General features: G+C 29.6%; 8 protein-coding genes and 1 long non-coding RNA gene across 9 annotated transcripts; 6 read left to right on the forward strand and 3 right to left on the reverse strand.

The window, feature by feature from the left end:
• Positions 1 to 1250: 1250 nt before the first annotated feature.
• On the reverse strand, positions 1251 to 3019 carry LOC142236163 (uncharacterized). Its single transcript, XM_075307422.1, has one exon. The coding sequence runs from the start codon at positions 2965 to 2967 to the stop codon at positions 1393 to 1395; it is 1575 nt and encodes a 524-aa protein (XP_075163537.1). The 5' UTR covers positions 2968 to 3019; the 3' UTR covers positions 1251 to 1392.
• A 23784-nt stretch (positions 3020 to 26803) lies between these two features.
• LOC142232730 (uncharacterized) lies at positions 26804 to 31884 on the forward strand. Its single transcript, XM_075303379.1, has one exon. It carries the CDS (start codon positions 26858 to 26860, stop codon positions 31766 to 31768), a length of 4911 nt encoding a protein of 1636 aa, XP_075159494.1. The 5' UTR covers positions 26804 to 26857; the 3' UTR covers positions 31769 to 31884.
• An 11587-nt stretch (positions 31885 to 43471) lies between these two features.
• LOC142232679 (uncharacterized) lies at positions 43472 to 47285 on the forward strand. The gene has a single exon (XM_075303324.1). The coding sequence runs from the start codon at positions 43567 to 43569 to the stop codon at positions 47077 to 47079; it is 3513 nt and encodes a 1170-aa protein (XP_075159439.1). The 5' UTR covers positions 43472 to 43566; the 3' UTR covers positions 47080 to 47285.
• A 36295-nt stretch (positions 47286 to 83580) lies between these two features.
• Positions 83581 to 91503, forward strand: LOC142235223 (uncharacterized). Its single transcript, XM_075306488.1, has 4 exons — positions 83581 to 84017; positions 89043 to 89533; positions 90817 to 91183; positions 91257 to 91503. The coding sequence occupies exons 1-4, from the start codon at positions 83822 to 83824 to the stop codon at positions 91448 to 91450; spliced, it is 1248 nt and encodes a 415-aa protein (XP_075162603.1). The 5' UTR covers positions 83581 to 83821; the 3' UTR covers positions 91451 to 91503.
• A 4418-nt stretch (positions 91504 to 95921) lies between these two features.
• Positions 95922 to 97178, reverse strand: LOC142235265 (uncharacterized). Its single transcript, XM_075306518.1, has 2 exons — positions 96897 to 97178; positions 95922 to 96580 (listed from the first exon to the last, which is right to left on the reverse strand). The coding sequence occupies exons 1-2, from the start codon at positions 97070 to 97072 to the stop codon at positions 96013 to 96015; spliced, it is 744 nt and encodes a 247-aa protein (XP_075162633.1). The 5' UTR covers positions 97073 to 97178; the 3' UTR covers positions 95922 to 96012.
• A 5219-nt stretch (positions 97179 to 102397) lies between these two features.
• LOC142233924 (uncharacterized) lies at positions 102398 to 103332 on the forward strand. Its single transcript, XM_075304985.1, has 2 exons — positions 102398 to 102655; positions 102725 to 103332. Exons 1-2 carry the CDS (start codon positions 102480 to 102482, stop codon positions 103257 to 103259), a joined length of 711 nt encoding a protein of 236 aa, XP_075161100.1. The 5' UTR covers positions 102398 to 102479; the 3' UTR covers positions 103260 to 103332.
• A 3930-nt stretch (positions 103333 to 107262) lies between these two features.
• LOC142233925 (uncharacterized) lies at positions 107263 to 113732 on the forward strand. Its single transcript, XM_075304986.1, has 2 exons — positions 107263 to 107522; positions 113112 to 113732. The coding sequence occupies exons 1-2, from the start codon at positions 107347 to 107349 to the stop codon at positions 113647 to 113649; spliced, it is 714 nt and encodes a 237-aa protein (XP_075161101.1). The 5' UTR covers positions 107263 to 107346; the 3' UTR covers positions 113650 to 113732.
• A 4250-nt stretch (positions 113733 to 117982) lies between these two features.
• LOC142236220 (uncharacterized) lies at positions 117983 to 118965 on the reverse strand. The gene is made up of 2 exons (XM_075307483.1): positions 118716 to 118965; positions 117983 to 118640 (listed from the first exon to the last, which is right to left on the reverse strand). The coding sequence occupies exons 1-2, from the start codon at positions 118886 to 118888 to the stop codon at positions 118061 to 118063; spliced, it is 753 nt and encodes a 250-aa protein (XP_075163598.1). The 5' UTR covers positions 118889 to 118965; the 3' UTR covers positions 117983 to 118060.
• Positions 118966 to 128313: 9348 nt separating this feature from the next.
• Positions 128314 to 129096, forward strand: LOC142232873 (uncharacterized). The gene is made up of 3 exons (XR_012721233.1): positions 128314 to 128574; positions 128671 to 128902; positions 128970 to 129096. It is a non-coding gene; the product is annotated as an uncharacterized LOC142232873 (long non-coding RNA).
• Positions 129097 to 144179: the final 15083 nt, after the last annotated feature.

The raw sequence follows: 144179 nt of genomic DNA on the forward strand, positions 1-144179 counted from the left end.
AGAAAATTTCCTTTAGAAATAAAATTTTTACAAAATTTTCTATAGAAATAAAATTTTAAGAAAATTTCCTTTAGAAATAAAATTTTTACAAAATTTTCTATAGAAATAAAATTTTGACAAAATTTTCTATAAAAATACAATTTTGACAAAATTTTCTATAGAAATAAAATCTTGAGAAAATTTTCTATAGAAATAAAATTTGATAAAATTTCCTTTAGAAATAAAATTTTGACAAAATTTTCTATAGAAATAAAATTTTGACAAAATTTTCTATAGAAATAAAATTTTGACTAAATTATCTATAGAAATAAAATTTTGAGAAAAATTCCTTTAGAAATAAAATTTTAAGAACATTTTCGGTAGAAATAAAAATTTGATAAAACTTTCCGTAGTAATAAAAATTTGAGAACATTATCTTTAGAAATAAAATTCTGAAAAAATTTTCCATAGAAATAAAATTTTGAGAAAATTTTCTATAGAAATAAAATTTTAAGAAAATTTCCTTTAAAAATAAAATTTTGACAAAATTTTCTATAGAAATAAAATGTTCACAAAAATTTCCATAGAAATAAAATTTTGAGAAAATTTCTTTAAGAAATAAAATTTTGATAAAATTTTCTATAGAAATACAATTTTGACAAAATTTTCTACAGAAATAAAATTTTGACAAAATTTTCTATAGAAATAAAATTTTGAGAAAATTTTCTATAGAAATAAAATTTTGAGAAAATTTTCTATAGAAATAAAATTTTGGCAAAATTTTCTATAGAACTAAAATTTTGAGAAAATTTTCTATAGAAATAAAATTTTGACAAAATTTTCTATAGAAATAAAATTTTCACAAAAATTTCCATAGAAATAAAATTTTGACAAAATTATCTATAGAAATAAAATTTTAAGAAAATTTCCTTTAGAAATAAAATTTTTACAAAATTTTCTATAGAAATAAAATTTTGACAAAATTTCCATAGAAATACAATTTTGACAAAATTTTCTATAGAAATAAAATCTTGAGAAAATTTTCTATAGAAATAAAATTTTGATAAAATTTCGTTAAGAATAAAATTTTGACAAAATTTTCTATAGAAATAAAATTTTCACAAAAATTTCCATAGAAATACAATTTTGAGAAAAATTCCTTTAGAAATAAAATTTTAAGAAAATTTTCAGTAGAAATAAAAATTTGAGAAAATTTTCCATAGAAATAAAATTTTGAGAAAATTTTCCATAGAAATAACATTTTGAGAAAATTTTCCATAGAAATAGGTTTTTTTATTTGGTAGTTTTTTGCTAAAATTTTGTTAGAAATGTGGTAGATTATTTTTGGCTCGAGTGGCAACCATGTGATGGACCCATGTAGTATTTCTCGAAGATGGACCCATAGTTTTATTATTAGTGGGTGGAATTGTTTATAGGAGGACTCCATGTTGAATTTAAGGAAGGAATACTCCAAGTCGTATTGTTTATTGGAGGACTCCAGGTGGTATTTTTGAATGTGGTTCCCCAAGTCGAGTTATTTGACGGATACCAGGTAGAATTATTTATAGGCGGAGTCCAAGTGGTATTAGAGGATGGAGGACTCCATGTGGAATTATTTATGGGAGGACTCCATGTTGTATTGGATGTGGAAGGATTCCATGTCGTATTATTGAATATAGGTTGCAAAGTAGAATTATTTGATGGAGGACTCCATGTCGAGTTATTTAATGGAGGACTCCAGGTGGAATTGTTTGTAGGAGGAACCCATGTTGAATTTGAGGAAGGAGGACTCCAAGTGGTATTGTTGAACGTGGGTCCCCAAGTCGAGTTATTTGATGGATACCAGGTTGAATTATTTATAGGCGGACTCCAAGTGGTATTTGCGGATGGAGGACTCCATGTCGTATTGGATGTGGGAGGACTCCAAGTGGTATTGTTGAACGTGGGTCCCCAAGTCGAGTTATTTGATGGATTCCATGTCGAATTATTTATTGGAGGAATCCAAGTGGAATTGTTTATGGGAGGACTCCAAGTCGTATTAGTTATTGGAGGACTCCAAGTGGTATTGTTGATCGTAGGTTCCCAAGTCGCGTTATTTGATGGATACCAGGTAGAATTATTTATAGGCGGACTCCAAGTGGTATTTGCCGATGGAGGACTCCATGTCGTATTGGATGTGGGAGGACTCCAAGTGGTATTGTTGAACGTGGGTCCCCAAGTCGAGTTATTTGATGGATTCCATGTCGAATTATTTAATGGAGGACTCCATGTGGAATTGTTTATAGGAGGACTCCAAGTTGTATTGTTTATTGGGGGACCCCAAGTCGAGTTATTTGATGGATGCCAGGTGGAATTATTTATAGACGAACTCCAAGTGGTATTAGAGGATGGAGGACTCAATGTTGTATTGGATGTCGGAGGATACCAAGTAGTATTGTTGAATGGTGGTTCCAAAGTTGAATTATATGATGGATGCCATGTCGAATTATTTAATGCAGGACTCCATGTGGAATTGTTTATAGGAGGACTCCAGGTAGAATTTGAGGAAGGAGGACTCCAAGTTGTATTGTTTATTGGGGGACTCCAAGTCGAATTATTTGATGGATGCCAAGTGGAATTATTTACAGGCGGACTCCAAGTGGTATTAGAGGATGGAGGACTCCATGTGGAATTATTTATGGGGGGACTCCATGTCGAGTTATTTAATGCAGGATTCCAAGTAGAATTATTGGATGGACTCCATGTGGTATTGCTGTTTGTATCTGCAGGTGGTCTCCAAGTTGAGTTACTCGAAAAAGGGGTCCATATGGACTCATGTTTGCGATGTCTCCATGATTCTAACTTATCTGCCCCATAATGACCATATTTCTGATGATGTCTACTTTCCAAAAAAGCTTTGTGTCCATGAAACCGTATAGGAAACCTACGTGCCTCTAGTAAGCCCACGTATAGTAGTAAACCACATATTAATAAAGTTACCCCCTTCATTAAGAATACTGCAAGGATCGATTATTTGGAAACACCTGCAATGTTTGCAACCCAACCGTTAACTATTCTTGTCATTTTGGCCATTTGCCATTTTATATTCAATATCAGTGTCATGCATCAATTCCAGGAGGACTTATCACCTACACTTTCACTGTACATGATTTTTTTTGAAGAAATATAATTATTATGAATTTACTTAATAAGTGATATATCGATACGATTTTTTTTGTCTATTATGGAGAAAGGCCCTTATCTTTTTTATACCCACCACCATAGGATGGGGGGTATATTAACTTTGTCATTCCGTTTGTAACACATCGAAATATTGCTCTAAGACCCCATAAAGTATATATATTCTGGGTCGTGGTGAAATTCTGAGTCGATCTGAGCATGTCCGTCCGTCCGTCCGTCCGTCCGTCCGTCCGTCCGTCTGTTGAAATCACGCTAACTTCCGAACGAAACAAGCTATCGACTTGAAACTTGGCACAAGTAGTTGTTATTGATGTAGGTCGGATGGTATTGCAAATGGGCCATATCGGTCCACTTTTACGTATAGCCCCCATATAAACGGACCCCAAAATTTGGCTTGCGAGGCCTCTAAGAGAAGCAAATTTCATCCGATCCGGCTGAAATTTGGTACATGGTATTAGTATATGGTCTCTAACAACCATGCAAAAATTGGTCCACATCGGTCCATAATTATATATAGCCCCCATATAAACCGATCCCCCGATTTGGCTTGCGAGGCCTCTAAGAGAAGCAAATTTCATCCGATCCGACTGAAATTTGCTACATGGTGTTAGTATATGGTCTCTAACAACCATGCAAAAATTGGTCGACATCGGTCCATAATTATATATAGCCCCCATATAAACCGATCCCCCGATTTGGCTTGCGAGGCCTCTAAGAGAAGCAAATTTCATCCGATCCGGCTGAAATTTGCTACATGGTGTTAGTATATGGTCTCTAACAACCATGCAAAAATTAGTCGACATCGGTCCATAATTATATATAGCCCCCATATAAACCGATCCCCCGATTTGGCTTGCGAGGCCTCTAAGAGAAGCAAATTTCATCCGATCCGGCTGAAATTTGCTACATGGTGTTAGTATATGGTCTCTAACAACCATGCAAAAATTTGTCGACATCGGTCCATAATTATATATAGCCCCCATATAAACCGATCCCCCGATTTGGCTTGCGAGGCCGCTAAGAGAAGCAAATTTCATACGATCCGGCTGAAATTTTGTACGTGATGTTAGAATATGGTCTTTAGCAACCATGCAAAAATTGGTCCACATCGGTTCATAATTATATATAGCCCCCATATAAACCGATCACCAGATTTGACCTCCGGAACCTCTTGGAAGACCAAAATTCATCTGATTCAGTTGAAATTTGGTATGTGGTGTTAATATATGGCCTCAAACTCCCATGCAAAAATTGGTCGATATCGGTCCATAATTATATATAGGCCCCATATAAACCGATCCCCAGATTTGACCTCCAGAGCCCCTTGGAAGAGCAAAATTCTTGCCATTCGGTTGAAATTTGGTACGTGATGTTAGTATATGGTATCCAACAACCATGCAGGAATTGGTTCCTATCAGTCCATAATTATATATAGCTCCCATATAAACCGATCCCCAGATTTGACCTCCGGTGCCTTTTGTGAGAAGCAAAATTCATCCGTTCTGCTTGAAATTTGGTACGTGGTGGTAGTATATGATATTTAACAACCATGCCAAAAGTGGTCCATATCAGTCCATAATCATACATAGCCCCATATAAACCGATCCCGTGATTTGGTTTTGGAACCTCTTGGAGAAGCAAATTTCATCCGAGTGAGTTGAAATTTGGTACATTGTGCTAGTATATGGTCGTTAACAACCATGCCTAACTAGGACCATATCGGTCTATAGTTATATATGGCCCTCAGATAAATCGATCCCCAATCACACACAAATTGGTCCATATCAAGTTCATAATTGTATATAGCCCCCATATAAGCGACCCCCATATTTCAATTCTGGCTCTCTACGTACAAAAATTCCATATCGATTCGTAATTATTTGTAGACTTAACTATACATAACTTTTTTGTCTAATATATACCATGTATGGACTAAATCACAGTCTTTCGTAGAAGTTTCTACGCAATCCATGGTGGTGGGTACATAAGATTCGGCCTGGCCGAACTTGCGGCCGTATGTACTTGTTTATGAATCATTTGTATATATATATATATGTTTAACATATTGCTAGAGAAGTCAGCTTAGATAATATATTAAAAATTTTTTGATTGAATTTGATTATTATGATTAATTTTATTTTATAGTCAATTCTAAAGTAGGTACAATATAATTTAATTTTATTTTGTTTAGTTTAATATACACCATTTTAATTTAATTTATTTCCATTTCATATCATTATACCCTGCCCCACACTGCACTGAAAAAAAAGCATACTCGGTTCCAAAGATTTTGTCTTTACTTTAAAAAATTTGGTATTGATTCCGAGCCAAAGAAGCGGAGAATACAAGTAAGGATACTTTTAAGACACAATTCTCTTTTAAATTTAGGATTTGTGTACTTGCTTCTAGGAAGAAAATTTTAATTTTTCGCTTTCTCAGCTTTTTTTTTCATATGCTATCAAAGTCCTTTAAAAACGAGTTAACGGCAACTTTATTTTCCAAATTAGGACTCGACTTCCAGTAGAAATTATGCTATGTTTGAAGTAAAAAATTTCTTTAAAATAAAGTGTTAAAAAACATGTCCTATATTTGAACGATTTTTTGCTTTGTAGTAAAGATGCAAAAAGACAACAAATTTAAAGACAATTTCATTAAATTTAAAGAATTTTTCTGAATTATTAAAGTCAAGTTGACCTTAGCCTATAAATTTTTTCTTTCATGTTAAGATACCCATTTTTAAGTTAAATCACTTAATTATAAGGACTATACGACTTCATTGAAAAGTTTATCGACTTTTGGACAAGGAAAATAACTTTATTTTAGAGAAATGCGTCTTCTATGCTAAGCAAAATTTGTATTCGTATTTTAAAGACATGAAATCTTTGACCTCACGACAATATTTTTTTCAGTGTGTGGAACAGGGTATTATACGTTAGTGGACATGTTTGCAACACCTAGAAGGAGACGAGGTAGACACATGGTGTCTTTGGCAATAATGCTTAGGGTGGGTCCCTGAGTCAATATAGCCATGTCCGTCTGTCCGTCCGTCTGTCTGTGAACACATTTTTGTGATCAAAGTATAGGTCGCAGTTTAAGTCCAATCGCCTCCAAATTTGGCACAAGTTCCTGTTTTGGGTCAGAATAGAACCCTATTGATTTTGGAAGAAATCGGTTCAGATTTAGATATAGCTCCCATATATATATCTTTTTTTGGGAGCCACCGTGGTGCAATGGTTAGCATGCCCGCCTTGCATACACCAGGTCGTGGGATCGATTCCTACTTCGACCGAACACCAAAAAGTTTTTCAGCGGTGGATTATCCCACCTCAGTAATGCTGGTCACATTTCTGAGGGTTTCAAAGCTTCTCCAAGTGATTTCACTGCAATATTGAACGCCGTTCGGACTCGGCTATAACAAGGAGGTCCCTTGTCATTGAGCTTAACATGGAATCGGGCAGCACTCCGTGATAAGAGAGAAGTTCATCAATGTGGTATCACAATAGACTGCATAGCCTAAGTGAGCCTGATACATCGGGCTGCCATCTAACCTTACCTAACATATATAACTTTCGTCCGATTTAGACTCATATGACCACAGAGGCCAAAGTTTACTACCGATTTACGTGAAATTTTGCATAAAGAGTAGAATTCACATTCTACCAATGCTTGATAAATTTGATTAAAATCGGTTCAGATTTAGATATAGCTCCCATATATATCTTTCGTCCGATTTGCACTTACAGGGTGATACGGTCAAAATATGGTCAATATAAACTTGACGTATTTCTTTCAATTTTGCATTTAAAACACCTGAACACCCCTCATTTTGAAGGTGTGTGTGTGTAGAATGTTGCTCCTATTTTGATTTTGGAATTCACTCTTCAGTTGTCAAAATGCCGTTCAAGCAAGAAGAGCAGCGTATCAAAATTTTGCTCGCGCATCGCGAAAATCCGAGCTACTCGCACGCAAAGCTGGCAAAATCACTAAAAGTTGCCAAATCAAACATTACAAATGTAATTAAAGTGTTTGGGGAACGTTTGTCGACAGCCAGGAAGTCTGGATCGGGGGGGAAATCGAAAACCGGAAGCCGCTGAGACGACAAAGAGAGTTGCCGGTAGTTTCAAGCGAAACCCTAACCTCTCTCTCCGAGATGCCGCAAATAAGCTGGGTGTATCGTCTACAACCGTGCATCGAGTTACTATCGACTTACAAGAAGGTAGTGACTCCAAATCGCGATGATAAACAAAATACGACGGCCAAAGCGCGATCCCGGAGGCTGTACACGACGATACTGACGAAGTTTGACTGCGTGGTAATGGACGACGAAACCTACGTCAAAGCCGACTACAAGCAGCTTCCGGGACAGGAGTTTTATACGGCAAAAGGAAGGGGAAAGTTAGCAGATATTTTCAAGCACATAAAACTGTCAAAGTTCGCAAAGAAATATGTGGTTTGGCAAGCCATCTGTACCTGTGGCTTGAAAAGCAGCATTTTCATAGCTTCCGGGACTGTCAACCAAGAAATTTACGTGAAAGAGTGTTTGAATAAACGTCTGCTGCCGTTCCTGAAGAAACACGGTTGTTCCGTACTGTTTTGGCCGGATTTGGCATCTTGCCATTACGGTAAAAAGGCCATGGAGTGGTACGCCGCCAACAACGTGCAGGTGGTTCCCAAGGACAAGAACCCTCCCAACACGCCAGAGCTCCGCCCAATTTAGAAATACTGGGCTATTGTCAAGCGGAACCTAAAGAAGACCAAAAATACTGCTAAGGACGAGCAGCAGTTCAAGGCAAAGTGGCTTTCTGCGGCGAAGAAGGTGGATAAGGTGGCTGTACAAAATCTGATGGCAGGTGTCAAGCGTGAGGCCCGGCAATTCGGATTTGGAAAAGCGAAAGCCTAACTGAATATTTTTCCTGAATTTTATACTAATTGAACTTGAAAAAGAAATTTAATTTGATTTTTTAAATAAACGATTTCACCGATTTACACGCGTTTTCCCTTGACCAAATTTTGACCGTATCACCCTTTATATGAGTTTTGCCGTGATTTAGTTCAAATTTGGCACAAGGAGTACACAGAAAAAAAATTACGAAAATTTTTCCAATTAAAATCTTAATTGAGTTTTAAAAAATATTCAATTAAAAATTTAATTGATTCAACAAATTTTTTAATTGAAATAAAAATCAATCACACAAATTAATAGTATCAATTAAGTTTTTAATTGTATCAATTCATTTTTTAATTGACTGTCAATTAATTTTTTAATTGATACTATCATTTCTGTGATTGAAGACATTTCAATTAAAAAATTAATTGGATCAATTAATTTCGTGATTGAATCAGAAAAATATTTTTTTGTGTGTACGTTTAATAGTATCGGTAAGTGTACCAAATTTGGTTGAAATCGGTTCAGATTTAGATATAGCTCCCATATATATCTTTCGCTCGATTTACACTCAAATGACCACGGGCGCCAGATTTATACTCTCATTTACGTGCAATTTTGCAGAGATAGTAGAGTTATTATTCTAACTATGCATGTTAAATTTAATCAAAATCGGTTCAGATTATATAGCTCCCATATATGTTATATGTACGCCAGAGTTGGGAAAATATAGTAGACTATTTCATATTTTAGACCCATTTTCAATGGGATTTTCCTCGGATTATACAAATATGGCCAAATTCCCACACTTTACACAAAAATTCTGTGATGATTTCCCCATATCTTAGTCATATCCTAAACACTGTAATGCCAGGCTTTCCACAGAACTGTTGAGTTTTAAATAAGTCGCCCAATTTGACCAAATAATGTATCACAACCCACACTTGACCACATATCTTGGCAAGATCTAACCAATATCCTTGTAAAATCGTCACTGCTGAGTAGCAAAAATTGTAAATATTACTCTAATTGTCCTATATCTCGAATACATACGTATCGTCTGGCAAATTATAAATGCTCTTTTATACAATTGCATTAAAATTTCTCTCGCTTCATATTTCCCATCTATCTATATATATAAAATTCAAATTATGTTTGTTTATTTGTTTGTTTGTTTATTTGTATGTTCCGGGTTGGCGCGAAAACGGCTGAACCGATTTACTTGAAACTTTCAGAGATCGTGGGGGGCACTCATGTGCTGAAAATAGGGTACCTCATTTTTTGACATATGGTCGCGGAGAGGAACCTCCCCTTTGTCCGACTTTTTGAAAATTAGACCAAAGTTGACCCATTTGCACGAAATTTTCTGGGATAGTAGGGGGTGATCCCTAGATAAAGATTCGCAAATTTTTTTTTCGAAATTTGGTCGGGAGGGGGTACCTCCCCCTTAAGCGACTTTTTGAAAATAGAGCTAAAATTTTCCGATTTTCTTGAAATCGGAAACGGCTGAACCGACTTATTTGAAATTTTAAGAGAAGGTAAAGGATGATCATGTAGTAGAAATAGGGTAAATCATTTTTATATTTCTGGCCCGGGGGTGGGGGTACCACCCCCTTGCTCGATTTTTTTAGAATTGGACTTACGTTTTCAGATTTGCTTGAACTCGCAAACGGTTGAACCGAAGGTAAAATATGATCATTTGGTAGAAAAAGGTACTCCCTTGCCCGATTTTTTTGAAAATTGGACATAACTTCTCCGATTAACTTAAAATTTTTCAGGATGGTAGGGGTGGCCCCTAGAAAAGGAGCCGCTAATTTATTTTTCGAAATTTAGTCGTGGAGGGGTTTCTCCCCTTTACTCTACTTTTTTTAAATACAGTACAGTAAAATACAGTGTACAGTACTACTCTTCTCGGGTTTTATTGAAATTTACACAGTAGTCGTGCAAAATGAATTTAGGAAACTGTTCTACCTGCTTTTTAAAAACGAAATAGTGTCCGCACTATTTCGTTTTCTTATCTTTTGATATTAAAAAAACTACTAAATTGTGGCTTTGTTATTTTACCTTTCATAACTATTTCCGATAAAGTAGTCAGTGTGAAATCAGTGTGTAGCAATAATTACCTTCGATTACTACCATTTGCATTCACAACTCTATAACAACTCTGTAACTCCTGTAATAAATTTTTAAATCATGCCAATGAAGAAGAAGGCAACTCTTACGAAACTTTCTATAAAATCGCAGAAACTAAAACAAAGAAGGAATAAAGAGTCGCAAGAAGAGCGTGAGTTGCGTTTAGAAGAAAATAGAAATAGAGCAACAACTTCTAGACAAGCAAAGACAAACCAACAGCATGAAATTCGAATCCTGTCACAAAGATTTCGATCAAGCACATTGCGTACATTAGAGAAATCTGAAGAAAGACGCCGCAGAATCCAAGCACAACGAATACGGACGTTAGCTTCTCGAGAAATCGAAACTCAGAATCAGCGCGATATTCGGCTCCAATCGCAAATGGTAAGAACTATTGCATTGAGACAATCTGAAACGCAAGAACAACGCGATATACGACTCCAATCGCAATTGGTCAGAACTCTTTCATTAAGAGAATCGGAGACGCAACAACAATGGGATGAACGATTACGCTCCCAACTGATAAGAACTGCTGCATCGCGACAATCAGAGACACAACAACAACATGGTGCCCGAGTGCAATCAGAACAAGTACGATTTTCAAATCGTATAAATTCAGAATCTGTAGATCAAGCTACGCGTCTTTTATCACAGCGGTTAAGATCATCGAACACTAGATCCGCCGAAAGTTCCAAAGGGAAGAGAAAGGCGACTAAGGAGAGAAAGTTTTCTTGAAAATTACATAGGCAGTGGGGGAAGGTTATGAACGAAGAGGCAACCTTCCTTGCCCCACACTTGAAGGAAAGTTTCAAGAACTTTCAGGGAAGGTTAGGGGTGCTATTCACTACGGTGTTTGTCGATATTGTATCGGGGAAAGTGACGTCCCTTTAAAACAATAGAGCAAAATTTAAACATCGCCGATCTACTTGAAATTTACAGGGAACGTGGGAGGAGGTGATTAAATTTATACATGATTATTAAATTAGATATGATTTTTCGATATCTGGTTGGGGAAGGGGAAAATTGAAATAAACTTTGTCGATTTACTTCGATAGAATTTATAGGGACCATTGAGTAGTTGCGAAATTAATATAGGGTACGTGATAGACCGATATCAGGTCGGAGTGGAGCGAAGGTGGGGGAGGGTTCTCTTTTGTCCTTTTTTTTCTTAAATTGAAAGTAGAGGGTTGTCCGTAAATGGGAACTCGGTACATAATTTTATGATTTTTGCACACACACAAAAAATTATCACCAAAATTTTTTCAATTAAGCACTTAATTGAATTTGGAAACGGATTCAATTAATATGTTAATTGATTCAATTAATTATTTAATCAAATCCGAATAAAAACCAATTAAAAAAATGATTGATATTTGTTACGTTTCCAATTAAAATGTTAATTGATTCAATCAATTTGTTAATCAATTCGGAAATAATTTTCAATTACAAACGTGATTGAAATTTTTTCCGTTTCCAATTACACATGTGATTGATCCAATCATCTTTGTGATTGAAACTGAAGAATTTTGAGCAATGGGAAGAGCGAAAAGAGAACAAGAGAATGGGTATTTATTCAACAATGTATGATGGAGAGATCAGTCTGTGGAAGTAGCTCGTAACGAACGGTTGGGTTTTTGTTTTTCGCGTAAATGGAAAAAACATGATTGGCGACATTCTGTCTGCTGCATTCAAAATGTGTGCATAAATATTTTGAACGCAACAACAAATCATAGCAAAGGGTTGAAATAAATAAAGTTTGCAACAACAAACGGCCACGTGGTAAAGGTTTGAAAAAAAATATGTGACAGAACGCATTTGAAATTACCTGTGTTTGTGTTTTGTGGTATTGTAAAAATGGAAAACAATCTACGTTTATTGAAGGTAAGAAATTGTGAAATGTGAATACCGTTGTCCATTGAAGCCTGTTTACATTAAACGGACTAAAGTAATATATTTTCTATTCATTTCTTTTAGTGACCAATTTTATTTCGTGAAATTGACCAATCAATCCCATCAACTTCATCATTTTATCAAATATATAATAATATGTTTGCAATGAAAAAGTGGGTACCGTATTGATCTTTTAAAATTATAAATTTTTTTCACTCCTAGTTTTCTTAAAACCAAGTGCGGTATGGGTTTGTTGGAAGACTCACCTTGAAGTTGCGAAGTAGCGTTGGCATTAAATTGCATTTTTGTTTTACCTGCCTTTTTCAGTTTGAACCCAAGTAGAGAGCAGTATATCTGGTATATAAACTAATGAGCTGAATTATGTAATGGTAAAAAGTTCTTTCTTTTGGATTTAAAAATATGAAAAATATCCGAAAATAATAAAAATATGTATTTTCCATTTATATTTTTTTCTATTTCCAAATATTACATTGCTTTCCCATTATTTTTGTCTTTGATTGGTTCAAATTTTAATAGACGATTTTAATGTGTGGAAATTTTGGAAAGGAATTGTTACTAAATTAAATTACCGAGCTCCTTAATACACCTTTTTATGCTAAAAGACTACAACTGCAAGAGAAGATTATAAATCTGCAACCTGGAACTAAGAATTGAACTTGATATTCTATGCAGGTAATGTTTAACAAAATTAACTTTTAATTTAACAAAATTAAATTCGAATTATTCTGTTTACTTTCAGAAAAACTAATTTAGGTTACAGGCTGCTGATTTATTGGAAATCTAGGCGCATCTACATATTAGAAGGGACATGCTAACATGGTTATTATTATAAGGAAGATTTATATAATTTATTTTTTCACCCTATAGTTGTTATTGATAGTTGTTCTAAGATAACTTACAAATACAACTGTAAGTTATGTTAGAACAAAACATAAATGACAAGAACCAAATTTATTTGTCTATTGCATAATTCAAAAAATAATAAAATATTAAATATGTTTTATAAGAAACACATATTTTCTTTTATTTCAAAAGAAAAAAAACTAAATACGATTTTGGGTTCGCAATATATAAATTTTTTGATCGAAATTTATAGCCAATTTCAATTAATTATTTAATTGAATGAATCAAATAAATGATTGATTTTTGTCGCGAAATTAATTAAAATTTTAATTGATTCAATTAAAACTGTGATTGAATTTTATGTTAAAAATCAATCACGTTTTTAATTGATTCAATCACACATTTAATTGATTCCGTGACAAAAGTCAATTAAATTTTTAATTAAAAATCGTGTTGGTTTTCAATCAAAATGGGTGATTGATACTATCATTTTCGTGATTGAAGACATTTCAATTAAAAAAATGATTGAATCCGCGATTTTCGTGATTGAAATCAAAAAAATTTTTTTTGTGTGCAGGCTTCTGCCAGACTTCTTTTTAGTAAAGAACTTAAATTTACATGAAATTGGCAGCCAACGTAGAGGGTGCATCATTTTCCAACATTTTAGCAAATGTTAATGTGGTAAAATTTTTTACTAATTTTGCTTTTTCCGATTTATTGGATGGGAAAGAGTAATTCTTTGTATGTTATTATAATATAGTGCCTAATTTTCAGATATGTTGAGGAGAAGGATACCTTTCCTTGACAAACCACACTTAAAATTCACAAGAAATATAGAAGAAGGTACACCCTCTCCCGCCGTATTTGTACCTATAAACGAAAAATCAAGTAGTCCGATTTGTTTAAAAGAATTCAAATCTTTTCGAATTTGTTTTCAGCACGAAGGATATAGTTGAATAAGTTAACGCCAAATATTCCTCCAAATATGCTTAGGAAGGCGCAGCGAAGCGGGCCGGGTTACGCTAGTATTTTATATTAACATTTCAATTTTAATTCTAGAGATTTTGTAGAAGTATAAAAAAAATTGTCTCCATTATAAGTATTTGTATCTGGAAATGCAAACCTTTTTATAGCTCCCAGCAAATTTGAAGTAGTTGAGATGGTAACACAAATGTTGGTCTACATGGTGGTGAAGGGTATAATATAGTCGGCCCCGCCCGACTTTAGACTTTACTTACTTGTTTAAACAGAGAATAGATAGAAATAAAATGTTGACAAAATTTTCTATAGAAATAAAATTTTGACAAAATTTTCTATAGAAATAAAATTTTGACAAAATTTTCTATAGAAATAAAATTTTGACAAAATTTTCTATAGAAATAAAATTTTGACAAAATTTTCTATAGAAATAAAATTTTTGACAAAATTTTCTATAGAAATAAAATTTTGACAAAATTTTCTATAGAAATAAAATTTTTGACAAAATTTGCCAAAGAAATAAAATTTAGACCAAATTTTCTATAGAAATAAAATTTTAACAAATTGTTTATACCCTCCACCATAGGATGGGGGGTTTATTAACTTTGTCACTCCGTTTGTAACACATCGAAATATTGCTCTAAGACCCCATAAAGTATATATATTCTGGGTCGTGGTGAAATTCTGAGTCGATCTGAGCATGTCCGTCCGTCCGTCCGTCTGTTGAAATCACGCTAACTTCCGAACGAAACAAGCTATCGACTTGAAACTTGTCACAAGTAGTTGTTATTGATGTAGGTCGGATGGTATTGCAAATGGGCCATATCGGTCCACTTTTACGTATATCCCCCATATAAACGGACCCCCAAATTTGGCTTGCGATTGCTCTAAGAGAAGCAAATTTCATCCGATCCGGCTGAAATTTGGTACATGGTGTTAGTATATGGTCTCTAACAACCATGCAAAAATTGGTCCACATCGGTCCATAATTATATATAGCCCCAATATAAACCGATCCCCAAATTTGGCTTGCCGAGCCTCTAAGAGAAGCAAATTTCATCCGATCCGGCTGAAATTTTGGTACATTATGTTACTATATGGTCTCTAACAACCATGCAAAAATTGGTCCACATCGGTCCATAATTATATATAGCCCCAATATAAACCGATCCCCCGATTTGGCTTGCGAGGCCTCTAAGAGAAGCAAATTTCATCCGATCCGGCTGAAATTTGGTACATGGTGTTAGTATATGGTCTCTCACAACCATGCAAAAAATGGTCCACATCGGTCCATAATTATATATAGCCCCAATATAAACCGATCCCCCGATTTGGCTTGCGAGGCCTCTAAGAGAAGCAAATTTCATCCGATCCGGTTGAAATTTTGTACATGGTGTTAGCATGCATGCAAGCATGCAAAAATTGGTCCACATCGGTGCATACCTATATATATCCCCCATATAAACCGATCACCAGATTTGACCTCCGGAGCCTCTTGGAAGACCAAAATTCATCTGATTCAGTTGAAATTTGGTACGTAGTGTTAATATATGGCCTCAAACACCCATGCGAAAATTGGTCGATATCGGTCCATAATTATATATAGGCCCCCTATAAACCGATCCCCAGATTTGACCTCCGGAGCCCCTTGGAAGAGCAAAATTCTTCCCATTCGGTTGAAATTTGGTATGTGATGTTAGTATATGGTATCCAACAACCATGCAGGAATTGGTTCCTATCAGTCCATAATTATATATAGCTCTCATATAAACCGCTCCCCAGATTTGACCTCCGGTGCCTTTTGGAGAAGCAAAATTCATCCGACCTGGTTGAAATTTGGTACGTGGGTGTGGTGTATGATATTTAACAACCATGCCAAAAGTGGTCCATATCAGTCCATAATCATATATAGCCCCCATATAAACCGATCCCGAGATTTGGCTGTGGAACTTCTTGGAGGAGCAAATTTCATCCGAGTGAGTTGAAATTTGGTACATTGTGCTAGTATATGGCCGTTAACAACCATGCCCAACTAGGCCCATATCGGCCTATAGTTATATATAGCCCTCAGATATATCGAGCCCCAATCACACAAAAATTGGTCCATATCAAGCTCATAATTTTATATAGCCCCCATATAAGTGATTCTGGCTCTCTACGTACCGTGCAAAAAGTCCATATCGATTCGTTATTATTTGTAGACTTAACTATACATAACTTTTTTGTCTAATATATACCACGTATGGACTAACTCACAATTTAGAAAACGATGTTACACAGAAAAAAATATCACCAAAATATTTCCAATTAAAAAGTTAATTGAAGTTGAAAATTTTTTCAATTAATAAATTAATTGATACAATTAACTTTTTAATCATGATAGAAACATTAAGTTAATTAAGTCAATGATTGAAAATTTTTAAATTTTTAATTAAAAAAATTAATTGATACAATTAACTTTTTAATCAAATTCGGAAGACTAATTCCCTTTCACTACCGAAATAAACCTAATGTTAAAAACTTTAATTTTTCTTCTGTTTTTACTTGAACTAACAGCATGTAGTTAGTTCAAATACTTCAAGAGCTATATGAGCTTCTTTTGAAAATTTGATTCTTGAATTGTGACCAAGTGGCCTTACGAAAATAAGCGCTATTTGGCCTATAATGTCCTTCAAAGTGTGAGCAAAAATCCAAAAAAGAACCCGAAAAAGTGTCAGCTATAGTTTTGGTATGAATGTCCATTTACTAGAAACATACAGTAGAAAAATTGTCTCAAATTTACGTATTTTTCGTTTATTTCTAAAGAAGTTTACAAAAATGTATTTTGGACCTCACCAATATGGAAAATATTTATAGGTTATTTAGATTACTTTAAAATAACATCGAGAAATAAATCAAAACTAAGGGGAAAAATAGAATTTGGTGTCTTTTTCGAATGTCCTTCAAAGCGGACATCGGTAGTGAAAGGGTTAAAAAAAAGTGCTGATTTTTTTTTTAATTTTTAATTAAAAATGTATTTCAAACAATCATTTGTTAATCCAAATAAAAACTCTAAGCCAATTCAGAAAGTAATTTAAAATAGTTACCTTTTTTAATTGATAAATTAATTGAGTTTTGCAATCAACATCAATTAAATTTTTAATTGAATCAATTAAAAAATTAATTGAAATTTGCTGAAAAAATCAATTAATTTTTTAATCAAGAATTTTTTCTATGCCCAATTAAAACTGTGATTAATACTATCATTTTCGTGATTGAAGACATTTCAATTAAAAAATTAATTGGATCAATTAATTTGGTGATTGAATCAGAAAAATTTTTTTTTTGTGTGTAAGAAGTTTTAAGATACCACAACCCAAGTAATCCGATTGTGGATGATAGTCTTTTGTAGAAGTTTCTACGCAATCCATGGTGGTGGGTACATAAGATTCGGCATGACCGAACTTACGGCCGTATATACTTGTTATAGAATTAAAATGTTGACAAAATTTTCCCGTTAATGCTGCCAGTAAGGTTTTGTTTACCCAGTTTTTGCTGGATTGTTTGATTTAGTTTTATTTAATTTATTGTCAATTAACTAAATTTTATCTTAATTTAATTTTATTCTATTATTGTTTGGTTTGATTTAGTTTGATTTGAATTAATTTTATTTATTTAGACAAAATAATATAATACACGTGAAATTTGATAATGTTGGCTGATTCTTGTTTCTACTGTGTCTTATCAAATTTCGTTTAAAATCATAATTGATTGGTATGGAATTTCCAAGAAACATTTCGTTTGATTTAAATTTAATCCAAGCACTTGTTGAGATTTCTCATTCTATTTGATTAGAATTTAATTTTCTATTGTTAATTTCGGGTACCCTACACCAAAGAAGAATATTTATTGTATCAATCTGTTGACAATGTATTGGTATGTTGGCATAACGACCTAATGTGTGAATATGCGCGATTGAATCTTACCATACGACTATCATCAAAATTGACAACTTTGTCAAAAAATTTATTTGTCCAATCCCGAAATATAAAAGGCAACTCTCGTGCATAATGAGGTCTCAGAGCAATATTGATGTGTTACAAACGGAGTGACCACATCCTATGGGGGAGGGTATAATAAAATTATTCGCGACTATCATGAAAGACTTAGTTCCTCCTCTTTTGGTTTTATGAACATAATGGAAGCGTTTTTCTTCGATTTCGTATTTAAGGTATGTTACAGGCGGTCCCGCCCAACTTTAAATATTTTTTGGCAAAAGGGGGATTTTTCTTTGATTTCTTTTGTGATAATCGATCATGCACAAATGGGCTATGGGCTTTAGTATCTATTATTTATTATTACTACTGATTGTGATATCTTTTGAAAGATAAGGAGTGAAGGGGCAAATGCTTTAGCTACAAACTTTTCTTTCAAACATTGTTTTGTGTATTCTTGTTATCATCTGATAACAAGAACGATACGGATTTTTGCCCCATTGATTGTTTGATTGTTTTGGAGAAACATATGGGCATTACTTTCAAAATTAAATTGGCTTCTCTCAACTCTTCAATGAAAGTGGCAATTCGAAATATTTACAAGGACTAATTAGATAATAACTATTATAGATTGCTATTGCTATGCTAAGCGACTATTTCAATTCTACACTGAAGAAAATTTAATTCAGATAATAACGCAAAAAGTAAATAGCTTAAAAAGAAGTAAAATAAGTCTAAAGTGGGGAGGGGTCACTATATTCTATATTCAAATTTGCTGAGACCTATATATAACAAGTATATACAGCCGTAAACAAGTATCGGCCATGCCGAATCTTATGTACCCTCCACCATGGATTGCGTAGAAACTTCTACGAAAGACTGTCATCCGCAATCGAATTACTGTGGTATCTTAAAACTTCTGAACATCGTTTTCTAAATTGTGATATATACCATACGTGGTATATATTAGACAAAAAAGGTATGTATAGTTAAGTCTACAAATAATAACGAATCGATATGGACTTTTGCACGGTACGTAGGGAGCCAGAATTGAAATATGGGGGTCGCTTATATGGGGGCTATATACAATTATGAACTTGATGTGGACCAATTTTTGTGTGATTGGGGATCGATTTATCTGAGGGCTATATAGCTATAGACCGATATGAACCTAGTTAGGCATGGTTGTTAACGGTCATATACTAGCACAATGTACCAAATTTCAACTGACTCGGATGAAATTTGCTCCTCCAAGAGGCTCCAAACTCAAATCTCTGGATCGGTTTATATGGGGGCTATATATGATTATGGACTGATATGGACCATTTTTGGCATGGTTGTTAAATATCGTATACTACCACCACGTACCAAATTTCAACCAGATCGAATGAATTTTGCTTCTCCATAAGGCACCGGAGGTCAAATCTGGGGATCGGTTCATATGGGGGCTATATATAATTATGGACTGATATGAACCAATTCATGCATGGTTGTTGGATACCATATACTAATATCACGTACCAAATTTCAACCGAATCGGATGAATTTTGTTCTTCCAAGGGGCTCCGGAAGTCAAATCTGGGGAACGGTTTATATGGGGCCTATATATAATTATTGACCGATTTCGACCAATTTTTGCATGGGTATTTGAGGCCATATATTAACATCACGTACCAAATTTCAACCGAATCGGATGAATTTTGCTCTTCCAATGGGCTCCGAAGGACAAATCTGGGGATCGGTTTATATGGGGGCTATATATAATTATGGACCGATGTGAATAAATTTTTGCATGGTCATTAGAGGCCATATATAATTATGGACCGATGTGGACCAATTTTTGCATGATCATTAGAGACAATATACTAACACCATATACCAAATTTCAGGTGAATCGGATGAAATTTGCTCTCTTAGAGGCTCCGCAAGCCAAATCGGGAAATCGGTTTATATGGGGGCTATATATAATCATGGACCGATATGGACCAATTTTTGCATGATCATTAGAGACCATATACTAACACCATGTACCAAATTTCAGACGGATCGGATGAAATTTGCTTCTCTTACAGGCTCCGCAAGCCAAATCGGGAAATCGGTTTATATGGGGGCTATATATAATTATGGACCGATGTAGACCATTTTTTGCATGGTTGTGAGAGACCATGTACAAATATCATGTACTAAATTTCAGCCAGATCGGATGAAATTTGCTTCTCTTAGAGGCTCCGCAAGCGAAATCGGGGGATCGGTTTATATCGATCCATAATTATATATAGCCCCTATATATATATAATTATGGACCGATGTGGACCATGTTGTGCATGGTTGTTAGAGACCATATACTAACACCATGTACCAAATTTCAGCCTGATCGGATGAAATTTGCTTCTCTTAGAGGCTCCGCAAGCCAAATCGGGGGATCGGTGGACCGATATGGCCCATTTGCAATACCATCCGACCTACATCAATAACAACTACTTCTGCTAAGTTTCAAGTCGATAGCTTGTTTCGTTCGGAAGTTAGCGTGATTTCAACAGACGGACGGACGGACATGCTCAGATCGACTCAGAATTTCACCACGACCCAGAATATATAAACTTTATGGGGTCTTAGAGCAATATTTCGATGTGTTACAAATGGAATGACAAAGTTAATATACCCCCATCCTATGGTGGAGGGTATAAAAAAAAATTAAAAAATCCAAAAAATTCAGTGTTTCTAAAAATAACAAGTATATACGGCCGTAAGTTCGGCCAGGCCGAATCTTATGTACCCTCCACCATGGATTGCGTAGGAACTTCTACTAAAGGCTGTCATCCACAATCGAATTACTTGGGTTGCGATAACACTTGCCGATGGCAAGGTATCGTAAAACTTTTTAACACTGTCTTCTAAATTGTAAGTTAGCCCATATGGGGTATATATTAAACAAAAAAAGACCGATTAAATACGTATATAATATAGTTTGACAAAATTTTCTATAGAAATGAAAACTTGACAAAATTTTCTATAGAAATAAAATTTTGACAAAATTTTCTACAGAAATAAATTTTTTACAAAATTTTCTATAAAAATAAAATTTTGACAAAACTTTCTATGGAAATAAAATTTTGACAAACATTTCCATAGAAATAAACGTTTGACAAAACTTTCTATAGAAATGAAATTTTGACACAACTTTCTATAGTAATAAAATTTGACAAAATTTTCTATGGAAATAAAGTTTTCGTAGATTATTTTTGGCGATATGGACCAATTTTTGTGTAATAAGTCATCGGCTATATATAACTAAAGACCGATATTGACCAATTTTTACATGGCTGTTAGAGGCCATATATTGACAAAATGTACCAAATTTCAACCGCATCGGATGACTTTTGCTATATATAATTATGGACCGATATGGACCAATTTTTGCATGGTTGTTAGATACCATATACTAACACCATGTACCAAATTTCAACTGGATCGGATGAATTTCGCTCCTCCAAGAGGCTCCTGAGGTCAAATCTGGGGATCGGTTTATATGGGAGCTATATATAATTATGAACCGATATGGACCAATTTTTACATGGTTGTTAGAGACTATATACTAACAACACGTATTAATTTCAATTGGATCGGATGAATTTTGCTCCTCCAAGAGGCTCCGGAGTTCAAATCTGGGGATCGGTTTATATGGGAGCTATATATAATTATGAACCGATATGGACCAATTTTTGCATGGTTGTTAGAGGTCGTATACTAACATCAGGTACCAAATTTCAACAGGATCGGATGAATTTTGCCCCTCCAAGAGGCTCCGGAGGTCAAATCTGGGGATCGGTTTATATGGGGGCTATATATAATTATGGACCGACATGGACCAATTTTTGCGTGGGTGTTAGAGACCGTATACTAAGACCACGTACTAAATTTCAACCGGATCGGATGAATTTTGCTCCTCCAAGAGGCTCCGGAGGTCAAATCTGGGGATCGGTTTATATGGGAGCTATATATAATTATGGACCGATATGGACCAATTTTTGCATGGTTGTTAGAGGCCGTATACTAACAACAGATACCAAATTTCAACCGGATCGGATGAATTTTGCTGCTCCGGGAGGCTCCCCAATCCAAATTTGGGGATCGGTTTATATGGGGGCTATACGTAAACGTGGTCCGATATGGCCGATTTTCAATACCATCCGACCTACATCAATAACAACTACTTGTGCCAAGTTTCAAGTCGATAGCTTGTTTCGTTCGGAAGTTAGCGTGATTTCCACAGACGGACGGACAGCCGGACAGACGGACGGACGGACATGCTTAGATCGACTCAGAATTCCACCACGACCCAGAATATATATACTTTATGGGGTCTTAGAGCAATATTTCGATGTGTTACAAACGGAATGACAAAGTTAATATACCCCCATCCTATGGTGGAGGGTATAAAAAAAAATTGAACTCGTAACACTTGACTGCAAAAACGTCGGAATTCCTTTGGTGTCGTATTCCAAATTTTCAAGGAATGCAAAGTAAGCTTGCATGGTATCAATAATTAAGAAAATATATAATATTTTCGCTAGAAATACATGCCAAATTTGGTGAACCGATTTCCACCAAATTTGGCATGTATTTCTAGAATGTTAATTCTGCTCGCTGTGCAAAATTTCACGTAAATCGGAGTAAAACGTTGGTCTCTGTGCTCACATTTGTGTAAATCAAACGAAGCATATATATGGGGGCTATATCTAAGTCCGAACCGATTTCAACCAAATTTAGCATACTTGCAAATACTGTCAATTTTACCCTTTGTGCAAAATTTGAAATTGGGATGAAACTATGGCTTCTTGGGCCTTATATGTGCGTACCGGGCGTAAGATATGTATGGGAGCTATATCTAAATCTCAACCGATTTTCTCCAAAATCAATAGGGCTCTATCCTGACCCAATACACATACGTGTGCAAAATTTAACGTCAATTCGTCTAAAATTGCGGCCTAGACATTGAATACAAAACCACAGTCTATTGCAGGGTATAAATATTAAAGATTTCAGTGGGCGGATCGATCTGAAAATTTTTATGAGCTCTTCTGACGTTATGCACAACATATGTTCCAAATTTTAAACCGATAAGTGCATTTTTGTAGTTTTTGCCTCAAAATTCGGTCGTTGGCCCCATAGTGCATTGTAGCCTTCTCTTAGGCAAAGAGTTAGCTTACCGACTCTTTGCCTAGTAAAAGCAGGACAGTGACAAAGGTAGTGTTCCAAAGTCTCAAAGCATGCCCTACATGCACCATCCTCTGCAGCTCCTATTTGGCACAGATGTGTTCGGCCCGCGTTGCCTCTACGTGTCCTAGTTCTTATCGCCAGCACATTTGCCTTTACATATGATGCACATCCTGCCGTATTCCGAGAATCCGTCGATGATGCTTTTAAATTCCAATACGGTTTGCGATTGAACTCTAATGACTTCTATTGCCTTCATCGTCCTCCGACAATATTTAAAAATGTTCACGTTTTATGGCAAGCACTTCTGCCTGCAGGATTGTGCTGTGGTCCGGTAATCCGACTACTGTCCCGTCCTCTCATCCATCGTAGATTAATCGATGTATATTTTCTGGGCGGGCAGTAACAATGGTAGTGGTCCAAGATTTCATCATCCTCAAACGCCACGCGCCCTAAATGCATCATCCTCTGCTTCTCCTATTCGACACAGATGTGTTCTCAATTCTAGGTACCCGGCTTTGCGTTCTCTAAGTTCACTTCCCCATGAGTCCTAGGTCTTATCGTCAGCTCATTTGCCTTTACGTTTTCACTTATTCCGGCATGTTTTAGCACCCATGTGATGCTTATCTTGCCATATTCCGAGAATTCGTTGGTCATGCTTTTGCACTCCAATGCGGTTCGCGATCGAACCGTAATATCTGCTATTGTCTTCATTACCCTTCGACAATCGTTACAAATGTTCACGTTTTGTGGCCTCCGGTAATCGGACTACAGTTCCGTCCTCCAACCCATCTGTGTAGCAATTATTTCCCTCCGATATTTGGTCAGGGCAATAAGAAAGGTAGTGTTCCAAGGTCTCATAATCCTCAGAATATGACCTATATGCACCGTCGGGTGCTCCTCCTATTCGGCACAGATGTGCCAGGTCATAACTCCCTGACTGTCGTCCTACTATCGTTGAGTAGTTGTTCAGTTTTTTCTTCTCTTCCAATGGTATTTTCATCGCCCTTGCGACCATTGCATTGGTTCATATTGCTTTACATATCTCCCGAGGCCATTCATCGAACTCGGCCCCCTATTGGCTTTGCGTTCTCTAAGTTCACTTCCCTATGAGTTGTAGCTCTTATAGCAAGTTCATTTGCCATTACGTTTCCTCTTATTCCGGCACCCATATTATGCGGATCCTACCGTATTCCGAGTATTCGTTGATCATGCTCTTGCATTCCAATACGGTTCGCAATCGAACCGTAATATCTACTATTATTTTCATTGCACTCCGGTCTTATGGCACGCACTTGTGCCTGCATGATTGTGCTGTGGCCACGTAATCGGAATAGGATTTCGGTGTCTGGGTCCTCTATATACATCCGTCCTCTTACTTATCTTCGATCTATCGGTGTAGCAGCTATTTCTCTATGGTAACTGCTCTAAGGTCCCATTCTCGCAGAATCTTATTAGCGTCAGAATATCACACTCTTCCAATTCAATTTTATCAGACACTGGTATCGTTTTGCCTTCTAGTAAATAGGTATAATACTTCTCTGGTTTTACATTCAGGTCCCTGTGTTTTGCCCAGTCATAGCCATCCTAGGACCCTTTCTGACCTCCTGCACATTCGTTCTCCGTAGCAGTATTATAACATCGTCTTCAAATGTATACTTAGCTGGAATCTTTAGGGGTCCGTGTATAGCTTTTACCCACAGTAGCGGCAATAGGTTGGTATACCCTGTCTACTTCCCCGCTCTATATTGGCCGTTATGGTCACATCATGAAATCCACAAATCAATGTAAGGATAACCATTCCTGGGCATGTGGGTTATCCAATCTTTTAAAGATCTGGTCGTCCGAAACGGGTGTAAGGATTTGAAAGATGTGTCGGTGCTAACGTTGTTGAAAGCTTCACCATTGTTAATATGTCAGCTAGCGTGTACAGTCTTAGCAGAAAAGCCTCTGTATAGTATGGTTAGTTTAGGTGGCAGCCTGATGTATCAGGCTCACTTAAACTATTCAGTCCATTGTGTCCATTTTCCCTGATCTGCATATCAGGAAAACAGCTGAATTGATACCCATGAGACTGAAGAACTTGGACTCGCTTGGAAACGCGGTTTTCCGACACATTTGTACCGATGGATCGAAAATAGTTGAAGGTACTGGTAGTGATATTTACCGCTCCCAAGTAGAAGGAAAGTACTCACGGAGACAACAAACAGCGTATTCCTATATGGATCTGAAATCTGGGCGCAGATACTACAACGACAGGGCCAAGCCAATAAACTTCTCTCTGTGCAGTGAACAGCAGACCTGAGGGTTACATCAGCATGCCGCACAGTATCCGCAGAAGTGGTACTAGTGATAACAGGAATGGTCCCAATAGACTTTCCGCCAAATGAGCGGATGGAGATTTTTCTTGCCGGGCGCTGGCAAGAACGCTGGAAAAACGAAAGAAGAGGCAGGTGAACACATCGGCTTATAACAGATATCCGAGTGTGGCGAGACAGGCGAACACGGCGAAGTGAACTACTACATAATCCAGATGCTATCTGGCTAAGGCTATTTTCGTAAATATTTAAACCATATGGGGAAATGCACTACTAATATGTGCATATACGAGGACGAAGAAATTGTTGATGAAGCAGGAAACACCTTTTTCAAATGTAGCCGATTGAGAGAACGACGCAGGGAAATGGGGAATGGGATCGATCCTATCTCTCCCCGAAATGTAGTCAACAAAATGTTACTGAATGAGAGACATGGGGAGGTTAAGTAAGTAGATCTGCAGAAGACGTTCTTCGCAAGAAGAAGGCCGACATGGATCTGGCGATGCGAAAAACGAAAGCGGTAGTCTGGACGCAGACTAAGAAGAGATGGACATGATCCACTACGGGGTCCACCTCGAAGTAATACGAAACCTGTTCCGAGCTGGAAATCCGGGATATACGGGTTGATGCAGGATGCAGGGTTTTTAGCTGGAATCGTCAATTGTGACGGAGTCCGGCGCACGGCATATGGACGCTGATTCGGGTACATAAAGCATTTTCTCATCCTCACCCTTTCTCTGGATTTGTTGTCATTCTCTAAAACCTAACCTTGACGGATTTGACTCGGTTAGCATAAAATTTGGAGAAAATAGTAGAGAAAATTGCTCACCTAGAGAAATCCATAGACAGACGGAAATTTACATTTTATTATACCCTGCACCACTGTGTGTCGGAAGTAGTCGAGATAAATACATGGTATCATTGGCAATTATGCTCACGGCTGTCCCGATAATAACCGTTTGTGAACACATTTTGTAATCAAATCGCCAATACAATTTTTTTTAAGATAGAGCTTCATACCTTGGTTGTTATCACCAACAAAATGCAATCCCAATAATTAATACACCTCCATCCTATAAAAGAGGTGATAGAAAAGAGCACTGTCCAACCTTTATCTCATAATACTTCATGGCGGCGACATTGTAAGTAAGGCCTCGCCTTATCGTGACAAAAGTTGACTCAAATTGACGAAATTGACGAACTCATTTGATGACGGGCCTGCAATCATATAATCACGACAATATACAATGGAAGCAAGATAATTAGGATACTCTAAATCATTCACGCGTGATATGGAAGCATTTTTCAAGAATATTTATATACCATATAAAGTTGCAAAATTTAATCTATTAAAAAGTTTTACTACTATGGCCGGAAGAATCAGTTCTTAGCCAACCTTTAAATAGGCAAGGTGGCAAAAGTGTAGATTAACAAACAAAATGGGAAAGTATCTAGTCCTAATTGTGGGACTGATAAGTGCAGGATGCCTTATAGAGGCAGGATTAATACAATCGAGGATCATGGAATTCGATGGTGATACTACTACGACTGAGGGCCTCCACAATAGTACAACAAAGAGTCCTCCTCTAACGAGTACCACCAGCAGTCCTCCTATGGCGAATACAACATCCAGTCCTCCCATAGCGAATACCACATCCAGGCCGCCTGTCACCGAAGGTCCTGGAATTGGTGGAGGTGTTATTGTATCGGGAGATTGTTCATTTCGTGTGACAGGTGATTTAAATGACCCAGCACCGTTGTTTACTCCAGCCGGAATATTGGAATGGATTGTACCGACACCAGCAGGTGTAGTGGAAATTCCCAACGGCCATTATATTGATATGTATTGTAGTGATTCATTTGTGGCTCCATTTGAGAATATGACCAAAATAACGGCTCAATGTTTACAGGGTCTTTACTTTTTGGTGGATGGCATTATAAGGCCTTTCAATAATTTCAGTTGTACCGAATGGCCTGTGTATACGGCTCGCAGGACAGGACGTAAGTGTAATGGAGGGACTGATCTATTGGAAGTTGGATTTGAGGTGAATGAAGGATTCCTACAAACTATGGATATTTGCCATGACGAAGTGAATGAAGTTACGCGTTATGTCCATCACGTCCTCAATCCTTCCAGTGCTGCCTATCAGAGGTCAGTGGCTCGTCCGCGATTCATCGAAGGTGATTTCTATGATGGCAAAAATGTTGATAATCTCTATACGAAAATTCAACAGAATATCACCATTAGCAATATCCTGGGTATGGATGCTTCACCGTACTTCAATGATTCCATAGATATTTATATGGCTCGAGGTCATATGGCCGCCAAAGTGGATTTCATTTTTGGAGCTCCTCAAATGTCTACATTCTTCTTTGTAAATGTGGCTCCGCAATGGCAAGCTTTTAATGGTGGAAATTGGGAACGTGTGGAAGATGGAGTACGCAAATATGTGGCAAATAATAATCTGACAACCGATTGTTATACCGGCATTTGGGGAGTTTCCACCTTGCCCGATGTCAATGGCATCCCTAGGGAGTTATATTTGGCTTTTGATGAGAACAATAATGGCTTGATACCAGTTCCCAAGATCTATTTCCGTGTTGTTATAGATCGAGACACAAGAAAGGGTATTGTTTTGATTGGAGTCAATAATCCCCATGCTTCGTTGGAACAAATCCTCGAAGAATATGTAATCTGTGAAGATATTGGCCATCAAATTGATTGGATCCAATGGGCCAAGGAAGATTTGTATAAGGGATACTCTTATGCCTGTTCCGTTCCTGATTTTGTCAAAGTCGTTAAGGATTTACCTTTGGAGGATTTGGAGACTTCGGGTATTCTGGGTATAGATGAAAGCGAGGAGGGCTGCTCTTTCCGAGTTACTGGCGACTTAACTGATCCTGCTCCCATATTTACCCCAGAAGGTAAACTTGAATGGCTAACTCCATTGCCAAATGGTGTGGTGGAATTGAAGTCAGGAGAATCCCTTGATATGTATTGCTCGGAATCTTTTGTGGCTGCCTTTGAAAATCAGACCAAGATCACTGCCCAATGTGTGAAGGGATTCACTTATGAGGTTAGCGGCCAGCAGTTCAATTTCAGTGAATTCAGTTGCTCCGCCTGGCCTATATACACAGCACGCAGGACAGGACGTAAGTGTAATGGAGGGACAGATCTATTGGAAGTTGGTTTTGAGTTGAATGGAGGATTTTTGCAAACTATGGATATTTGCCATGATGAAGTTAATGAGGTTACGCGTTATGTCCATCACGTCCTCAATCCTTCCAGTGCTGCTTATCAAAGGTCAGTGGCTCGTCCGCGATTCATTGAGGGAGATTTCTACGATGGCAAAAATGTTGATAATCTCTATACGAAAATTCAACAGAATATCACCATTAGCAATATCCTGGGTATGGATGCTTCACCGTACTTCAATGATTCCATAGATATTTATATGGCTCGAGGTCATATGGCAGCCAAAACTGATTTTATATTTGGAGCTCCTCAAATGTCTACATTCTTCTTTGTAAATGTGGCTCCGCAATGGCAAGCCTTTAATGGTGGAAATTGGGAACGTGTGGAAGATGGAGTACGTAAATATGTGGCCAATAATAATCTGACCACCGATTGTTATACCGGCATTTGGGGAGTTTCCACATTGCCCGATGTCAATGGCATCCCTAGGGAGTTATATTTGGCTTTTGATGAGAACAATAATGGCTTAATACCAGTTCCCAAGATCTACTTCCGTGTTGTTATAGATCGAAACACAAGAAAGGGTATTGTTTTGATTGGAGTCAATAATCCCCATGCTTCATTGGAACAAATCCTTGAGGAATATGTAATCTGTGAAGATATTGGCCATCAAATTGATTGGATCCAATGGGCCAAGGAAGATTTGTATAAGGGATACTCTTATGCCTGTTCCGTTCCTGATTTTGTCAAAGTCGTTAAGGATTTACCTTTGGAGGATTTGGAGACTTCGGGTATTCTGGGTATAGATGAAAGCGAGGAGGGCTGCTTTTTCCGAGTTACTGGCGACTTAACTGATCCTGCTCCCATATTTACCCCAGAAGGTAAATTTGAATGGCTAACTCCATTGCCAAGTGGTGTGGTGGAATTGAAGTCAGGAGAATCCCTTGATATGTATTGCTCGGAATCTTTTGTGGCTGCCTTTGAAAATCAGACCAAGATCACTGCCCAATGTGTGAAGGGATTCACTTATGAGGTTAGCGGCCAGCAGTTCAATTTCAGTGAATTCAGTTGCTCCGCCTGGCCCATATACACAGCACGCAGGACAGGACGTAAGTGTAATGGAGGGACAGATCTATTGGAAGTTGGTTTTGAGTTGAATGGAGGATTTTTGCAAACTATGGATATTTGCCATGATGAAGTTAATGAGGTTACGCGTTATGTCCATCACGTCCTCAATCCTTCCAGTGCTGCTTATCAAAGGTCAGTGGCTCGTCCGCGATTCATTGAGGGAGATTTCTACGATGGCAAAAATGTTGATAATCTCTATACGAAAATTCAACAGAATATCACCATTAGCAATATCCTGGGTATGGATGCTTCACCGTACTTCAATGATTCCATAGATATTTATATGGCTCGAGGTCATATGGCAGCCAAAACTGATTTTATATTTGGAGCTCCTCAAATGTCTACATTCTTCTTTGTAAATGTGGCTCCGCAATGGCAAGCCTTTAATGGTGGAAATTGGGAACGTGTGGAAGATGGAGTACGCAAATATGTGGCCAATAATAATCTGACCACCGATTGTTATACCGGCATTTGGGGAGTTTCCACCTTGCCCGATGTCAATGGCATCCCTAGGGAGTTATATTTGGCTTTTGATGAGAACAATAATGGCTTGATACCAGTTCCCAAGATCTATTTCCGTGTTGTTATAGATCGAGACACAAGAAAGGGCGTTGTTTTGATTGGAGTCAATAATCCCCATGCTTCATTGGAACAAATCCTCGAAGAATATGTAATCTGTGAAGATATTGGCCATCAAATTGATTGGATCCAATGGGCCAAGGAAGATTTGTATAAGGGATACTCTTATGCCTGTTCCGTCCCTGATTTCATTAAAGTTGTTAAGGATTTGCCTTTGGATGATTTGGAGACTACCGGTATTCTGGGTATAGATGAGGATATACCTACTGCCAGCAATTGTTCTTTTCGTGTCAATGGAGATCTAAACGATCCAGCTCCTTTATATACTCCTATGGGAGTTTATCAATTGCTGATGCCCAATGCCGAGGGGACTGTAGAGCTTCAAAAGGGAGAATCCATGGATATGTATTGCACCAAGGCTTTTGTGGCTCCTTTCGAAAACTACACCCGAATAAGAGCACAATGTGAAGGTGGCTTCCAATTTTCCGTAGAGGGTCAACGTTACAATTTCAGCCAATTCATATGTTCCAGTTGGCCCACATATACGGCACGCCGAACAGGTCGTAGCTGTAATGGTGGCACTGATCTTTTGGAAATAGGATTCGATGTGGATGGAGGTTTCTTGCAGACCATGGATGTATGCCATGATGAAGATCAAGAGGTTACCCGTTATGTCCATCATGTGCTTACTCCTTCCAGTGGATCATATCAACGGTCAGTAACGCGTCCTAGTTTCAAGCCTGGTGATTTCTATGCTGGCAAAAATGTCGACAATCTCTATACACAGGTCCAACAAAATAACACCATCAGCCAGATTTTGGGTATGGATGCGTCGCCCTATTTTGAGGGGTCCAACATTTATTTAGCCCGAGGTCATATGGCTGCCAAGGTGGACTTTATTTTTGCCTCACCCCAAAGAGCCACCTTCTTCTTTGTCAATGCTGCTCCCCAATGGCAAGCTTTTAATGCCGGCAATTGGGAACGTGTAGAGGATGGTGTACGGAAATTCGTGGTTGATCGCAATATGACTGTCGACTGCTATACAGGCATATGGGGTGTTACCACCTTGCCCGATGTCAATGGCATTCCTCGAGAATTGTATTTGGCTTTCGATGAAAACAATAATGGCTTAATACCAGTTCCCAAAATCTATTTCCGAGTGGTTATAGATCGTGCCACGAAAAAAGGCATCGTTTTAGTAGGAGTCAACAATCCTCATATTTCACTGGAAGAAATTTTAGAGGACTATGTTCTATGTGAAGATATTGGTCAACGAATTGATTGGATTAATTGGGTCAAAGAAGATTTGGTTAAGGGTTATTCCTATGCCTGCTCTGTGCCTGATTTTGTTAAGGTAGTAAAACATTTACCTTTGGAAGAGCTTGAAACAATTGGACTTTTGGGTATACCAGATGTTGTCACCGAGAGTCCCATTATTTCTGCATAAATTAACGATTTTGAAATTGAATTGGATTATGTCTTAGCCGAAGGACCAATGTATTAAAAATAATATAATAAACAAATTTTGTAATAAATGATGTAACATAAACAAAGAGCAAAAAATCACTGGTTTGGAAGTCATTTATTAGCTACAAAAAAAAAATGACACAATTTGCTATAGAAATAAAATTTTGCAAAAAATTCTAAAGAAATAAAATTTTGCAAAAATTCTCTATAAAAATAAAATTTTTAGAACATTTTCTACAGAAATAAAATTTGCAAAATATTTCGAAAGAAATAAAATTTTGCAAAAATTCTCTATAAAAATAAAATTTTGAGAAAATTTTCTATAGACATAAAATGTTGACAAAATTTTCTATACAAGTAAAATTTTGACAAAATGCTCTAAACAAATAAAATTTTGACAAAATTTTCTATAGAAATAAAATTTTGAGAAAATTTTTAACAGAAATAAAATTTTGAGAAAATTTTCTATAGACATAAAATGTTGACAAAATTTTCTATACAAGTAAAATTTTGACAAAATGCTCTAAACAAATAAAATTTTGACAAAATTTTCTATAGAAATAAAATTTTGAGAAAATTTTTAACAGAAATAACATTTTGAGAAAATTTTCCATAGAAATTAAATTTTTAGAAAATTTTCCATAGAAATTATATTTTGAGAAAATTTTCCGTAGAAATAAAATTTTGAGAAAATTTTCGATAGAAATAAAATTTTTACAGAATTTTCTATAGAAATTAAATTTTCACAAAATTTTCTATAGAAATAAAGTTTTGACAAAATGTTTGTATAGAAATAAAATTTTGGCAGAATTTTCTATAGAAATAAAATTTTGAGAAAATATTTTTATAGAAATAAAATTTTGACAAGATGTTTGTATAGAAATAAAATTTTGACAAAATTTTATACAGAAATAAAAATTTGACAAAATTTTCTGTGGAAATAAAATTTTGATAAAATATTCTATAGAAATAAAATTTTGATAAAATTTTCTATAGAAATAAAATTTTCTGTAGAAATAAAATTTTGAGAAAATTTTCTATAGAAATAAAATTTTGAGAAAATTTTCTATAGAAATAAAATTTTGAGAAAATTTTCTATAGAAATAAAATTTTGAAAAAATATTTTTATAGAAATAAAATTTTGACAAAATGTTTGTATAGAAATAAAATATTGACAAAATTTCTACAGAAATAAAAAATTGACAAACTTTTCTATAAAAATAAAATTTTGACAAAATTTTCTAAAAAAATAAAATTTTGACAAAATTTTCTAAAGACATGAAATTTTGATAAAATTTTCTATAGAAATAAATTTTCTATAGAAATGAAATTTTGACAAAATGTTTGAACAGAAATAAAATTTTGACAGAATTTTCTATAGAAATATAATTTGTCGTATTTTTTTATTTCTATAGAAAATTTTGACAAAATATTCTGTGGAAATAAAAATTTGACAAAATTTTCTGTGGAAATAAAATTTTGATAAAATTTTCTATAGAAATAAAATTTTGATAAAATTTTCTATAGAAATAAAATTTTGATAAAATTTTCTATAGAAATAAAATTTTGAGAAAATTTTCTATAGAAATAAAATTTTGGCAAAAATTTTTTATAGAACTAAAATTTTGAGAAAATATTTTTATAGAAATAAAATTTTGACAAAATTTTCTACAGAAATAAAAATTTGACAACATTTTCTGTGGAAATAAAATTTTGATAAAATTTTCTATAGAAATAAAATCTTGTTGTTGTTTTTTATTGCAGCATAAAACCACACATTGACTAAACTACATGTGTAGCTTAACCAACAGAGGAAAATAATGTTTGTCAAATTTATTTGGGCAAAGCCCTATAGACTGCAAGATGGTTGGATGGACGCACGTTTCGGAATTACCACATTCCTCATCAGCATCCTCTAATTGCAGCAAAACTATCAACCAATTATCAGAATAAATTCAGGCAGTTTATTAAACCCAACAAACACCACACTTGAACCCTCCGACCGTCTTGCAGTCTATAGGGCTTTGCCCAAATGAATTTGACAAACATTCTTTTCCTCTGTTGGTTAAGCTACACTTGTAGTTTAGCCAATGTATGGTTTTAAGTTGCAATAAAAAACAACAACAATGCTTAAAGAACAAAACCAACAATAACAAAACAAAACGAATGGAAATAAAATTTTCTATAGAAATAAAATGTTGACAGAATTTTCTATAGGAATAAAATTTTGACAAAATTTTCTACAGAAATAAAAATTTGACAAACTTTTCTATAAAAATAAAATTTTGACAAAATTTTCTATAGAAATGAAATTTTGACAAAATGTTTGTACAGAAATAAAATTTTGACAGAATTTTCTATAGAAATATAATTTTGTCATATTTTTCTATTTCTATAGAAAATTTTGACAACATTTTCTACAGAAATAAAAATTTGACAAAATTTTCTGTGGAAATAAAATTTTGATAAATAAAATAGAAATATAATTTTGAGAAAATTTTCTATAGAAATAAAATTTTGATAAAATTTTCTGTAGAAATACAATTTTGAGAAAATTTTCTATAGAAATAAAATTTTGAGAAAATATTTTTATAGAAATAAAATTTTGACAAAATGTTTGTATAGAAATTAAATTTTGACAAAATTTACTACAGAAATAAAAATTTGACAAAATTATCTGTGGAAATAAAATTTTGATAAAATTTTCTATAGAAATAAAATTTTGTTAAACTATCAACCAATTATCAGAATAAATTCAGGCAGTTTATTAAACCCAACAAAAACCACACTTGAACCCTCCGACCATCTTGCAGTCTATAGGGCTTTGCCCAAATGAATTTGACAAACATTCCTTTCCTCTGTTGGTTAAGCTACACTTGTAGTTTAGCCAATTTATGGTTTTAAGTTGCAATAAAAAACAACAACAATGCTTAAAGAACAAAACCAACAATAACAAAACAAAACGAATGGAAATAAAATTTTCTATAGAAATAAAATGTTGACAGAATTTTCTATAGGAATAAAATTTTGACAAAATTTTCTATTTCGTGACAAAATGTTTGTGTAAAAATAAAATTTTGACAGAATTTTCTAAAAATAAAATTTTGACAAAATTTCCATAGAAATAAAATTTTGACGAAAATATGATCAAAAATTTCAAAATAAAATTTTGTAAAATAAAAAAAAAATTTTTTTGGGGCATTGGGCCTATAAAAACCGTAGTTTTTATCAGATTTGCCTGAAATTGAAAATCTAGAGCTATTTTAGGACCATAAGGAGGTGTGTCGAAAATGGTCCGTATCGGTCCATGTTTTGATATAGCCCCCATATAGACCGATCTCCCGATTTTGCTTCTTGGGTGTCTAGAAACTATATTTACCATCCGATTTGCCTGAAATTGGAAATCTATAGGTTTGTGGGACAATAAAGAGGGGTGTCGAAAATGCTCCGTATCGGTCCATGTTTTGGTATAGCCGCCCCCATATAGACCGATCTCCCGATTTTGCTTCTTACGCGTCTAGAAACAGTATTTTCTATCCCATTTGTATGAAATTAAAAATCTAGAGGTATTTTGGGACAATAAAGAGGTATGTCGAAAATGGTGTCCATCGGTCCATGTTTTGATATAGCCCCCATATAAACCAACCTCCCGATTTGGAGTCTTGGGCCTATAAAAACCGTAGTTTTTATCCAATTTGCCTGAAATAGGAAATATAGAGGTATTTGAGGACCATAAAAAGGTGTGCCGAAAATGGTGCCCATCGGTCCATGTTTTGGTATAGCCCCCATACAGACCGATATCCCGATTTTGCTTCTGGGGCTTCTAGAAACTATATTTACCATCCGATTTGCCTGAAATTGCAAATCTAGAGGTATTTGAGGACCATAAAAAGGTGTGTCGAAAATGGTGCTCATCGGTCCATGTTTTGGTATAGCCCCCATACAGACCGATATCCCGATTTTGCTTCTTGGGCTTCTAGAAACTATATTTTCTATCCGATTTTCCTGAAATTGAAAATCTAGAGTTCTTTTGGGACCATAAAAAGGTGTACCGAAAATGTGTGCGGAAAATGGTGCCCATATTTGGTATAGCCCCCATATAGACTGATCTCTCGATTTTTACTTCTTGCGCGTCTAGAGACTATATTTTCTAGCCGATTTGTTTGAAATTGAAAATCTGGAGGTATTTTAAGATCACAAATATGTGACTAGCAAATGGTGCCTATCGGTCCATGTTTTGGTGTAGCCCCCATATACACCGAACTCCCGGCTTTATTTCTTGGGCTTCTAGAATCCGTAGTTTTTATCCGATTTGCTGGAAATTAGTAATCTATAATGAAAGTTTAGACAAACGAAATTTCCTTTTCTTATAAAGTATTTTCGTTTATTCAACGATTGTCTCTATAATTTGTGTCAAAAGAAAACTTTGCTTGTCTAAAATTACGTTTCTCAAAAAAGAAAACACTTCTTTCAGGGTATAGCAGGCGCACTGATCATGAAAATTGCTTCAAACTGAAAGTAAAATTTCCAGATTTTACTCATCGTATTTAAATAATGCCGGAAAAAATCTACATATTTAAGATTTTACATCAAGGCGTAATTTAATCATATACACGATATGTTTATAATTTCTCTAAAACTCAAACAAAATTGGTTCTCATAAATCCAGAATCTGATCTGGTCTTCATAGGTAGAATCTTTAAAGTTTGTCTTCGGGAACTGACTTGCTTGGGAGAAGATTTGTCATCAAACCCCCTACAATTCCACCCATTACGACCAATGATGGCCAATATTCGATGGGAAAATTGCAAGGGTTGTAACGACACCAAGCAAATATGGCGCCATTTAAACTTAAACCGCACACTAGATATGCTAGTGTTCTCAAGGCGTCAGATAGCACTCCTGATATCTGCTATAACGGGTCGCTGTCTGATAGGCGAATTTGCAAAAACTATAGGTGCGAAGTATAATGACTATTGTATAAGCTGTCATGATGTGGAGGAAAAGGAATCAATTAAACACTTCTTGTGTGAGTGTCCTGCTTTTTGTGTAAGGCGATTACTGGCTGACCTGGAAAACGTTAACTTAAGCAGTTTGTTAATGTTTTTGGAGCAATCTGGTTGGTTCCACAAAAGTAAATATTAGAGAAGGTTCAGTGGTTAAGACTAAAAGTGCCCATATGTAATAGGTACTTTTAGTTAAATGTGGTATCACAATGGACTGAATAGTCTAAGTGAGCCTGAAATTTAATCGGGCTGCCACTTTAACCTAACCTAACCCACTACGACGAAGAGTTTTCAAAGTAAACTATCATATTGATTCATGGTGGTGGGTATTTAAAATTCGGCCCGGCCGAATTTACTGCTTTATATACTTGTTATACCCTTCACCACTACTGTGGTACAGGGTATAATAAGTTTGTGCATTTGTATGTAACGCCAAGAAATAGTGGTCATAGACCCATCTTTTAGTATACCGATCGGCTTAGAATTAAATTCTGAGTCGATTTAGCGATGTCCGTCTGTCCGTCTGTCTGTCTGTCTGTCTGTTGATGTATTTTTGTGTGCAAATTACAGCTCGCAGTTTAAGTCCGATTGTCCTAAAATTTGGTATAGGGTCCTGTTTCGGCTCAAAGACGATCCCTATTGATTTTGGAAAAAATCGTTTCAGATTTAGATATAGCTGTCATATATATTTTTCACCGATCTGGTCATAATTGGCGTGTATATCAACCGATCTTCCTCAAATTCCGTACATCCGAATATTTTATGAGTCTCGAAAAACTTGCAAAATATCATCCAAATCGGTTCAGATTTAGATATAGCTCCCATATATAGCTTTCGCCCGATTTACACTCATTTGCCCACAGAGGCCAATTTTTTGCTTCGATTTAGTTGAAATTTTGCACAGGGAGTAGAATTAGCATTGTTGCTATGCGTGCCAAATTTGGTTGAAATCGGTTCAGATTTAGATATATCTCCCATATATAGCTTTCGCCCGATTTACACTCATATGACCACAGAGGCCAATTTTTAACTCCGATTTAGTTGAAATTTTGCACAGAGAGTAGAATTAGCATTGTTGCTATGCGTGCCAAATTTGGTTGAAATCGGTTCAGATTTAGATATAGCTCCCATATATAACTTTCGCCCGATTTACACTCATATGACCACAGAGGCCAATTTTTAACTCCGATTTAGTTGAAATTTTGCACAGAGAGTAGAATTAGCATTGTTGCTATGCGTGCCAAATTTGGTTGAAATCGGTTCAGATTTAGATATAGCTCCCATATATACGTTTTTCTGATTTCGACAAAAATGGTCAAAATACCAACAATTTCCTTGTAAAATCGCCACTGCTTAATCGCAAAGTTGTAAAAATGACTCTAATTTTCCTAAACTTGTAATACATATATATCGAGCGATAAATCATGAATAAACTTTTGCAAAGTTTCCTTAAAATTGCTTCAGATTTAAATGTTTCCCATATTTTTATACCCACCACCATAGAATGGTGACGGGGGTATAATAAGTTTGTCATTCCGTTTGTAACACATCGAAATATCGATTTCCGACTATATAAAGTATATATATTCTTGATCAGGGAGAAATTCTAAGACGATATAACGATGTCCGTCTGTCCGTCTGTCTGTCTGTCTGTTGTACTCACGCTACAGTCTTCAATAATGAAGCAATCGTGCTGAAATTTTGCACAAACTCGTCTTTTGTCTGCAGGCAGGTCAAGTTCGATGATGGGCTATATCGGTCCAGGTTTTGATATAGTCCCCATATAAACCGACCTCCCGATTTGGGTCTTGGGCTTATAGAAATCGTAGTTTTTATCCAATTTGCCTGAAATTTGAAATCTGGAGGTATTTTATGACCATAAAGAGGTGTGCCAAAAATGGTGAGTATCGGTTCACGTTTTGGTATAGCCCCCATATAGACCGATCTCCCGATTTTACTTCTTGGGCTTATAGAAACCGCAGTTTTTATTCAATTTACCTGAAATTGGAAATCTAGAGGTATTGTAGGACCACAAATACATGTGCCAAAAATTGTGAGTATCGGTCCATATTTTGGTATAGCCCCCATATAGACCGATCTCCCGATTTTACTTCTTGGGCTTATAGAAAACGCAGTTTTTATTCAATTTACCTGAAATTGGAAATCTAGAGGTATTGTACGACCACAAATGCGTGTGCCAAAAATTGTGAGTATCGGTCCATATTTTGGTATAGCCCCCATACAGACCGATCTCCCGATTTTACTTCTTGGGCTTATAGAAACCGCAGTTTTTATTCAATTTATCTGAAATTGGAAATCTAGAGGTATTGTAGGACCACAAATGCGTGTGCCAAAAATTGTGAGTATCGGTCCATATTTTGGTATAGCCTCCATATAGACCGATCTCCCGATTTTACTTCTTGGGCTTATAGAAAACGCAGTTTTTATTCAATTTACCTGAAATTGGAAATCTAGAGGTATTGTAGGACCACAAATGCGTGTGCCAAAAATTGTGAGTATCGGTCCATATTTTGGTATAGCCCCCATATAGACCGATCTCCCGATTTTATTTCTTGCGCTTATAGAAATCGCAGTTTTTATTAAATTTACCTGAAATTAGAAATATAGAGGTATTGTAGGACCACAAATACGTGTGCCAAAAATTGTGAGTATCGGTCCATATTTTGGTATAGCCCCCATATAGACCGATCTCCCGATTTGGGGTCTTGGGCTTATAGAAACCGTAGTTTTTATCCAATTTGTCTGAAATTGGAAATCTAGAGGTATTTTAGGACCATAAAGAGGTGTGCCGAAAATGGTGAGTATCGGTCCATATTTTAGTATAGCCCCCATAAGAACGATCTCCCGATTTAACTCCTTGGGTTTCTAGAAACCGTAGTTTTTATCCAATTTGTCTGAAATTGGAAATCTAGAGGTATTTTCGGGTAATAAAGAGGTGTGCCGAAAATGGTGAGTATCGGTCCATATTTTAGTATAGCCCCCATAAGAACGATCTCCCGATTTAACTCGTTGGGTTTCTAGAAACCGTAGTTTTTATCTGATATGCCTGAAATTTTAAATATTCTGGTATTTTAGGCTCACAAAAACGTGTATCGGATTAAGTTTTTATCGGTCCATTTGGTAATGCCTCCATATAGACCGACTTCACTTCTTGAGGGTGTAGAAGGCGCACTGATCATGAAAATTGCTTGAAACTCAATGTAAAATTTCCAGATTTTACTTCTACAGATTTAAGATTTCAAATCAAGACGTAATTTTATAAATTTCTTGCACACTTACAAGAGATGTTAATGATTCCTCTAAAACTCAAACAAAAATGGTTCTTATAAATCCAGAATCTGATATAGTCTTCATAGGTGAAATCTTTAAATTTATCTTCGGGAAGTGTCCTCAAGTCCTCAAGCCCTCCTGAAATTTCAAAGGAAACCCTAATATTTGGTTCATGGTGGTGGGTATTTAAGATTCGGCCCGGCCGAACTTACTGCTGTATATACTTGTTATACCCTTCACCACTACTGTGGTACAGGGTATAATAAGTTTGTGCATTTGTATGTAACGCCAAGAAGGAGTAATCATAGACCAACCTTTTAGTATACGGATCGGCTTAGAATTAAATTCTGAGTCGATTTAGCGATGTCCGTCTGTCTGTCTGTCCGTCTGTCTGTCCGTCTGTCTGTCTGTCCGTCTGTCCGTCTGTCTGTCTGTCTGTTGATGTATTTTTGTGTGCAAAGTACAGCTCGCAGTTTTAGTCCGATTGTCCTAAAGTTTGGTATAGGGTCCTGTTTCGGCTCAAAGACGATCCCTATTGATTTTGGAAAAAATCGGTTCAGATTTAGATATAGCTGCCATATATATTTTTGGCCGATCTGGTCATAATTGGCGTGTATATCAACCGATCTTCCTCAAAATCCGTACATCCGAATATTTTATGGGTCTCGAAAAACTTGCAAAATACCAGCCAAATCGGTTCAGATTTAGATATAGCTCTCATATATAGCTTTCGCCCGATTTACACTCATTTGCCCAAAGAGGCCAATTTTTAACTCCGATTTGGTTGACATTTTGCACAGGGAGTATAATTAGCATTGTTGCTATGCGTGCCAAATTTGGTTGAAATCGGTTCAGATTTAGATATATCTCCCATATATAGCTTTCGCCCGATTTACACTCATATGACCACAGAGGCCAATTTTTAACTCCGATTTAGTTGAAATTTTGCACAGAGAGTATAATTAGCATTGTTGCTATGCGTGCCAAATTTGGTTGAAATCGGTTCAGATTTTGATATAGCTCCCATATATATGTTTTTCTGATTTCGACAAAAATGGTCAAAATACCAACAATTTCCTTGTAAAATCGCCACTGCTTAGTCTCAAAGTTGTAAAAATGACTCTAATTTTCCTAAACTTCTAATACACATATATCTAGCGATAAATCATAAATAAACTTTTGCAAAGTTTCCTTAAAATTGCTTCAGATTTAAATGTTTCCCATATTTTTTTACTAACATTGTGTTCCACCCTAGTGCATTAGCCGACTTAAATTTTGAGTCTATAGATTTTGTAGAAGTCTATCAAATTCTTCCAGATCGAGTGATATTTAAATGTATGTATTTGGGACAAACCTTTATATATAGCCCCAAACACATTTGACGGATGTGATATGGTATCGAAAATTTAGATCTACAAAGTGGTGCAGGGTATAATATAGTCGGCCCCGCCCGACTTTAGACTCTCCTTACTGGTTTTTTTACTAACATTGTGTTCCACCCTAGTGCATTAGCCGACTTAAATGTTGAGTCTAAAGATTTTGTAGAAGTCTATCAAATTCTGTCCAGATCGAGTGATATTTAAATGTATGTATTTGGGACAAACCTTTATATATAGCACCCAAACATTTGACGGATGTGATGTGGTATCAAAAATTTAGATCTACAAAGTGGTGCAGGGTATAATATAGTCGGCCCCGCCCGACTTTAGATTTTCCTTACTTGTTTAATACATGATTTAATAAAATTAAAAGTTTGAAAACATGTAATATTGTTATTGTGAAATATTCAAAAATTCATTTTATGAAGACAATTCAATGCAAAAATTCATCTATATGTTCCAATAAAAATGATTTTAAACGATGTTTAAAGATGGAAATTCTGTTCATAGATTTCAGTTCATTCGGTAATTTATTAAATTTTATGCTTCCAACATGTTAAATTTTTTGGTTTGTGAGCTCAAGTCTACACCAACCAATTCTTAGATTGCTATTATTTCTCGTATTAAAATAAATTTGATTAATGGAAAAATTTATTGTGTGGTACCCTATTTATAAACATATAATAACAGCTGCATTTTATAAATTCCATAAATAGGCAATACAATTGGGAATACACTTTTATACAAAGTTGCAGTAGCATAATTTATTGGCAAGTATTATTTTTAAAGCCTTGAACCCTCCGAAAAAAGGTTTATGATAGCCGGCTTATGCCGAAATAAATTCATACAAACATCTCTCTTTTCCTTTGTTTGTATGAATTTATTTATTGAGGATTCAAGTGTGGTTCACTTTGGGTCTAGCGAACTGCCTGAATTTATTCTGATAATTGCTTGATAGTTTTGCTGCACGTAGAGGATTCTGATGAGGAATGTGGTAATTGCGGAACGTGCGTCCATCCAAACATCTTGCAGTCTATAGGGATTTGACCAAATAAATTTGACAATTTGACATTTCTTCGGTTGGTTAAGCTACTGTTGTAGTTTAGTCAACACAATGGTTTTAAAGCTGATGTCAAAACAACAAATATGATTACAGTACAAACCAACAATAAAAAACAAAACACGAAAATTTTATTTCTATAGAAAGTTTTATTAAAATTTTATTTCTTTAGAAATTTTTGACAAAATTTTATTTCTATAGAAAATTTCCTGAAAAATGTATTTCTATAGAAAATTTTCAAAAAAAAATATTTCTATGGAAAATTCTCTAAAAAAATTATCTCTATAGAAAATGTTGTAAAAATTTTATTTCTATAGAGTTATCTCCCCCGGCCACATAACACTACATTTGCTATAGCCTTAAGATATGCTTTGTTTTTCCCCAGTGAATATGAAAATATCATCAAATCAAATCAAATTTTAGACACTTAAGACAAGCCCTACACTCATTTCAATACCTGCAAGTTTTACACTTTAAAATCTAAATAAAAAACAAAAACCTTGAGAGAATTGCTGATAATGAATTGTTAGTCAATGAAAGCTATTCACCAACCCAGCACCAACCATGTCCCCTTCGCCTCCGCCCTTCTGCACAAGTGTCATACCACCAAAATACAAAACATTAACAAATCATTAAAGCAGATGGTAGACAACTTAAACAACATCGCCTGATATCGATTTCGTATTAATTAAAAAATTTATTCAGTCTTCCTTAGATAGTGAATATCTAATAACAAAAAAAAAAAAAAAAAAACTTGGCCAAATCAAGACTATCATCAGTGGTAAGAGAGGGGTGGCGGTGGTGGTAATAAGCGCACATAGGTAAATAGCGAATCGATATTTTCAAAGGAATTATTATTGTTAAAGAAATTTCGGAGGCAAATCTCTTCAGATAAGATTCGTAGAAATCGACTTGGCCTGGAAAAGTTAATAAAAGACTCATGTGTGGTCAGTGGGAAAATTAGTCGAGAATTTAAATTTGTCGTTGAATGTAGCGTTTGAAAAAGAAACAAAAAACAAAAATTCCGGTCACGAATGAAATAATGAATTACGGTCTACTTTGTGTAGTTTGCCTATTAGGCATTGGCCTAGTGGGGGCTGCTTCGTTACCATACCAGAACAATCAAAATAAAGTAAATTTCGATCTTTTCGCTTCGGAAGAGAACAACAACAATGCAACAACAACTACACCTGATTTCAATACGACAGCAGCTTGGATACCACCTGCTGAAAATACGACATTATATCCTCCAGAAGGAAATACCAATACGACTTCAAATCCATTAGAACCCAATATAACGACAACATCAATTCCTCCAGTAAGTAATACAACGGCATATCCTCCAGAAACTAACACCACAACGACATGGATTCCTCCAGTCACCAATACAACAGAATATCCCCCAGAATACAATACCACTACAACATGGATTCCTCCAGCAACAAATACAACAGAATATCCACCACAATCCAATACCACTACAACTTGGATTCCTCCAGTAACCAATACTACCGCATATCCCCCAGAATCCAATACCACTACAACATGGATTCCTCCAATTACCAACACTACCGCATATCCAACAGAGACGAACACCACAACCACATGGATTCCACCAGTAACCAATACTACCGCATATCCAGCAGAATCCAATACCACTACAACATGGACTCCTCCTGTAACTAACACTACCGCATATCCACCAGAAACAAACACCACAACCACATGGATTCCTCCAGTAACCAACACTACCGCATATCCCCCAGAATCCAATACCACTACAACATGGATTCCTCCAGTTACCAACACTACCGCATATCCACCAGAGACGAACACCACAACCACATGGATTCCTCCAGTAACCAACACTACCGCATATCCCCCAGAATCCAATACCACTACAACATGGATCCCTCCCGTGACTAACACTACCGCATATCCACCTGAATCCAACACCACTACAACATGGATCCCTCCCGTGACTAACACTACCGCATATCCACCAGAATCCAATACCACTACAACATGGATTCCTCCAGTAACCAACACTACCGCATATCCACCTGAGTCAAATACCACAACATGGATTCCTCCCGTGACTAACACTACCGCATATCCACCAGAGACAAACACCACAACCACATGGATTCCTCCAGTAACCAACACTACCGCATATCCCCCAGAATCCAATACCACTACAACATGGATCCCTCCAGTTACCAATACTACCGCATATCCACCTGAGTCAAATACCACTACAACATGGATTCCTCCAGTAACCAATACAACAGCGTATCCACCTGAAACTATCACCACTACCACATGGATTCCTCCAGTAACCAACACAACAGAATATCCACCAGAATCCAATACCACTACAACATGGATTCCTCCCGTGACTAACACTACCGCATATCCACCTGAATCCAACACCACTACAACATGGATCCCTCCAGTAACCAATACTACTGCATATCCACCTGAATCCAATACCACTACAACATGGATCCCTCCAGTAACCAATACTACCGCATATCCCCCAGAATCCAATACAACTACAACATGGATTCCTCCAGTAACCAATACAACAGCGTATCCACCTGAAACTATCACCACTACAACTTGGATTCCTCCAGTAACCAACACAACAGAATATCCACCAGAATCCAATACCACTACAACATGGATTCCTCCCGTGACTAACACTACCGCATATCCCCCTGAATCCAACACCACTACAACATGGATCCCACCCGTGACTAACACTACCGCATATCCACCAGAGACAAACACCACAACCACAGGGATTCCTCCAGTAACCAACACTACCGCATATCCACCTGAATCCAATACCACTACAACATGGATTCCTCCAGTAACCAATACTACTGCATATCCACCTGAATCAAATACCACTACAACATGGATTCCTCCAGTAACCAATACTACCGCATATCCACCAGAATCCAATACCACTACAACATGGATTCCTCCCGTGACTAACACTACCGCATATCCATCAGAGACAAACACCACAACCACATGGATTCCTCCAGTAACCAACACTACCGCATATCCCCCAGAATCCAATACAACTACAACAGGGATCCCTCCAGTAACCAATACTACCGCATATCCACCTGAGTCAAATACCACTACAACATGGATTCCTCCAGTAACCAACACAACAGAATATCCACCAGAATCCAATACCACTACAACATGGATTCCTCCCGTGACTAACACTACCGCATATCCACCTGAATCCAACACCACTACAACATGGATCCCTCCCGTGACTAACACTACCGCATATCCACCAGAGACAAACACCACAACCACATGGATTCCTCCAGTAACCAATACAACATCGTATCCACCTGAAACTATCACCACAACCACATGGATTCCTCCAGTAACCAACACTACTACATATCCACCAGAGACAAACACCACTACCACATGGATTCCTCCAGTAACCAATACAACATCGTATCCACCTGAAACTATCACCACAACCACATGGATTCCTCCAGTAACCAACACAACAGAATATCCACCAGAATCCAATACCACTACAACATGGATTCCTCCCGTGACTAACACTACCGCATATCCACCTGAATCCAATACCACTACAACATGGATTCCTCCCGTGACTAACACTACCGCATATCCACCTGAATCCAATACTACTACAACATGGATTCCTCCAGTAACCAACACTACAGCATATCCACCTGAATCCAATACCACTACAACATGGATCCCTCCAGTAACCAACACTACAGCATATCCACCTGAGACCAATACCACTACAACATGGATTCCTCCAGTAACCAACACTACAGCATATCCACCTGAGTCAAATACCACTACCACATGGATCCCTCCAGTTACCAATACAACAGAATATCCACCAGAATCCAATACCACTACAACATGGATTCCTCCAGTAACCAACACTACCTCATATCCCCCAGAATCCAATACCACTACAACATTGATCCCTCCGGTTACTAATACAACAGCATATCCAACTGAATCCAGTACCACTACAACGTGGATCCCTCCAATTACCAACACTACCGTATATCCCCCAGAATCCAATACCACTACCACATGGATTCCTCCAGTAACCAACACTACCGCATATCCACCTGAGTCAAATACCACAACAACTTGGATTCCTCCAGTAACCAACACTACCATATATCCCCCAGAATCCAATACCACTACCACATGGATTCCTTCAGTAACCAACACTACCGCATATCCACCTGAGTCAAATACCACAACAACTTGGATTCCTCCAGTTACCAACACTACCGCATATCCCTCAGAATCCAATACCACTACAACATGGATTCCTCAAGTAGCCAACACTACCACGCATTATCCAGAGACCAACACCACCAAGACATATGAACCAGAAACTAATACTACGGAAATAAGGCTAGCACCTGTAACAAATGCCATCAACAATCTTGAAACGAAGCCCAGTAGCTCCGCATGGGATCGTTTTGTGCAATTTTTTAGAGACATACATTTCTAAATAATCTTAGAGTGTAATGAAATCAATAACATGGTCCGTTAGTTCTGAAATTATTTTGGAGGATTTACGATTTAAGTGAAGGGGTTTTTGTTGTTAACATTTATCAATAATTTTGTTGCATTTTGTGATTTGATGATGATCACTTATTTATTGGCATTTATTATCGATATATTATAATTTAACAAAAGCAAAGTCATACATTAAAATATTATATGTTTTTTTATTTGAAATTAATAATAAAGGGTGATTTGTTAAGAGCTTGATAACTTTAAAAAAAAAAAAACGCATAAAATTTGCAAAATCTCATCGGTTCTTTATTTGAAACGTTAGATTGGTCCATGACATTTACTTTTTGGAGATAATTTCATTTAAATGTTGACCGCGGCTGCGTCTTAGGTGGTCCATTCGGAAAGTCCAATTTTGGGCAACTTTTTCGAGCATTTCGGCCGGAATAGCCCGAATTTCTTCGGAAATGTTGTCTTCCAAAGCTGGAATAGTTGCTGGCTTATTTCTGTAGACTTTAGACTTGACGTAGCCCCACAAAAAATAGTCTAAAGGCGTCAAATCGCATGATCTTGGTGGCCAACTTACCGGTCCATTTCTTGAGATGAATTGTTCTCCGAAGTTTTCCCTCAAAATGGCCATAGAATCGCGAGCTGTGTGGCATGTAGCGCCATCTTGTTGAAACCACATGTCAACCAAGTTCAGTTCTTCCATTTTTGGCAACAAAAAGTTTGTTAGCATCGAACGATAGCGATCGCCATTCACCGTAACGTTGCGTCCAACAGCATCTTTGAAAAAATACGGTCCAATGATTCCACCAGCGTACAAACCACACCAAACAGTGCATTTTTCGGGATGCATGGGCAGTTCTTGAACGGCTTCTGGTTGCTCTTCACTCCAAATGCGGCAATTTTGCTTATTTACGTAGCCATTCAACCAGAAATGAGCCTCATCGCTGAACAAAATTTGTCGATAAAAAAGCGGATTTTCTGCCAACTTTTCTAGGGCCCATTCACTGAAAATTCGACGTTGTGGCTCGTTAGTACACAGTCTCACACAAGTTTACATACCCCTGAGTTTTTTACCTCTTAACTAAACCCGTTTCTTGTTGTTGTTTATAATCCACACCAAAAAAATCTTCTTGAAAATTAACAAATACTTTGTCTTTTAAATTAATTTACTAAAACTAAAGGATATATATATGTATATTTTTTAAAATTTTATTATTTAAAGAAAATATAAATTTTTTAACCGTATGTAAACTTGTGTGAGACTGTGTAAGTCTATTCATGATGAAATGTCAAAGCATACTGAGCATCTTTCTCTTTGACACCATGTCTGAAATCCCACGTGATCTGTCAAATACTAATGCATGAAAATCCTAACCTCAAAAGAATCACCCTTTATGTATTTGGGACAAACCTTTATATATAGCATCCAACACATTTGACGGATGTGATATGGTATCGAAAATTTAGATCTACAAAGTGGTGGGGGGTGTCCCTTTTATATTATTATAATGGATATCTGATTTTGTGATATTCGGAAGGGAGGAGAAACCTCCCCTTGCTCTGCTGTGTAAAAATTGGGCTTATAATTTGCTTGCGATTTTCTGGAATGTCTACACAATATACGCTATATCATTTTTCGATATTGGGACGGGGAGTGGGCCCTCCTCTAGAATTCTCAAGTTTACTTGAAATTTACAAAGGCCGTACGGGAAGGTTATGAAATCAATATGGTGTACTTAATTTTTGGGTATTTGGACGGGAACCTTCCCCTTGCCTCATACCATAAAACTTGAAGAAAGTTTACAGATTTTCTTGGAATTTGCAGAGAAAGTGACGTCCCTTTACAGAAAATAGAGCAAAATCTAGCCTTCTCCGAAATTGGGAGAAGATGATTAAATTTATGCAGGGTACATGATTTTTCGATGTCTGGTTGGGGAAGGGGAATAGTGAAGTTAGGTAGTTTGTGAAATGAATAAAGTGTACGTGAATTTACGATATCTGGTCGGTCAGGAGCGAAGGAGGTGGGCATCCCTTTTGCCCGATTTTCTGAAAATAGAATGTAGGGCCTACCTCTACTATAGCATCTAGTTGCTAGTGTCCGTATAAATAAGTTTATTGTAATTTGTAATTATAATAAATTAAATAATAAATAAATAAATAAGAATGTAGAGGATTGCCGATAAAAGGGAACTCGGTACATAATTTTATGATTTTTCCACAGGCTTCTGCCAGACTTTTTTAAGCAAAAAACTTAAATTTACATGAAGTTGACAGGCAACGTAGAGGGTGCTTCATTTTCCGGTATATGTTTGGGAAAGGCATGTTCTCAGTGTCCAACACTGTTAATATGGTCAAATTTTAAGTACTATTACTTCTTCTGGTCTATTGGACGGTATGTTGAGGAGAAACATACCTGTCCTTGACAAACAACGCTTGAAAATCACAGGAAATGTAAAAGATTGTCCAACGATTTGAATACAGAATAATTAAAAAACAAAAAATTGGGAACATTCCCTATCCGATGTTTGTTAAGCCGGTCCGTTTTACATCTGCATAACCGTTCTATTTCTGTATATAAACGAAAAAGCAAGTAGTCCATTTTTTTTGAAATGTACGGGACACGTATGTGGAAACCATGGAGTGATTAACCATTTCTTCAGTTTTTTGTGCCAGACTTCCCCTGACCCTACTCTTTAAAAGAGTTCAAATCTTTTCGAATTTGTTTTCAGATCGAAGGATATGGTTGACTAAGTTAACGAAAATATGCTTCGGGAGGCGCAGCGAAGCGGGCCTGGTTACGCTAGTTTTCTATAGAAATAAATTTTTCAGAGAAATTTCTATAGAAATAAAGTTTGGAGAAAATTTTCTGTAGAAATAAAATTTTGAGAAAATTAAAAATTTTGATAAAATTTTCTATAGAATTACAAATGTCTATTGGACGGTATGTTGAGGAGAAGCATACCTCCCTTAACCTAACCACCTAACCTATACCTCCCCTTGACAAACCACGCTTGAAAATCACAGGAAATGTAAAAGATTGTCCAACGATTTGAATACAGAACAATTAAAAAACAACAAGTATATACGGCCGTAAGTTCGGCCAGGCCGAATCTTATGTACCCTCCACCATGGATGGCGTAGAAACTACGAAAGACTGTCATCCACAAATTTCAACTCACTCGGATGAAATTTGCTCCTCCAAGAGACTCCAAAACCAAATCTCGGGATTCTTTTATATGGGGGCTATAAATGATTATGGACTGATATGGACCACTTTTGGCATGGTTGTTAAATATCATATACTACCACGACGTACCAAATTTCAACCAGATCGGATGAATTTTGCTTCTCCAAAAGGCACCGGAGGTCAAATCTGGCGATCGGTTTATATGGGAGCTATATATAATTATGGACTGATAGGGACCAATTCCTGCATGGTTGTTGGATACCATATACTAACATCACGTACCAAATTTCAACAGAATGGGAAGAATTTTGCTCTTCCAAGATGCTCCGGAGGTCAAATCTGGGGATCGGTTTATATGGGGCCTACATATAATTATGGACCGATTTCGACCAATTTTTGCATGGGTGTTTGAGGACATATATTAACATCACGTACCAAATTTCAACTGAATCAGATGAATTTTGGTCTTCCAAGAGGCTCCGGAGGTCAAATCTGGTGATCGGTTTATATGGGGGCTATATATAATTATGGACCGATATGGACCAATTTTTGCATGGTCATTAGAGAGCATATACCAACATCATGTACCAAATTTCAGCCGGATCGGATGAAATTTGTTTCTCTTAGAGGTCCTGCAAGCCAAATCTGGTGATCGGTTTATATGGGGGCTATATATAATTATGGACCGATGTGGACCAATTTTTGCATGGTTGTTAGAGACCATATACTAACACCACGTACCAAATTTCAGCCGGATCGGATAAAATTTGCTTCTCTTAGAGGCTCTGCAAGCCAAATCGAGGGATCGGATTATATGGGGTCTATATATAATTATGGACCGATGTGGACCAATTTTTGCATGGTTGTAAGAGACCATATACTAACACCATGTACCAAATTTCAGCCGGATCGGATAAAATTTCTTCTCTTAGAGGCTCCGGAGGTCAAATCTGGTGATCGGTTTATATGGGGGCTATATATAATTATGGACCGATGTGGACCAATTTTTGCATGATTGTTAGAGACCATATACTAACACCACGTACCAAATTTCAGCCGGATCGGATGAAATTTGTTTCTCTTAGAGGCTCTGCAAGCCAAATCGGGGGATCGGTTTATATGGGGGCTATATATAATTATGGACCGATATTGACCAATTTTTGCATGGTTGTTAGAGACCATATACTAACACCATGTACCAAATTTCAGCCGGATCGGATGAAATTTGCTTCTCTTAGGGGCCTCGCAAGCCTAATTTGGGGGTCCGTTTATATGGGAGCTATACGTAAAAGTGGACCGATATGGCCCATTTGCAATACCGTCCGACCTACATCAATAACAACTACTTGTGCCAAGTTTCGAGTCGATAGCTTGTTTCGTTCGGAAGTTAGCGTGATTTCAACAGACAGACGGACGGACGGACATGCTCAGATCGTCTCAGAATTTCACCACGACCCAGAATATATATACTTTATGGGGTCTTAGATCAATATTTCGATGTGTTACAAACGGAATGACAAAGTTAATATACCCCCCATCCTATGGTGGAGGGTATAAAAAATTGGTTGAAGTTGTTTTCAGATCGAAGGATATGGTTGACTAAGTTAACGAAAATATGCTTCGGAAGGCGCAGCGAAGCGGGCCTGGTTACGCTAGTTTTCTACAGAAAAATTTTTTTCAGAAAAATTTCTATAAAAATAAAATTTGGAGAAAATTTTATAGAAATAAAATTTTGAGAAAATTTTCTATAGAAATAAAATTTTGAGAAAATTAAAAATTTTGATAAAATTTTCTATAGAATTACAAATGTCGATAAAATTTTCTGTAGAAATAAATTTTGTTTAAATTTTCGATAGAAGTAATAATTTTGATAACATTTTTTATAGAAATAAATTTTTGACAACATTTTCTATAAAAATAAAATTTTGACAACATTTTCTATAGAAATAAAACTTTGCCAACATTTTCTATAGAAATAAAATTTTGACAAAATTTTCTATAGAAATAAAATTTTGACAAAATTTTCTATAAAAATAAAATATTGCGAAAAATTTCTGTAGTAATAAGATTTTTACCAGATTTTCTATAGAAATAAAATTTTGACAACATTTTCTATAGAAATAAAATTTTTGGGAAAATTTTGTATAGAAATAAAATTTTGACAAAATTTTCTATAAAAATAAAATTTTGAGAAAAATTTCTGTATTAATAAGATTTTTACCAGATTTTCTATAGAAATAAAATTTTGACAAAATGTTCTATAGAACTATATTTTTTTAAAGTTTTCTATAGAAATAAAATTTTCTATAGAATTAAAAATGTTGTTAAATTATATATAGAATTAAACATTTTTGATAAAATTTTTTATAGAATTAAAACAAAAAATTTTGAAAAAAAATGTTTTATAAAATTTACTATAGAAATAAATTGTTGACAAAGTTTTTTATAGAAATATAATTTTGAGAAAAATGTCTAAAACAAAAAATTTAAGAAAATTTTCTATAGAATTAAACATTTTTAAAAAACTTTCTATAGAAATAAAATTTTGGGAAAATTTTCTATAGAAATCAAATTTTGCTAAAGATTTTCTTTAGAAATAAAATTTTGCTAAAAAATGTTCGTTAGAAATAAAATTTGGCTAAAGATTTTCTTTAGAAATAAAATTGTGCTAAAAAATGTTCTTTAGAAATAAAATTTGGCTAAAGATTTTCTTTAGAAATAAAATTTTGCTAAAAATTGTCTTTAGCAATAAAATTTTGCCACAGATTTTCTATAGAAATAAAATTTTGCCAAACAAATTTTATATAAATAAAATTTTGGCAAATTTTATTTCTATAGAAAATTTTCTCAAAATTTTATTTCTATTGAAAATTCTTGGAAAATGTTATTTTCTATAGAAATAAAATTGTGTTCCTGACGCCTTAATTAAATGCTGCCAATACATTCCTTTTCCCATTTGCATACGTGTGTTCAATTTCCTTTGCATTATCTTCCGAAATAAGAATTCAATGGAATAATTACCACCTCGTCCTACTTCACCCATCACGTTATGCCAAATTATTTATAGCCATGTTCGTACTCTTTCCAAACTTGTTTTTGCATCTGGTTTTCCTCAAGGACCACCATATTGATTGGATGGACAAAAGGATTTGCCACGGCCGAATGAATTGCCAGCACTCTACCTTTTGTCCAGACACAAATCATTACTCGACAATTGGAAATAGCACATGGAGAAGAAATCGAACTACATTGTGTGCTTTCATTTCATAGAAGGCGACAACAGGAACAGAAACAGCACATACAGCTCTGCCAGCAATCCAACCATCAGTGGATTTTACTCTACCCCCCTATCACATCGCATTCAGCGATTTCTTTTAAATCCCCAGGAACATGGGAAAAATGCGTCATCGTTGCCTACAAAGAAAAAATATCCTAGAGCCCAGAGAGAAGCGGAGAGAAAAAATATGCATTCCGACAATTCATTTGTGAACAATCCTTGCCAAAAATGTATGGTGGAACACCGAAATGTCCCACCGAAGATGTGAAAACAGATGGTGGTCTTAAGACTACTACAGGCGAAATGTTCCACATTAGCCCAGGGACCGTAGCAATGGTGGATTTTTTTTTGTTTGCAGCCCATGCGTGTCTGTGTCATGACAATGATCATTTACGCACTTTGTATGTTCAGCTGCCTGCCAGCATTCATTTCCAGAGATTTGTAAAGTGCAAGGATTTCAACATGCATTACAACCACAGTTGCCACAGTTGGCACAATTCTACAAGAAATGGTAGATTTTTACTGTTTGGTCGATTGGTAGAATTCTTGATGTTTTGGTAGATTTTTCAAAACATTCCTCCCAACTAAGAGGAAGCTAATTTTTTAATAAAAATAAAATTTTGACTAAATTTTCTATCGAAATAAAGATTTGACAAAATTTTCTATCGAAATAAAATAAAATTTTGACAAAATTTGCTATAGAAATAAAATTTTGACAAAATTTGCTATAGATATAAAATTTTGACAAGATATCCTAAAGAAAAAAAATTTGACAAAATTTTCTATAGGAATAAAATTTTGACACAATTTTCTATAGAAATAAAATTGTGGCAAAATTTTCTATAAAAATAAAATTTTGACAAATTTTCTATAGAAATAAAATTGTGATTATTTTTCTATACAAATTTTGACAAAATTTTCTATCGAAATAAAATTTTGACAAAATAAAATCGAAATAAAATTTTAACAAAATTTTCTGTAGAAATAAAATTTTGACAAAATAAAATCGGATTAAAATGTTAACAAAATTTTCTATAGAAATAAAATTTTGACGAAATGTTCTATAGGAATAAAATTTTGACAAGATTTTCTATAGAAATAAAATTTTGACAAAATTTTCTATAGAAATAAAAGTTTGACAAAATTTGCTATAGATATAAAATTTTGACAAGATTTTCTATAGAAATAAAATTTTAAGAACATTTTATATAGAAATAAAATGTTGACAAAATTTTCTATAGAAATAAAAGTTTGACAAAATTTGCTATAGATATAAAATTTTGACAAGATTTCCTAAAAAAAAAATTTGACAAAATTTTCTATAGAAATAAAATTTTGACAAAATTTTCTATAGAAACAAAATTTTGACAAAATTTTCTATAGGAATAAAATTTTGACACAATTTTCTATAGAAATAAAATTTTGATCAATTTTCTATACAAATTTTGACAAAATTTTCTATCGAAATAAAATTTTGACAAAATAAAATCGAAATAAAATTTTCACAAAATTTTCTGTAGAAAGAAATTTTGACAAAATTTTGACAAAATAAAATCGGAATAAAATGTTAACAAAATTTTCTATAGAAAAAAATTTTCACAAAATGTTCTATAGAAACAAAATTTTGACAAAATTTTCTATAGAAATCAAATTTTGACAAAATTCTATAGAAATCAAATTTTGACACAATTTTCTATAGAAATAAAATTTTGACAAGATTTTCTATATAAATGAAATTTTGAAAAATTTTCTATAGGAATAAAATTTTGACAAAATTTTCTATAGAAATAAAATTTTGACAAAATTTTCTATAGAAACAAAATTTGACAAAATTTTCTATAGGAATAAAATTTTGACACAATTTTCTATAGAAATAAAATTGTGGCAAAATTTTCTATAGAAATAAATTTTGACAAAATTTTCTATAGAAATAAAATTTTGACAAAATTTTCTATAGAAACAAAATTTGACAAAATTTTCTATAGGAATAAAATTTTGACACAATTTTCTATAGAAATAAAATTGTGGCAACATTTTCTATAGAAATAAAATTTTGACAAAATTTTCTATCGAAATAACATTTTGACAAAATAAAATCGAAATAAAATTTTAACAAAATTTTCTGTCGAAATAAAATTTTGACAAAATTAAATTAGGAATAAAATGTTAACAAAACTTTCTATAGAAATAAAATGTTGACAAAATGTTCTATAGGAATAAAATTTTGACAAAATTTTCTATAGAAATAAAATTTTGACAAAATTTTCTATAGAAATAAAAGTTTGACAAAATTTGCTATAGATATAAAATTTTCACAAAATTTTCTATATAGAAATAAAATTTTGACAAAATTTTCTATAGAAACAAAATTTTGACAAATTTTTCTATAGAAATAAAAGTTTGACAAAATTTGCTATAGATATAAAAATTTGACAAAATTTTCTATAGAAATAAAATGTTGACAAAATTTTCTGTAGGAATAAAATTTTGACACAATTTTCTATAGAAATAAATTTTTGACAACATTTTCTATAAAAATACAATTTTGACAAAATTTTCTATAGAAATAAAATTTTGACAACATTTTCTATAAAAATACAATTTTGACAAAATTTTCTATAGAAATAAAATTTTGACAACATTTTCTATAAAAATACAATTTTGACAAAATTTTCTATAGGAATAAAATTTTGACAAAATTTTCTATAGAAATAAAATTTTAAAAAAATTTCCTATCGAAATAAAATTTTGACAAAATTTTCTATAGAAATAAAATTTTGAAAAAATTTCCTATCGAAATAAAATTTTGACAAAATTTTCTACAGAAATAAAATTTTGACCAAATACTTTATAGAAATAAAATTTTCTATAAATATTAAAAAAATTACATTTTGATAAAATTTTCTATCGAAATAAAATTTGGACAAAATTCTTTATAGAAGTAAAGTGTTGACAAAATTTTCTATATAAATAAAATTTTGAAAAAAAATTATTGAAATTAAATTTTGACACGAACAAAAATTTTAAAATAACCACAAAAATATGATCGAAAACTTCGAAGAAAGATATTTTTTAAATTTTGTAGATTTGTGGTAAGCTTTACTTCAAATTGTGATAGATTATTTTTGCCACGAGTGGCAACCGTGATTACAACAGTGGACTGTCAAGGCCTGAGACAACAATATGGCACATCTTCAACAACACTTCGACAACAAAATTATGTTCATGGCCCATGGCCACTTGGTGGTAAAGGCTGACTTCATATATAGCATAGCCAGTAAAGGTCCACCTTTAATTTCTTCAATACTGGCCAATGGGCTACCCTTGAGGGGATGGTGTTCACAGAGAAAGCCATACTGGCACCTGGGGCATTATGCAGTTACCATTGCCATAGGCATCTCGTATGAAATTACACTCCCTCCACAAGGAGTTGGAGAGCGCTGTGACGATGACCAAACACCACAATCTGATTTCTATTTGGCCTGAGATGAAAGCAATAATGGCTTATGCCCAAGCTTTACTATCGCATTGTGGTGTACAAGGATCCCATTGTAGGGGTGAAAATAATCCCCATGCCTTTGGTACTCATACCAATGAAATAATCTCTGAGTATGTAATCTGGGATGATATACAACGACCTGGTTACTTGAATGCATTGGATGTGTAATAAAGAAAAAACTCAGAAGTAGGAAGATTTGTATGCATGTCAGGTAGTGGATTTGTTGAGAACCCATTGGCCACTTGCTGTGACATTTGCAGAATGTTACCAAAGTTGTTAGTTTAATAGTATTATTGCTTCAGGTAATTAAGAATCAAAAATGAATTAGATCCTTACCAAAGAAATGGAATCTCTCTTAAGTAGGAAAATATGTGGAGGACAAATTGTGCGAATGCTTCACAGTGGATAATGTAACAGAAATGCTCATGATGGCAAAATTTCGCTAAGGGAAACTGAAGATGTATAAGGAGGAATATCGGCTATTATGAATGAAATTTGAGGGGAATATTTAAAAAATAATAGAAAATGGACCATGGATCATTTGTAAAAATGTTCTATAGAAATAAAATTGAAATACAATTTTGACAAAATTTTCTATAGAAAAAACAATTTTACAAAACAAACCAACAAAGAAAAACAAGTAAGGAAAGTCTAAAGTCGGGCGGGGCCGACTATATTATACCCTTTACCACTATGTATACGAAATTTGCTGGGAGCTATATTAAGGTTTGCATTTCCAGATACAAATACTAATAATGGAGACAATTTTTTGTACTTGTGCAAAATCTCTAGAATTAAAATTTACATCGGCAAACGCTATCCAGTTAATTGGAGGAAAATCCCATTAAAAATAGGTCTAAAATATGAATCAGTCTACCATATTTCCTCAACCCTGGTGTACGTAAATATGGGAGCTACATATAATCTTAACCGATTTTGACTAAATTTGACATGCATAGTTAAAATAATAATTTTACTATCTTTGCAAAATTTCACGTAAATGGGAGTATAACTTTGGCCCCCTGACATATGACATGAGTGTAAATCGGGCGAAAGATTTCAATCAAATTTATAAAGCATTGGTAGAAAGTCAATTTTACTCTCTGTGGAAAATTTCACGAAAATCGGTAGTAAACTTTGCCCTCTGTGGTCATATGAGTCTAAATCGGACGAAAGATATATATGGGAGCTATATGTAAATCTGAACCGATTTGGCTGATATTTTGCAAGTTTTTCGAGACTCATAAAATATTCGGATGTACGAAATTTGAAGAACATCGGTTGATAAACATGCCAATTATGATCAGATCGGGGATAAATATATATGGCAGCTATATCTAAATCTGAACCGATTTTTTCCAAAATCAATAGCGATTGTCTTTGTCCCAAAAAACGACCCTATGCCAAATTTGAGGACGATTGCGCTTAAACTGCAACATGTACTTTGCACACAAAAATACATGAACAGACGGACGGACATCGCTAAATCGACTGAGAATTTAATACTAAGACGATCGGTATACTAAACGATGGGTCCCAGTCTTTTCCTTCTTGGCGTTACATACAAATGCACAAACTTATTATACCCTGTACAACAGTAGTGGTATAATAATGAAAATTTGAGAAAAATTTCTATAGTAATAAATTTATGAGGAAATTTTCTTTAGAAATAAAATTTTAACAAAAATTTCTATGGAGATAAATTTTTGAGTAAGTTTTCTTTAGTAATAAAATTTTGATAAAATTTTCTATAGTAATAAAATTTTGACCGAAATTTCCATAGAAAAAAAAAATTTTAACAAAATTTTCTATAAAAATAAAATTTTGAGAAAAATTTTTTATAGAAATAAAATTTTGACAAATTTTTCTATAGAAATAAAATTTTAAGAAAATCTTCTATGAAAATAAATTTTTGAGTAAGTTTTGTTTAGAAATAAAATTTTAACAAAATTGTCTATAGAAAAAATTTCTATAGATATAAAATTTTGAGAACATTTTCTTTAAAAAATTTCTATAGAAATAAAATTTTGATAAAAATTTCTATAGAAATATAATTTTGATAACAATTTTTGTAGAAATAAAATTTTGCAAAAATTTTCTATAGAAATAATATTTTTACAAAATTTTGACACACATTTCTATAGAAATAAAATTTTGACAAAATTGTCTATAGAATTAAAATTTTGATAAAATTTTCTATAGCAATAAAATTTTGCCCGAAATTTCCATAGAAAAAAAAATTACCAAAATTTTCTATAAAAATAAAATTTTGAAAAAAATTTTTTATAGAAATAAAATTTTGACAAATTTTTCTATAGAAATAAAATTTTAAGAAAATCTTCTATGAAAATAAATTTTTGAGAAAGTTTAGTTTAGAAATAAAATTTTGACAAAATTTTCTATAGAAAAAATTTTCTATAGATATAAAATTTTGAGAAATTTTTCTATAGATATAAAATTTTGACAAAATTTTATATTGAATTAAAATTTTGACAATAGTTTCTTTCAAAGGAAGAAAATGTTGACAAAATTGTCTATAGAATTAAAATTTTGATAAAACTTTCTATAGCAATAAAATTATGACCGAAATTTCCATAGAAAAAAAAATTAACAAAATTTTCTATAAAAATAAAATTTTGAGAAAAATTTTTTATAGAAATAAATAATCAATAGGGTTCTATTTTGACCCAAAACACATACTTGTGCCAAATTCGAAGTCGATTGGCCTTAAATTACTACCTAATCCCTTGGTTACAAAAATGTGTTCACGGACAGACGGACAGACGGACATGGCTATATCGACTCAGGAACCCACCCTAAGCATTTTTGTCAAAGAAACCATGTGTCTATCTCGTCTCCTTCTGGGTGTTGCAAACATATGCACTAACTTATAAAACCCTGTTCCACAGTGTGGCAGGGTATAAAAAATGTTAACAAAATTTTCTATAAAAATAAAATTTTGAAAAAAATTTTTTATAAAATAAAATTTTGACAAATTTTTCTATAGAAATAAAATTTTAAGAAAATCTTCTATGAAAATAAATTTTTGAGAAAGTTTTGTTTAGAAATAAAATTTTGACAAAATTGTCTATAGAAAAAATTTTCTATAGATATAAAATTTTGAGAAATTTTTCTATAGATATAAAATGTTGACAAAATTTTATATTGAATTAAAATTTTGACAAAAGTTTCTTTCAAAGGAAAAAAATGTTGACAAAATTGTCAATAGAATTAAAATTTTGATAAATTTTTCTATAGCAATAAAATTTTGACCGAAATTTCCATAGAAAAAAAAAAATTAACAAAATTTTCTATAAAAATAAAATTTTGAAAAAATTTTTTATAGAAATAAAATTTTGACAAATTTTTCTATAGAAATAAAATTGTAAGAAAATCTTCTATGAAAATAAATTTTTGAGAAAGTTTTGTTTAGAAATAAAATTTTAACAAAATTTTCTATAGAAAAAATTTTCTATAGATATAAAATTTTCTTTAGAAAATTTCTATAGAAATAAAATTTTGATAAAAATTTTTATAGAAATATAATTTTGATAAAAATTTTTGTAGAAATAAAATTTTGCAAAAAATTTCTATAGAAATAATATTTATAAAAAATTTTCTATAGAAATAATATTTTTACAAAATTTTGACACAATTTTCTATAGAAATAAAATTTAACCAAAATTTTCGATAGAAATAAAATTTTGACAAAAGTTTCTTTCAAAGGAAAAAAGTGTTGACAAAATTGTCTATAGAATTAAAATTTTGATAAAAATTTCTGTAGCAATAAAATTTTGACCGAAATTTCCATAGAAAAAAAAAAACATTTAACAAATTTTTCTATAAAAATAAAATTTTGAGAAAAATTTTTTATAGAAATAAAATTTTGACAAATTTTTCTATAGAAATAAAATTTTAAGAAAATCTTCTATGAAAATAAAGAAAGTTTTGTTTAGAAATAAACTTTTAACAAAATTGTATATATATATAGATATAAAATTTTGACAAATTTTTCTATAGGTATAAAATTTTTGAGAACATTTTCTTTAGACAATTTCTATAGAAATAAAATTTTGATAAAAATTTCTGTAGAAATAAAATTTTGCAAAAATGTTCTATAGAAATAAAATTTTATAAAATTTTCAATAGAAATAATATTTATTAAAAAAATTCTATAGAAATAATATTTTTACAAAATTTTGACAAAACTTTCTGTAGAAATAAATTTTTGACAAATAATTCTATAGAAATAAAATTTTGACAAAAAATTCTATAGAAATAACATTTTGACAAAATTTTCTATAGAAATAAAATTTTGACAAAATTTTCTATTGAATTAAAATTTTGATAAAAGTTTCTTTCAAAGGAAAAAAAATGTTGACAAAATTGTCTATAGAATTAAAATTTTGATAAAAATTTCTATAGCAATAAAATATTGAAAAAATTGTCTATAGAAATAAAATTTTTATAAAAGTTTCTTTCAAAGGAAAAAAATGTTGACAAAATTTTCTATAGAATTAAAATTTTGATTAAAATTTCTATAGCAATAAAATATTGACAAAATTGTCTATAGAAATAAAATTTTTATAAAAGTTTCTTTCAAAGGAAAAAAATGTTGACAAAATTTTCTATAGAATTAAAATTTTGATAAAAATTTCTATAGCAATAAAATATTGACAAAATTGTCTATAGAAATAAAATTTTGACAAAATTTTCTATTTCGACCAAATTTTCTATAAAAAAAATTTGTTGAGAAAATTTACTATAGAAATAACTTTTTACAATCTAACTGCTCTATAGAATTAAAAATGTTGACAAAATTTTCTATAGAAATAAAATTTTGACAAAATTTTTTATAGAAATAAAATTCTGACAAAATTTTCTATAGAAATAAAATTTTGACAAAATTTTCTATGGAAATGAAATTTTAACATAAGATTTGGCCTTGTCGAAGTTCCCCCCGTATATACTTGCTTTCCTCCTTCGTACTCCTCTTAAAAGCTCTATTTGTAAAGCCTACCGTATGGTGAATGGAATTCGAAGCGCCATAACTATCCCAAAGGATAATAATAAATAATCGTAATAAATTTGTATTCCTTTAACAATGACATTTCCAAGAGTTGTATATGGTCCCTATTATTATCTAATAATGGTGCTTCATGAAACATTAACCTTTTAAGTGCTGGAGAATATTTAATTTCAAAACAATTTATTTTGCATACTTAGAGGCGCAACAAAAAAAATGCTATCGCTGTAGTTTCTAGTTTATGGGTCGTACAATGATGTTCATCATCCCCATCATCATAGTCGTTGTCATCGTCGTCATTATACCATAGTTGATGGCATTGTACATAAAAAGGTAATGCAAAGCCATCTTCTTTGCTTTGGCACGGGAATAACGATTTCGTTGGGACAACAATAAAAGCGATAAAAATAAGGACACTTTAGTTTATGGCCGATTTTCCTGTCTTTTGCTTGTTGTCCACAATGGCCCAAAAGATTTACGCGATGGCCATACAGTCAAAGCAACCATTTCAAAGACATTTAAGTCTCTTTTAGGTAGGCCGAAAGGAGAAAGCGAACAAGGTTCGTTATTCTTGCAGGATATCTACTTGGTTGCATACCATATATGTGTGTGTTTGTGTATGTGCGACTGCGATTATGGGCTGTAGCATGACCGACTAAAGGAAATATGCAAATTTGTTAAGAAGCTGTAGGATTCTGGGGAGGAAAACAAAAGACCTAAAAGTAAAAACTGCATACAACTGGATCACCATGGATTTGGTGCGTATATGGGGAGGATATCTCCATGTTCCTCTTGCAATATTAAGCCCTTGGGATTTATTGTTGCTGTTGGTTCTCCCTATATGTCAGTGCATATTCTGGATGTTGCAATCACTGCATTTATCTTCTGTTTCCTCTGGTTTTGGGGATAGCTCCAAAGAAGGGAAGATAAGGAAATGTTGTGAAAAAAATAATGTTAGGGGGGATTCGTACTACCCTGAAGATTTGTAAGCAAAGACCCAGTAAGGGATAGGTACAGTGAATATTTCGCAAAAAATATATATTTATAACGGTGCGCGTAGACTAGACAAATATTTTACCGAAATCAGCCAGATCGGATTCAGGATTCTAGATGTATGGAAAAGGATCATTAAGGGTCTGGTGTTTAAATATTTGTTTTTGATATTCGGTTAATAATGGTACGTATGCAAGGTGGGCACATTACCCTATCTTGACAGGTACACCAATTTTATTTCTATAGAAAATTTTGTCAAAATTTTATTTCTACAAAAACTTTCACAAAATTTTATTTCTATAGAAAATATCGTCAAAGCTTTTACTTTTATAGAAAATTTTGTCAAAAATTTTATTTCTATAGACATTTTTTCAAACTTTTATATCTATAGAAAATTTTGTCAAAATTTTATTTCTATAGAAAATTTGTCAAAATTTTATTTGTTTAGAAAATTTTGTTAAAATTTTAGTTTTATTTTTTAAAAATTTTATTTCTATAGAAACTTTTGTTAAAACAACAAATATATAATTTTGTTTATATAGAAAATTTTGGCAAAATTTTATTTCTATAGAAAACTTTCTCAAAATTTTATTTGTCATGGAAAATTTTGTTAAAATTTTATTTTTATAGCAATTTTTTTCAAAAATTTATTTCTATAGAAAACTTTTTCAAAATTTTATGTCTATAGAAAATTTTGTCAAAATTTTATTTCTACAGAAAATATTTTCAAAAATTTATTTTTGTATAAGATTTTGTCAAAAGTTTTAATTCTAAAGAAAATTTTGTAAAAGTTTTTGTTTCTATAGAAAATGTTGTCAAATTTTATTTCTACAGAAAATGTTGTCAAAATGTTGTCAAAATTTTGTCAAAATTTTATTTTTATAGAAACATTTTTCGAGACTTTATTTCTATAGAAGATTTTGTCAAAAGTTTTAATTCTTAAGAAAATTTTTAAAAGTTTTTATTTCTATAGAAAATGATGTCAAATTTTATTTCTATAGGAACTTTTTCCAAAATTTTATTTCTATAGAAAATTTTTCCAAAATTTTATTTCTATAGAAAATTTTTTCAAAATTTTATTTCTATAGACAATTTTTTCAAAATTTTATTTCTATAGAAACTTTTGTTAGAACAACAAATATACAATTTTGTTTATATAGACAATTTTGTCAAAATTTTATTTCTATAGAAAACTTTCTCCAAATTTTATTTCTATAGAAAATATTGTCAAAGCTTTTACTTTTATAGAAAATTTTGTCAAAAATTTTATTTCTATAGACATTTTTTCAAACTTTTATATCTATAGAAAATTTTGTCAAAATTTTATTTCTATAGAAAATTTGTCAAAATTTTATTTGTTTAGAAAATTTTGTTAAAATTTTATTTTTATAGTAATTTTTTTTTCAAAAATTTATTTCTATAGAAAACTTTTTCCAAATTTTATGTCTATAGAAAATTTTGTCAAAATTTTATTTCTATAGAAAATTTTTTCAAAACTTTATTTCTATAGAAGATTTTGTCAAAAGTTTTAATTCTTAAGAAAATTTTGTAAAAGTTTTTATTTCTATAGAAAATGATGTCAAATTTTATTTCTATGAAAATTTTATCAAAATGTTATTTCTATAGAAAATTGTGTCAAAATTTTATTTTTATAGAAAATTTTGCTAAAAGTTTATTCTTTGTTAAAATTGTATTTCTATAGACAATTTGTCAAATATTTATTTTTATAGTAAATTTTGTCAAAATTTTATTTTTAGAAAAATTTTGTTAAATTTTTTTTGGTGTAGAAATTTATGTCAAAATTTTATGTCTATAGAAAATTTTTTCAAAACTTTATTTCTATAGAAGATTTCGTCAAAATTTTATTTCTATAGAAATTTTGTCAAAAATTTATTTCTATAAAAATTTTGTTAATTTTTGTTTTGTGTAGAAATTTATGTCAAAATTTTACTTTTATAGAAAGTTTTGTCAAAATTGTACTTTTATAGAAAATTTTGTAAAAGTTTTTATTTCTATAGAAAATGTTGTCGAATTTTATTGCTATAGAAAATTTTATCAAAATTTTATGACTATAGAAAATTGTGTCAAAATTTTATTTTTATAGAAAATTTTGCTAAAAGTTTATTTCTATAGAAAATGTTTTCAAAATTTTATTTCTGTCTTTGTTAAAATTGTATTTCTATAGACAATTTTGTCAAATATTTATTTTTATAGTAAATTTTGTCAAAATTTTATTTTTAGAAAAATTTTGCAAAATTTTATTTCTATAAAAAAATTTATCAAAATTTTATTTCTATAAAAATTTTGTTAATATTTTTTTTTGTGTAGAAATTTTACTTTTACAGAAAATTTTGTCAAAATTTTAGTTCTATAAATAATTTTGTCAAAGTTTTACTTTTATAGAAAATTTTGTCAAAATGTTAGTTCTACAGATAATTTTGTCAAAATTTTAGTTCTATAGAAATGTTGTCAAAATTTTATTTTTTTTAGGAAATTTCGTCAAAATTTTATTTCTTCAGAAAATTTTTTTAAAATTTTATTTTTATAGAAGATTTTCCCAAAATGTGATTTCTTTAGAAAATTGTGTTATAATTTTATTTCTATAGAAAAATTTCCCAACATTTTATTTATATAGAAAATTTTGTCAAATTTTTATTTCTAGAGGAAATTTATGAAGAACCTCTTAATAGGAGAGTAATATTGTGCAAAATCTACCCAAAAATGACCAAAATCTTCCATTTTTGGTAGAATTTTACCAACTGTGGCAACCATGAAAATGAAATGAATACTGGCATATATATAGGACATCATCATCATCAGTAGTAAGCCAGTCTATTTTCTTACCATCAAGACATCTGTGTATCAATCTCTCTAAAATTTCAAAGAGGTATTGAGTTGTAAATATGAATCTACAGAGACCATATGTAACTATTCAACCGTTATACTGTCACCTTCAGATGGTTCAATTACTTCATTTCCAGGAAAATTTGTATCCCAAAAGTATTTCCAAAAATTTTTCTTCAATTAAAGTTGACCACTGACAGCTTTTGAGGATTTGGTCGATTTTGATTCCAAATGTATGGTGTATATGTACAATAGAGTAAAGCATCCAAATTTCCTGTTACGAGCCCAGTGTTTACTTCATGATTCGTTATTCTTGGAAGTTTGTAGCATCAAAAGCAAAAGAATGAACTCAGAATTGAACTACAATGAACATTTTGCGATTGTGTTGCATAGAATCCAGGCATTAAATCCTAATTCCATAAGCAATGGTGATGAAGAAGCCGATGATAGTGATGGTTGTGATGGTGTTAGTGATGCTACTGCTTCTTATGGTCATGGCATGGGTGTTAGTCCTCTTGATTGTTGTCGAGAAATGAAGGAAACTAAGGGTCTATTTAAGTCTTCTTGGCTTACATATGAAATGAGAGGGAAACAACCTATAAACTCTGGGTGTCTAGTAAAAATTAAATAAATCAAAATAAGAATAAATGTGAATAAAAATGAATATATCGATATAACAGGTTGGCTGATAAGTCCCCGGTCTGACACATAGATGGCGTCGCTAGTATTGAATGCATATTATTTTTATATAGTGCCAATCTTCAAATGGTTCGTGTCAAAATTTGACGTCTATAAGTCAATTAGTTGAAATTGAAAAAAAGGAATTTCGTGTTTTGATAAAAAACTGTTTTCTGAAGGGAAAAAATACGGTGGAAGCAAAAACTTGGCTTGATAATGAGTATCGCTCTTGAAGGGAACTATGTTGAATAATAAAAACGAATTTTGACAAAAAAAGTGTTTTTCTTTGTTAGACCGGGGACTTATCAGCCAACCAGTTAATTTCATTTCTATTTTTAATTATTTGCAATGAAATGAAATAAAATAAATTTAAAATAAAATAAAAAATAAGATAAAATAAAATAACATTTTAATTCTTATTTAAACTACCTAGTAATGTTTATTGTAGCCACAATCGACTTGGTCTATGTGGCTCGTAACTCTGCTGATCCGATTTATAAACCACAATGTAATGAACGTTCCTTAGTGTACTATGCCTTCTCAATACTATGCAAGGATATGTGCAGATGTACTCTCTTTAGTATTGTCCATAATTCCGGTTATAGTATCCAGGATCTAGAAGAGTTTGTGTTAGCCTTCCTTTTGGCTTTGAAGGATATTTGCTGCTCTATTGCTCATTGGAATTACAGAAACATGAGTCAGAGTTGAAAATTAATACAAATTGATCGAAAACTGATACAAATTGAAGAGCATGTGCAATTTCGGTCAATTAAATAACTCAATTTTGTGTGTTAGGATTGCAGTTGTTATGGAACAATTATTCCTCATTCTGACATATTTGGTGTCATGAATGTAAAAATTTTATTTCTACAGAAATTTTGTCAAAATTTCATTTTCATAGAAAATTTTGTCGAAATTTTATTTTATTTCTATAGAAATTTTTGTCGAAATTTTATTTCTCTAGAAAATTTTGTCAAAATTTTATATCTCTAGAAAATTTTGTCGAAATTTTATTTCTATAGAAACTTTTTCAAAATTTTATTTCTATAGATTTTTTTTTTCAAATTTGGTCAAAATTTTATTTCTATAGAAAAATTTGTTAAAATGTTATGTCTACAGAAAGTTTTATCAAAATTGTAATTCTATAGAAAATTCTGTCAAAATTGTATTTCTTTAGAAATGTTGTCAGAATTGTAGTTCTATAGCAAATTTTCTCGAAATTTTATTTCCAGAGAAATTTTTTTTCAATATTTTATTTCTATAGAAAACACGCTTCTCAAAATTTTATTTCTATAGAAAATTTTGTCAAAATTTTATTTCTATATAAAATTTGTCAAAATTCTATTTCCGTTGAAAATTTTGCAAAATGTTATGTCCATAAAAATGTTGTCAAAATTTTATTTCTATAGAAAATTTTGTCAAAATTTTATTTCCATGGGAAATTTGGTCAAAATTTTATTAAGCTTATGTCAAAATTTTTTGTCAATAGAAAGATTTGTCATTTCCATAGAAAATTTTCGTAAATTTTTTTCTATAGAAAATTTGGTCAAAGTTTTATTTCTATAGAAAAAATGTCAAAACTTTATTTCCATACAAGATTTTGTCAAAATTTTGTTTTTATACAAAATTTTATCAAAATTTTATCCTGTAGAAAATTTTCAAAATTTTATTTCTATAGAAAATTTTTCAAATATTATTTCCATTGAAAATTTTGTCAACATTTTATTTCTATAGAAACATTTGCCAAAATTTATTTCTATAGACAATTTTGTCAAAATTTTATTTCTATAGAAAATTTTGTCGAAATTTTATTTCCATAGAAAATTTTGTCAACATTTTATTCCTATAGAATATTTTCTCATAATTTTATTTCTGTAGAAAATTTTCAAAATTTTATTTCTATAGAAAATTTTTAAAAAATTATTTCCATTGAAAATTTTGTCAACATTTTATTTCTATAGAAACATTTGCCAAAATTTATTTCTAAAGACAATTTTGTCAAAATTTTATTTCTATAGAAAATTTTGTCGAAATTTTATTTCCATAGAAAATTTTGTCAACATTTTATTCCTATAGAATATTTTCTCATAATTTTATTTCTGTAGAAAATTTAATCAAAATTTTATTTCTATAGAAAATTTTGTCACAATTTTATTTCTATAGAAAATTTAATCAAAACTTTATTTCGATAGAAAATTGTGTCAAAATTTTATTTCTCTAGAATTTTTTTTAATTTTATTTCTATAGAAAATTTTGTTAAAATTTTATTTTTATAGAAAATTTTGTCAAAATTTTATTTCTATAGAAAATTTGTCAAAATTCTATTTCCGTTGAAAATTTTGCAAAATGTTATGTCCATAGAAAATGTTGTCAACATTTTATTTCTATAGAAAATTTTGTCAAAATTTTATTTCTATAGAAAATTTTGTCAAAATTTTATTATAAGCTTATGTCAAAATTTTTTGTCAATAGAAAGATTTGTCATTTCCATAGAAAATTTTCGCAAATTTTTTTCTATAGAAAATTTGGTCAAAGTTTTATTTCTATAGAAAAAATTTCAAAATTTTATTTCGATATAAGATTTTGCAAAATTTTGTTTTTATACAAAATTTTATCCTGTAGAAAATTTTCAAAATTTTATTTCTATAGAAAATTTTTCAAAAATTATTTCCATTGAAAATTTTGTCAGCATTTTATTTCTATAGAAATATTTGCCAAAATTTATTTCTATAGACAATTTTGTCAAAATTTTATTTCTATAGAAAATTTTGTCGAAATTTTATTTCCATAGAAAATTTTGTCAACATTTTATTCCTATAGAATATTTGCTCATACTTTTATTTCTGTAGAAAATTTTCTCAAAATTTTACTTCTATAGAAAATTTTGTCACAATTTTATTTCTGTAAAAAAATTTAATCAAAACTTTATTTCGATAGAAAATTGTGTCAAAATTTTATTTCTCTAGATTTTTTTTTTAGTTTTATTTCTACAGAAAATTTTGTTAAAATTTTATTTCTATAGAAAACTTTGTCAAAATTTTATTTTTATTAAAACTTTTGTCAAAACTTTATTTCTATAGAAAATGTGTCAAAATTCTATTTCCATTGAAAATTTTGCAAAATGTTATGTCCATAGAAAATTTTGTCAAAATTATATTTCTATAGAAAATTTTGTGAAAATTTTGTTCTATAGAAAATTGTGTCAAAATTTTATTTCTATAGAAAATTCTATCAAAACTTTATTTCTGTAGAATATTTTGGCAAAATTTATATCTATTGAAAATTTTGTCAAAATTTTTTTTCTATAGAAAATTTTGTCAATTTTTTTTTCCATAGAAAATTTTGTCAAAATTTTATTTCTATAGAAAATTTTGTCAATTTTTATATTATATTATAATATTATACCCTTCACCACTACTGTGGTACAGGGTATAATAAGTTTGTGCATTTGTATGTAACGCCAAGAAGGAGTAATCATAGACCAACCTTTTAGTATACGGATCGGCTTAGAATTAAATTCTGAGTCGATTTAGCGATGTCCGTCTGTCTGTCCGTCTGTCTGTCCGTCTGGCTGTCTGTCTGTCTGTCTGTCTGTCTGTTGATGTATTTTTGTGTGCAAAGTACAGCTCGCAGTTTTAGTCCGATTGTCCTAAAATTTGGTATAGGGTCCTGTTTCGTCTCAAAGACGACCCCTATTGATTTTGGAAAAAATCGGTTCAGATTTAGATATAGCTGCCATATATATTTTTCACCGATCTGGTCATAATTGGCGTGTGTATCAACCGATCTTCCTCAAATTCCGTACATCCGAATATTTTATGAGTCTCGAAAAACTTGCAAAATATCAGCCAAATCGGTTCAGATTTAGATATAGCTCCCATATATAGCTTTCGCCCGATTTACTCTCATTTGCCCACAGAGGCCAATTTTTTGCTCCGATTTAGTTGAAATTTTGCACAGGGAGTAGAATTAGCGTTGTAACTATGCGTGCCAAATTTGCTTGAAATCGGTGCAGATTTGGATATATCTCCCATATAAAGCTTTCGCCCGATTTACACTCATATGACCACAGAGGCCAATTTTTAACTCCGATTTAGTTGAAATTTTGCACAGGGAGTAGAATTAGCATTGTAACTATGCGTGCCAAATTTGGTTGAAATCGGTTCAGATTTAGATATAGCTCCCATATATATGTTTTTCTGATTTCGACAAAAATGGTCAAAATACCAACATTTTCCTTGTAAAATCGCCACTGCTTAGTCGAAAAGTTGTAAAAATGAATCTAATTTTCCTAAACTTCTAATACATATATATCGAGCGATAAATCATAAATAAACTTTTTCGAAGTTTCCTTAAAATTGCTTCAGATTTAAACGTTTCCCATATTTTTTTTACTAACATTGTGTTCCACCCTAGTGCATTAGCCGACTTAAATTTTGAGTCTATAGATTTTGTAGAAGTCTATCAAATTCTTCCAGATCGAGTGATATTTTAAATGTATGTATTTGGGACAGACCTTTATATATAGCCCCCAACACATTTGACGGATGTGATATGGTATCGAAAATTTAGATCTACAAAGTGGTGCAGGGTATAACATAGTCGGCCCCGCCCGACTTTAGACTTTCCTTATTTGTTTCTCATAATTGTATTTCTGTAGAAAATTTTCTCAAAATTTTATTTCTATAGAAAATTTTGTCACAATTTTATTTTATATAGATTTAATCAAAACTTTATTTCGATAGAAAATTGTGTCAAAATTTTATTTCTCTAGAATTTTTTTTTTAATTTTAATTTTTATATAGATTTAATCAAAACTTTATTTCGATAGAAAATTGTGTCAAAATTTTATTTCTCTAGAATTTTTTTTTTAATTTTATTTCTATAGAAAATTTTGTTAAAATTTTATTTTTATAGAAAATTTTGTCAAAATTTTATTTCTATAGAAAATTTGTCAAAATTCTATTTCTGTTGAAAATGTTATGTCCATAGAAAATGTTGTCAAAATTTTATTTCTATAGAAAATTTTGTCAGAATTTTATTTCTATAGAAAATTCTATCAAAACTTTATTTCTGTAGAATATTTTGGCAAAATTTATATCTATTGAAAATTTTGTCAAAAATTTTTTTTTCTATAGAAAATTTTTCAAAATTTTATTTCCATTGAAAATTTTGTCAACATTTTATTTCTATAGAAACATTTGCCTAAATTTATTTCTATAGACAATTTTGTCAAAATTTTGTTTCTATAGAAAATTTTGTGAAAATTTTGTTCTATAGAAAATTGTGTCAAAATTTTATTTCTATAGAAAATTCTATCAAAGCTTTATTTCTGTAGAATATTTTGGCAAAATTTATATCTATTGAATATTTTGTCAAATTTTTTTTTCTATAGGAAATTTTGTCAAAAATTTATTCCTATAGAATATTTTCTCATACTTTTATTTCTGTAGAAAATTTTCTCAAAATTTTACTTCTATAGAAAATTTTGTCACAATTTTATTTCTGTAAAAAAATTTAATCAAAACTTTATTTCGATAGAAAATTGTGTCAAAATTTTATTTCTCTAGATTTTTTTTTTTAGTTTTATTTCTACAGAAAATTTTGTTAAAATTTTATTTCTATAGAAAACTTTGTCAAAATTTTATTTTTATTAAAACTTTTGTCAAAACTTTATTTCTATAGAAAATGTGTCAAAATTTTATTTCCATTGAAAATTTTGCAAAATGTTATGTCCATAGAAAATTTTGTCAAAATTGTATTTCTATAGAAAATTTTGTGAAAATTTTGTTCTATAGAAAATTGTGTCAAAATTTTATTTCTATAGAAAATTCTATCAAAACTTTATTTCTGTAGAATATTTTGGCAAAATTTATGTCTATTGAAAATTTTGTCAAAATTTTTTTTGTAAAGAAAATTTTGTCAATTTTTTTTCCGTAGAAAATTTTGTCAAAATTTTATTTCTATAGAAAATTTTGTCAATTTTTTTCTATTGAAAATGTTCGCAAATTTTTGTTCTATAGGAATATGTTTCTAAAATTTTGTCAAAATTTTATTTCTATAGAAAATTTTTAAAAATTGTGGTTCTATAGAAAATTTTGTTAATTTTTTTTCTATAGAAAATTGTGGAAAAGTTTGGCAAAATTTTATTTCGATAGAAAATTTTGTAAAAATTTTATTTCTTTGAAAATTGTTTCAAAATTTTATTTATGTAGAAAATGTTGTTAAAACTTTATTACTTAAAAATAAAATCTCAACATTTTATTTATGTAGAAAATTTTCTCAATATGTTATTTGTATAAAAAATTTTGTCAAAATTTTATTTCCATAAACACTACTATTGCCTTACCCTGTATAAAAACCAATTACGGAACAATGACAATATAACATTGAGCTTTGCAAACGAAATAAATCGCCATGCCAAACAAGAGCACAAAAATAGAAAACGAAATATCTACTGTTTTCATCTCGATAAGTCACACGAAAAGCAATGGACATTTATGCCATTCATGGCTCGATGCAATCCTCTTGAATGTCAAAGCTGCCTTAGTGAAAACCACTGGAAAAATTCTCACATATCCTTACGTTATGTTACAACAATCACAATCTCTATTGTTTGCTTGCTGTTTTCTTGTCCACATAGACGATTGGTTGTTCTCTGGGCTAAGTCCCATACATCCTGGAAAGGACAAATGTAGCTCACGATTGAAGAAAGAAAGCTCTTGTGAAACGATCTAAGTACAAAAAGAAAAGAAAATCAAAACTAAAAGTGACCAGTGAAAGTTTTAGGTAAATGAAATGTACACGAAAGTGTATTCAGAGATAAATGGAAAAGATTTCGTTGACACTCAAGGTATAGTCAAAGGAAAATTGTTTTCCTTTTTACTTAAATTGAATTTCATGATGATGAAATAGAAGAGAATGTGTGTTTATGGAAGAACATGTCTAGGTGTACTTGGGTACCACTATAGTGTGGAGGCCATATCAATTGTGCTACTACGTTGGCTACCATTCAACACTGAAAATTGCAATTTTTATCCAATTTTATGAAAATTGCTAATATATAGGTATTTCAGGTCCATAAAGGTCAAACTGTATTTCACAAATTTTCTCTAGAAATAAAATTTTGAAAATTTTTGCTATAAAAATAAAATTTTGAAAAAATTTTCTACAGAAATTAAATTTTGACAATTATATTCTATAAAAATAAAATTTTGACAAAATTTACTATAGAAATAAAATGTTGACAAAATATTCTATAAAAATAAAATTTGGACAAACTTTTCTATAGAAATAAAATTTTAACAAAATTTTCTATAGAAATAAAATTTTTACAAAATTTTCTATAGAAATAAAACTATTACAAAATATTCTATAGAAATATAATTTTGACAAAATTTTCAATAGAAATATAATTTTGACAAAATTTTCAATAGAAATAAAATTTTAACAAAATTTTCTTTAGTCATAAATTTTTACAAAATTTTCTGTAAAAATACAATTTTGACAAAATTTTCTATAGAATTAAATTGTGACAAAGTAGAAATAAAATTTTAACAAAATTTTCTGTGGAAATAAATGAAATTTCTATAGAAATGAAATTTTGACAAAATGTTCTATAGAAATAAAGTTTTGCAAAATAAATTGGTTTTGTTTGGGAGTTTTTTTGTTTTGTAATTTTTTCTCCAAATTTTGATAGATTGTTTTTGGTTAAGTGGCAACCGTGTCTACAAATCAAATCTTATCACATTCGCAGCAAAAAAAGCGTCGCCAAAAAATAATGCAAATGTTCTTTTTGGATCCGGAAGTGGTGCAAAATTGACGCAGAAGCGATGAATTTAACATGGGCTTGTCATAGGACGGAAGTTCTCCATTTCAACAGCCGTTGCACTGAATTTGCATCACTTCTTTAGGTGTGATCCGAATTCAATGTTTTGGATGTAAATTAAATAATTTTGTGATATTTTGGCAAATAAATAATTTTTATAATTTTTTTTATAATTTTTAATGGATTTTAACGCTTGTCGGAAACGTTTGACCTCAAATATTTTCAAAATATCACAATTGTTTCAGATTGGATTTAGCTTTTTGTCGACAAAATTTAAATGATTTGTACCATATTATGCATTTTTACTCTGTTTTTAAACTATTTGAAACAAAAAAGTTAAAATTACCCATTAAAAGTATAAACAAACCAAGTTATAAAAAATTGAATTAAAAGAACTTCCTGGTTAGTTAAAATAAAGAACATCATTGGGAGTGCATCTTCTGGAAGTGCTTTTACAGTTGTGTCTTTGGAAGAACTTCCAAATTTTTTTGCTGGGTTGTTGTGATTTTCCTGTTATGTAGTTTCTTTGACATTGTATGGCAGCCACGGTTGCCACTTGTGTCAATTATAATATAACAAAAATTAAAGAAAATTTTACCAATATTTCAATAGAATAGTTTATAACTATTTTCTATAGAAAAGTTTTTCAACTTTGTATTTCTATAGAAAATGTTGTCAAAGTTTTATTTCGATAGAATATTTTGTAAAAATTTTATTTCTATTGAAAATTTTATAGTTTTTTTCCAAATTTTATTTCTATAGAAATTTTTGTCAAAATTTCATTTTTTATAAAAAAAAATTCTCTAAACTTCATTTCTATATAAAATTTTATCAAAATTTTTAATTCTATTAAAAATTTTTATCAATTTGTCAAAATTTTTAATTCTTATAGGAAATTGTGTCAAAATTTTTAATTAAACTAGTAAGGAAAGTCTAAAATCGGGCGGGGCCGACTATATTATACCCTGCACCACTTTGTAGATCTAAATTTTCGATACCATATCACATCCGGGCTATATATAAAAGTTTGTCCCAAATACATACATTCAAATATCACTCGATTTGGACAGAATTTGATAGACTTCTACAATATCTATAGACTCAAAATTTAAGTCGGCTAATGCACTAGGGTGGAACACAATGTTAGTAAACAAATATGGGACACATTTAAATCTGAAGCAATTTTAAGGAAACTTCGAAAAAGTTTATTTATGATTTATCGCTCGATATATATGTATTAGAAGTTTAGGAAAATAAGAGTAATTTTTACAACTTTTCGACTAAGCAATGGCGATTTTACAAGGAAAATGTTGGTATTTTGACCATTTTTGTCGAAATCAGAAAAACATATATATGGTAGCTATATCTAAATCTGAATCGATTTCACTCAAATGTGGCACGCATAGTTAGAATGTTAATTCTACTCCCAGTGCAAAATTTTAACTAAATCGGAGTTAAAAATTTGCCTCTGTGGTCATATGAGTGTAAATCGGACGAAAGCTATATATGGGAGATATATCCAAATCTGAACCGATTTCAACCAAATTTGGCACGCATAGTAACAATGCTAATTCTACTCCCTGTGCAAAATTTCAACTAAATCGGAGCAAAAAATTGGCCTCTGTGGTCATATGAGTGTAAATCGGGCGAAAGCTACATATGGGAGATATATCCAAACCTGAACCTATTTCACCCAAATGTGGCACACTTTGTTATAATGCTAATTCTACTCCCTGTGCAAACCTTCAACTAAATCGGAGTTAAAAATTGGCCTCTGTGGGCAAATGAGTGTAAATCGGCCGAAAGCTATATATGGGAGCTATATCTAAATCTGAACCGATTTGGCTGATATTTTTCAAGTTTTTCGAGGGATCGTCTTTGAGCCGAAACAGGACCCTATACCAAATTTTAGGACAATCGGACTAAAACTGCGAGCTGTACTTTGCGCACAAAAATACATCAACAGACAGACAGACAGACAGACAGACAGACAGACGGACAGACAGACGGACAGACAGACGGACATCGCTAAATCGACTCAGAATTTAATTCTAAGCCGATCCGTATACTAAAAGGTTGGTCTATGATTACTCCTTCTTGGCGTTACATACAAATGCACAAACTTATTATACCCTGTACCACAGTAGTGTTGAAGGGTATAAAAATCAAAATGTTTATTTATATAGCAAAATTTTATTGCTATAGAACATTTTGTCAACATTTTTTTCTAATTTGTTAGAAAATGTTTTCTAACTCCATAGAAAATTTTGTCAAAATTTTATTTCTATAGAATATTTTATCAAAATTTTATTTCTAAGGTACAACGACTCCTAATTCTAATTTTATAGATTTTTTTTTAATTCTATAAAAAATTTGTAATTCTATACAAAATTGTGTCTACATTTTTAATTAAAAAATCAAAGTTGTGCAAAATTTATATTAAACTAGCGTAACCCGGCCCACTTCGCTGCGCCTTCCAAAGCATATTTGGAGGAATATTTTGCGTTAACTTAGTCAACTATATTCTTCGTGCTGAAAACAAATTCGAAAAGATTTGAATTCTTTTAAACAAATCGGACTACTTGATTTTTCGTTTATATTTCTATATTTCTTGTGAATTTTAAGTGTGGTTTGTCATGGAAAGGTATCCTTCTCCTCAACGTATCTGAAAACAAGTATATACAGCACTAAGTTCGGCCGGGCCGAATTTTAAATACCCACCACCATGAACCAAATATTAGGGTTTCCTTTGAAATTTCAGGAGGGTTTGAGGACTTGAGGAAACTTCCCGAAGATAAATTTAAAGATTTCGCCTATGAGGACTATATCAGATTCTGGATTTATAAGAACCATTTTTGTTTGAGTTTTAGAGGAATCATTAACATCTCTTGTAAGTGTGCAAGAAAATTATAAAATAACGTCTTAATTTGAAATCTTAAATCTGTGGAAGTAAAATCTGAAAATTTTACATTGAGTTTCAAGCAATTTTCATGATCAGTGCGCCTTCTACACCGTCAAGAAGTGAAGTTGGTCTATATGGAGGCATTATCAAATGGACCGATAAAAACTTAATCCGATACACGTTTTTGTGAGCCTAAAATATCAGAATATTTACAAATTCAGGCAAATCAGATAAAAACTACGGTTTCTAGAAACCCAAGGAGATAAAACGGGAGATCGTTATTATGGGGGCTATACTAAAATATGGACCGATACTCACCGTTTTCGGCACACCTCTTTATTACCCGAAAATACCTCTAGATTTCCAATTTCAGGCAAATAGGATAAAAACTTCGAATTCTAGAAGCCCAAGAAGTAAAATCGGGAAATCGGTCTATATGGGGGCTATACCAAAACATGGATCGATACTCACCATTTTCGGCACACCTCTTTATGGTCCTAAAATACCTCTAGATATCCAATTTCAAAAAATTGGATAGAAACTACGGTTTCTATAAGCCCAAGACCCAAAATCGGGAGGTCGTTTTATATGGGTGCTATACCAAAACATGGTATATAATATATATATTTTTTGGCACACGTATTTGCGGTCCTACAATACCTCTAGATTTCCAATTTCAGGTAAATTGAATAAAAACTGCGGTTTCTATAAGCCAAAGAAGTAAAATCGGGAAATCGGTCTATATGGGTGCTATACCAAAACATGGACCGATACTAACCATTTTTGGCACACCTCTTTAAGGTCATAAAATACCTCTAGATTTCAAAGTTCAGACAAATTGGATAAAAAATACGATTTCTATAAGCCCAAGACCCCAAATCGGGAGGTCTGTTTATATGGGGACCATACCACAACATGGACCGATATTCTCAATTTTTGGCACACGTATTTGTGTTCCTACAATACCTCTAGATTTCCAATTTCATGTAAATTGAATAAAAACTGCGGTTTCTATAAGCCCAAGAAGTAAAATCGGGAGATCGGTCTATATGGGGGCTATACCAAAACATGGACCGATACTCACCATTTTTGGCACACCTCTTTATGGTCATAAAATACCTCTAGATTTCAATTTTCAGGCAAATTGGATCAAAAATACGATTTCTATAAGCCCAAGACCCCAAATCGGGAGGTCGGTTTATATGGGGACTATATCAAAACCTGGACCGATATATCCCATCTTCGAACTTAACCTGCCTGCAGACAAAAGACGAGTTTGTGCAAAATTTCAGCACGATTGCTTCATTATTGAAGACTGTAGCGTGATTACAACAGACAGACAGACAGACAGACAGACGGACATCGTTATATCGTCTTAGAATTTCTCCCTGATCAAGAATATATATACTTTATATAGTCGGAAATCGATATTTCGATGTGTTACAAACGGAATGACAAACTTATTATACCCCCGTCACCATTCTATGGTGGTGGGTATAAAAATCATATACTAATTTAAAAATCATGTATAAATTTATAATATAAGTTTGTTCCAAATTTCAAAAAGTAGGGCAAGGGGGAGGTCCCCCTCCCCATCCACATATGAAATCATCGGGTACCCCATATTAATTCCATAACCTCACCACATGTTCTCTGTAAATCTCAGATAATTTAGAGAATTTTAGTTTTTTCACTGTACTTAAAAAAAAAAGTCGAACAAAGGGGAGGCCCCCCTGCACCGCCAAATATCGAAATAAAAAGTAGCGGATCTTTGTCTAGATGCCAACTCCAATCTTCAATGAAAATTTCAAACAAATCGGTCAACTTTGGTCCAATTTTCAAAAAGTCCGTCGAAGGGGAGGTCCCCCTCCGCGACCAGGTGTCAAAAAATGAGGTACCCTATTTTCACCACATGAACGACCCCTACGATCTCTGAAAGTTTCAAGTAAATCGGTTCAGCCGTTTCCGAGCCAACTCGGAACATACAAACAAACAAACAAATAAACAAACATAGATTGAATTTTATATATAGATTTTATTTATATTTATTGTTTATATCAAATTTTGTCAAAATTTTATATCTATAGAAAATATTGTCAACATTTAGTTCTATAGGAAATTTTGTAAACATTTTATTTCTATTAAAAATTGATGTATCTTTTAGATTGAGAGGAATACAAAAGTTTCAGTATTTCTACTAATCAAGGCATATTAATTAAAGGTAAAGTCACAAGCAAGCGTTTGTACACCCCATGATATTTAGAAAGTCAAACTAAAATGACAGGTCACTTAAGTTGACATTTTGTGTATGTGTAGTGTAACACAATGTAAATAAAAGCAATATTTATGTACACAAAGAATGTAAACAAACCTACTAAACGTAAACAAAGCCTTTGACAAGATAAATGTCGATATTAGTCACCTGATTGCATGACTTTACCTCTTTAATATGCCTTGTCTACTAATCTACCAAACCGGAAAAAAAATTTACCATTGTTGGTAGAGTTCTACCAAATGTGGCAACCATGATGGCAACACTCAACGATCAACCATAACCAGTGTTGCCAGTATTGGGGATTTTTCCCCAAATCGGGGATATTTTTTCGTGGATGGGGACAACATTTTTGAGTTGGGGACTTGGGGATTTGGTGGGGAATTTCCACAAAGTTGGGGATTTTTGTGGGGAATTTTCGATATTTGTTCAGTATACGAGTAATTACCACAGTAAGAACTATGGTTTTTATGAAATTGTTTACATGCTTAAAAAAAAGGCTTAAAGAAGTACAGAGATTCTCAAAAAAAAAAAAAAAAAATAAATAAAAAACTTTCCTCCACTTTATTCCACGGAATTTATTTGGGTGGCCCAAGAGCTTCTTTACAATTTACTCGTTTTCCTAAGAAATTTTTTACTATTGTGAAATTATTTCGTAAGGACTCATATGCGTACATCACTGATTTTGAACATGTATCCCATATCCCGCACATACAGAGTAGAGTTCATATCGGGACAGCAACACATTTTGATCGATAAGTCAATGATGACTCTTTATACCAATAATTAACTCTGATGGGGGCTAGTATCGGATGATATTTTGAGCACCCGTCTCCTGGTTTTGTGTTTTGAAATCTTCATTCAATTGCACATTTTTATTTTATTTAAAATGTTTTTTTTTTTTTTTTTTAAATTTTGTATGGATTTTCTACTGCAGAGTCTACTTTTTTTTTCAAAAAACTTGCCAAAAATTTCTTGACGATTTTTATGGGGAATTTTAAATTAAATTGGGGATTTTTGGGGATAAAAGCGATCCATTTTGGGGACAAGAGCTCGGAAAATACTGGCAACACTGACCATAACAAACTCATTTGTTGTTGATTTGCCGGCAGTTGCTCTCTATGCTCAGTGAAAGTGATATCAATAGGTTTTGTTAGTGCCTTACAAAGTGATATGAAAATATATTTTGTTAAATAAACAAATAATGTATGTGCTTAGTGCAAACGGCAAAAGATAATTACGGCGAGCAAGAGAGAGAGCGAGAGTAAGAGAGTGAGACTAACCAAAGCCAGTGTTGCCATTATTTTTCTCTTGTCTCCAAATTGAGACGTTTTCTATTTATTTCAGTCTATGGAATAACAAAATTCCTTACAGACTATAACTTAAAACTAAAAATATATAAGATGTAATAAATTAGCGAATTTTTCTATATTAACCAGTAAATGCAAATTGTATTCATCGATTCTATTGAACTCTCTTAAAGCCCTTGTTATAGGCTCATTATAAGCATAATTCTTTCTATGTAATGGAACGTTAAAGAACTTATTATGACGCAGTAGCCTTGGAGGTACATTCAAAGGCAAAAGTTTAAGCATCGCGAAAAATCACCAATTTATATTAAAATTCTTCAAAAAATCCGCAAACATATGGTGACAAATTTTTATGAGACAACAAGTATCTTAAATACCCACCACCATGAACCAAATATTAGGGTTTCCTTTGAAATTTCAGGAGGGCTTGAGGACATTTCCGGAAGATAAATTTAAAGATTTCACCTATGAGGACTATATCAGATTCTGGATTTATAAGAACCATTTTTGTTTGAGTTTTAGAGGAATTATTAACATCTCTTGTAATTGTGCAAGAAAATTATAAAATAACGTCTCGATTTGAAATCTAAAATCTGTAGATTTTCACCCGAGAAGTAAAATTTGGAAATTTTACATTGAGTTTCAAGCAATTTTCATGATCAGTTGGCCTTCTACACCCTCAAGAAGTGATGTCGGTCTATATGGAGGCATTACCAAATGGACCGATAAAAACTTAGTCCGATACACGTTTTTGTGAGCCTAAAATACCAGAATATTTATAATTTCAGGCAAATCAGATAAAAACTACGGTTTCTAGAAACCCAAGGAGTTAAATCGGAAGATCGTTCTTATGGGGGCTATACTAAAATATGGACCGATACTCACCATTTTCGGCACACCTCTTTATGACCCGAAAATACCTCTAGATTTCCAATTTCAGGCAAATTGGATAAAAACTTTGGATTCTAGAAGCCCAAGAAGTAAAATCGGGAAATCGGTCTATTGGGGGCTATACCAAAATATGGATCGATGGTTAGGTTAGGTTAGGTTATGTGGCAGCCCGATGTATCAGGCTCACTTAGACTATTCAGTCCATTGTGATACCACAGTGGTGAACTTCTCTCTTATCACTGAGTGCTGCCCGATTCCATATTAAGCTCAATGACAAGGGACCTCCTTTTTATAGCCGAGTCCGAACGGCGTTCCACATTGTGGTGAAACCACTTAGAGAAGTTTTGAAACCCTCAGAAATGTCACCAGCATTACTGAGGTGGGATAATCCACCGCTGAAAAACTTTTTGGTGTTCGATCGTAGCAGGAATCGAACCCACGACCTTGTGTATGCAAGGCGGGCATGCTAAACATTGCACCACGGTGGCTCCCAAAATATGGACCGATACTCACCATTTTCGGCACACCTATTTATGGTCCTAAAATACATCTAATTTTCCAATTTCAGGCAAATTGGATAAAAACTACGGTTTCTATAAGCCCAAGACCCCAAATCGGGAGGTCGGTTTATATGGGCACCATACCAAAACATGGACCGATACTCACCATTGTTGGCACACCTCTTTACGGTTCTAAAGTACCTCTCGATTTCCAAATTCAGATAAATTGGATAAAAACTGCGGTTTCTATAAGCCCAAGAAGTAAAATCGGGAGATCGGTCTATATGGGGGCTATACCAAAATATGGATCGATACTCACAATTTTTGGCACACGTATTTGTGGTCCTACAATACCTCTAGATTTCCAATTTCAAGCAAATTGGATAAAAACTACGATTTCTATAAGCCCAAGACCCCAAATCGGGAAGTCGGTTTATATGGGGACTATATCAAAACCTGGACCGATATAGTCCATCTTCGAACTTGATCTGCCTGCAGACAAAAGACGAGTTTGTGCAAAATTTCAGCACGATAGCTCCATTATTGAAGACTGTAGCGTGATTACAACAGACAGACAGACGGACAGACGGACATCGTTATATCGTCTTAGAATTTCTCCCTGATCAAGAATATATATACTTTATATAGTCGGAAATCGATATTTCGATGTGTTACAAACGGAATGACAAACTTATTATACCCCCGTCACCATTCTATGGTGGTGGGTATAAAAATAATAATAACAAAGAAATAGGCTCTGAAATAATTTAAAAATTTTTAAAATATATACAATGTGTGTCATACCCGCTGACGGGCTGCAAATGGATCAAGATTTCGAAAAATGTATGAGTTTCCGGAGATCATATCTGAGGATTTAAATATATGAAGGCTATATAACATACAGTTATAGACTGTAATGGATAATTTTTTGCATAATTGTTGGAGGGCATATATTAACATCGTATACCAAATGTCAACCGACTGGGATGAAATGTGCTCTTCTAGGGGACTATTTAGACCTAAAAGTTGTGCAAAATGGCCCATTTACAAAAAATATATCAAATTTTAGGGAACTTCCAAAAATCCCAAATCCAAATTCCCAACTAGAAAGTTTTGCTCCCATCCACGAAAAAAATCCCCAATTTGGGGAAAAAAATCCCCAATACTGGCAACACTCACAAAAGCCATTGAGTTAATTCAACCTATGAGAATATGAATCAGCGAGAAACAATAAAAAATACTCTCAAAGATAGATAGATAGTGTTTGGATTTCATTTCACATAAGTAGCTGAAACAACCTTCAAGTCCCTGTTTAGATTTCAGTTTGAAGAGAACCACACTCAGGGAATGGTGATATTTAAATGATGATAAACGTGAGATTAGATTTGGTTTATTGAAATTAATAGAATACTCCAATATTTCCAAAATAACCAGTTGAGAAAAAAGAAGCCCCGCCAAAAACAAAAAAAAAAAAAAAATACCTTCATTAAATATATTTACTAAAACCGAGAAACAATTGAAATGTCGTCATCGGACTTATCCAACGAAACCAAAAATGTGCCCAAATGGCTTGAGGCTCAATTATTTGAGGATATTTTGAAGGAAATGGTTCCAGAATTTAAAGAAATCAAGGAATTTAAAGCATATGCTGGTATGCCGACCAGTGAAACTTATTCAACAATCATTACAAGAGTTGAGATTGTAGTGTCATTACAAGGTAAGTTTTCGATTAAGAGCAGTAAATCACTAAAAATCCAAACACAAATGATTCACACTTGACAGATAGACAAAGACTATGAAGCAAAATCGGAAATTTTCTATAGAAATACAAATTTGCCAGAGAAATAAAATAAAAAAAAAAAACAAGTATATACGGCCGTAAGTTCGGCCAGGCCGAACTTTATGTACCCTCCACCATGGATTGCGTAGAAACTTCTGTCATCCACAAATTTCAACTCACATGGTTGTTAAATATCATATGCTTCCACCACGTACCAAATTTCAGCCAGATCGGATGAAATTTGCTTCTCCAAAAGGCACCGGAGGTCAAATGTGGGGTCGGTTTATATGGGAGCTATATATTATTATGGACTGATAGGAACCAATTCCTGCATGGTTGTTGGATACCCTATTCTAACATCACGTACCAAATTTCAACCGAATGGGAAGAATTTTGCTCTTCCAAGGTGCTCCGGAGTTCAAATCTGGGGATCGGTTTATATGGGGCCTATATATAATTATGGGCCGATATCGACCAATTTTTGCACGGGTGTTTGAGACCATATACTAACACCATGTACCAAATTTCAACTGAATCAGATAATGAATCAGATAAGGAATCAGATGGTCTTCCAAGAGGCTCCGGAGGTCAAATCTGGGGATCGGTTTATATGGGGGCTATATATAATTATATGGGGGCTATATATAAAATTTCATGGTTGTTAGAGACCATATACTAACACCATGTACCAAATTTCAGCCGGATCGGATGAAAATTGTTTCTCGTAGGGGCTCCGCAAGCCAAATCGGGGGATCGGTTTATATGGGGGTTATGATGGCCAATATTCAATGGGAAAATTGCAAGGGTTGTAGCGACACCAAGCAAATATGGCCCCATTTAAACTTAAACCGCACACTAGATATGGTAGTGTTCTCAAGGCGTCAGATAGCACTCCTGATATCTGCTATAACGGGTCGCTGTCTGATAGGCGAATTTGCAAAAACTATAGGTGCGAACTATAATGACTATTGTATAAGCTGTCATGATGTGGAGGAAAAGGAATCAATTAAACACTTCTTGCGTGAGTGTCCTGCTTTTTGTGTAAGGCGTAAGCGAATTTTAGGAGCATATAGCTTTAGATTACTGGCTGACCTGGAAAACGTTAACTTAAGCAGTTTGTTAATGTTTTTGGAGCAATCTGGTTGATTCCACAAAAGTAAATAATAGACAAGGTTCAGTGGTTAAGACTAGAAGTGCCCATATGTAATAGGTACTTTTAGTTAAATGTGGTATCACAATGGACTGAATAGTCTAAGTGAGCCTGAAATTTAATCGGGCTACCACTTTAACCTAACCTAACCTATATGGAGGCTATATATAATTATGGACCGATGTGGACCAATTTTTGCATGGTTATTAGAGACCATATACTTACACCATGTACCAAATTTCAGCCGGATCGGATGAAATTTGCTTCTCTTAGAGGCAAGCCAAATTTGGGGGTCCGTTTATATGGGGGCTATACGTAAAAGTGGACCGATATGGCCCATTTGCAATACCATACGACCTACATCAATAACAACTACTTGTGCCAAGTTTCAAGTCGATAGCTTGTTTCGTTCGGAAGTTAGCGTGATTTCAACAGACGAACGGACGGACGGACGGACGAACGGACAAGCTCAGATCGACTCAGAATTTCACCACGACCCAGAATATATATACTTTATGGGGTCTTAGAGCAATATTTCGATGTGTTACAAACGGAATGACAAAGTTAATATACCCCCCATCCTATGGTAGAGGGTATACAAATCACAAAATTTTGTAAAGAAATAAAATGTTGAGAAAATTTCCTATAGAAATACAAATTTTAACAAACATTTCTATGGGAAATTTGATAAAATTTCCCAAAAAATCTGATTTTGACACATTTTTTTATAGAAATAAAATTTTGAGAAAAGTTTCTATAGAAATAAAATCTTGCGAAAATATTCTATAGAAATAAAATTTTGCGAAAATTTTCTATAGAAATCAAATGTTGAGAAAATTTTCTATAGAAATAAAATTTGGATAAAATTTTCTATAGAAATACATTTTTGAGAAAATTTTCTATAGAAATCAAATTTGGACAAAATTTTCTTTAGAATTACAATTTTTGATAAAGTATTCAAAAGAAATAAAATTTTGAGAACATTTGCTATAGATTTGAATTTGTTGACAAAATGTTCTATATAAATAAAATGTGGACAAAATTTTCTATAGAAATAAAAACTTGAGGATATTTCTATATAATAAAATTTTTACAAAATTTTCTATATAATAAAATTTTTACAAAATTTTCTATAGAATTAAAATTTTTGACAAAATTTTCTATAAAAATAAAGGTTTGACCAAAATTTCTGTAGAATTAAAAATTTTGATAAAATCTACTAGAGGAATAAAATTTTGAAAAAAAATTCTATAGAAATAAAATTTTGACAAAATTTTCTATATAAATAAAATTTTGACAAAATGTTCTATAGAACTAAACATGTTGACGAAATTTTTTATTGAAATAAACATTTTACAAAACTTTGAGAATATTTTCTATACAAATAAAACTTTGACAAAATTTTCTATAGAAATAAAATTTTGACAAAATTTTCTATAGAAATTTTGACAAAATTTTCTATAGAAATAACATTTTGGAAAAATTTTCTATATAAATAAAACTTTGACAAAATGTTCTATAGAACTAAAAATTTTGACGAAATTTTATATAGAAAAATTGACGAAATTTTTTATTGAACGAAAAATTTTACAAAACTTTGAGAATATTTTCTATACAAATAAAATTTTGACAACATTTTCTATAGAAATAAAATTTTGACAAAAATTTCTATAGAAATAAAATTTTGGCAAAATTTTCTATATAAATAAAAGTTTGAGGGTATTTCTATATAATAAAATTTTGACAAAATTTTCTATAGAATCAAACATTTTAACAAAATTTTCTATAAAAATAAAGGTTTGACAAAATTTTTTTTTTGATAAAATTTTGACAAAATTTTCTATATAAATAAAATTTTGACAAAATGTTCTATAGGATTAAAAATTTTGACGAAATTTTATATAGAAAGTTTGATGAAATTTTTTTTTGAAATAAAATTTTTACAAAACTTTGAGAAAATTTTCTATACAAATAAAACTTTGACAAAAATGTCTATAGAATTAAAAATTTTGATAAAATCTACATTCATTCATTCTGTAGAAAATTTTGTCAAAGTTTTATTTGTATAGACAATTTTCTCAAAATTTTGTACAAAATTTATTTAAATAATAAATTTTGACAAACTTTCTATATAAAATTTCGTCAAAATTTTTAATTCTATAGAACATTTTGTCAAAATTGTATTTATATAGAAAACTTTGTCAACATTTTATTTCTATAGAACAATTTTATCAAAAATTGTAACTCTATAGAAAATTTTGTCAAAATTTTATTTCTATAGAAAATTTTTTCAAAATTTTATTCCTGATTTTATCAAAATTTTTAATTCTATAGAAATTTTTGTCAAAGTTTTATTTGTATAGAAAATTTTCTCATAGTTTTATTTGTATAGAAAATTTTCTCAAAGTTTTGTAAAAATGTTATTTTAATAAAAAATTTCATCAAACTTTCTATATAAAATTTTGACAAGATTTTTTTTTTTTTGATAAAATTTTGACAAAATTTTCTATATAAATAAAATTTTGACAAAATGTTCTATAGGATTAAAAATTTTGACGAAACTTTATATAGAAAGTTTGATGAAATTTTTTATTGAAATAAAATTTTTACAAAACTTTGAGAAAATTTTCTATACAAATAAAACTTTGAGAAAATTTTCTATATAAATAAAACTTTGACAAAAATTTCTATAGAATTAAAAATTTTGATAAAATCTACTACAGGAATAAAATTTTGAAAGAATTTTCTATAGAAATAAAATTTTGACAAAATGTTCTATAGAGTTACAATTTTTGATAAAATTGTTCTATAGAAATAAAATTTTGACAAAATTTTCTATATAAATAAAATTTTGAAAAAATGTTCTATAGAATTAAAAATTTTGACGAAATTTTATATAGAAAGTTTGTCAAAATTTATTATTGAAATAAATTTTTTACAAAATTTTGAGAAAATTGTCTATACAAATAAAACTTTGACAAAATTTTCTACAGAATGAAAAATTTTGACAAAATTTTCTATAGAAATAAAATTTTGACAAAATTTTCTATATAAATAAAATTTTGAAAAAATGTTCTATAGAATTAAAAATTTTGACGAAATTTTATATAGAAAGTTTGTTAAAAATAATTTATTGAAATAAATTTTTTACAAAATTTTGAGAAAATTGTCTATACAAATAAAACTTTGACAAAATTTTCTACAGAATGAAAAATTTTGACAAAATTTTCTATAGAAATAAAATTTGGTAAAATTTTCTCTACAAATAAAAATTTTGCAAAATTTTCTATACAAACCAACTTCACTCAAATCGATGATTTGATGGTGGCAAAGGAAAAGCCGGCTATCAATGTAAAGCCTTTTTTCGGAGGGTTCAAGTGTGGTTTATTGTTGGGTTTAATGAACTGCCTGAATTTATTCTGATAATTGGTTGATAGTTTTTCTGCAAGTAGATGAGGAATGTGGTAATTCCGAATCGTGCGTCCATCCAACCATCTTGCACTCTATAGGGCTTTGCCCAAAAAAATTTGACAAACATTTTTTTCCTCTGTTGGTTAAGCTACACTTGTAGTTTAATCAATGTATGGTTTTATGCTGAATTCAAAAAAACAACAACAATCAAATTTTGACAAAATTTTCCTATAGAAATGAGATTTGGACAAAACTTTCTATAAAAATAAAAATTTTTACAAATCTTTCTATAGAAATAACATTTTGATCAAATTTTCTAGCAAATAACATTTTGCCCGAATCTTCCCTTTCTCCACTTATTTCTATTAATAATTTACACCTCTCTTATACTATGATTTCAGATGATTCAATCATAACCAAATTCTTTATCCTTAAGACAGCTCATGAATCCGATTTGTATGTGGAATTAACAGAAGGTACTGATTGCTTTCAATATGAGCCACGTGTATATGCTGAAATTATACCAGCATTTGAGCAGCTCTATCGTAATGCCGGTAAGGATGTTCGGTTTGGAGCAAAATATTACAAATTGCCCACAACAAATGATCATCTTCTATTGGAGGATTTGAAACAGAGGAATTTTAGAAACGCCAGTCGCTTAGAATGTTTGGATATACAGCATGCTAAGCAAGTCCTTAAGAAAATGGCCCAATGGCATGCAGCATCAGCGGTACATAAAGAAAATATAGGAAAATATGAGGATGCATTGATCATTGGACCGTATAAAGAAGATTTCCATAAGGGCATTAGCACTTTCTTTGAAGGCATGACAAAATATATGCTCAGATGTTTACATCTCTATGAGAATCATGAAGAATATAAGGAGAAAATTGTAAGTAATTTAAACAAGTTTATAGGTCGAGTGTTTAGCCAGGCCGACTCTTAGGTTAGGTGGCAGCCCGATGTATCAGGCCCACTTAGACTATTCAGTCCATTGTGTTACCACATTGGTGAACTGAATATTGCTTCTGTTTCTTTTAGGAAAAACTTTTCTACAGAAATAATATTTTGACAACATTTTCTGCAGAAATATAATTTTTAGAACAATTTCTATAGATATAAAATTTTGCAAAAATTTTCTAAAGAAATAAAATTTTGCAAAAATTTTCTATAGAAATAAAATTTTGACAATATTTTCTATAGAAATAAAATGTTGAAAATTTTTTCTATAGAAATAAAATTTTGCAAAGTTTTTCTATAGAAATAAAATTTTGCAAGAATTTTCTAAAGAAATCAAATTTTGCAAGAATTTTCTAAAGAAATCAAATTTTGACAACATTTTTTATAGAAATAAAATTTTGGCAAAATTTTCTATAGAAATAAAATTTTGACAAAATTTCCTATAGAAATAAAATTTTGCAAAAATTTTCTATAGAAATAAAATTTTGCAAAAATTTTCTATAGAAATAAAATTTTGACAAAATTTTCTATAGAAATAAAAATTTGACAAAATTTTCTATAGAAATAAAATGTTGAGAAATTTTTCTATTGAAATAAAATTTTGCAAAATTTTTCTATAGAAATAAAATTTTGACAAAATTTTCTATAGAAATAAAATTTTGACAAAATTTTCTATAGAAATAACATTTTGACACAATTTCCCATAGAAATAAAATTTTACAAAAATTTTCTATAGAAAAAAAAATTTTTGACAAAATTTTCTATAGAAATAAAATTTTGACAAAATTTCCTATAGAAATAAAATTTTGAAAAACTTTTCTATAGAAATAAAATTTTGCAAAAATTTTTTATAGAAATAAAATTTTGACAAAATTTGCTATAGAAATTAAATTTTGCAAAGAGTTTCTATAGAAATAAAATTTTGCCAAAATAAAACTAAAGATGAAAGAAATAAAAATTTGACAAAATTGTCTACAGAAATAATATTTTGCAAAAAGGTTCTATAGAAATAAAATTTTGACTAAATTTTCTATAGGATTAAACTTTTTAGAAAATTTTCTATGGAAATAAAATTTTGTGAAAATAAAATTTTGACAAATCTTTCCATAAAAATAAAATTTTGACAAATTTTCTATAGAAATAAAATTTTGACAAATTTCCTATAGATATAACATAAAATTTTGACGAAATTCAATTTTTTTCTTTTTCTTTTAGGAAAAAATTTTGCATACTGTCATTGCTGAACTCTGGAAAGCGGCCAAAGTGGATGAGAATAATTTTAATGTCTTAAATCACTGTGATTGTTGGACCAACAATATTATGTTCCAATATGATGATGGTGATAATGTACTTGATACCTATTTTGTTGATCATGCTATGCCCAAATATGGATCACCAGCTCAAGACTTGATTTACTTTATACTATCATCGTTACAGGCTGATATTAAAATAAAACAATTCGATCATTTGATTCAATATTATCATGAAAATCTTGTGGAAAATTTGCAATTGCTAAATTATCCCAAAGTAATTCCATCGCTAAAGGATATTCATGTAATGCTACACAAATATCGTATATGGGGTAAGTGAGATTGTATGGGTTTTGCAGATCATTTTGATTTTTTTTTTAATTTTGTATTCTGGGCTTCTTTTAGGTTTTTGTACCACTGTTGGAGTTTTAGCTGTGGCCCTATTGGACTCTTCTGAAATGTCTACTTTTGATCATTTCTTAGGTGATGGAGAAGACGGCGATAAATTTAAATTAATGATGTTCACCAATAAGCGTTATATAAAACATGTTAATACTATACTTCCTTGGTTACTTAATCGAGGTGCCTTGGAGTTTTAAAGGAATTCATAAAGAATTTGATGATTTGTAAAAAAAAGTTTTCTGAATATCAACTTTTGTAAAAATTTAATTTCTATAGAAAATTTTGTTAAAATTTTATTTTTATAGAAAATTTTGTCAAAATTTTATTTCTATAGAAATTTTTTTCAAAATTTTATTTCTATAAAAAATTCTGTCAAAATTTAATTTCTATAGAAAATTTTGTCAAAATTTTTTACCTAAAGAAAATTTTTTAAAAATTTTATTTCTATTTTTATTTATTTATTTCTGTAGAAAATTTTGTTCATATTTTATTTCTATAGAAAATTTTGTCAAAATTTTATTTTTATAGAAAATTGTGTCAAAATTTTATTTCTATAGAAAATTTTTTCAAAATTTTATTTCTATAGAAAATTTCTTCAAAATTTTATTTCTATAGAAAATTTTTTCAAAATTTTATTTCTATAAAAAATTCTGTCAAAATTTAGTTTCTATAAACAATTTTGTCAAAATTTTTTACCTATAGAATTTTTTTTTAAAATTTTTTTTTCTATAGAAAATTTTTTCAAAAAAATATTTTTGTAGTAAATTTTGTCAAAAATTTATTTTTATAGAAAATTTTCCTCAAAATGTTATTTTTATAGAAAATTTTGTTAATATTTTATTTCTATAGAAAATTTTGTTAATATTTTATTTCTATTGAAAATTTTGTCAAAAATTTATTTTTATAGGAAAATTTTGTCAAAAATTTATTTTTATAGGAAAATCTTCCTCAAAATGTTATTTTTATAGAAAAATTTTGTCAAAATATTATTTCTATAAAAAATTTTGTTAATATTTTATTTCTGTAGAAAATTTTGTTCATATTTTATTTCTATAGAAAATTTTGTCAAAATTTTATTTTTATAGAAAATTTTGTCAAAATTTTATTTCTATAGAAAATGTTTTCAAAATTTTATTTCTATGGAAATTTTTTTCAAAATTTTATTTCTATAAAAAATTCTGTCAAAATTTAATTTCTATAGAAAATTTTGTCAAAATTTTTTACCTATAGAAATTTTTTTAAAAATTTTATTTCTATAGAATTTCAAAAAATATTTTTTGAAAAAAATATTTTTGTAGAAAATTTTGTCAAAAATTTATTTTTATAGAAAATTTTCCTCAAAATGTTATTTTTATAGAAATATTTATTACTATTTTATTTCTATAGAAAATTTTGTTAATATTTTATTTCTATAGAAAATTTTGTTAATATTTTATTTCTATAGAAAATTTTGTCAAAAATTTATTTTTATAGGAAAATTTTGTCAAAATATTATTTCTATAAAAATTTTTGTTAATATTTTATTTCTATAGAAAATTTTGTTCATAGTTTGTTTCTATAGAAAATTTTGTCAAAATTTTATTTCTATAGAAAATTTTTTCAAAATTTTGTTTATATAAAAAATTCTGTCAAAATTTAATTTCCATAGAAAAGTTTGTCAAAAATTTTTTCCTTTAGAAATTTTTTTTTAAATTTTATTTCTATAGAAAATTTTGTCAAAAAATTATTTTTGTAGAAAATTTTGTCAAAAATTTATTTTTATAGAAAATTTTCCTTAAAATGTTATTTTTATAAAAAATTTTGTTAATATTTTATTTCTTTAGAAAATTTTGTTAATATTTTATTTCTATAGAAAATTTTGTTTATATTTTATTTCTATGGAAAATGTTGTTAATATTTTATTTTTGTAGAAAATTTTTTTAATATTTTATTTTTGTAGAAAATTTTGTCAAAAATTTATTTTTATAGAAAATTTTCCTCAAAATGTTATTTTTATAGAAAATTTTGTTAATATTTTAGTTCTATAGAAAATGTTGTTAATATTTTATTTCTATAGAAAATTTTGTTAATATTTTATTTCTATAGAAAATTTTGTTAATATTTTATTTCTATAGAAAATTTTGTCAAAAATTTATTTTTATAGAAAATTTTCCTCAAAATGTTATTTTTATAGAACATTTTGTTAATATTTTAGTTCTATAGAAAATTTTGTTAATATTTTATTTCTATAGAAAATTTTGTTAATATTTTATTTCTATAGAAAATTTTGTCAAAAAATTACTTTTATAGCAATTTTCCTCAAAATTTTATTTCTATAGAAATTTTTTTCAAAATTTTATTTCTATAAAAAAATCTGTCAAAATTTAATTTCTTTAGAAAATTTTGTTTATATTTTATTTCTATAGAAAATTTTGTTAATATTTTATTTTTGTAGAAAATTTTGTTACTATTTTATTTTTGTAGAAAATGTTGTCAAAAATTTATTTTTATAGAAAAATTTGTTAATATTTTATTTCTATAGGAAATTTTGTTAATGTTTTATTTCTATAGAAAATTTTGTTAGTATTTTATTTATGTAGAAAATTTTGTTAATATTTTATTTCTATAGAAAATTTTGTCAAAAATTTATTTTTATAGAAAATTTTCCCCAAAATGTTATTTTTATAGAACAATTTTGTAAAAATATTATTTCTATAAAAATTTTTTTTTAATATTTTATTTTTATAGAAAATTTTGTCAAAAATTTATTTTTATAGAAAATTTTCCTTAAAATGTTATTTATATAGAACAATTTTGTCAAAATATTATATCTATAAAAAATTTTGTTAATATTTTATTTCTATGGAAAATTTTGTTCATATTTTATTTCTATAGAAAAATTTGTGAAAATTGTATTTTTATAGAAAATTTTGTCAAAAATTTATTTCTATCGAATTTTTTTGCCAAAATTTTAGTTCTACAGAAAATTTTGTCAAAATTTTATTTCTATAGAAAATTTTCTCAAATTTTATAGAAAATTTTGACAAAATTTTATTTCTATAAAAAATTGTGTCAAAATTGCAATTCTATAGAAAATTTTGTCAAAAGTTATTTTCTATAGAAAATTTTGTACAATTGTTACTTCTATAGAAAATTTTGTCAAAATTTTAATTTCAATTGAAAATTTTGTCAAAATGTTGTCAAAATTTTATTTCTATAGAAAGTTTTGCGAAAATGGTGTCTCTAGAGAAAATTTTGTCAAAATTTTCTTTCTATAGATAATTTAGAAAATGAATAGAAACAAGTATATACGGCCGTAAGTTCGGCCAGGCCGAAGCTTATGTACCCTCCATCATGGATTGCGTAGAAACTTCTTCTAAACACTGCCATCCACAATCGAATTACTTAAGTTGCGGTAACGCTTGCCGATGGCAAGGTATCGTAAAACCTCCTAACACCATCTTCTAAATTGAATGTCCATACGTGGTATATATTAAATCAAAAAAGATCGATCCAATACGTATATAATTCAGTTTGACAAAGTAGACATAAAATTTTGACAAAAAATTCTACAGAAATAAAATTTTAACAAAATTTTCTATAGAAATAAACTTTTGACAAAATTTTCTATAGAAATAAAATCTTGGTAGATTATTTTTGGCTCGAGTGGTAACCATGATTATGAACCGATATGGACCAATTTTTGTGTGATTGGACCAATTTTGGTATGGTTGTTAGCGACCATATACTAACACCACGTTCCTAATTTGAACCGGATCGGATGAATTTTGCTCCTCCAAGAGGCTTCGGATGTCAAATCTGGAGAACGTTTTATATGGGGGCTGTATATAATTATGGACCGATATGGACCAATTCTGGCACGGTTGTTAAAGATCATATACTAACACCATGTTCCAAATTACAACCGGATTGGATGAAATTTGATTCTCTTGGAGACTTGGCAAGCCAAATCTGGGGATCGGTTTATACGGGGGCTATATATAATTATGAACCGATGTGGACCAATTTTTGCATGATTGTTAGAGACCATATACCAACACCATGTATCAAATTTCAGCCGGATCGGATGAAATTTTCTTCTCTTTGAGGCTCCGCAAGCCAAATCTGGGGATCGGTTTATATGGAGGCTATATATAATTATAGACCGATGTGAACCAATTTTTGCATCGTTGTTAGAGACCATATACCAACACCATGTACCAAATTTCAGCCGGATCGGATGAAATTTGCTTCTCTTTGAGGCTCCGCAAGCCAAATCTGGGGATCGGTTTATATGGGGGCTATATATAATTATGGACCGATGTGGACCAATTTTTGCATGGTTGTTAGAGACCATATACCAACACCATATACCAAATTTCAGCCGGACCGCATGAAATATGCTTCTGTTAGAGGCTCCACAAGCCAAATCTGAGGGTCCCTTTATATGGGGGCTATACGTAAAAGTGGACCGATATGGCCCATTTTCAATACCATCCGACCTACATCGATAACAACTACTTGTGCCAAGTTTCAAGTCGATAGCTTGTTGCGTTCGGAAGTTAGCGTGATTTCAACAGACGGACGGACGGAAGGACATGCTTAGACCGACTCAGAATTTCACCACGACCCAGAATATATATACTTTATGGGGTCTTAGAGCAATATTTCGATGTGTTACAAACGGAATGACAAAGTTAATATACCCCCATCCTATGATTGAGGGTATAAAAATTTATTTGTTATTTATTAATTGAAGCACTTCTAGGTTAATACTTAATTAGTTTCTCTTCATCATATTGCTATCGATCTGTTGAAGTCCATAAATAACATCCGTGGGTAGTAGGATTTTCTTTCTTGTAGTTACTTCCTTCACAAATTCTACCAATTTCTCTATACTGGGTATTAGTTTTTCAAAACGATCAATTTTTTCTTGATTTTGATTTAGTTTTTCCAATATGGCTTGCAATAAATTCAAGTGATCCTCATTGGAATTTGATTGAAGATTAATTTGATTCTGCTTCAATTTCTCTTCTATTGATTCCAAGTTTGTTATATGTTTTTCAATTCTATCAATTTTTGTTTGAATATCTTCCAAAGTTTTTGTGGTCATATTTTGGTTTGAAATGTCCTCGTGATACTTCTGGGATGTTTTTTGTCGTTCGAGAATTTTATGCAGACTTGAGGTTTGTTCATCTTGAATGGCATTCAATTTGCCAACAATACGATCTTCGAAAGTGCTATATTGAGAGAATGTACTATTGAAGAGATGAGATATGTGATCACACGACTGCGCTTGAGAGCCCTGATGCTTTAATTTCTCAAGAAGATTTATTTGAGTTTGTGTACTGAAATCATAGCAAAAAAAAAACCAAAAAAAAAATATTAACATTTTTAAAAAGTAAAGAATGTCTAAATTTCGGCCGGGCCAACTATATTATACCCTGCTTCACTTTGTAGATCTACATTTTCGAGATCATAGAAAATCCGAATTTGTTGAGTGCTATCTACACTTAAAGAAGGAATATGATCACCACAAAAAAAAAATGTTATAATTGAACGTCCCTAAACACAAAACAATTTTTTTTTTCTGAGAAATACAATTTTAAACCAATTAAATTTTTGTTCAAATTTCGTTTGGTACTTTCTGTTCGTTATTCTTACTTTCTGTTCAATGTATCGACATCAGCCTGTAATTGTTCAACGCCATCCTTCAAAACGAAAACATCATTGAATAGTTGCCCATTTAGTTTTTGTTCATCATCTATGGGTATATCTGTATCGCAAAAGATCACCATTAGAAGGCAGAGGTGTAGTAGGAATTTGAAATAGTTTTTCATATTTTGAATATATTCTTCACTATGTTATTTATTTATAAAAGTCTTCCCACAAAATTTTCGAAACAAAACAACTTTCCAGCACACACAAAAATCTACTGATCTCAGCCTCATCACGAAACAAAAAAGCTAATAAATTACATTCTGCTGATAAGAAGGCTCGTTATACCCACCACCATTGTTGATTTGGAGGAGGGTGGTGTATTAATAATATATATAGTGCTGTTATAACCTGCACCATTGTGTAGTATAGAGTACTATAAGTTTTTCAAAGAAATATAATTTTTTCAAAGTTTTCCAAAAAAAAAAAAAAATTCCAAAGAAATAAAATTTTGACAAAATTTTCCAAAGAAATAAAATTTTGACAAAATTTTCCAAAAAAAATAAAATTTTGACAAAATTATTCAAAGAAATAAAATTTTGACAAAATTTTTCAATGAAATAAAATAAAAATAAAATTTTGACAACATTTGTCTATAGCTATCAAATATTGACAAAATTTTCTATAGAAATAAAATGTTGACAACATTTTCTATAAAATGTAAAATTTTAACAAAAATGTCAATAGAAATTAACTGTTGACAAAATTGTCTATAGAAATATACTTTTGACATAATTTTCTATAGTAATAACAAATTTGAGAACATTTTCGATAGAAATAAAATTTTGACAAAATTTTCTATAGAAATAAAAATTTTTATTCGTATAAAAAATTTGTCAAAATTTTATTTTTACAGAAAATTTAGTCAACATTTAATTGCTATAGAAAATTTTGTTTCTTTGGAAAATTTTTTCTATAGAAATAAAATTTTGACAAAATTTTCTATAGAAAAAAATTGAAAAATTTGTTATAAAAATTAAATTTTTTATAGAAATATAATTTTGACAAAATTTCTATACTAATAAATTTTTGATAAAATTTTCTATAGAAATAAAATTTTGACAAAATTTTCTATAGAAATAAAATTTTGACAAAATTTTCTATAGAAAAAAATTGAAATTTTTTTTATAAAAATTAAATTTTTTATAGAAAAAAAATTTTGACAAAATTTTATATAGAAATAAAATTTTGGGAAAATTTCTGTACAAATACAATGTTGACAGAATTTTCTAAAGAAAAAATTTTACCAAATTTTATTTTATTTCTATAGAAAATTTTGTCAAAATTTTATTTCTATAGAAAATTTTGTCAAAATTTTATTTCTATAGAAAATTTTGTCAAAATTTTATTTCTATAGAAAATTTTGTCAAAATTTTATTTCTATAGAAAATTTTGTCAAAATTTTATTTCTATAGAAAATTTTGTCAAAATTTTATTTCTATAGAAAATTTTGTCAAAATTTTATTTCTACAGGAAATTGTGTCAAAATTTTATTTCTATAGAAAATTTTGTCAAAATTTTATTTCTATAGAAAATTTTGTCAAAATTTTATTTCTATAGAAAATTTTGTCAAAATTTTATTTCTATAGAAAATTTTGTCAAAATTTTATTTCTATAGAAAATTTTGTCAAAATTTTATTTCTAAAGGGTGAACGGTCAAAATTTCGTCAATATAAACTTGACGTATTTCTTTCAATTTGGCATTTAAAAAAACTGAAAAAATGAGGGGTGTCATTTTGAAGGTGTGTGTGTGTAGAATGTTGCTCCTATTTTTATTTTGGAATTCACTCTTCAGTTGTCAAAATGCCGCCCAAGCAAGAAGAGCAGCGTATCAAAATTTTGCTCGCGCATGGCGAAAATCCGAGCTACTCGCACGCAAAGCTGGCAAAATCGCTAAAAGTTGCCAAATCAACCATTACAAATGTAATTAAAATGTTTGGAGAACGTTTGTCGACAGCCAGGAATTCTAGATCGGGGGGAAATCGAAAACCGGAAGCCGCTGAGACGACAAAGAGAGTTGCCGGTAGTTTCAAGCGAAACCCTAACCTCTCTCTCCGATATGCCGCAAATAAGCTGGGTGTATCGTCTACAACCTTGCAACGAGCCAAAAAACGAGCCGGACTATCGAATTACAAGACGGTAGTGACTCCAAATCGCGATGATAAACAAAATACGACGGCCAAAGCGCGATCCCGGAGGCTGTACACGACGATGCTGACGAAGTTTGACTGCGTGGTAATGGACGACGAAACCTACGTCAAAGCCGACTACAAGCAGCTTCCGGGACAGGAGTTTTATACGGCAAAAGGAAGGGGAAAGGTAGCAGATATTTTCAAGCACATAAAACTGTCAAAGTTCTCAAAGAAATATCTGGTTTGGCAAGCCATCTGTACCTTTGGCTTGAAAAGCAGCATTTTCATAGCTTCCGGGACTGTCAACCAAGAAATTTACGTGAAAGAGTGTTTGAATAAACGTCTGCTGCCTTTCCTGAAGAAACACGGTTGTTCCGTACTGTTTTGGCCGGATTTGGCATCTTGCCATTACGGTAAAAAGGCCATGGAGTGGTACGCCGCCAACAAAGTGCAGGTGGTTCCCAAGGACAAGACCCCTCCCAACACGCCAGAGCTCCGGCCAATTGAGAAATACTGGGCTATTGTCAAGCGGAACCTAAAGAAGACCAAAAAAAACTGCTAAGGACGAGCAGCAGTTCAAGGCAAACTGGCTTTCTGCGGCGAAGAAGGTGGACAAGGTGGCTGTACAAAATCTGATGGCAGGTGTCAAGTGTGAGGCCCGGCAATTCGGTTTGGAAAAGCGAAAGCCTAACTGAATATTTTTCCTGAATTTTATACTAATTGAACTCGAAAATAAAGAAATTTAATTTGATTTTTTGACCGAATTTTGCCCGTATCATCCTTTATAGCAATTTTTGTCAAAAATTGATTTCTATAGAAAATTTTCTCAAAATTTTATTTCTATAGAAAATTTTCTCAAAATTTTATTTCTATAGAAAATTTTCTCAAAATTTTATTTCTATAGAAAATTTTCTCAATATATATAGCGCTAACCTGCACCATTGTGTAGTATATGACAAAATTTTTCAAAGAAATAAAATTTTTTCAAAGTTTTTCAAAAAAAAAAAAAAACAAAATTTTGCAACGAAATAAAATTTTGACAAAATTTTGCAAAGAAATAAAATTTTTACAAAATTTTCCAAAGAAATAAAATTTTGACAAAATTTTTCAAAGAAATAAAATTTTTACAAATTTTTCCAAAGAAATAAAATTTTGACAAAATTTTCCAAAGAAATAATTTTGACAACATTTTCCTATAGTTTTTTATACGAATACAAAATTGTATTTCTAAAGAAAATTTTGTTAAAATTTTATTTTTATAGAAATTTTTGTAAAAATTGTATTTCTGTAGAAGAGTTTGTCAAAATTTTATTTATAGAACATTTCTTCAATTTTTGTTAAAAATTTTAGCAATTTTTGTTAAAAATTTTATTTCTATAGAAAATATTGTCAACATTTTATTTCGATAGAAAATTTTGTCAAAATTTTATTTCTATGGCAATTTTTGTCAAAAAATTATTTCTATAGAAATTTTGTCAAAATTTTATTTCTATAGCAATTTTTGTCAAAAATGTATTTCTATAGAAAATTTTGTCAAAATTTTACTTCTATAGAAAGTTTTGTCAAAATTTTATTTCTATAGCAATTGTTATCAAAAATTTATTTGTATAGAAATTTTGTCTCAAAATTTCATTTCTATAGAAAATTTTCTCAAGATTTTATTTCTATGGAAAATTTTCTCAAAATTTTATTTCTATAGAAAATTTTCTCAAAATTTTATTTTTATAGAAGGGAACCACCGTGGTGCAATGGTTAGCATTCCCGCCTTGCATACAAAGTGTCGTTGGTTCAAACCCAGTTTCGACCAAACACCAAGAAGTTTTTTCAGCTGTGGATTATCCCACCTCAGTAATGCTGGTGACACATTTCTGAGTGTTTCAAAGCTTCTCTAAGTGGTTTCACTGCAATGTGGGACGCCGTTCGGACTCGATGTATAAAAAGGAGGTTCCTTGTCATTGAACTTAACACAGTATCGGGCAGCACTCAATGATAAGAGAGAAGTTCCCCACTGTGGTATCACAATGGACTGAATAGTCTAAGTGAGCCTAAACTATTGAGTAGTCACTATACCTGAACGATCTAACCTAACCTATTTCTATAGAAAATTTTCTCAAAAATTTTATTTCTATAGACAATTTTTTCAAAATTTTATTTTTATGGAAAATTTTCTCAAAGTTTTATTTCTATAGAAAATTTGCTTAAAATTTTATTTCTATTGCAAACTTTTCTCAAAATTTAGTTACTAGAGAAAATTTCCTCAAAATGTTATTGCTATAGAAAATTTTCTTAAAATTTTATTTCTATAGAAAATTTGCTTAAAATTTTATTTCTAGAGAAAAGTTTGTCAAGATTTTAAATCTATAGGAAATTTTGTCAAAATTTTATTTCTATAATAAATTTTGTCAAAATTTTATTGCTATATAAATTTTTTTCAACATTTTATTTCTATAGAAAATTTTGTCAAAATTTTATTTCTATGGAAAATTTTATTTCTATAGAAAATTTTCTCAAAATTTTATTTCTATAGCAAAATTTGTCAAAATTTCATTTCTATAGAAAAATTTCTCAAAATTTTATTTTTAGAGAAAATTTTCTCAAAATGTTATTTCTATAGAAATTTTTTTCAAAGTTTTATTTTTATAGAAAATTTTCTCAAAATGTTATTTCTATAGAAATTTTTTTCAAAGTTTTATTTCTATAGAACAGTTTGTCAAATTTTTATTACTATAGAAAATTTTCTCAAAATTTGCCTAAAATTTTATTTCTAGAGAAAATTTTCTCAAAATTTTATTACTACAGTAAATTTTATTTCTATAGCAAAATTTGTCAAAATTTTATTTCTGTAGAAAAATTTCTCAAAATTTTATTTCTATAGAAAATTTTCTCAAAATGTTATTTCTATAGAAATTTTTTTTTTAAGTTTTATTTCTATAGAACAGTTTGTCAAAATTTTATTTCTATAGAAAATTTTCTCAAAATTTTCTAAAAAATTTATTTCCATAGAAAATTTTCTCAACATTTTATTACTATAGAAAATTTTGTAAAAAGAAATTTTGTTTCTATATAAATTTTTATCAATAGGTTCATAATCTTTGCTCTAATAATTTTGTTCTTTAAATTTAGGACACGAAACTTTTTATTTTATATGTTACAAACCTAACGCTAATATTAATATACTACCCATCTTACTGAGAAGGTTTTCGAAAACAAAAAAAAAAAAAATCCCCCCTCTTATCACAATAAACAATTACATTTTCTATAATTATCTATACCTTTTGTTATTGTAATTTAAATGAAATCCATCAAGAGTATTCTCTTCAGTTCGCAATAAGAATTTGTCTTGTGTAGACTTAAAAAAAATATTTCCTATCGATTCTATTAACATTAGAGGGGAAATATGAAGTTAATATCTTCTTATCATCTAGCCATTGTCCTAATTTCATTAGGTCCTCTATGGGTAAAAGCATCTGATAGTAGAAGAGATCAAGATTTGGAGCAACATTATACCGATGTGTCTTTACTAATTGACTCCATAAAGGATTTGAAAGAAACTTTTGGCGTTTTAAATTATAAGTGTGTAGTTCTTCCCAAGTGATCAAAATAAAAAAGAAAACACTAAAAAAAATCTTTTATTTTTTTTAGAATCAATGAAAATTTTGCAATGGTGCAAAAGCTACAAACTGATGAGAATGCAGGGGAAACCGATAGTGCCATTTGTCAGCGTGTCTCAGGCTATTTTGAAATGTTGGATAAAAAACAGAAAACTTTGGAAAATCGTCTAGATTTCAATTTGGACAATTTTAAGGATGAACAAACTACGATTACAAAAAATATTTTAGAGAAAAAAAGAAATTGTTCCAGTTCCTCTAATACCATGACTACTCAAGCACCCGATTCGATGAATGATGTAGGGGAAAAACTTACCACAGTTCATAAGAAATTCAACTCTATTGCTCCAATACAGACTACTATAGATGGCCAAAATATTGAACAAATTAAACTTTTCGAAGAAATCAACTCAAAACTTGATGGACATGAAGGAAAATTAGAAATTTTGGAAAAAAAGCTTGGCGACATAGTACAGGGTCGTAGAATTGTATCGAGTGGCAAATATCTAATACCCAAGAATATTGTTTTGGGAATGACCCAGACTAGTGGAAAAAATCAGAAGTCTTGAAAGTTTCAATTCGTGAGAATATTTCATTCGAATCGATCAAATAAAATGTACAATGTACGAAACAAAAAAAAAAGCTAAATTTTTCCCCGAAATTTTGTAATCGCGGGAATAACCCCATAATAATCACCGATATTAATTATTGGCTTAGTGGATTCAATTACAAATTAAGCAAGTAAGTAAGGTAGAAAGTCGGGCGGGCCCGACTATATCATACCCTTAACCACCCCTACTGAATTAGTAAACATAAGCATTTGTGAGATATCATTGGTATAGGTTTTGGAGATAAACCCTATTTCCATATTTAAGAAAATAAAGGCGGACATGTTTATGGGAGAATTGTCACAATCTGAGCAGAAATGTCTGATATTAGGAGCTATAGTTGATTTTGCATGTACAGAGCTAGTATGCCACTAATATTGAGTCCATTATTAAAAAAGAGGAAATCGCTTAATTAGTGTGGGTAATGAATCCAAATTTGTGAAACTTGGGAAATAAATTTCTGTAAGAGCTACATATAAGACTAACTACGATCAGCTAATATTTCATAATTTGAATTTTGAATAATATTGGTTAATAAATAAGAGTATTATGGCCAAATTTGGGAAAATCGAGCGTTGCATATATATGGGAGCTATATCTAAACCTGAACCGATATGGATGAAATTTTCTAGGTTTGGTTGATACAACAGAAGGTTACCATGTACTAAATTTGAGTAAGATCGGTTCTAAATAAGGCTATTATGGTCAGAAATAAAGTTATAAGGGGTAAATTTTTGAAAAACTGGCGATACATATATATGGAAGCTATATCTAAAACTGAACCGATTTGGATTAAATTTTTCAGGTTGGGTTGATATTACAGGAGATTATCCTGTGCTAAATTTGAGTAAGATCGGTTAATAAATGAGGCCACTATGGTCAAAAATAAGGTTATAAAGGGCAAATTTTTCAAAATCGGGCGCTACATATATATGGGAGCTATATCTAAATCTGAACCGATTTGGATGATATTTTGCACATATTGTCAGTACTATAGAAGATTAGAGTAAGCCAAATTTGAGTAAGATCTATACAAATTTCGACAAAATTTTCTATAGAAATAAAATTTTGAGAAAATTTCCTATACAAATTTTGACAAAATTTTATACTGAAATAAAATTTTGAGAAAATTTTCTATAGAAATAAAATTTTCTATAAAAATAAAATTTTGGCAACAGTTTTATAAAAACCTTAAATTTTGACAACATTTTCTATAGAAATAAAATTTTAACAAAATTTTCTATAGAAATAAAATTTTGACAAAATTTTCTATAGAAATAAAATTTTGACAAAATTTTCTCTAAAAATAAAATTTTAATACAATTTTTTATAGCAATAAAATTTTGAGAAAAATTTCTATAGAAGTACAATTTTGACAAAATCTCTGTAGAAACAAAATTTTTGACAAATTTTCTATATAAAAAATGTTTGACAAAATTTTCTATAGAAATAGAATTTTTAGAATAAGTTCTGTAGAAATAAAATTTTGAAAAAATTTTCTATAGAAATAAAATTTTGGCAACAATTTTATATAAAACTTAAATTTTGAAAAAATTTTCTATAGAAATAAAATTTTGACAAATTTTTCTATAAAAATAAAAGTTTGATACAAATTTTTTATAGCAATAAAATTTTGAGAAAATTTTCTATAGAATTAAAATTTTGAAAAAATCTCTGTAGAAACAAAATTTTGAGAAATATTCTATATAAAACAAGTTTGACAAAATTTTCTATAGAAATAGAATTTTTAGAATATGTTTTATAGAAATAAAATTTTGGCAACAATTTTGTATAAAACTTAGATTTTCACAAAATTTTCTATATAAAAAATGTTTGACAAAATTTTCTATAAAAATAGAATTTTTAGAATAAGTTCTGTAGAAATAAAATTTTGAAAAAATTTTGTATAAAAATAAAATTTTGGCAACAATTTTATATAAAACTTAAATTTTGAGAAAAATTCTCTATAGAAATAAAATTTTGACAAATTTTTCTATAAAAATAAAAGTTTGATACAAATTTTTTATAGCAATAAAATTTTGAGAAAATTTTCTATAGATATAAAATTTTGAAAATATCTCTGTAGAAACAAAATTTTGACAAATATTCTATATAAAACAAGTTTGACAAAATTTTCTATAGAAATAGAATATGTTCTATAGAAATAAAATTTTGGCAACAATTTTGTATAAAACTTAAATTTTCTATAGAAATAAAATTTTGACAAAATTGTCTATAGAAATAGAATTTTTAGAATAAGTTCTGTAGAAATAAAATGTTGAAAAAATTTTCTATAGGAATAAAATTTTGGCAACAATTTTATATAAAACTTAAATTTTGACAAAATTTTCTATAGAAATAAAATTTTGACAAATTTTTCTATAAAAATAAAAGTTTGATACAAATTTTTTATAGTAATAAAATTTTGAGAAAATTTTCTATAGAAATAAAATTTTGAAAAAATCTCTGTAGAAACAAAATTTTGACAAATATTCTATATAAAACAAGATTGACAAAATTTTCTATAGAAATAGAATTTTTAGAATATGTTCTATAGAAATAAAATTTTGGCAACAATTTTGTATAAAACTTAAATTTTGACAAAATTTTCTATAGAAATAAAATCTTGACATAAAAAAAAATTTTCTATAAAAAAAAGTTTTGACCAAAATTTCTATAGAAATTAAATTTTGAGAAAATTTTCTATAGAAATTAAATTTTGAAAAAATTTTCTATTTGGAAACAATTTTTATAAAACTTAAATTTTGACAAAATTTTATATAAATTTTTGACAACATTTTCTATAGAAATAAAATTTCAACAAAATCTATATATAAAAAAATTTTGACAAAATTTTCTATAGAAATAGAATTTTTAGAATATGTTCTACAAAAATAAATTTTTGAAAAATTTTCTATAAAAATAAATTTTTTGCAACAATTTTATATAAAATTTAAATTTTGACAAAATTTTCTATAGAAATAAAATTTTGAGAAAATTTTCTATAGAAATAAAATTTTGACAAAATTTTCTATAAAAGTAAAATTTTGACAGAATTTTCTATAGAATTAAAACTTTGAGAACATTTTCTATAAAAATAAAATTTTAGGAACAATTTTGTATAAAACTTAAATTTTGACAAAATTTTCTATAGAAATAAAGTTTTTACCAAATTATGCATAGAAAAAAAAATTTTTGACAAAATTTTCTATAGAGTTAAAATTTTGAGAACATTTTCTATAGAATTAAAATTTTGAAAAAATATTTTCTACAAAAATAAAATTTTGGGAACAATTTTTTATAAAACTTAAATTTTGACAAAATTTTCTATGGATATAAAATTTTGGCAAAGTTTTGAGGAAATTATCTATAGACATAAAATTTTGAAAAATTTTTTGATAGAAATTTAATTTTGAGAATATTTTCTACAGAAATTAAACTTTTCTAAAAAACTAAAATTGTGACAAAATTTTCTATAGAAATAAAATCTTGACATAATTTTCTATCAAAATAAAATTTTGAGAAAATATTTTATAGAAATAAAATTTTCAATAGAAATAAAGTTTTGAGAACATTTTCTATAGAAATAAAATTTTGAAAAAATTTTCTATAGAATTTTGAGAAAATTTTTTATAGAAATAAAATTTTGAGAAAATTTTCTATAGAAATAACATTTTGAGAAAATTCGATATAAAAAAAAATCTCGAATTGTACTTCTAAGGTCTAGAGTAGGGTAGACACATTTGTGGCAGATCAAAATTAATATACCCTGACCACTATATGGCTTTTTGATAAGTTTGTTGATTATTCAATCTCTTAAAATTCGCTATCAGTTTACTATAACGCCCTGGGTCATGCTTATGTTAATTGTAAAGCAAAAAATATCAAAAATCCCCCTCCTTATCAATTCATAGTAAATGAAAATATGAAAGACAAAGCTTAATTATCTCTACAACACGATTATGTTGAGTATTCAATCGACCACCAAACAATTCGTTTTCTTTACGGAGATCGTAAAAAGGAAATACTTTTTTTTTGTGGATAAATAATGTCGGCTCTGTTTTGTATATTTGCAATTCTTCTTATATCGGGTGATCATTTTACATTATCCTATGAAACTCTAGGGAATGCAGTGAAAAAGTGGCAAGATCATAAAACGGATGTTGCAGTGCTAGAAACACTCGTTGGGGACATGCATAAGGTTTTAAATGTAGCGCTTAAACAGTGAGTAAATTTTGTTATTTCTAATGTGAGTGTGAACAAGTGCCCTAGGGCAAATTAATGCAAATTGCCACTGGCGGATCCACCACAGGACTGGTATCGATGCTGTAGTTTATGGAGTACGTTTTTTTTTGTTTTTATTTCCATGAAAGTTAATGTTTGACTTATTTAAAAAGTTTTTACATTCTGCTAATCGGATTCTCGAAAATATAAAACAATTAAGGTTTTATGTATAAATGGGTATCTCAAATTAGTACGTACTATAAACAGTACCATATGACCTATAACAATAACAACTATTTGGGCCAACTAGAAAAAAATTTTATCAAAATTTTATTTCTATGGAAAATTTTGTCAAAATTTTATTTCTATGGAAAATTTTGTCAAAACTTTATTTCTATAGAAAATTTTCTCAAAATTTTATTTGAATAGAACATTTTTTTCACAATTCTATTTCTATGGAACATTTTCTCAAAATTTTATTTGAATAGAACATTTTTTTCAAAATTCTATTTCTATAGAAAATTTTGTCAAAATTTTATTTCAATAGAAAATTTTGTCAAAATTTTATTTCTATGGACCTATACCAATAACAACTATTTGGGCCAACTAGAAAAAAATTTTATCAAAATTTTATTTTTGAAGAATATTTTGTCAACATTTTATTTCAATGGAAAATTTTCTCAAAATTTTATTTCTATGGAACATATTCTCAAAATTTTATTTGAATAGAACATTTTTTTCAAAATTCTATTTCTATAGAAAATTTTGTCAAAATTTTATTTCAATAGAAAATTTTGTCAAAATTTTATTTCTATGGACCTATACCAATAACAACTATTTGGGCCAACTAGAAAAAAATTTTATCAAAATTTTATTTTTGAAGAATATTTTGTCAACATTTTATTTCAATGGAAAATTTTCTCAAAATTGTATTTCTATGGAACATATTCTCAAAATTTTATTTGAATAGAACATTTTTTTCAAAATTCTATTTCTATAGAAAATTTTGTCAAAATTTTATTTCTATGGACCTATACCAATAACAACTATTTGGGCCAACTAGAAAAAAAATTTTGTCAAAATTTTATTTCAATAGAAAATTTTGTCAAAATTTTATTTCTATGGAAAATTTTCTCAAAATTTTATTTCTATGGAAAATTTTCTCAAAATTTTATTTCTATGGAAAATTTTCTCAACATTTTATTTCCATAGCAAATGTTCCCAAAATTTTATTTCTATATATATATATTTTCTCAAAATTTTTTTCTATATAAAATTTTTCCAAAATTTTATTTCTATAGAAAATTTCGTCAAAATTTTATTTCTATAGAAAATTTTCTAAATTTTTATACCCTCCACCATAGGATGGGGTGTATATTAACTTTGTCATTCCGTTTGTAACACATCGAAATATTGCTCTAAGACCCCATAAAGTATATATATTCTGGGTCGTGGTGAAATTCTGAGTCGACGAACTTCCGAACGAAACAAGTTATCGACTTGAAACTTGGCACAAGTAGTTGTTATTGATGTAGGTCGGATGGTATTGCAAATGGGCCATATCGGTCCACGTTTACGTATAGCCCCCATATAAACGGACCCCCAAATTTGGCTTGCGATCGCTCTAAGAGAAGCAAATTTCATCCGATCCGGCTGAAATTTGGTACATGATGTTAGTATATGGTCTCTAACAACCATGCAAAAATTGGTCCATATCGATCCACTTTTACGTATAGCCCCCATATAAACGGACCCCCAAATTTGGCTTGCAGAGCCTCTAAGAGAAGCAAATTTCATCCGATCCGGCTGAAATTTGGTACATGGTGTTAGTATATGATCTCTAACAACCATTCAAAAATTGGTCCACATCGGTCTATAATTATATATAGCCCCCATATAAACCGATCCCCCGATTTGTCTTGCGGAGCCTCTAAGAGAAGCAAATTTCATCCGATCCGCTTGAAATTTGGTACATGGTGTTAGTATATGGTCTCTAGCAACCATGCACAAATTGGTCCACATCGGTCTATAATTATATATAGCCCCCATATAAACCGATCCCCCGATTTGTCTTGCGGAGCCTCTAAGAGAAGCAAATTTCATCCGATCCGGCTGAAATTTGGTACATGGTATTGGTATATGTTCTCTAATGACCATGCAAAAATTGTTCCACATCGGTCCATAATTATATATAGCCCCCATATAAACCGATCCCCCGATTTGTCCTCCGGAGACTCTTGGAGGAGCAAAATTCATCCGATCCGGTTGAAATTTGCAACGTGGTGGTAGTATAAGGCCGCTAATATCCATGCCAAAATTGGTCCATATCGGTCTATAGTTATATAGCCGATCCCCAATCACACAAAAATTGGTCCATATCGGTTCATATTCATGGTTGCCACTCGAGCCAAAAATAATCTACCAAAATTTTATTTTTATGGAAAACATTGTCAAAATGTTATTTCTATAGAAAATTTTGTCAAAATTTTATTTCTATAGAAATTTTTTTCAATATTTTATTTCTATAGACAATTTAGTCAAAATTTTATTTCTATAGAAAATTTTTTCCAAATTTTATTTCTATAGAAAATTTTGTCAAAATTTTATTTCTATAGAAAATTTTGTCAAAATTTTATTTCTATAGAAAATTTTTTCCAAATTTTATTTCTGTAAAAAATTTTTTCCAAATTTTACTTCTTAGAAAATGTTGTCAAAATTTTATTTTGTCAAAATTTAATTTCTATAGAAACTTTAAACTTAATTATATACCTATTTAATCGGCCTTTTTTAGTTTAATATATACTACGTATGGACTACCTTGTAATTTAGAAAACGGTGTGAGGAAGTTTTAAGATACCTTGCCATCGGCAAGTGTTACCGCAACCCAAGTAATTCGATTGTGGATGACAGTCTTCAGTAGAAGTTTCTACGCAATCCATGGTGGAGGGTACATAAGCTTCGGCCTGGCCGAACTTACGGCCTTATATACTTGTTGGAAAATATTTGAGTTCCAACGTTTCCGACAAGCGTTAGAATCCATTAAAAATTATAAAGAATTATAAAAATTATTTATTTGACAAAACATCACAGAATTTTTTAATTTATATCCAAAACATTGAATTCGGATCACACCTAAAGAAGTGATGCAAATTCAGTGCAACGGCTGTTGAAATGAAGGACTTCCGTTCTATGACAAGCCCATGTTAAATTCATCGCTTCTGCGTCAATTTTGCATCACTTCCGGATCCAAAAAGAACATTTTCATTACTTTTTTGGCGACGCTTTTTTTTTGCTGGGCAGTACCATATGACCTATACCAATAACAACTAGTTGGGCCAACTAGAAAAAAATTTATCAAAATTTTATTCCTATGGAAAATTTTGTCAAAATTTTATTTCTATGGAAAATTTTTTCAAAATTTTATTCCTATGAAATATTTTGTCAAAATTTTATTTCTATAGAAAATTTTGTCAAAATTTTATTTTTGTAGAATATTTTGTCAAAATTTTATTTCAATAGAAAATTCTCTCAAAATTTTATTTCTATGGAAAATTTTCTCAAAATTTTATTTCTATGGAAAATTTTCTCAAAATTTTATTTGAATAGAAAATTTTTTTCAAAATTCTATTTCAATAGAAAGTTTTGTCAAAATTTTATTTCTATGGAAAATTTTCTCAAAATTTTATTTCTAAGGCAAATTTTCTCAACATTTTATTTCTATAGAAAATGTTCCCAAAATTCTATTTCTATAGAAAATTTTCCCAAATTTTTTTTTTAAAATTTTCCCAAATTTTTTTTCTATAGAAAATTTTCTCAAATTTTTTTTTTATAGAAAATTTTCCCAAAATTTTATTTCTATAGAAAATTTCGTCAAAATTTTATTTCTATAGGAAATTTTCTCAAAATTTTAATTCTACAGAAAATTTTCTAAATTTTTTATTTCTATAAAAAATTTTCTCAAAATGTTATTTCTATCGAAAATTGTGCTAAAATTTATTTCTATAGAAAATTTTCTCAAAATGTTATTTCTATCGAAAATTTTGTCAACATTTTTTTCTATAGAGAATTATGCTAAAATTTTATTTCTATAGAAAATTTTGTCACAATTTTATTTCTATAGAAAAGTTTGTCAAAATTTTATATCTATAGAAAATTTTGTCAAAATTTTATATCTATAGAGAATTTTGCCAAAATTTTATTTCTATAGAAAATTTCTGCAAAGTTTTACTTCTATAGAAAATTTTGTCAATATTTTATTTCTATAGAAAATTTTGTCCACATTTTATTTTTATAGGAATTTTTGTCAAAATTTTATTTCTATAGAAAATTTTGTCAATATTTTATTCCTATAGAAAATTTTGTCCACATTTCAGATTCTTGTTGGAATAAGTGAGTTTGTTCTTATAGTCTGACTTACTCATAGGCTCTGCCTTCTCCATATATATTTCTTTGGCCAGACATCCAAAATCCTTGGTCAATTATTAATCTAAGCCATCTCATAAAGAGTTTTTGGACAGTCTAATGCCAGTTGTGTTATAATGGGTGATTCTTTTGAGGTTAGGATTTTCATGCATTAGTATTTGACAGATCACGTGGGATTTCAGACATGGTGTCAAAGAGAAAGATGCTCAGTATGCTTTGACATTTCATCATGAATAGACTTACTAACGAGCCACAACGTCGAATTTTCAGTGAATGGGCCCTAGAAAAGTTGGCAGAAAATCCGCTTTTTTATCGACAAATTTTGTTCAGCGATGAGGCTCATTTCTGGTTGAATGGCTACGTAAATAAGCAAAATTGCCGCATTTGGAGTGAAGAGCAACCAGAAGCCGTTCAAGAACTGCCCATGCATCCCGAAAAATGCACTGTTTGGTGTGGTTTGTACGCTGGTGGAATCATTGGACCGTATTTTTTCAAAGATGCTGTTGGACGCAACGTTACGGTGAATGGCGATCGCTATCGTTCGATGCTAACAAACTTTTTGTTGCCAAAAATGGAAGAACTGAACTTGGTTGACATGTGGTTTCAACAAGATGGCGCTACATGCCACACAGCTCGCGATTCTATGGCCATTTTGAGGGAAAACTTCGGAGAACAATTCATCTCAAGAAATGGACCGGTAAGTTGGCCACCAAGATCATGCGATTTGACGCCTTTAGACTATTTTTTGTGGGGCTACGTCAAGTCTAAAGTCTACAGAAATAAGCCAGCAACTATTCCAGCTTTGGAAGACAACATTCCCGAAGAAATTCGGGCTATTCCGGCCGAAATGCTCGAAAAAGTTGCCCAAAATTGGACTTTCCGAATGGACCACCTAAGACGCAGCCGCGGTCAACATTTAAATGAAATTATCTTCAAAAAGTAAATGTCATGGACCAATCTAACGTTTCAAATAAAGAACCGATGAGATTTTGCAAATTTTATGCGTTTTTTAAAAAAAAAAAGTTATCAAGCTCTTAACAAATCACCCTTTAGAAATTAAATCAATCACCAATATGATGCCATACTCAATGAAAATTAACCTTATTCTGATAGCTACCTCTTTAATTTATCATTATTCTCTACTATATTATAATTTTCTATTTTCAGGAGTAAAACTGAAAATGAAATTCTTTTTAAATCGACTTTGGAAAGAGACAACATGCAAGACGATTCTAAATATTGTACACAAATCCCCGAAACCTATAAAATATCTCAAACTAATCACAAATTGGTTGAAGACAACATTGTAAACAAAATGAACAAGATTAATGACGAAGTGATATTAAATCTTAAGAAAATTTTGGATCTTGCAGACTGTAACGGTGCTGCTTCTCTTACCGCATCGCCTCAAGGCAATGGAAACGAAATAGCCCGAAAAATAGAAAATTTTGAAAAACAATTGCAAGATTATGAACACCGGGAACGGGAACTACAAGCTCAGAATGAAAAGCATCTTAAGCACTTGCGAGATATTAGCAATAGACTATCTGATCAGCAGAAGAAATTTGATCAAATGGAAGAACAAATGCAAAAAATGATAACGGCCGCAAAGGCTAAAGGGGCATCATCAAATGCAGACAATAAGGTGGCAATGGATTTAGTTGTTGGAATGTTGAACAAGAAGGATCAGAAAATCAAGGTCTGATTGGGTTGCCATAAAGGCGTATTGTAATAATTAGCCACAAATGTTTAACATTGTAAAATAAAATGAAATTTAAACTAAACAAAGGATTTTTTTATTTCAATAGAAAATTTTGTCAGAATTTTATGTTTCTAGAAGATTTTATCAAAATTTTATTTCCATAGAAAATTTTATCAAAAATTTATTTCTATAGAAAATTTTATCAAAATTCTATTTCTATAGAAAATTTTATTTCCATAGAAAATTTTGTCAAAATTTTCTATAGAAAATTTTGTCATAATTTTATTTTTATAGAAAATGTTCTCAAAATTTTATTTTCTATAGAAAATTTTGTCAAAATTTTATTTTCTATAGAAAATATTCAAAAAATTTAATTTTTATAGAAAATTTTCAAAAATTAAATAAAATTTTATCAAAATTTTATTTCGTTAGGAAATTTTGTCAAAATTTTATTTTTATAGAAAATGTTAAAAAAATGTAATTTTTATTGAAAATTGTTGTCAAAATTGTATTTCTGTAGAATTTTTTGTAAACATTTTATTTTTTTCGACAATCTTGTCAAAATTTTATTACTTTATACAATAATAGAAAATTCTATTTCTATAAAAAATTTTGTCAAAATTTTATTTCTATAAAAAATTTTGTCAAAATTTTATTTCTATAGAAAATTTTGTCAAAATTTTATTTCTGTCGAAGAATGTTGTTAAAATTTTATTTCTATAGAAAATTTTGTTAAAATTTTATTTCTATAGGATCTTTTGTCAAAATTTTATTTCCATAGAAAATTTTGTCAAAATTTTATTTTCGATAGAAAATTTTGTCAAAATTTTATTTTCGATAGAAAATTTTATCAAAATTTATTTCTATCAAAAATGTTGTAAAAATCTTATTTCTATAAAAAATGTTGTAAAAATTTTATTTCTATAGAAAATTTTGTCAAAAGTTTTTTTCTTCGAAAAATGTTGTTGAAATTTTATTTCTATAGAAAATTTTGTCAAAATTTTATTTCCATAGAAAATTTTGTCAAAATTTTATTTCTATAGAAAATTTTGTCATAATTTTATTTCATAGAAAATTTTGTCTTGATTTTATTTCCTAGAAAATTTTGTCATAATTTTATTTCCTAGAAAATGTTGTCAAAATTTTATGTCTATAGGAACTTTTGTCAAAATTTTATTTCTATAGAAAATTTTGTCAAAATTTTATTTCTATAGACAATTTAGTCAAAATTTTATGTTTGTAGAATGTTTTGTCAAAATTTTATTTCCATACAAAATTTTTTCATAATTTTATTTCATAGAAAATTTAGTCATAATTTTATTTCCTAGAAAATTTTGACAAAATTTTATTTCTATAGAAAGTTTTGTCAAAATTTTGTTTTTATAGAAAATTTTGTCATAATTTATATCTATGGAAAATTTTGTCAAAATTTTATATCTATACAAAATTTTGTAAAAATATTATTTTTTTCGACAATTTTGTCAAAATTTTATTACTTTATACAATTTTGTCAAAATTTTATTTTCGATAGAAAATTTTGTCAAAATTTTATTTCTTTCGAACAATGTTGTCTACATTTTATTTCTTTCGAAGAATGCTGTCAAAATTTTATTTTTATAGAAAATTTTGTTAAAATTTTATTTCTATAGAAAATTTTGTTAAAATTTTATTTCTATAGAAAATTTTGTTAAAATTTTTTTTCTATAGGATCTTTTGTCAAAATTTTATTTCCATAGAAAATTTTGTCAAAATTTTACTTCTATAGAAAATTTTGTCATAACTTTATTTCATAGAAAATTTTGTCATAATTTTATTTCCTAGAAAATGTTGACAAAAGTTTATTTCCATACAAAATTTTGTCAACATTTTATTTCTATAGGAACTTTTGTCAAAATTTTATTTCTATAGAAAATTTTTTCATAATTTTATTTCATAGAAAATTTTGCTATAATTTTATTTCCAAGAAAATGTTGACAAAATTTTATTTCCATAGAAAATTTTGTCAAAATTTTATTTCTATAGAAAATTTTGTCCAAATTTTATTTCCTTCGAAAAATTTTGTAAAATTTTTTTTATAGAAAATTTTGTTAAAATTTTATTTCTATAGAAAATTTTGTTAAAATTTTGTTTCTATAGGAACTTTTGTCAACACTTTATTTTCATAGAAAATTTTGTCAAAATTTTATTTCTATAGGAACATTTGTCAAAATTTTATTTTCTTAGAAAATTTTGTCAAAATTTTATTTCTATAGAAAATTTTGTGAAAATTTTATTGCTGTAGAAAATTTTGGCAAAATTTTATTTCCATAGAAAATTTTGTCAAAATTTTATTTCCATACAAAATTTTTCCAAAATTTTATTGCTATAGAAACTTTTGTTAAAATTTTGTTTCTATAGGAACTTTTGTCAACATTTTATTTTCATAGAAAATTTTGTTGAAATTTTATTTCTATAGGAACATTTGTCAAAATTTTATTTTCATAGAAAATTTTGCCATAATTTTATTTCTATAGACAATTTAGTCAAAATTTTATGTTTGTAGAATGTTTTGTCAAAATTTTATTTCCATAGAAAATTTTGTCATAATTTTATTTCATAGAAAATTTTGACAAAATTTTATTTCTATAGAAAATTTGTCAACATTTTATTTCTTTCGAAGAATGTTGTCAAAATTTTATTTTTATAGAAAAGTTTGTTAAAATTTTATTTCTGTAGAAAATTTTGGCAAAATTTTATTTCCATAGAAAATTTTGTCAAAATTTTATTTCTATAGAAAATTTTGTCAAATTTTTATTTCCATAGAAAATTTTGTCATAATTTTATTTCATAGAAAATTTTGCCATAATTTTATTTCCTAGAAAATGTTGACAAAAGTTTTTTTCCATACAAAATTTTTTAAAAATTTTGTTTCTATAGAAACTTTTGTTAAAATGTTATTTCTATTAAAAATTTTGTTAAAATTTTATTTCTATAGACAATTTAGTCAAAATTTTATGTTTGTAGAATGTTTTGTCAAAATTTTATTTCATAGAAAATTTTGTCAAAATTTTATTTCTATAGAAAATTTGTCAAAATTTTATTTCTTTCGAAGAATGTTGTCAAAATTTTATTTTTATAGAAAATTTTGTTAAAATGTTATTTCTATAGAAAATTTTGTTATTTATGTTATTTCTATAGAAAATTTTGTTAAAATTTTATTTCTATAGACAATTTAGTCAAAATTTTATGATTGTAGAAAGTTTTGTCAAAATTTTATTTCCATAGAAAATTTTGTCATAATTTTATTTTTATAAATTTTGTCATAATTTGATTTTCTAGAAAATTTTGACAAAATTTTATTTCCATGGAAAATTTTGTCAAAATTTTATTTCTATAGAAAATTTTGTCAAAATTTTATTTCTTTCGAAAAATTTTGTCAAAATTTTATTTTTATAGAAAATTTTGTTGAAATTTTATTTCTATAGAAAATTTTGTTACAATTTCATTTCTATAGACAATTTTGTTAAAATTTTGTTTCTATAGGAACTTTTGTCAACATTTTATTTTCATAGAAAATTTTGTCAAAATTTTATTTCTATTGAAAATTTTGTGAACATTTTAATTCTATAGAGAATTTTCTCAAAAATTTATTTTTATAGAAAATTTTGTCAACATTTTATTTCTATAGAAAACTTTGGCAACATTTTATTTCCATAGAAAATTTTGTCAAAATTTTATTTCTATAGAAAATTTTGTCAAATTTTTATTTCTATACTCCTATTTTCAGAGTTGAGAGCATATTTCATCGAACTGCATTCTATCAATGTTGAACTCTAAAGAATTTTATGAACCTAAAATTATGTCCAATCAATTGCAATTGCTGTAGTAAAAATATCATTTAAATGTTTAGAGGAAAAAAACAAAAGAGAAAGAAGCCTGAATTGAATGCAAACGGGTATGTGGCAAGTGATGGCTATTAAAATTTTACTATTGTTGGCTTCATAAATTCTTAGATCTAACATAAAGTTGGTGGCATTGAAATACAAATGACAGGGTGTAACATCAACCATAAAATCGCTAGTAGTAAAAACATGAGAGTATCTCATTGTGATCAATATCTATCGCTAAGTGTGGAATACTATCACTAATACTGTTTAGGATACAATGAAATTGGACATTGTAGTAGATATCAAGAGAAACAAAAAGGTCATTTTAATCATGATATCAGCATTAAAATTATAGCAACCTTCACCATAGGATGGGAAGTTTATGATATTTCCAATTGAAATTTGACCCTTTAATTACCGTATGAAAATTGGTTCACATTGGTTCATAATTATTCATAGACTCGGTAGGCTTGTTTTCTATTCATAGAAAATTCAGTTACATTTTATTTAGATTTACAAAAATCACTCTAAAATTTATTCATCGACCACTAAGAGATGTCAGTGGAATTTCTTGTTAACTCCAATATTTTCCGAACAATACATTTCTTTCTATTGCACTCGGACTTGCGGTGTAATTCTAAGGAATTAATAGAATTTTGCACTATGGGTTGAAGTGTTTCAATTTGGATAAGTTTCTCTTCTTGTCTAATTAAGTTGGATTTAATTTCATTGAGAAGAGACGAAACACTTGAAGCATTAGAATTCAATTGTTGGCCTGCATCTACAGAATGATTTTGGAAAATATTTTGCAATTTTTGTAAACGTTCATTAAATCCATCCAAATGCAGTAATTTTTCCATTACTGCTCTGTGAAAGTTGGTAGACGTTTCATTATCATTCGAAGCGCAATTATTTGAAATCATCTTAACATGGACCATAATTCGATCAAACATATCCGTATGTTTATCATCATTGTCATTGATTGTATTTTGAATTTTTTGCTTGATTCTATTCATCTTGGTGGCCAAATCATTAAATTCATCATCTAAGCGACATTTTTGAAGTAGATCTCCATTGTTTGTCAGTGAAGCCTTAACACCCGCTATGATATCAGTCTCACTAGCATGACTATAAAGGGCAGAGAGAAGCAATAGAGAAAATTGTATTTTTAAAATATGCAATAGTTCGCTTTGAAATTATTACTTTTTTTTTACGTTGCTCAGATCTCTTTGAATATCCATTAGGTTGAGCTTTAACATATAGACATCGGTCAGTAATTGGGATTTTAATTTTTGATCATCATCCATCACACATTGGCCCAGTATCCATGACAGACATATTAATATCCAACCGAAAGTTTTCCTACTCGCAATCATTGTTGAAAAGATTTTTGATTTTTTTTCCTTCACAATAAATTCCCTCTCAGTAGTCGACTGTTTATGGAAGGCTTTGGATGAACTCTGATTGATAAGCCTCTTTTCATGTTGTTATCAGCTATCAATTGTTAGGGACTATTAAGAAAAGCTATAGGAGATTAGTTTAGAGTGACTTTTTGTATACCCTAAAAACCAACAATAAAATTTTTCAAAATTTTATTTCTGTAGAAAATTATGGCAGAATTTTATTCTATAGAAAATTTTTGGCAAAATTTTATTTCTATAGAAAATTTTTGGCAAAATTTTATTTATATAGAAAATTTTTGGCAAAATTTTATTTCTATAGAAAATTTTTGCCTAAATTTTATTTCTAAAGAAAATTTTGTCAAAATTTTATTTCTATAGAAATTTTTTGGCAAAATTTTATTTCTATAGAAAATTTTTGCCAAAATTTGATTTCTATAGAAAATTGTTGGCAAAATTTTATTTCTATAGAAAATTGTTTGGTAAAATTTAATTTCTACAGAAAATTTTGTTAAGTTCTTATGTCTATATAAAATTTTGTCAAAATTATATTTCCATAAAAAACAAATTAGTCTAATTTTTATTTTTATAAAAGTTTTTGGCAACAGTTTATTGCTATAGAAAATGTCGTGAAAATTTTATTTCTATAGAAAATTTTGTCAAAATTTTATTTCTATAGAAAATTTTTGGCAAAATTTAATTTCTATAGACAATTTTTGGCAAAATTTTATTTCCATAAAAAAAATTTGTGTAATTTTTATTTTTATAAAAATTTTTGGCAACAGTTTATTTCTATAGAAAATGTTGTGAAAATTTTATTTCTATAAAAAATTTTGTCAAAATTTTATTTTTATAGAAAATTTTGCTACAATTTTATTCCTATAGAAAATTGTTGGCAAAAGTTTTTTCTATAGAAAATTTTTGGAAAATTTTATTTCCATAGAAATTTTTTGTCAAAATTTTATTTCTACAGCAAATTCTGGCAAAATTGTATTTCTATAGAACATTTTGTTAAGCTCTTATTCCTATGGAAAATTTTCTCAAAATTTTATTTCTATAGAAAATTTTGTCAAAATTTTAGTTCTATATAAAAATTTTGTCAATATATTAGTGCTATAGAAATTTTTGTCAAAATTTGTTTTTTCTATAAAAAATTTTTGCAAAATTTAATTTCTATAGAAAATTTTGCTAAGTTCTTATTTCTATTAAAATTTTTTGTCGAATTTTATTCCTATAGAAAATTTTGTTAAAAATTTGTTTTAATAGAACATTTTTCTAAAATTTTGTTTCTATAGAACATTTTTGGCAAATTTTAACTTTTATCGAAAATTTTTGGCAAAATTTAATTTTTATACAAAATTTTGTTAAGTGCTTATTTCTATTAAAAAATTCTCTAAAAATTTCATTTCTATAGAAAATTTTGTCAAAATTTTATTTCTATAGAAAATTTTGGCAAAATTTTATTTTTGTAGAAAATTTTTGGCAAAATTTTATTTCTATTGAAAAATTTGTTAAGTGCCCTTTTTTATGGAACATTTTTTCAAAATTTTATTTCTATAGAAAATTGTCTCAAAATTTTATTTCTATAGAAAATTTTTGGCAAAATTTTCTTTTTATAGAAAATTTTTGGCAAAATTTTATTTCTATAGAAAATTTTGTTATATTCCTATTTCTATAGAAAATTTTGTCAAAATTTTGTTTTTATAGAAAATTTTGTCAAATATTTGTTTTCATAGAATATTTTGTCAAAATTTTTTTTTCTGTAGACTTTATTTCTATTGAAAATTTTGGCAAAATTTTATTTCAATAGGAAATTTTTTCAAATTTTTATTTCTATAGAAAATTTTGTTAGGTTCCTATTTCTATAGAAAATTTTGTCAACATTTTGTTGCTATAGAAAAATTTGTCAAAATTTTGTTTTTATACAAAATTTTGTCAAAATTTGATTTCTATAGGAAATTTTGTCAAAATTTTATTTCTATAGAAAATTTTTGGCACAATTGTATTTCTATAGAAAATTTTTGGCAAAATTTTATTTCTATAGAAAATTTTTGCAAAGTTTTGTTTCTATAGAAAAATTTTGACAAAATTTTATTTCTATAGAAAATTTTTGTCAAAATTTTATTTCTATAGAAAATTTTTGGCAAACTTTTATTTCTATAGAAAATTTTTGGCAAAATTTTATTTCTATAGAAAATTTTTGACAAAATTTTATTTCTATAGAAAATTTTTGCCAAAATTTTATTTCTATAGAAAATTGTTTGGTAAAATTTAATTTCTACAGAAAATTTTGTTAAGTTCTGATGTCTATAGAAAATTTTGTAAAATTTTATTTCCATAAAAAAAATTAGTCTAATTATACCCTGCTCCACACTGTGGAACAGGGTATTATAAGTTAGTGCATATGTTTGCAACACCCAGAAGGAGACGAGATAGACACATGGTGTCTTTGGCAAAAATGCTCAGGGTGGGTTCCTGAGTCGATATAGCGATGTCCGTCTGTCCGTCTGTCCGTGAACACATTTTTGTAATCAAAGTCTAGGTCGCAGTTTTAGTCCAATCGACTTCAAATTTGGCACAAGTATGTGTCTTGGCTCAGAATAGATCCCTATTGATTTTGGAAGAAATCGGTTCAGAGTTAGATATAGCTCCCATATATATATTTCGCCCGATATGGACTTATATGGCCCCAGAAGCCAGAGTCTTACCCTAATTTGCTTAAAATTTTGCATAAGAAGAAAAAAAAAATTGCTTCAGATTTAAATGTTTCCCATATTTTTTTACTAAAATTGTGTTCCACCCTAGTGCATTAGCCAACTTAAATTTTGAGTCTATAGATTTTGTAAAAGTCTATCAAATTCTGTCCAAATCGAATGATATTTAAATGTATGTATTTGGGACAAATCCTTGTATATAGCACCCAACACATTTGACGGATGTGATATGGTAACGAAAATTTAGATCTACAAAGTGGTGCAGGGTATAATATAGTCGGCCCCGCCCGACTTTAGACTTTCCTTACTTGTTTTTATTTTTATAAAAATTTTTGGCAACAGTTTATTTCTATAGAAAATGTTGTGAAAATTTTATTTCTATATAAAATTTTGTCAAAATTTTATTTCTGAAGAAAATTTTGCTAAAATTTTATTTCTATAGAACATTTTTGGTAAAATTTTATTTCTATAGAAAATTTTGTTAAGTTCTTATTTCTATAGAAAATTTTCTTAAGTTATTATTTCTATAGAAAATTTTGTCAAAATTTTATTTCCATAAAAAAATTTTGTCTAATTTTTATTTTAAAAAAAATTTTGGCAACAGTTTATTTCTATAGAAAATGTTGTGAAAATTTTATTTCTATATAAAATTTTGTCAATATTTTATTTTTATAGAAAATTTTTTACAAAATTGTATTTCCAAAGAAAATTTTTGTCAAAATGTTATTTCTACAGCAAATTCTGGCAAAATTATATTTCTATAGAACATTTTGTTAAGCTCTTATTCCTATGGAAAATTTTCTCAAAATTTTATTTCTATAGAAAAATTTTATTTCTATAGAAAAATTTTATTTTTATTGAAAATTTTGTCAAAATTTTATTTCTATAGAAAATTTTGTCAAAATTTTATTTCTATAGAAAACTTTTTCACAGTTTTATTTCTATAAAAATTTTGTCAATATATTAGTGCTATAGAAATTTTTGTCAATATTTTTTTTTTATAGAAAATTTTTGGCAAAATTTAATTTCGATAGAAAATTTTGTTAAGTTTTTATTTCTATGGTAAGTCTTATCAATATTTTATTTCTATAGAAAATTTTATCGAGTTCTTATTTCTATTAAAAATTTTTGTCAAATTTTATTCCTATAGAAAATTTTGTTAAAAATTTATTTTAATAGAACGTTTTTCTAAAATTTTATTTCTATAGAACATTTTTGGCAAATTTTAACTTTTATAGAAAATTTTTGGCAAAATTTAATATTTATACAAAATTTTGGCAAAATTTTATTTCTATAGAAAATTTTGGCAAAATTTTATTTCTATTGAAAAATTTGTTAAGTGCTCTTTTTTATGGAACATTTTTTCAAAATTGTATTTCTATAGAAAATTGTTTCAAAATTTTATTTCTATAGAAAATTTTTGGCAAAATTTTCCTTTAATAGAAAATTTTTGGCAAAATTTTATTTCTATAGAAAATTTTGTTAGGTTCCTATTTCTATAGAAAATTTTGTCAAAAAAATTTTTTTTTATAGAAAATTTTGTCAAATATTTGTTTTCATAGAATATTTTGTCAAATTTTTTTTTCTGTAGAAAAATTTTGGCAAAACTTTATTTCTATTGAAAATTTTGGTAAAATTTTATTTCAATATGAAATTTTTTCAAAGTTTTATTTCTATAGAAATTTTTGTGAGGTTCCTATTTCTATAGAAAATTTTGTCAACATTTCGTTGCTGTAGAAAATTTTGTCAAAATTTTGTTTTTATACAAAATTTTGTCAAAATTTTACTTCTATAGGAAATTTAGTCAAAATTTTATTTCTATAGGAAATTTTTTCAAAGTTTTATTTCTATAGGACATTTTTCAAAGTTTAATTTCTATAGAAGTACATATTAGTTGAAGAAATGTATTTTGTAAAATCTACCGAAACATCAAAATTTTATTTCCATTGAAAATTTTGGCAAAATTTTATTTTTGTTGAAAATTTTGGCAAAATTTTATTTCTATAGAAAAATTTTGGCAAAAGTTTATTTTTATAGAAAATTTTTTTAGGATCCTATTTCTCTAGAAAATTTTGTCAACATTTCGTTTCTATAGAAAATTTTGTCAAAATTTTGTTCTTATAGAAAATTTTGTCAAAATTTTATTTCTATAGAAAATTTTGTCCAAATTTTTTTCTATAGGAAATTTTGTCAAAGTTTTATTTCTATAGAAAAGAAGCCACCGTGGTGCAATAGTTAGCATGCCCGTCTTGCATACACAAGGTCGTGGGTTCGATTCCTGCTTCGACCGGACACCAAAAAATTTTTCAGCTGTGGATTATGCCACCTCAGTAATGTTGGGGTGGGATTTCTGAGGGTTTCAAAGCTTCTCTAAATGTGGAACGCCGTTCGGACTCGGCTATAAAAAGGAGGCCCCTTGTCATTGAGCTTAACATGGAATCGGGCAGCACTCAGTGATAAGAGAGAAGTTCACCAATGTGGTATCACAATGGACTGAATAGTCTAAGTGAGCCTGATACATCGGGCTGCCACCTAACCTAACCTAACTTAGTTGAAGAAATATATTTTGCAAAATCTATCGAAATATCAAGAATTCTACCAATCTAGCAAACAGAAAAAGATCTACCTATATTAGCAATCCTTATGTCATGTGGGCTGTGGTTACAGATGGAACACACGTCAGCTACGCTTCTATTAAGCACTGATATTTAAGAATTGAGGCGGCTGCTCTTGTCTGGTATTAGTTGGGCTAAAAGGGCCCTGGTTTGCCGCGGGAGGCGGTGGTCCAGTTCCGAGAACATGATTAACCTTATAGCATGTCACCGCTTCAGTTACAGTATCCTCATGTTCGATAGTCACATTCGTATCACATGGGGCCTGGCCAGACCCACTATGTATTTTAATGTATTTATATGGAAAATATGCTATTTTGTTGATATTATTACATTATTACTGTCGTATTTTCCGTCCTGATTTTTTCACACATCGATAGGTAATAACATATTAGGAGAGTACCAGAAGTTTTAAGTCTCTAGCTATATTATTTATAAATGTATTTTAATTACAATTAGAATCGAAAAAGGTCTGGCAAGACTCATGTGTCTGTCCGAGGGTTAAACTAAAAGAGGCCGATTAAATACGTATATAATTAAGTTTAAAGTTTCTATAGAAATAAAATTTTGACAAAATAAAATTTTGACAACATTTTCTATTGAAGTAAAATTTTGACAAAATTTTCTACAGAAACAAAATTTTGACAAAATTTTCTATAGAAATAAAATTTTGACAAAATTTTCTATAGAAATAAAATTTTGTCAACATTTTCTATAGAAATAAAATTTTGACAAAATTTTCTATAGAAATAAAGTTTTGACAAAATTTTCTATAGAAATAACATTTTGACAATGTTTTCTATAAAAATAAAATTTTGGTAGATTATTTTTGGCTCTCGAGGCAACCATGATTATGAACCGATATGGACCAATTTGTGTGTGATTGGGGATCGGCTATATATAACTATAGACCGATATGGACCAATTTTGACATGGTTTTTAGCGGCATTATACTAACACCACGTTGCAAATTTCAACCGGATCGGATGAATTTTGCTCCTCCAAGAGGCTCCGGAGATCAAATCTGGAGAACGGTTTATATGGGCTAAACATAATTATGGACCGATATGGACCAATTCTTGCGCGTTTGTTAGAGACCACATTCTAACACCATGTTCCAAATTTCAAACGGATCGGATGAATTTGCTTCTCTAAGAGGCTCCGGAGGATAAATCTGGGGAACGGTTTATATGGGGGCTATATATAATTATGGACCGATATGGACCAATTCTTGCGCGTTTGTTAGAGACCACATTCTAACACCATGTTCCAAATTTCAACCGTATTGGATGAATTTTGCTCCTCTAAGAGGCTCCGGAGGTCAAATCTTGGGATCGGTTTATATGGGGGCTATATATAATTATGGACCGATGTGGACCAATTTTTGCATAGTTGTTAGAGACCATATACTAACACCATGTACCAAATTTCAGCCGGATCGGATGAAATTTACTTCTCTTAGAGCAATCGCAAGCCAAATTTGGGGGTCCGTTTATATGGGGGTTATACGTAAAAGTGGACCGACATGGACCAACTTTTGCATGGTTGTTAGAGACCATATACTAACACCATGTACCAAATTTCAGCCGGATCGGATGAAATTTGCTTCTCTTAGAGCAATCGCAAGGCAAATTTGGGGGTCCGTTTATATGGGGGCTATACGTAAAAGTGGACCGATATGGACCAAATTTTGCATAAGTATTAAAGACGATATACTAACACCATGTACTAAATTTCATCCGGATCGGATGAAATTTGCTTCTTTTAGAGCTATCGCAAGCCAAATTTGGGGGTCCGTTTATATGGGGGCTATACGTAAAAGTGGACCGATATGGACCAATTTTTACATGGTTGTTAGAGACCATATACTAACACCATGTACCAAATTTCAGCCGGATCGGATGAAATGTGCTTCTTTTAGAGCAATCGCAAGTCAAATTTGGGGGTCCGTTTATATGGGGGCTATACGTAAAAGTGGACCGATATGGCCCATTTGCAATACCATCCTACATCAATAACAACTACTTGTGCCAAGTTTCAAGTCGATAGCTTGTTTCGTTCGGAAGTTAGCGTGATTTCAACAGACGGACGGACGGGCATGCTCAGATCGACTCAGAATTTCACCACGACCCAGAATATATATACTTTATGGGGTCTTAGAATAATATTTCGATTTGTTACAAACGGAATGACAAAGTCAATATACCTCCCATCCTATGGTGGAGGGTATAAAAATCCCCTGCTTATCAGAATAAACAATAAAATTTTCTATAAATATAATTGAACGTCATGAGTTGGACATTACATACTAATTGATAGGTTTTTATTACATATATATTGTGAGACATATTTGTCAAACTGTTTCAATTCACTCTCAAAGTAGTTTATTTAAAAGTTCATAAAATACTCAATTTATTTACAATAGAATTCTGAATAGATGGTCTTTGAAACCTTGTCAAAAATTTAAGCTAAGATCTCGTTTTTTATACACTCCACCATAGGATGGGGGGGTATATAAACTTAGTCATTCCCTTTCTAACACATCGAAATGTTGCTGTAAGACCCCATAAAGTATATATATTCTGGGTCGTGGTGAAATTCTGAGTCGATCTAAGCATGTCCGTCCGCCCGTCTGTTGAAATTACGCTAACTTCCAAACGAAACAAGCTATCGACTTGAAACTTGGCACAAGTAGTTGTTATTGATGTAGGTCGGATGATATTGCAAATGGGTCATATCGGTCCACTTTTACGTATAGCCCCCATATAAACCGACCCCCAGATTTGGCTTGCTGAGCCTCTAAGAGAAGCATATTTCATCCGATCTGGCTAAACTTTGGTACATGGTGTTAATATATGGTCTTTAACAACCATGCAAAAACTGATCCATATCTGTGCATAATAATATATAGCCCCAAAATTGGTACATATCGCTCCATAATCATATATAACCCCCATATAAACCCATCCCCCTGATTTGGTTTTAGAGCAAACTTCATCCGGTATATAGCCATCAGATAAATCGATGTCCAATCACACAAAAATTTCTCCATATCGGTTCATAATTATATAAAGCCCCCATATAAAGCGACCTCCCATATTTCTAATTACTGCGCAAAACTCCATATCGATTCGTAATTATTTGTAGACTTACTTATATATACCAATATTAACACGTATGGACTAACTTACAATTTAGAAGACGATGTTAAGAAGCTTTAAGATACCTTGCCATCGGTAAGTATATTACCACAACCCAAGTAATTCGATTGTGGATGACAGTCTTTCGTAGAAGTTTCTACACAAAAAATTATCACCAAAATTTTTTCAATTAAACACTTAATTGAATTTGGAAACGGATTCAATTAATATGTTAATTGATTCAATTAATTATTTAATCAAATCCGAATAAAAACCAATAAAAAAAATGATCGATATTTGTTACGTTTCCAATTAAAATATTAATTGATTCAATCAATTTGTTAATCAATTCGGAAATAATTTTCAATTACAAACGTTATTGAAATTTTTTCCGTTTCCAATTACACATGTGATTGATCCAATCACCTTTGTGATTGAAACTGAATAATTTTGAGCAATGGAAAGAGCGAAAAGAGAACAAGAGAATGGGTATTTATTCAATAATGTATGATGGAGAGATCAGTCTGTGGAAGTAACTCGTAACGAACGGGTGGGATTTTGTTTTTCGCGTAAATTGAAAAACATGATTGGCGACATTCTGTCTGCTGCATTCAAAATGTGTGCATACATTTTTTGAACGCAACAACAAATCATAGCAAAGGGTTGAAATAAATAAAGTGTGCAACAACAAACGGCCACGTGGTAAAGGTTTAAAAAAAAATATATGACAGAACGCATTTGAAATTACCTGTGTTTTGTGGTATTGCAAAAATGGAAAACAATCTACGTTTATTGAAGGTAAGAAATTGTGAAATGTGAATACCGTTTTCCATTGAAGCCTGTTCACATTAAACGGACTAAAATAATATATTTTTTATTCATTTCTTTTAGTGACCAATTTTATTTCGTGAAATTTACCAATCAATCCCATCAACTCCATCATTTTATCAAATATATAATAATATGTTTGCAATAAAAAAGTGGGTACCGTATTGATCTTTTAAAATTATAAATTTTTTTCACTCCTAGTTTTCTTAAAACCAAGAGCGGTATGGGTTTGCTGGAAGATTCACCTTGCAGTTGCGAAGTAGCGTTGGCATTAAATTGCATTTTTGTTTTACCTGCCTTTTTCAGTTTGAACCCAAGTAGAGAGCAGTATATCTGGTATATAAACTAATAAGCTGAATTATGTAATGGTAAAAAAGTTCTTTCTTTTGGATTTAAAAATATGAAAAATATATGAAAATTATAAAAATATGTATTTTCCATTTATATTTTTTTTCTATTTCCAGAATTTGCAAAGTATCATCAATATAATACCAAATATTACATTGCTTTTCCATTATTTTTGTCTTTGATTGGTTCAAATTTTAATAGACGATATTGATGTGTGGAAATTTTGGAAAGGAATTGTTACTAAAATTAAATTACCGAGCTCCTTTTTATGTTAAAAGACTACCACTGCAAAAGAAGATTATAAATCTTCAACCTGGAACTAAGAATTGAACTTGATATTCTATGCAGGTAATGTTCAACAAAATTAACTTTTAATTGAACAAACTTAAATTCGAATTATTCTGTTTACTTTCAGAAACAACTAATTTAGCTTACAGGCTGCTGATTTATTGGAAATCTAGGCACATCTACATATTAGAAGGAACATACTAACATGGTTATTATTATAAGGAAGATAATGATTTATATAATTTATTTTTTCACCCTATAGTTGTTATTGATAATAGTTGTATTTGTAAGTTATGTTAGAACAAAACACAAATGACAAGAACCAAATTTATTTGTCTATTGCATAATTCAAAAAATAATAAAATATTAAATATGTTTTATAAGAAACAATATTTTCTTTTATTTCAAAAGAAGAAAAAAAACTAAATACGATTTTGGGGTCGCAAAATGTATATTTTTTAATCGAAATTTATAGCCAATTTCAATTAATTATTTAATTGAATGAATCAAATAGTTGATTGATTTTTGTCGCGAAATTAATTAAAATTTTAATTGATTCAATTAAAACTGTGATTGAATTGTATGTTAAAAATCAATCACGTTTTTAATTGATTCAATCACACAATTAATTGATTCCGTGACACAAGTCAATTAAATTTTTAATTAAAAATCGTGTTGGTTTTCAATCAAAATGGGTGATTGATACTATCATTTTCGTGATTGAAGACATTTCAATTAAAACAAGTATATACGGCCGTAAGTTCGGACAGGCCGAAGCTTATGTACCCCCCCATCATGGATTGCCTAGAAACTTCATCTAAACACTGCCATCCACAATCGAATTACTTAAGTTGCGGTAACGCTTGCCGATGGCAAGGTATCTTAAAACCTCCTCTTCTAAATTGTATGTAAGTCCATACGTGGTATATATTAAATCAAAAAAGATCGATCCAATACGTATATAATTCAGTTTGACAAAGTAGACGTAAAATTTTGACAAAATTTGCTACAGAAATAAAATTTTAACAAAATTTTCTATAGAAATGAACCGATATGGACCAATTTTTGTGTGATTGGACCAATTTTGGTATGGTTGTTAGCGACCATATACTAACACCACGTGCCTAATTTGAACCGGATTGGATGAATTGTGCTCCTCCAAGAGGCTCCGGAGGTCAACTGTGGAGAATATTTTATATGGGGGCTATATATAATTAGGGACCGATATGGACCAATTCTGGCACGGTTGTTAAAGATCATATACTAACACCATGTTCCAAATTACAACCGGATTGGATGAAATTTGCTTCTCTTGGAGACTTCGCAAGCCAAATCTGGGGATCGGTTTATATGGGGGCTATATATAATTATGAACCGATGTGGACCAATTTTTGCATGGTTGTTAGAGACCACATACCAATATCATGTACCAAACTTCAGTCGGATCGGATGAAATTTGCTTCTATTTGAGGCTCCGCAACCTAAATCTGGGGATCGGTTTATATGGACGCCATATATAATTAAGGACCGATGTAGACCAATTTTTGCACGGTTGTTAGAGACCATATACCAACATCATGTACCAAATTTCAGCCAGATCGGATGAAATTTGCTTCTATTTTAGGCTCCGCAAGCCAAATCTGGAGATCGGTTTATATGGGGGCTATATATAATTATGGACCGATGTGGACAAATTTTTGCATGGTTGTTAGAGACCATATACCAACACCATATACCAAATTTCAGCCGGATCGGATGAAATATGCTTCTGTTAGAGGCTCCACAAGCCAAATCTGAGGGTCCGTTTATATGGGGGCTATACGTAAAAGTGGACCGATATGGCCCATTTTCAATACCATCCGACCTACATCGATAAAAACTACTTGTGCCAAGTTTCAAGTCGATAGCTTGTTTCGTTCGGAAGTTAGCGTGATTTCAACAGACGGACGGACGGACATGCTTAGATCGACTCAGAATTTCACCACGACCCAGAATATATATACTTTATGGGGTCTTAGAGCAATATTTCGATGTGTTACAAACGGAATGACAAAGTTAAAATAACCCCCATCATATGATGGAGGGTATAAAAATGATTGAATTCGCGATTTTTGTGATTGAAATCAAAAAATTTTTTTTTGTGTGTACGCAATCCATGGTGGAGGGTACATAAGATTCGGCCTGGCCGAACTTACGGCCGTATATACTTGTTTCAATTATTTTTCCACATGCAACGAAGAAAATTAGATTTTTTGTAAAATCAATAGAATCCTTTCGTTTAGCTTGATATTATGTCCTAACACTTCAAAAAAGATAGCCAGGAGGAAAAAACAGAATATCATAACTGAAAGTGAATCTACGATGAGTGTGTGTGTGTGTGTGTGAAATATGACTAGAAATATATTTTTCTATATTTTTCTGCCCAGGGTTTCAATACGGGCTCTAAAACATTTTCCCCATAAAACTCGGTATATATTTCGACACCAAGGACGATGAATGAAGGATAAGTTGTGCATCACAGAAGGATCGTAATGGTCAATGCCGTGCGGCAATATTCCGCTCTATAGGAATACAAGTTTGCAAATATTTTCTTTAGAAATAAAATTTTGACAAAATTGTCCATAGAAATAAAATTTTGACAAAATCATCTATGGAAATAAAATCTTGAGAAAATTTTGAAAAAATTTCTATGGAAACAAAATTTGATAAATTTTTCTATAGAAATAAAATTTAGCGAAAATTGTCTATAGAAGTAAAAAAAAAAAATTTATAAAATTTTCTATAAAAATAAAATTTTGACAAAATTTTCTATAGCAATAAAATTTAGCGAAAATTGTCTATAGAAGTAAAAAATAAAATTTTCTATAGAAATACAATTTTGACAAAATTTTCTATAGAAATAAAGTTTTGGTAAAATTTTCTATAGAAATAAAGTTTTGATAAAATTTGCTATAGAAATAAAGTGTTTATAAAATGCTCTATAAAAATATAACGTTTTGAAAAATTTTCTGTAAAATAAAATTGTTACAAATTTTTTTATAAAAATACAATTTTGACATAATTTTCTACAGAAATAAAATTTTGAGAAAAATTTTCTGTAGAAATAAAATTTTGACAACATTTTCTAAAGAAATACAATTTTGACATAATTTTCTACAGAAATAAAATTTTGAGAAAAATTTTCTATAGAAATAAAATTTTGACAACATTTTCTGTAGAAATAAAATTTTGACAAAATTTTCTATAGAAATAAAATTTTGACAAAACTTTCTATAAAAATAAAATTTTGACAAAATTTTCTACAGAAATAAAATTTTGAGAAAAATTTTCTATATAAATAAAATTTTGACAACATTTTCTATAGAAATACAATTTTGACAAAATTTTCTAGAGCAATACAATTTTGACAAAATTTTCTACAGAAATAAAATTTTGACAAAATTTTCTATAGAAATAATATGTTGACAAAATTTTCTATAGAAATAAAATTTTGACAAAACTTTCTATAAAAATAAAATTTTGACAAAATTTTCTACAGAAATTAAATTTTGAGAAAAATTTTCTATAGAAATAAAATTTTGACAACATTTTCTATAGAAATACAATTTTGACAAAATTTTCTAGAGCAATAAAATTTTGACAAAATTTTCTATAGAAATAAAGTTTTGATAAAATTTTCTATAGAAATAAAATTTTGATACAATTTTCTATACAAATAAAGTTTTGATAACATTTTCTTAAAAATAAAGTTTTGATACAATTTTCTTTAAAAATAAAATTTTGATAAAATTTTCTATAAAAATATAAAATTTTGAAAACAAATTCTGTTAAATAAAATTATTACAGAATTTTTTATAGAAATACAATTTTGACAAAATTTTCTATAGAAATAAAATTTTGACAAAATTTTCTATAGAAATAAAATATTGACAAAATTTTCTATAGAAATACAATTTTGACATAATTTTCTACAGAAATAAAATTTTGAGAAAAATTTTCTATAGAAATAAAATTTTGACAACATTTTCTGTAGAAATACAATTTTGAAAAAATTTTCTACAGAAATAAAGTTTTGATAAAATTTTCTATAGAAATAAAGTTTTAATAAAATTTGCTATAGAAATAAAGTGTTGATAAAATGCTCTATAAAAATATAACGTTTTGAAAAAATTTTCTGTAAATTAAAATTGTTACAAATTTTTTTTTATAAAAACACAATTTTGACATAATTTTCTACAGAAATAAATTTTGAGAAAAATTTTCTGTAGAAATAAAATTTTGATAACATTTTCTATAGAAATACAATTTTGACATAATTTTCTACAGAAATAAAATTTTGAGAAAAATTTTCTATAGAAATAAAATTTTGACAACATTTTCTATAGAAATACAATTTTGACAAAATTTTCTACAGAAATAAAATTTTGACAAAATTTTCTATAGAAATAATATTTTGACAAAATTTTCTATAGAAATAAAATTTTGACAAAACTTTCTATAAAAATAAAATTTTGACAAAATTTTCTACAGAAATAAAATTTTGAGAAAAATTTTCTATAGAAATAATATTTTGAAAACATTTTCTATAGAAATACAATTTTGACAAAATTTTCTAGAGCAATACAATTTTGACAAAATTTTCTATAGAAATAAAGTTTTGATAAAATTTTCTATAGAAATAAAATTTTGATACAATGTTCTATAAAAATAAAGTTTTGATAACATTTTCTTAGAAATAAAGTTTTGATACAATTTTCTTTAAAAATAAAATTTTGATAAAATTTTCTATAAAAATATAAAATTTTGAAAACAAATTCTGTTAAATAAAATTATTACAGAATTTTTTATAGAAATACAATTTTGACAAAATTTTCTATAGAAATAAAATTTTGACAAAATTTTCTATAGAAATAAAATATTGACAAAATTTTCTATAGAAATAAAGTATTGACAAAATTTTCTATAGAAATAAAATTTTGACAAAATTTTCTATAGAAATAAAATTATGACAACATTTTCTATAGAAATAAAATTTTGACAAAATTTTCAATAGGAATAAAATTTTAACAAAATTTCCTACAAAAAAAATATTTTTGACAAAATTTTCTATAGAAATAAAATTTTGACAAAATTTTGTATAAAAATATAATTTTGACATAATTTTCTGTGGAACTAAAATTTTGACAAAATTTTCTATAAAAATAAAGTTTTGATAACATTTTCTTAGAAATAAAGTTTTGATAAAATTTTCTATAAAAATAATAAATTTTGAAAAAAAAATTCTGTTATATACAATTGTTACAAAATTTTTTATAGAAATACAATTTTGGCAAAAAATTACAATAGGAATGGTTAGGTTAGGTTATGTGGCAGCCCGATGTATCAGGCTCACTTAGACTATTCAGTCCATTGTGATACCACAGTGGTGAACTTCTCTCTTATCACTGAGTGCTGCCCGATTCCATGTTAAGCTCAATGACAAGGAACCTCCTTTTTATAGCCGAGTCCGAACGGCGTTCCACCTTGCAGTGAAACCACTTAGAGAAGTTTTGAAACCCTCAGAAATGTCACCAGCATTACTGAGGAGGGATAATCCACTGCTGAAAATCTTTTTGGTGTTCGGTCGTAGCAGGAATCGAACCCACGACCTTGTGTATGCAAGGCGGGCATGCTAACCATTGCACCACTGTGGCTCCCAATAGGAATAAAATTTTAATAAAATTTTCTGTAAAAATATAATTTTGTCACAATTTTCTGTGGAACTAAAATTTTGACAAAATTTTCTATAGAATTAAAGTTGTGATAAAGTTTTCTATAGAACTAAAGTTGTGATAACATTTTCTATAGAAATAAAATGTTGACAAAATTTTCTATTGAAATAAAATTTTGACAAAATTTTCAATAGGAATAAAATTTTATTAAAATTTTCTATAGAAATAAAATTTTAACAAAATTTTCTATAAAAATAAAATTTTGACACAATTTTCTGTGGAACTAAAATGTTGATAAAATTTTCTATAGAACTAAAGTTGTCACAAATTTTTCTATAGAACTATAGTTGTGACAAAATTTTCTATAGAACTAAAGTTGTGATAACATTTTCTATAGAAATAAAATTTTGACAAAATTTTCAATATGAATTAAATTTTAACAAAATTTTTCTATAAAAATATAATTTTGTCACAATTTTTTGTGGAACTAAAATTTTGACAAAATTTTCTATAGAACTAAAGTTGTGACAATATTTTCTATAGAACTAAAGTTGTGACAACATTTTCTATAGAAATAAAATTTTGACAAAATTTTCTATAGAAATAAAATTTTGACAAAACTTTCAATAGAAAAAAAAAATAATTGACAAAATTTTTTATAGAAATAAAATATTTACAAACTTATTTATTGAAATAACATTTTTTATAGACATAACATTTTGATAAAACATTCTGTAGAATTACATTTTTAATAAAATTTTCTATAGAAATAAAGTTTTTACAAAATTTTCAATACGAATAAAATTTTGACAAAGTTTTCAATAGGAATAAAATTTTGACAAAATTTTCTATAGAAATAAAGTTTTGACAAATTTTTCTATAGAACTCAAGTTTTAACAAAATTTTCTATAGAACTAAAGTTTTGACAAAATTTTCTATAGAAATAAAATTTTGACAAAATTTTCTATAGAAGTGAGAATTTGATAAAATTTTCTGTAGAAATAAAATTTTGAGAGAATTTTCTATAGAAATTAAAATTTGATAAAATTTTCTATGGAATTAAAATTTTGAGCAATTTTATTATAGAAATAAAATGTTGACCTATAAAAACATAGTCTCACATCGGTAATGAAATCAAGGCCCATGTTAGAAATGCCTTACTAACTTCTCCTCTGGATGATATTCGTATGAGCATGTGCTGTATTTTGAATTTATCCCAGATTTGCATAAATTGTTGCAGTACTTACGTATATTTCACTTAGTGTATGTTATATTTATCTCTGTATATCCTTTGAGTTAAAAGATTTTTTTCTTCCGCACAATATGTATCTCAATGCAAATGAAATTCTGAAGTAAAATGCAGGTAAGACTATCGTTTGTCTTAAATTAAATAAATAAAGCAAAGTGATATCGAACATTTTAAATAAATTCAATAGAAAAAATAACAAAAAAACATAACAGATGTGCAGGCATTCAAAGGATAAAATTTCCCCAATAATTAGGATTTGGGGAATTTTTTATTTTAAAAAAAATTTTTGTTGGGAAATGTTTCTTTTTGTAATTTAAATAAAATTTGAAAATTTAGAGAATTTTTCATTTTGCGTTTTCGGGGAATTTTTCTTTTTTTTGGGCTATAATTTATTTGGGGTATTTTTCATATATTTTGGGGCATCTTTCATTTGGGGCATTTTTTAGGGAGCCATAACTGCCTAATAGGAATTGTTCGATTTTCTACTCTACTCCCTGGTTTAACATAATTTAAAACATTCAAGCCTATGGTAGAGGTGAACTTTATACAGATCATAAGGCCAAGAGACCAGGCAAATAAAGAAAAAGGATTTTAAAGATAGTTCCATTGGTATAATGGGAATATGTATATGATGGAGTAACATTTGTCGGTGGACAATGTCAGCATGCATTTCTCCCCGATAATCCATTGATATTCCGTATATCAACAATGATGGTGAGAATATCCATGACTATGGCAAAAAGGGATTTCAATGATTTAAATGGAATTGCACACATAAACATTTCTCAATATTTCCACAATGTGTAAATTCCATTCTGGTGATGGGGTATAGGCATTGGCGTAGCAAGGGGGGTGGGGTCCTGTGTGGAAATTCCGAGTCAAAAATCTCTAGAATTTATTATGGTAAACTCTTAGCTACGCCAATGACTGTAGGCTAAGTAAACCCCTTTCGATTTATTATTTTAAAACTTTCAATTTTGTACACTGTTTGCTTTTTTGTATAGCACATTTGTTGTAAAAATGCATTTGGCAAGTGGACCAAACCCAGTTGTGCATACCTTTGTAAGATTTATGCTTCTTCGTTTAGTTCACCCAAATACTGAACTAGTATCAGAAATTTGCATAAAAGAAACATTTACAAATGATAAATGTGTTACAAATGTGTTATGGACAAAGAATTTCAATATTAAGCAATGCAAGAAGAAAGAAAATAAGAAAAAATACACAGTCATTACATACACCGAAAAAAATCCTTTTTAAGGTTTTACGAAATATTCTGTTGTTTTAACAAAATTACAAAATTTTACATAGAAATAACATTTTGACAAAAGTTACTACAGAAAACAAATTTAACACGATTTTGACAAAAATTTTTATAGAAATAACATTTTGACAAAATTTTCCATGGAAATAAAATTTTAACAAAATTTTTATTAGAAATAAAATTTCAACAAAATTTTCTATAGAACTAAATGTCGAAAAAATTTTTAATAGAAATAAAATTTTCAGAAATTTTTCTATAGAAATAAAATTTTCAGAAGATTGTCTATGGAAATAAAATTTTCAGAAAATTTTCTATAGAAATAAAATTTTGACAAAATTTTCTATAGAAATAAAATTTTGAGAAAATTTTCGATATATGTAAAATTTTGAGAAAATTTTCGAAAGAAATAAAATTTTGAGAAAATTTTCTTTAGAAATAAAATTTGGACAAAATTTTGTATAGAAATAAAATTTTGACAAAGTTTTCTAGTAATATGAAACTTTGATAAAATTTTCTATAGAAATATAATTTTGAAAAAGTTTTCTATATATATAAAATTTTGAGAAAATTTTCGATAGATGTAAAATTTAAAGAAAATTTTCGATAGAAATAAAATTTTGAGAAAATTTTTTATAGAAATAAAATTTGGACAAAATTTTGTATAGAAATAAAATTTTGACAAAATGTTCTACAGAGAAAACATTTTGACAAAATTTTCTATAGAAATAAAATTTTGACAACATTTTCTATTAATAAAAATTGTTGACAAAATTTTCTATAAAAATAATATTTAAAAAAAAATGTTCTATAGAAATAAAATTTCCACAAAGTTTTCTATAGAAATAAAATTTTGAGAAAATTTTCTATAGATATAAAATTTTGACAAAATTTTGTATAGAAATAAAATTTTGACAAAATGTTCTACAGAAATAACAGTTTGACAAAATTTTCTATAAAAATAATATTTAAAAAAATATATAGAAATATATTTTCGAATACATTTTTGATAGGAATAAAATTTTAAAACAATTTTCTATAGAAATGAAATTTTGGGAAAATTATTTATAGAAATAAAATAATGACAACATTTTCTGTAGAGATAAAATTGTGAAAAAGTTTTCTTTAGAAATAAAATTTGGACAAAATTTTGTATAGAAATAACATTTTGACAAAGTTTTCTATTAATATAAAACTTTGATAAAACTTTCTATAAAAATAATATTTAAAAAAAAAATTCTATAGAAATAAAATTTTGAAAAAGTTTTCTATAGAAATAAAATTTTGAGAAAATTTTCGATAGATGTAAAATTTTGCGAACATTTTCTATAGAAATAAAATTTGGACAAAATTTTGTATAGCAATAAAATTTTGACAAAATGTTCTACAGAGAAAACATTTTGACAAAATTTTCTATAGAAATAAAATTTTGACAACATTTTCTATTAATAAAAAATTTTGACAAAATTTTCTATAAAAATAATATTTTAAAAAAATGTTCTATATAAATAAAATTTCCACAAAGTTTTCTATAGAAATAAAATTTTGAGAAAATTTTCTATAGAAATAAAATTTGGAAAAAATTTTGTATAGAAATAAAATTTTGACAAAATGTTCTACAGATATAACAGTTTGACAAAATTTTCTATAAAAATAATATTTAAAAAAAATATATTGAAATATATTTTCGAATACATTTTTGATAGGAATAAAATTTTTAAACAATTTTCTATAGAAATAAAATTTTGCGAACATTTTTTATGCAAATAAAACTGTGAGAAAATTTTCTATAGAAAAAATTTTGAGAAAATTTCAATAGAAATAAAATTTTGACAAAATTTTCTGTAGAAATAAAATTTCGACAAAGTTTTCTATAGAAATAAAATTTTGAGAAAATTTTCGAGAGAAATAAAATTTTGAGAAAATTTTCGATAGAAGTAAAATTTTGAGAACATTTTCCTAGAAACAAAATTTGGACAAAATTTTGTATAGGAATAAAATTTGGACAAAATTTTGAATAGAAATAAAATTTTGACAAAATATTCTGCAGAGATAACATTTTGACAAAATTTTCTATAGAAATTAAATTTTGACAACATTTTCTATTAATATAAAATTGTGACAAAATTTTCTATAAAAATAATATTTTAAAAAAATGTTCAATAAAAATAAAATGTTGACAAAATTTTCAATAGAAATAAAATTTTTACAAAATTTTCTATAGAAATACAATTTTTACAAAATTTTCTATAGAAATAAAATTTTGACAAAATATTCTATAGAAATAAAATTTTGGCAACATTTTCTATTAATATAAAGTATTGATATTATCTATAAAAATAATATTTTAGAAAAGTTTTCTATAGAAATATAATTTTGAAAAAAATTTTTATAGGAATAAAATTTTAAAACAATTTTCTGTAGAAATAAAATTTTGGGAACATTATTTTTAGAAATATAATTATGACAACATTTTCTATTGAAATAAAATTATGACAACATTTTCTGTAGAAATAAAACTGTGAAAAAGTTTTCTTTAGAAATAAAATTTTGAAAAAAAAAATTTATACTTATAAAACTGCGAAAAAATTTCTATAGAAACAATATTTTGAAAAAAAATTTTATACGAATAAAACTGCGAAAAAATTTTTTACAGAAATAAAATTTTGAAAAAATTTTCTATAGAAAGAAAAACTGTAAGAAAATTTTCTATAGAAATAAAATTTTCTCTATGTAGAATTAAAATTTTAACAAAATTTTCTATAGAAATAAAATGTTGAGAAAATTTTCTATAGAAATAAAATTTTAACAAACATCGCTATATAGAATTAAAATTTAAACAAAATTTTCTATATAGAACTAAAAGTTCGAAATAATTTTGATTACAAATAAAATTTTGGCAAATCTTTCTATAGAAATAAAATTTTGAAAAAAATCTATGGAAATAAAATTTTGACAAAATTTTCTATGAAAATAAAATCTGGACAAAATTTTCTGTTGAAATAAAAGTTTGAGAAATTCTTCTATAGAAATAAAAATGTGATCTTCTCTGGAATTTAAAATGAACTTCTATTTGAATCGTTTGAACTTCTATTTACCCATTCCGCCATTCTATATTCTTTGAGCATTCAATTGTTTAACTATGTCACTTGCAAGTGTACGTGTTTATAGTGTGGCATAATGAACGTTGAACATTCATAAAATGATAATTCCAAGTTATTGGAGCATCTATGATGCTGGAAATTGAAACTGTGAATTATCAGATATTGTCTAAATATTAGAACATGTTGGTGATTTTTCTTTATTATTATGCCTTCCATGGAAACGTATGCATGGGCTATCAGTTAAAGCATTCATCCCACCCACATGCCATTGCGCTACACATATCCATCCGTTAGCTCCCGCGCCAAAAGGAAGGAAATGAGAAACAGTGGAAACTTGATGAAAATTTTGTCATACATGCAGTTTTACAATTGTACCAGATGAGCTACAATTTTCCCAAGGTATAGTGAAGTTTCATGTGATCGATAGGACATCAGTTCCAATGTTTAATTGTATGTCATTATTTCTATAGAAAATCTTGTCAAAATTTTATAGCCATAGAAAGTTTTGTCAAAATTTTATTTCTATAGAAAATTTTCTCAAAATTTTATTTCTACAGAAAATTTCCTCAAAATTTAATTTCTATAGAAAATTTTGTCAAAACTTTATTTCTATAAAAACTTTTGTCAATATTTTATTTCTATAGAAAATTTTGTCAAAAATTTATTCCTATAGAAAATTTTGTTAAAATTTTATTTCTCTAGAAAATGTTGTCAAAATTTTATTTCTCTAGAAAATTTTGTCAAAATTTTATTTCTCTAGAAAATATCATCAAAATTTTATTTTTATAGAAAATTTTCTCAAAATTTGATTTCTATAGAAAATTTTCTCAAAATTTGATTTCTATAGAAAAATTTGTCAAAATTTTATTTCTATAGAAAATTTTCTCAAAATTTTATTTCCACAGAAAATTTTCTCAAAATTTTATTTCTATAGAAAATTTTCTCAAAATTTTATTTCTATAGAAAATTTTCTCAAAATTTTATTTCTATAAAAAATTTTGTCAATTTTTTATTTCTATAAAAAATTTTGTCAATTTTTTATTTCTATAGAAAATTTTGTCAAAATTTAATTTCTATAGAAAATTTTGTCAAAATTTAATTTCTATAGAAAATTTTGTCCAAATTTAATTTCTATAGAAAATTTTGTTAAAATTTAATTTCTATAGAAAATTTTGTCAAAATTTTATTTCTCTAGAAAATGTTGTCAAAAATTTTATTTCTCTAGAAAATGTTTCAAAATTTTATTTCTATAGAAAAGTTTATCAAAATTTTATTTCTATAGAAAATTGTGTCAAAATTTTATTTCTATAGAAAATTTTCTCAAAATTTAATTTCTATAGAAAATTTTGTCAAAACTTTATTTCTATAGAAACTTTTGTCAATATTTTATTTCTATAGAAACTTTTGTCAATATTTTATTTCTCTAGAAAATGTTGTCAAAATTTTATTTCTCTAGAAAATTTTCTCAAAATTTTATTTCTTTAGAAAATTTTGTCAAAATTTTATTTCTCTAGAAAATATCGTCAAAATTTTATTTCTATAGAAATTTTTCTCAAAATTTGATTTCTATAGAAAATTTTGTCAAAATTTTATTTCTATAGAAAATTTTCTCAAAATTTTATTTCTATATAAAATTTTCTCAAAATTTTATTTCTATATTAAATTTTCTCAAAATTTTATTTCTATAGAAAATTTTCTCAAAATTTTATTTCTATAGAAAATTTTCTCAAAATTTTATTTCTATAGAAAATTTTGTCAATTTTTTATTTCTATGGAAAATTTTGTCAAAATTTAATTTCTATAGAAAATTTTGTCAAAATTTAATTTCTATAGAAAATTTTGTCAAAATTTAATTTCTATAGAAAATTTTGTTAAAATTTTATTTCTATAGAAAATTTTGTCAGAATTTTATTTCTCTAGAAAATGTTGTCAAAATTTTATTTCTATAGAAAAGTTTGTAAAAATTTTATTTCTATAGAAAATTTTGTCAAAATTTTATTTCTATAGAAAATTTTGTCAAAATTTTATTTCTATAGAAAATTTTCTCAAAATTTTATTTCTATAGAAAATTTTGTCAAAATTTTATTTCTATAGAAAATTTTCTCTAAAATTTTATTTATATAGAAAATTTTGTCAAAATTTTATTTCTATAGAAAATGTTGTCAAAATTTTATTTCTATAGAAAATTTTCTCAAAATTTTATTTCTATAGAAAATTTTCTCAAAATTTTATTTCTATAGAAAATTTTGTCAAAATTTTATTTGTATAGAAAATTTTGTCAAAATTTTATTTGTATAGAAAATTTTTTCAAAGTTTTATTGCTATAGAAAATTTTGCCAAAATTTTATTTCTATAGAAAATGTTGTCAAAATGTTATGTTAAAAATATTTGTATAAAAAATTTTATCAAAACTTATATCTGTTGTTGTTTTTTTTTATTTCGGCTTAAAACAGTGGCAAAGGAAAAGAGATATGTTTGTACGAATTTATTTCGGCATAAGCCGGCTATTATCTAAAACCTGGTTTCGGAATGTTCAAGTGTGGTTTACTTTTGGGTTTAGTGAACTGCCTGAATTTATTCTGATAATTGGTTGATAGTTTTGCTGCAAGTAGAGGATGCTGATGAGGAATGTGGTAATTCCGAAACGTGCGTCCATCCAACCATCTTGCAGTCTATAGGGTGTTGCCCAAATAAATTTGACAAACATTCTTTTTCCTCTGTTGGTTAAGCTACACTTGTAGTTTAGTCAATGCATGGTTTGAAGCTGAAATCAAAACAACAACAAAATTTTATTTCTACAGAAATTTTTCTCAAAATCTTATTTCTCTAGAAAATTTTTTTCAAATTTTGCCAAATTTTATTTCTCTAGAAAATTTTGTCAAAATTTTATTTCTCTAGAAAATTTTGTCAAAATTTTATTGCTATGGAAAATGTTGTCAAAATGTTATTTCTATAGAAATTTTTCTCAAAATTTTATTTCTATAGAAAATTTGTCAAAATTTTTTTTCTATAGAAAATTTTCTCAAAATTTTATTTCTATAGAAAATTTTGTCAATATTTTATTTCTATAGAAATTTTTCTCAAAATTTTATTTCTATAGAAAATTTTCACAAAATTTTATTTCTATAGAAAATTTGTCAATATTTTATTTCCATAGAAAATTTTGTCAAAATTTTTTTTCTATAGAAAATTTTCTCAAAATTTTATTTCTATAGAAAATTTTGTCAATATTTTATTTCTATAGAAAATTTTGTCAAAATTTTATTTCTATAGAAAATTTTCTCAAAATTTTATTTCTATAGAAAATTTTGTCAATATTTTATTTCTATAGAAAATTTTGTCAAAATTTTTTTTCTATAGAAAATTTTGTCAATTTTTTTTTCTATATTTAGAAAATTTCTACAATTTCTTTCTATAGAAATTTTTTTCAAAATTTTATTTTTATAGAGAATTTTGTCAAAATGTTTTTTCTATAGAAATTTGTCAACATTTTATTTCGATAGACAATTTTGTCTAAATTTTATTTCTATAGAAAATTGTTTCGTCTTGGGATTAGAGAAAAAACAACTATTGATCGCTTTATTATTACTTTTGTTGAACCAATTGTCGCAGCATTTTGCCAATCTGATTGAGGCATCTCCAACAAGGCATTCTGGATACATTAACCCTACTTTAGGTGTCGAAAACATTGAATTCCCATTTTATTATTTACGTATAGGAATAAAAAGAAGTACCAAGTCAGGAATATACGTCGGATGTTCTATCTAATCGATGTTTGATGAGTAACCAACGTGTATAAAGGGCAAAAATCGTTGGAACCGAGAATGCTTTTTTTCAGTGTGCTTTCCTTTGCGAAAATCATCATTACTTCGGTAGTAATGATATAGAGTCTCATATTGTCGGCTCATTCCGACTATCGTTCCTTCACGTGCATTCGAGTAGCAAATATTGCGGAAGCCATAATACGTGTCTGTGTGAAAAATGAAACGGAAATGTACGACACTTGTTTCCT

This window comes from Haematobia irritans, chromosome 4 (genome assembly GCF_050003625.1).
Source record: "Haematobia irritans isolate KBUSLIRL chromosome 4, ASM5000362v1, whole genome shotgun sequence".
Taxonomy (NCBI): domain Eukaryota; kingdom Metazoa; phylum Arthropoda; class Insecta; order Diptera; family Muscidae; genus Haematobia; species Haematobia irritans.

Bases quoted from the DNA above. Each gene is read 5' to 3' on its own strand.
- LOC142236163 (XM_075307422.1), bottom strand. From the start codon at position 2,967: ATGAAGGGGGTAACTTTATTAATATGTGGTTTACTACTATACGTGGGC.
- LOC142232730 (XM_075303379.1), top strand. From the start codon at position 26,858: ATGGGAAAGTATCTAGTCCTAATTGTGGGACTGATAAGTGCAGGATGC.
- LOC142232679 (XM_075303324.1), top strand. From the start codon at position 43,567: ATGAATTACGGTCTACTTTGTGTAGTTTGCCTATTAGGCATTGGCCTA.
- LOC142235223 (XM_075306488.1), top strand. From the start codon at position 83,822: ATGTCGTCATCGGACTTATCCAACGAAACCAAAAATGTGCCCAAATGG. The intron at 84,018-89,042 runs GTAAGTTTTCGA...CTATGATTTCAG, and splicing joins GATTGTAGTGTCATTACAAG to ATGATTCAATCATAACCAAA. The intron at 91,184-91,256 runs GTAAGTGAGATT...GGCTTCTTTTAG, and splicing joins ACACAAATATCGTATATGGG to GTTTTTGTACCACTGTTGGA.
- LOC142235265 (XM_075306518.1), bottom strand. From the start codon at position 97,072: ATGAAAAACTATTTCAAATTCCTACTACACCTCTGCCTTCTAATGGTG. The intron at 96,581-96,896 runs GTAAGAATAACG...CTATGATTTCAG, and splicing joins GTCGATACATTGAACAGAAA to TACACAAACTCAAATAAATC.
- LOC142233924 (XM_075304985.1), top strand. From the start codon at position 102,480: ATGAAGTTAATATCTTCTTATCATCTAGCCATTGTCCTAATTTCATTA. The intron at 102,656-102,724 runs GTGTGTAGTTCT...TATTTTTTTTAG, and splicing joins TTTGGCGTTTTAAATTATAA to AATCAATGAAAATTTTGCAA.
- LOC142233925 (XM_075304986.1), top strand. From the start codon at position 107,347: ATGTCGGCTCTGTTTTGTATATTTGCAATTCTTCTTATATCGGGTGAT. The intron at 107,523-113,111 runs GTGAGTAAATTT...TTCTATTTTCAG, and splicing joins TTAAATGTAGCGCTTAAACA to GAGTAAAACTGAAAATGAAA.
- LOC142236220 (XM_075307483.1), bottom strand. From the start codon at position 118,888: ATGATTGCGAGTAGGAAAACTTTCGGTTGGATATTAATATGTCTGTCA. The intron at 118,641-118,715 runs GTAATAATTTCA...TGCCCTTTATAG, and splicing joins CTGAGCAACGTAAAAAAAAA to TCATGCTAGTGAGACTGATA.